Below are 144179 nucleotides of genomic sequence, written 5' to 3'. Positions count from 1 at the left end.
GTATTTTTACATGTACTCATATTAGATACTTTAGATTAAGACAATAGTGGGAAGAGCTTGGGTTTTTAGAATGCCACAATTATTATAGTTGTGTACTTTAACTCATATTTTGGTTATTAAAAGTCTTCCAGGGATGTTTCAATAATAATGAATTTCAAGCTTCTACACAAAACCAAGATTTGTATCCCTCTTATTTAGCTTTTCATGCATTTTAAATATTTTTTGTGAGTAGAGACCGATGTTGGATGTAATGTACATAAACAATGAGTTTGTTATACTAGTAATTATATATATGAACCTATGAGGTTAAACACACAATATCATCTATATATAATTACCTAAATAATATACTTATAAGAGAAATATATTATATGCCAACTAAATAAATAATTGGTTGTTTATTATTTATTGATAAAAAAAAGTAAATAAAAAAAGATATTTACTACATTAAATAGATTTGTGTATCTAATGAAACCATGTAATTAGTTAAGGAATAATTAATTATTGGATTGGTTAATAAGTAATTGGTGACTTGATAAAAACTTTAAAATATCTACTCATCAATATATGTATAAAAGAAAGCTAATTACCTTAAGATCATCTCCAACTCATCCCCATTTTTTTTCTAAAAAATGGAGTAAAAAATAGGGTAAATAGTGTTTTATCTCCAACCCTATTCTATTTTTTCCTTCATTTTTAACCCCAAAAAATATATTCCAAGTATATTCTATTATTCCAACTTACATATATTTGCAAACACACCCCTCTACTAATTTAGTTTTAATAAATATATAATCTATATTTTTTTACATTAATATTAAATAAATAATATTATATTTATAATACACTTATAAATAAATATTATACACGAATTTACAAAAGTATTACACATACACACTTTTAAATAAATATTATACATACATTTATATAAATATTAGACATACATATTTTTAAATAAATATTATACATGCATAGATAACATATTTATGCGTTGGAATAAATTTCCCACAAATGATCAACTAACGCATTTGGTAGACTGAAGTGTGCTTCTTTATCTTTAATACGTTTATATCAAGCAAGAAATTGTTGGAATTGACTGTCTTCATCTGTCGTCAATTCAACCTCTATCATATTTGTAATATATATTTTAATTATAAGTTTCTGTAAAATACGTTATCATTTTTTAAAATTTCAATATGTATTTAATTTTTTATATGAATTTGATGAAAAAAACAAATTTTATATTTATAATTAATTAATATAATTTAATATATAATAAAATATTATAATTATTAAATATTATATTTAAATTATAATTAGTAGGTAAAAACGAACTAGAAATGTATAAATATATAAACAGAGGGACTAAAACCGACAACACAAAGTTCATCCCCATTTTGAGGGAAATGAATAATATACTAGCATATTTGGTGTAATACTATTCATATCCCCCAAAATGGGGGAATAAATGGGGGAGGGTTGGAGAAGAATGGGGGAGAAAATGGGGGGGGGGGGGGGGGGGGAAATGGAGAATGAGAGTGGGATGAAGATGCTTTAATCATGTCAGAAATGATGTCCAAGATCATTAACATGTTGGTAATATTTTCTAAATAATAATATGGTTCTTGTGGGTTGGCATCATGACACAAATAACATTAAAAAAAATAGAGAAAATAAGTTTTTGATTTATTAAGGAATTAATAAATTAATTAGAAATTATTTTAGTAATTAATTAAATTGTTTTTAATTAATTAAAGGAGTTAAATATTAATTAATCTTTTGGATTAATTAAAATATTCTATAACTCTCTAGAAAGAGGAGGCGGGCGGTTTCTACTTATCATGATAAGGATAAGTCGAGTTTTGAATAAGGAAATGGTAAACCCTACGAGTTTAAATATCTGGATGATTTATTTGTTGTATGCAAATAAGGGGTTTGTGATTAAACCCTAGAAGACTTTTGGAGCTTCTAATTTTCGTTCTGCATTCTCTCTTTCTTCTCTATATATGAAAATCATAACCCCTCTCTAGGGTTATGGAATTTTCAAATAAACCCTAATAGGGTTTTCTTTGTTCGGCTTTTGAAGTTTTAGGTCTGACTATATTAGAGAAGTTCTACTTTCAGTTCTCTATCCAATGCAAGGTTATTAATCACATGATCAAGCGGTAAGTGCTTAATTCTTTTAGTTTGATTTTAAAGTACATTGCTACAACTAGTAAAACCTAGATTCTATGATGTATGTGCATTTAAGTAAATATTTTGATTATTACACTATCTTTATATAGTGTACTTGATGCAATAAATCCCTAACAAATCAGTTTCCTCCTACATAGCCAAAAATGATTCCCTTACTCTCATCATTATGGTGATTGGCAATTTCAAGCAAGCAACAAAGCAAGATTATCTATGTGTGGAAACTCATAAGGGGTAATCAATTATGATGTGGTGATTCATTTAATTATTATTGGAATCAACCAATCCCTTAGACTTTATGATAAAAAAGATAAGTTATTTTGATTGTTACAGATCATGTTCTTTCTATTCCCAATAATAATCAAAATAATTTAAATTTGAAAAACTAGATTCGTGATGTTTTAATAATTCATATAACTTTACTTTCTAGTAAGTACATTGTTGTTATTCACATGCATGATTTGATAACAAAATCATTAAGTTCGTTTATTTTGTTGAATGAGTTATTTTTGGCCAATTTAAAATGTGGATGCATGTTTAAATGTTTTTGTTTATTTTCTCAATCAAATACGGTGATTGTTAGTTGGTCGATTTAAGCCTAAATGTTTCTAATAATTAGTTATTTTTCTTGTATTATTTTATAGTAAAATTGTAAATATAGAAAAAAAAAAAAAATACAAAGACGAAACCCTTAGCAAAAGATATCCGAATAACGAATTAGACTGGCAACCTAAATGCATGATTACCTTAACCCACCAAGAAATAGCCCATCAACACATCAACCAACCAAAAGTCTCTTCAGCCCAACAATAACAAATCCCAAGTCAAGGACACCCATCAACGTCAATTTTTTTCTAGCGATCCATTTTGTCATAATTTTATTTTTTATGTAAAGTTTGAAAATAGTTTAGTGCGTAGAATTTGACGAACATTATTTTGTGATTGCTCATGGAATAGTTTATATGATCGGGTTTGGACAATGCGTTTCCGTTTTATAAATAAAGCATTCGTATACACAAAAAATACAAATTAAAATGAATCAAATACATCATTTTCTTCCCCACACTAAATCACCAAGGTAAAGTTCAGTTCTAGTTACTTTTGATGGTCTTGAAGGATCATTCTTATTATTTTATTGTGAGAAGAACACATTCGATAGCAGAACGAATTTGTTTAAACATCATGTTGAACACTTGCCTTAACCATTAAATTGCTTCCATTATTTCTTTATTTTAGTATTTCATATCACCATTCTCGTACAATAGCAATGGAACCCATCAATACTTGTCGGTTTCATACATTGAAACCTTTTTAGTTAACTTTTATAGTATAAAGAAAAATAAACCATATATGCAGCAATAGTAAGGGTATGTTAGGCATACCGTTTTTAAGAGTTTTTTTATAGCTTTTAAGTAAAAGTTAAAAGAAATTGTTCCAAAGTATGAGGCTTTAGCTTTTATTTTAAACAAAAAGTTCATAATTCAAAAATTATTTTAAATTTCTTAAGAGGCTTAGGGAGGTTGGTGTAAGGTTATGAAAATATGATCTGAATGCACTGAGTAATGTTATTAGATGAGTGCACTGAGTAATGTTATTAGATGAGTGCCTTTAAATAGGCAATTATACAATAGCAACTGAAATCTATTCTACAGGAGATATAATAGGATCTAATATGTACATACAACAATCTTTGACTAATTATTAACATGATTATAATGAAGTATTTGGCCCAATGGATTTGGGTGATCCATTATCCGTAATACGCCCCGCAAGATGGGGGATCCATCGGAGACACCAATCTTGGACCTATTTCGAAGAAACGGAGCTCGAGACGGCGGTTTGGTAAGCATATCAGCAAGCTGATCATGAGAATGAAGATGACGTACACGGAGACGCCCAGCGGTTACTTGTTCCCGGACAAAGTGGTAGTCTAGTGCAACATGCTTCATGCGAGAATAGTACACCAGGTTAGCACATACATAAGTGGCACCTGTATTGTCACAGAAAAGGGTGGGAGGCTCATTGATTGGAATCCCGAGTTCGTGAAGTAAGTTCTGTAACCAAACTAGTTCAGCAGAGGCATTTGCAAGTGCCTTGTATTCCGCTTCTGTAGAGGACCGGGAAACGGATTTCTGTCTAGTAGATCGCCAAGAGACAATATTAGAGCCCAAGTACAGTATATAAGCAGTTGTAGACCTTCCAGCATCATTCACGCCACCCCAGTCAGAATCTGAGAAAGCTGAGAGAGAGAGAGAGAGAGGAGATTGGCGTTTTAGGAACAGATCGAAAAAGATGGTACCTTTGAGGTATCGAAGGAGACGTTTTAGGGCCTGCCAGTGAGATTGACGGGGATTGTGCATGAATTGAGACAGTTTGTTGACTGCAAAAGAGATGTCTGGACGAGTGAATGCAAGATATTGTAATGAACCAACTAATTTGCGGTAAGGGGTAGGGTCAACTGTAGGGGTGGAATCATTAAGGTTCAAGGGGTTAGAGGCACTGAGGGGAGTGGATACGTCTTTGGCACCTTCCATATGAAAGTTGGTGAGAATATCTTGGATGTGTCTATGTTGAGAGAGAAAGAGACCAGTGGGTGTAGAAATGACTTCAACTCCAAGAAAATGATGGAGTGTACCAAGATCTTTGAGAGAAAACTTATTGCTTAGGGCTTGAATGAAGTGAGTGAGGAAGGCATTGTTGTTACTGGTGAGAACGATATCATCAACATAGACTAGAAAGTAACAAGTGACATCGGATTGATTGTAGATAAAAAGAGATGGATCAGCAAAGGATTTTTTGAAGCCAAAGTGAAGTAGGAAATTGGTGAGTTCAGTGTACCAAGCTCTAGGTGCCTGCTTTAGACCATAGATGGGTTTTTTTAATCGACAAATGTGATTCGGAAAATCAGGGTGGGTGTAGCCTGGAGGTTGGGCCATAAAAACTTCTTCATGGAGAGTTCCTTGAAGGAATGCATTGTTGATGTCGAGTTGACGAAGTGGCCAGTTCTTGGATAAGGCGATGGAAAGAATGGTACGGATAGTGACGGGTTTGGTGACCGGGCTAAAGGTGTCAAAGTAATCCTTTCCAAATTGTTGATGAAATCCCTTGGCAACAAGATGGGCTTTATATTTATCAATAGAGCCATCGGGTTTGCGTTTGACTCGAAAAACCCATTTGCATCTGATGGGTTTGGTAGTGGTAGGAGGTACAAGTTCCCAAGTGTGATTGTTGAGGAGGGCATTGAATTCAAGGTCCATGGCATGACGCCATGTAGGGTCTTTGAGAGCCTGGGTGTGGGTGGATGGTTCAACAGTAGAGGGAATTGGATGAAGGGTAGTGGTGTTTATAAGGTTTGCATTGTAATATCTTGAATTTTTTTTCGGTTTTTGGGTAGGGGAAAAGGGCTGGTTCGTGAGATAGGAGATGGAGATATCTGGGGTGTAGATGAAGCTGAATAGGCAGGGGTGATGGGAGTTGCTGGTGAGGATGGTTCTGTCACCTCATTCAGAGTAGATAATGATGCTACAGTTTGGGTAGGCTGCTGTTGTGGTTCACTGGGAAGTAAGGTTGGTGTAGTATGTAAGACTCGGTTTAGGTTGGGAGTATGGTGAGAGATAGATGGAATGAAGTCTGTAGTTGTAGGTGGTGAGGTAGTGGGTTTATCGGTGGAATAGGGAAACTCATGCTCAATAAATTCAACATGACGGGAATGGTAGAGTTTGAAGGTGAGTAGGTCAAAGCATTTGTAGGCCGATTTGGAAGATGAGTATCCTAAGAAAATGCATCTGGTAGATCTTGGGTGAAGTTTTGAGGGTGCATAAGGTCGCAGCCATGGGAAGCATAGGCAACCGAAGGATTTGAGTTTTTGATAGCTTGGAGGGGTGTTGTGAAGTTTTTCATATGGAGATTGAAAATCCAGGGAAGAGTTTGGTAGTCGGTTGATTAGGTGAACAGTTGTGTGGAAGGCATGAGACCAGAAGGGAAGAGGTAGTTTAGCATGGTGAAGTAAGGATAGCCCAGTTTCAACAATATGGCGGTGACGCCTTTCAGCAGTTTCGTTTTGTTCCGGAGTATGTGGTGGGGTGGTGAAGTGGGAGATGCCATTTTCTTAGAGGTAAGTGGTGAGAGCTATGTACTCTCCACCATTATCAGTGAAGATAGAAACAATAGGAGTGGAATAGTATTTTTCGACCAGACTTTTGAATTGGGGAAATAGAGTTTTGACATCAGATTTTCGTTTGAGTGGGTACAGCCATGTGTACTTAGTGAAATAATCAACAAATATCACATAGTAGAGATAGCCATCATTGGATTGTTGAACAGGACCCCAGACATCATAATAGATAAGTTCAAGTGGTTTAGAGACATGAAAGGTGTTTAAACCAAAAGGTTGTTTATGACTTTTATTAATCAAACAAGAATCAAAGTGAAAGGAAAAATTAGACATTTTATTTGAATCTAGCTTAATGTCTTTGAGAAGCATCTTGAAGACTTTGATGGAGGGATGACCAAGTTTGTGATGCCATGAGTGAAGAGAGGTGGTGGTGACTGAGTTGACACGAGGCAGACAACGAAGTGAGTTGATGGTTGCATAGTAAAGATCATTGATGTTCACCCCCTGCATTAGGCACGCCCCCGTTCACAGATCCTTAACAATAAAATGATATGGAAAAAATTCCACAGAAACATGATTAGTTTTGCATAATTTTGCTATAGAGATAAGATTATGTTTTAGGTTTGGAACATAAAGAGTATTAGGAAGATTAAGAGAACAAGATTAAGTAGGAAGTGATGTATGACCAATATGAGATATGGGAAGACTATTACCATTTCCTAGAACAATCTCATCAGGTCCCCCATATTCAGATAGAGTGTGGAATGATGCAGGACTGGAGGCAACATGGTGAGAAGCACCTTTATCAAACATCCAGGGAGGAGCTGCAGATGTGGTCGAAGATGCTAAGGTTGTGTTTACTGAAGCCGATGTATTAGAAGAGATGGTAATGTTGTTCTCCTTGAGGAACCTGGCTAGTTTTTTACATTCTTTGGTGGCATGACCAGGAATGTTGCAGTACTGACAGTAGGAATTGCAATTGCCACGAGAGAAATTGTTGGTGTTTTGCTGTCCTTGAAAGCGAGATTGCCTGGGTCCAGAATTGTTGTACATGTTGTTGGTGCTGCGATTGTCATTTGAAGATTTAAAATTAGGGTTGTTCGTAGGTTGACCACGTTGAGTGTTGTTGACCGAGATTATTGCAGGAGCTGACTGATTGTCCTTGAGAGTTCTTTCAAAGTCTACTAGTTTTTCGAATAAATCAGGGAAGGTTATGGTGGTGTCACGAACCTTAAGTGCTGCTGCAATATGAGCATAATCATCACCTAGTTGGGCTAGAACATGGACAATGAGATCTTCTTCATCTACTGGACTTTGAGCAAGGGCTAAATCATCTGATATGGTTTTCATATCATGAAGGAATTCAGCTACAGGACGATTTCCTTTAGGATTATTGGCTAATCTATATTTGAGTGAGATGATGCGAGACCTGGATATGCTTGCATAGCTTTCAGTGAGGCGCTTGAAGGCTTGATAAGATGTCTCGGCTGAGGATACCAGTGGCTGGATTGTGTCAGAAAAACTTCCAATTAGGGCACCTAGGATGATTTGATCTTGTCGCTGCCAAGAGCGATATTCAGGATTGGGTTTGGTAGCATCGGATGCTAGGGTTTTGGAAGGAGCCGTCGTGGAGCCATCGACATAGGTTTCAAGACTTAAGCCGATCAGAGTTGCCATCACTTGCTTGTGCCAGACAGGAAAATTCGTTGCATTTAGTTTGATAGGGAAGTGTGTGTGGGTTGTAACTTCAATGATCGAAGACATGATAAAGTGAATTGATGGGGATCGAAGGACTCAGAGGAGCACAATCTGCTCTGATACCATGTAAGGTTATGAAAATATGATCTGAATGCACTGAGTAATGTTATTCGATAAGTGCCTTTAAATAGGCAATTATACAATAGCAACTGAGATCTATTCTACAGGAGATATAATAGGATCTAATATGTACATACAACAATCTTTGACTAATTATTAACACGATTATAATGAAGTATTTGGACCAATGGATTTGGGTGATCCATTATCCGTAATAGTTGGAGTGGCTCAGGAAGGAGGATTTTAGGATGGCGGTATTGTCGAGAGCATTATCCCAAGCAAAAATTCGTCCCATAAGAAGGAAGGATAGCGGGTTACACATGTCCTTCTCTTTACATTTGTTAGTGTGTCCCTCTCTTTACATTCTCTTTACTCTCTGTGACATCCCCAATTTTCCCGGTCAAATAAAACTTTTTTTTATACTTCTTTAAAACAGTGTCATTTTGTAGAATATATTAGTTTGGAATTTGTCCCAAAACATTTTTATTGTAAGATAAAATCAACATTAAACATTTAAGAAGAAATATCTTTCATTAATATTTAAAAACCTCAAATTTCATAACTGATATAGAAAGCATAAACATAAACTAGTCATTATAGGCCTTACAACACTGGTTTAAATCTCCTTTTAACACTTGGTGGATACAATCACTCACTTTGTAGCCTTCTTACCGCTACATGTGATACAAATAAACTGAGTGAGTCAGTTTTGGAAGCCTGGTGAACACATAAGATTTTCAACCCACAAAAAATATAATTAAAATATTATATATATATATATATATATATATATATATATATATATATATATATATATATATATATACAGTAGGGTACCCGCGCGATGCTTTGGGCGTCGGTTGGGGTACGGAGAATAATTTTTTTCCAATGATTAATTTATTGCGGTCGATTAGTTTCATTTTCGGATGATGGTGTGTATGATATTTATGTCCATGTATGTGTGTTTGCATGTGTGTGGGTGCCTAGGGGGTGTTCATTATTAAAATCATTTAGATTATTTGAAAAATCTACACATCACTGAAATGTCCTTAAACTCACTTAAATACAAAGCTATGAAAGTAGGATGCTATAAAGGTTGCTTCTTCAAAAGTATAATGTTGTGACCAAAACATATGAAAGTAAGATGCTATAATAAAAAAAGAAATGAATGCGTACTATTATTTCTCTCATTTGACAACAAGATGTAAATACTTGACACCAATAAAATTTATACCCTTTAAAACTAAAACTACAAGAATTTATGGGCGTAAGTAAATTCAACCAAGAAACAACCATATTTTGGTCCTACTTAACACTTTTCCATGACAACATTACAAGTAGTAAAATTTAAATACATAAATTTACTTCTTGGAGGATTGATAGCATCGAAAAGTCAATTACATGGGAGATATGTCACTCAAAAGACTAAACATTGCATATTTTGACTATAAAGATACTAAATTCCAAAAAAAAAAGACCCTCACCCTATCTTGCACCGGTTCAACTTAGTCGTTCATCTCTACAGCTTGTAAGTAGGTTTTAATGGCGTAATACACCTACTAAAAGCATTTGTATATTTAAACAATTAAAAACAATATTTATTTGAGATAAATACCAAAATTCATGACATAATAAAATTATGAAACTAAAATTCATTGTTTTAACAATTTTGGTTAATAAACTACTAATTAATATCATTTTGCATCGAATTCAAATATGCAAAAAAAATTATATTGCTAATCTTTCATATCTTCAATGCAACAAAGATATATGATGTATATCTATTCTCAGTTTTATGAAATTGGGTTTGCACTATATTCTTGCTTAGTTTCCTTTTACTTATTAACACACATTAACACATATATAGATATTACATAATAATTTGTAATGACATTAAACTTGAAAACAGTTAAATTAACATGAAATTTTATAGTAGAAAGCAAATATATTAGACTGCAAGAATGTTAAAATGAAGGACAAGGTGCATAGGTTGGATAAAGGCTATATAAGCCCTCTAAGAAACTAAGACCACCACCATTAAACCAAGTAAATAGAAGCATCAATCACCAATTTGACAAATGAAAGGTTCTCAATGTTTGGTGATTACTATTTTGGTATTCGGAATAGCATTCTATTCCACTATGGTTGGTGTAACTATCGCGAAAAGCATGTATTTCAATTGTGTGTGTGGGGGGGGGGGGGGGGGGTTCACCATTCTTCAATTCTAGGCAATGATGACGACCTCCAACTTGTTCTGGACGAAACTTTAGGTATATATTATGCATATTCAAGAACGGGATGCTTGATTCCAACTACGATTTCGATTCTAATTCCAGTTTCATAATTCACTAATAGGACCAGGCATCCAATCAAAGAGGGCATTCCTGTTCAGAAGCATTGAAATGCTAATCAAGTTGGTACCAGGGAACTCGGCTGGAATAGTAACAACATATTAAGTTCAATAACCAACATAAAATAAAGGATTAATAATAGAAAAAAAAACAACACACTTTCATCTATTTTTTTGTATTATATCATCCTACGTTCACTTGTTTCTATTTAACATTGTAGCTTCAAAATCTACCCAATAAAAACAGTGTGCAGGGGCAATATGGTACTAAAACTATAAAAATTGATTTTTTTTTAATTATAAAATCAGTGTGTAGAGGCAATCTGGTCTAAAACTGTAAAAATTGAATTTTATTAATATAAAAACTGTGTGCATGGGCAATATGGTCCTAAAACTGTAAAAATTGGTTTTTTTTAATATAAAAATAGTGTGCAGGGGCAATATGGTACTAAAACTATAAAAATTGATTTTTTTTAATTATAAAATCAGTGTGTAGAGGCAATATGGTCTAAAACTGTAAAAATTGAATTTTATTAATATAAAAATTGTGTGCAGGGGCAATATGGTCCTAAAACTGTAAAAATTGGTTTTTTTAATATAAAAGCAGTGTGCAGGGGAAATATGATTGTAAAACTATAAAAATTGAGTTTTATTAATATAAAAACAGTGTTGTAAGTTGCATATGGTTTTTTCCCTGAACAGGTGAATAAAGTATATAGCCAACCTATAGGAAGCTGGTACAGAGTATAGATCAAAAGATATACAAAACTAAAGAGTATAATATACCACTAGAATATCACCGATATTAAATATCAGCAAACATTAGCCTAACTTAAGCTTTTCCATGCTTCTTGAGGTTTGATCTACTACCATTGGAATATCTAGGGAGCTCCTGTATAGGTTTGTTGAGTTGGTGTCTGCTCACATGAATAACTTGATTTCACCCATAACAGGTGAAACTGGTACAAGGTCAATATTGTCCAACAGGAGGAAAGACAACAAACTTGTGTGTAGAGTAACCCAAAACCAAGCAGAACAACATATATTGCACTATAGCATCTTTTACCATTTAGAACATGCATTAAGCATTGAAGCAACGTTGGAAGTTAACCACTCCCATTCGAATGTAAATGGTCTAAATTTTCGATTAACGACCGAACCATGAAGCTAGTTGGAGGGACTACCAATGGAAGGAACATTCCCTGAACCACAATCAAATATATTTTCCTTTTAGCAACATCCAGATATCAAATCAATCATAACTCTAGCCACATATACAATGTCATATGTCAAGAATTACAATCAGAATATACTTCATGGATGAATGCTTATATCTTGTACATAACATAATTAACCAATTGCTCCAATGGCTTCTGAGATTCAAATGCATGCAACTCCCCAAAAAATATTGTATGCATGAAGAAATCATCATAAAAAACGCAAACAAGATAAATGTGAGCCCTGTGATAATACCTTAAGAGATAGGATGATGAGTAAATATATATTGATGACAAAATTGAACATCAATGCAATTATGACATTAGAACTTAAAAGAAACAACTCCTGTTACAAAGATCATCATAAAGTAATTACAAACAAGTTTAAAAGATATAACATGAAACTAAATAAACCTATTTCAGAATGAAAACAGGGACTCGCCCGAAGTTAACATTCATAAATAAATGTTATAATGTTATATGAAATATATATGTAGGGAAAGAATGAAAGCAATTTACCAGAGACATAGGTATAATCATGTTAAGAGAAATCATTAGCATTTTGAAACCCCTGCATTTTGAACTCATCCATGTTTTGAAATCTATAAAAAACAAAGAAAAAATTATCAAGAATTCGAAATATTTGTGAATAAACATAAAAGATATGTATAATCACTCTAAGATCTCGTAAAAACAATTCAAAGAAACTAATGAATGTATTTTGTTTCACCTAATTAGGCTTGTGACATGAGGTGTCATATGTTGATGACTCCATTCATTGTTCATGACTTGCCACTCCTTGTTGCATTCATGGTCATTGACTGTGACTCAAATAATTAGCCTTCAAAATATAAAGCACGAATAGGAAAATGAAGAACTCACCATTGATTTGGACAACAACAGAGACCACCACAACACCCATTGATTTATCCTGATCAGTTGTTAATTCCACAAAACCAACAAGAAATCAAGCAATAAACAAAGAACTTTGACTAGTAAGTAGGTATCGATATGCTCGTATACCTTGACAGGAGAAGTAAGTACTAATTCAATGTCACATAATCTTACCATCGAAACTAAAATAAAGAAAACCAACATGTACCCACTGATTGTTGCTTACAATGAATTGAATGAAATCAAATAAATATTGGCCTGTTGATATAACCACATAAGAAAGATAGAGAAAACTGGGTTGAGAAAATGGTGAGGGTTCTAGAGTTTGTGTGCGTGTATATGAACGCATATGAATTAGAGGCTAAGGAGGAGGATGCAAACAGTGGATAATTACAAACCCTAAAGCCTTATATCATTCAAAACATTCAATTTATGCCAAAAACAAGATAAAGACTGAGATACCAGGCTGAGATTTGGGGGAATAAGAAAGAAAAATATTGATTAATTAAATAGTGTCTGAGATTAATGGAGAATAAGAAGGAAACAAATTGGTTGATTAAATAGTATCGTTTAAACAAAAAAATGTATTGGTAGTCGTACAATATGTATTGAAGCTTATATCTCTTCATTTTCAAGAAACATCTAATATGTTTTATATAATAGTAAAGATATATATATATATATATATATATATATATATATATATATATATATATATATATATATATACTATAACTTGATTACTCATTCTCGTTATTCTCACTCCTGGATCCTAAAATGATATTCTCAAGGGACCTAACATAAAGGTTCAGGGAGTGAAAATAATGAGAATTAGTAATCGAGTTAATTGTTTGCTTAACTAAAAGTCATCCACCTATAACAGGTGAGCGAAAACTCTATTTCTTAAAGCTCCATAACTTATCTACTTCTCTACCGATGCCTAAGATGTTCTAGAATAGGGCCTAGAGAAGTCATAAGAGTTTGGGAAGGGTTTGGAAGAAAATGAGTACCAAAACATGTAAGATCTGAGGCCTATTTATAGCCATTTTATAGGGTGCGCTTCATCCTGCTGACGTGTCTTCATCTGGTTGATTCCCATGGTGGGCAAGGGTGGCTTAAGAAGCCGACACGTGTCACCCTTTGGTGGTGCCACGTGTTGGCTCCTAGTTCGCCGAATATTAATATTTTTCTAAAATTCATAAATTTCGCATATGAACTCCATTTTTAATGGTTTTTAAATCCACGTATAGCTATCGATGAGTAATACAACTTTCTTTTATACTTCGTTGGCTAATTTTTACTTTTTTTTCCGTGATACAGTTCTAGGAGGCTCAGACTACAAAAATAACGCTGCAAATTTTTTTTTTCATACGAACTCTGCTTTCGACATTCTTTATATTGTTGGTCTCCTATTGAATAGTACCACAACTTTCATTTAGATTATTTCGGCTAACAATCAACCATTTTCATTTCGATTTATGTGTCGCACATTGTTATACTGTTTCACACTCGAAACTTCGAAAAATAATATTTTTTTCATACAAAATCAGATTTTGGCATCCTTTATATCGACACGTAGGTATAGACAAGTAATTCGACTTTTGTTTATATCATTTATCCTAATTACACTTTTCTTACCTATTTATTAAGTTTTAAGATATGCTTTTATACAAATATTATATTCACATAAAATCTATCCAATTTCCATAAACATTATATATAAGCGAATATATTCAAATAATTCTCTTTTATTTATTCATAAATGATTAACAATTGTCAACCGATGTAAATGCAAATCTTTATAATCAATGTTTAGCGCGAAACGCATGCGTTGCGCTCTCTCATACTTTAATTGTTTGTTTTTCATGCATAAATGCTTGTACCATAGTTGTTTTATATATTTTTAATGGGAAAATGACGAAAAAAACTCTATATTTTGCCAAAAATTTGGTTTAACCATCAATTTTTAATAATTTATGAAAAAAACACCAATTTTAGTAAAAGGTTTTGCTGAGACCACTAGTGCCTGTTATAGCCGGTTTTGCAAGTTCATTAAGAAAAACTATTATATTTTATCACTATTTACGATTTAACCACTCATTTTTCTATTTTTTCTATTAAATTGAAAAGTTTTGTGGTTATATTTCATCATTATTTCTGGTGCATCAATAAGTCCATAGGAGCATATTTTTAACACTATAAATACGGTTAATTGAATAATACCATAACACCAACCATATGATATATTGTTTAACAAAAGCTAATGCATCACAAAAGTAGGGTTGGTTTCTCAAAAATAGCCCAATTAACAAATCATGCAAGGCCAAACAAAACACATCAAAAAGAGCACTCCATCATTTTCCCACCTAACCTATCAACCTACTATACAACTTCTAAAATCTATTCAATTTCTAAAGGATTTTATGATGCAGATCCTAATCCATCAATTTTCTTTCCAAGTTTGGCTATCCTCTCAGATGGCCTTCATTTTTTTATTGTAACTTTTGGTTGTGTTACGCCTATTCCTTCCTTTTCATCATCTTCAGTATGTTCAGCCGCAACACATCTAGCAATCTCATCTTCGGTGTATCCACTTTCCCTTAAATCTTTGATGCTTTGAGTCCCATGTACCACTTTAGCATCAATGATAGCTTGATTATTTGTATATATTTTAGCAATCGTTTTCCTTTACTTTTAGCATTTTTAATATTCTTTTTGCATTAAATCGTTAGATTTATTGTTTTGAATATTTTTACTCGTTTAAGCTAATTTTGTGTAGATTTGTTCTAGCAAGATGGTATTTTGGAGCATCTTTAAAGGCATATCGAATTCCTTGCAACCACGATTGAAGTCTCGTAGCAAAATCCGGAAGCGAAAAGAAAAACAAAGCGATATAAATTAATTTTTTGGATTTTGACAGGTTTGTGCGGCTTCCTTCAAACGATCAGACAGAGGGGCAAATGTTGTCCGATTTAGCTGAAATTTTACGAGCATCATCCCAACTCGTTGATCTTCAACCTCACCAAAAATTAAATGGATTCGGACAAGTTTTGATATTATTTTAGGACTCGTGAACATCTGGGTAGAAAGCTGCCAGCATTAAACTTTGGTAGCCCAATAGAGTATAATTTATCAGCCCAAATATGATTTTCCAGGAGCCTATTATCTTTATTAATCCAGCAGCCTAGAAAAGAACTGCAGCCTATTTTGAGAAGTATGAAGCCCATTTTCAACTTGTGCTTGGAATTGAAGGCTAGCAATCAAAAAGAGGTGTAGGGCACAAAATGGCAATTCATATTCCTTCGCCGGCAGAAAGAAAAGAGAGTGGACGGTTTTGTGTCTCCATTTTATTTTTCTTTGTTTTATTTTTGGAACATTGCAATTATGATTTACAATCATAATTTGCTAATGAGTAATTTATCTTTGTAATTAAATTAGGTTAATTTTTGTATTAATATTTGCATTATGGATGAAGTTTTTAGAGCAACAAGAAGTGACGATTTCAAGAAGCTTTGTCATCTTCGTTTTGTAATCGGTATTGGTATAATTTTTATCCTTTTTATTGTTATTATTATTTTGTGTAGTTAGTTTTTATTTCCAATATAGAGTGAATCTATGAAATAATTAACTGATTAGGAATAGTTTTGTGTGGTTTTAATGGTATGCTATGAAAATATTTTCTAGTAAAACATCTATTTATGTTCATATGTTTTTAATCACGAGTTTAGATATGTGAATGTTTAATTAGTTGGTTAATTTCTTGATTACGTAATAGATCATCAAATAATTAACAAGTGACAAATGGTTCTTGTGATTGCTTATCTTTCACACAATCATGAAAATATTTTCTCTAATATGGTAGTGAAACATTTTGACTCCTCTTGGATTTGGTGACTTTTAAATCTTAATGCTAGTTAATTTTTATTAATTACATGCTTCATGAAAATTATGACTTCAACTAAGAAAATGTGTTATGAGCTTTTCTAACCATTGTATTAACTAAGAAAAGTCTAGGTGATATCAAGCTTCTTAGATTGCTATAGCCAAATTAGTATCCATTAAACTCATTGCACCACAAAATTATGATGATTAGCCAACTAATTGAAGATTTATCCCGATATTGGAACGTTTTATTTTATAGATTTTGTATTTTTCCATTTTTGTGAAATAGTTTTTATCGCATTTAACGTTTTGAAAATCCCCATATCATTTTATATTTTTTTTATTTCGTAGAACTGAATGCATAGATTTGATTCGAACCAATCTCTGTGAATTCGATCCCTATTACCGCTACTACAATTCAATTTTGTATGTTGTCGTATCAAGGTTTTTTTATTTGGTGGTTTCGACACTCACCAATCAACATCAGCTTGTGTCTCAAGAACTTGTTCCTATATGTATACAAACATAAATTAGTTACATTTCACTCCCAAAACATCCCTAAACACAATCCGAAAACAGCCCTAAGACATTCCCAAAACAGCCCCAAAACAATCCCAAAAAACTATCTATAATAGCCACAAAAAACAACCCCAAAACAAACACCCTAAAACATCCTAAAAACACCCAGAAAACAGTCTAAAAACTGATGGGTTTTAGCCATAAGAACTTTCGTATGTGCGCATGCAAAACTCTAATGCTCGGATCTAGGCTTTCTAATTAAACATGCTTTGAATCCAAGACTTCTAATGGCTAATTAAGTTAAATAACAACATTGAAACAGATCTAGAATCATACCTTTGAGTTCCTTGTTGATCTTGTTGTCTTGGAGCTTCTAGAGTCACAAATGTCACTCCTCTAATGGCTTACAAACACCAATAGCAAGCAAGATGATTTAGGAGAGAGGAGAGGGGAGGAATTCGGCCAGATTATCTCTACTTTAGATGGTGTTTCGAATTCCCTCACCCCTAGGGTCTATTTATACTTGTAGACTCGTTAAGGATTACAGCTTTAACCCTAATTGGATAACTTAGACTTTAAGTTGATCCATATCCTTTCCTTGATAACCCTATGGACGATTTTGGCTTATCCAAGCCCTAGAAATCGTCCATACTATCTAGGATAAGGATTTATAATCTAAAGTGTAACTATCAAACAATTGACAGTTTATACCCTCTTATTTAATTAATCTCTTTAAGTCACCAAATTAATTCCAATTAATTTATGACTTATATTAATCAAATAACCATATATTATTCCTTATAATATTTACTCTCTTTTAACAAATCATCCATCAAGTTGCTATGGTGAAGGTAACCTAAAAGGACCATGCACAATCGAGTCAAATACTTGCCTAATATAGTTGCAGCCTTAGACATTATTACAACAGTCTCCCACTTGGATAAGTCTAGTAACTATACAAGTACAATTCGGTTTGCAATCGTAGATCTCAAAGACGCTGTCAACTCTGATCTAATCAATCTTGTCCTTTAGATAAGGGATCGTACAGTCCTCTGTTAGATATCATGCTGACAATCCTATGGAATGGTTAGTCTAGCATTTGATTTCTCGATCTCCGATTTATTTGACATAGAACTCAATCAAACACATCAATTCAGTTCTGACCGGGCCCGGCACATAAGTCAAATCAAATCATCGAGCGGCCAAGATATCTCTTCTACCCTCTTAGGATAAAATTTACAGATAAACTTCGACTTATATGCATTTACTTATTCATTAACCAACTATACACAACAATACGTTTTATAACACCAAGTTACTGATGCGTTTTCGTATTATCAATGTACAATCAATTAACAAATAATAAATCATATATCTAGGTTTTAAGACTATATGATATTATCGTCTTGCGATCACCTTTTATATCGTATTCCATAAGGTGATTCCAGCAAGCGCGGGTTTATTCCAATGCTCAAAACCAGTTCATAAGCACTCATGAACGTTGCAACAACCCTTGCTATGTCTAACACCATTTAGACATTCTACACACCAATTCATGACAATCTTCATTCATATCTACTCCCAACATATGAACGATTGTGGACCATTTGAACAATTTCTATTATTCTTAATAACCTTAATTATTCTGGAAGTCAAAACATGCAAAGTGAAACAATAGTTAAACAATTAACATATGACAGTAACTTTACTTATAAATAAAACTCCTTTATTTAATCATCAAATGTTAATTACATTTATCTATTATACGTTTCTAATACTATCTAATCTATACTAATATCATCCTTCAACCCAATACTCCTAGCATGCTGCAAGTGCTTAACCCTACTCAGTCCCTTCGTAAGCGGATCTGCTGGGTTATCTTCTGATGATATCCTCTTCACTACGAGTTGTCCTTCTTCTACACGATGTCTAATGAAGTGATATTTTCTGTCGATATATCGAGATCTACCATGATCCCTTGGTTCCTTGGTCAAGGCAACCGCACCTTCGTTATCACAGAAAATCTCCATGGGCTCCTTTATGGCCGGCACAACTCCAAGATCACCAATGAAGTTCTTTAGCCATATTGCCTCCTTCGACGCTTCACTCGCTGCGATGTAATCTGATTCGCACGTTGAATCAGCTACGGTTTCCTGCTTGGAACTCTTCCATGTCACTGCTCCTCCATTTAGGGTAAAGACCCAGCCCGACTGCGAACGGTAGTTGTCCCTGTCGGTCTGAAAGTTGGCGTCACTATACCCTCGCACCTTCAAGTCATCACTCCCTCCAAGGACTAAGAACCATTCTTTCGTCCTCCGAAGGTACTTAAGGATGTTCTTCACCGCAATCCAATGTGCTTTGCCAGGGTTCCCTTGATATCTGCTAACCATGCTCAAAGCGAAGGCTACATCAGGGCGAGTACAAGTCATAGCGTACATGATTGAGCCAACTGCGGAAGCGTATGGTACTCAGCTCATTTCTGCTATCTCAGCTTCGGTACATGATTGAGCCAACTGCGGAAGAGTATGGTACTAGTCTCTTACTTCTTTCTCTTACTATCCTTATTCCCAAAATGTAAGAAGCCTCTCCGAGGTCCTTCATAGCGAAGCACTTCCCGAGCCAGGACTTAACCTCCTGCAGAGTCGGGATGTCGTTCCCTATGAGTAATATGTCATCGACATATAGAACGAGGAAGCTTACTATACTCCCACTGGCTTTGACATATACACAAGATTCGTCTTCGCTTCGTACAAATCCAAACTCTTTGACTTTCTCATCGAAGCAAAGATTCCATCTGCGAGACACTTGCTTAAGTCCATAAATGGACTTCTCAAGCTTACACGCTCTATTCGGATGCTTCGGATCCACAAACCCCTCTGGCTGAGCCATGTAAACATCCTCAGCCAACTTTCTGTTAAGGAAAGCGGTCTTGACATCCATTTGCCAAATCTCATAATCATGAAATGCGGCAATTGCTAGCATCACTCTAATAGATTTAATCTTCGCAACTGGTGAGAAGGTCTCATCATAGTCAACTCCGGGAGTTTGAGTAAAGCCCTTCGCGACCAATCGCGCCTTATATGTGTGTACGTTCCCATCCACGTCGGTCTTCTTTTTGAAGATCCATTTGCACCCAACGGTCTTACGTTCGGGCACATAATCAACCAAATTCCAAACTTGGTTATCGTACATGGATTGGATCTCGCTATCCATTGCCTCTTTCCATTTCGCAGACTCCGGGCCTGCCATGGCTTCCTTATAGCTATTAGGTTCATCAAGATTTACTAGTGTACCATCACTAATATACGTGTCCCCTTCGGTAGTAATATGAAAGCCATAAAACTGGGGATGAACTCTAACTCTATCGGAACGTCTAAGAGGTAAGGATTCGTCAATCGGTTCAACCGGAGTTTCCTCCTCGGGTTGAATGCCAGCGGTAGAGGTTCCTTCATCTATCGATTCTTGAATCTCTTCAAGTTCGATTTGCCTCCCACTGTCTCCTTGGCTTATGAGTTCTCGCTCTCGGAAAACTCCTCTCCTCGCAACAAAGACAACATTGTCTTTCGGTCTATAGAAGAGATATCCAAAGGATGTTTGCGGGTAGCCGATGAAAATACATCGCTCACTTCGAGGTTCAAGCTTGTCGTGAGTATCTCGTCTTACGAAAGCCTCGCAACCCCAAACCTTGATATGTGCCAACGAGGGAGCTTTCCCCGTCCACATCTCGTGAGGTGTTTTGGCAACCTTCTTAGTAGGGACTCGGTTAAGGATATGGGCGGCAGTCTCTAAGGCATACCCCCAAAAGAAGATAGGTAGTGAAGCACGACTCATCATAGAGCGAACCATATCCAATAAGGTTCGATTACGCCTTTCTGCCACACCATTCAACTGCGGTGTCCTAGGAGGCGTCAATTGCGAAACTATTCCACACTCCTTGAGATAATCGTGGAATTCAAGACTTAGGTACTCTCCTCCTCGATCGGATCGAAGCATCTTGATTTTCCTGCCCAATTGATTCTCCACTTCATTCTTGAACTCTTTGAACTTTTCAAAGGTGTCTGACTTTTGCTTGATTAAGTAGATATACCCATATCTACTATAGTCATCGGTAAAAGTCACATAAAAGCGGTTCCCATCCTTCGTGGTTGATCTAAAGGGTCCACATACATCGGTATGTATTAGGTCCAATAGCCCCTCACCCCTTTCACAAGTACTCGTGAAGGGTGACTTAGTCATCTTTCCAAGTAAACAAGACTCGCATGTGTCATCTTCCCTAAGGTCGAATGACTCCAACACTCCATCCTTTTGGAGTTGTGCTATGCGTTTCTTGTTGACATGTCCAAGACGACAATGCCACAAGGATGCTTTATCCATACTAGTGGAAGAATCAATATTCAAAACATCATTTCCTAAGTTATCAACAATCATAACAGTTTCATATATTCCATTACATGGTATAGCTTCAAAGTAAAAGACACCATTTAGATAAGCCAAAATAGAACCATTCTCATTATTAAAAGAAAATCTAAATCCTTGTCTATATAAACCATGAAATGAAATGATGTTTCTAGCCATTTCTGGCGAATAGCAACAATTGTTCAAATCTAAAACCAAACTATTCCTAATCACTAAAGAATACACTCCAATCTTGGTCACAGGCGACGATCTTCTGTTCCCCATGATTAGATTGATCCTTCCTTGCTCTACATCCCTACTTCTTCTTAGTCCCTGCACATTAGAACAAATGTGATAACCACAACCGGTATCAAGAACCCAAGAAATAGCATGATTAGAATCGTTAGATTTGATTGTGTATATACCTGCGAAAGATGGCTTGATCTTTCCTTCTTTGATCGCTTGCAGGTAATCCGGGCAGCTTCTCTTCCAATGTCCTATCTTGTGGCAGTGGTGGCACTCTGCCTCCTTTGGGTTAGAGCAGGGTTTAGCGGGATCAACTGTGGTCCCACTAGAAGAGGCACCATCTCGGGCTTTCACCTTGCGATAGTTATTCGATGAAGTTTTCCTCTTCTTTCCCTTCCCTTGACCAATAGCCAAGACAGGAGCAGCGAACGGATTGGGAGTAGGTGCAACAGATTTGTCCTTGAAGTTGCTCTCAGCGACCCTCAAGAGACCTTGGAGTTTGCTTAGGGTGACCTCTTCTTTGTTCATGTGGTAGGTCATCCTAAATTGGTTGTACATTGGAGGCAAAGAGTGAAGCACCATGTCGATCGCCAAGTCTTCACCGAAGTCAACATTTAACTTGCGAAGGCGGTCGACATACCTTTGTATCTTTTGCAGGTGCACGGTAAGAGATTCTCCATGACCCATCTTAGCGGAGATCATGTTAGTGAAAATCTCGTAACGCTCTTGTCTCGCGTTTTGGTGGTACCTCTCCAATAAGTCTTGATGCATTTCGTATAGATACATGTCCTCGTAGGACTTTTGGAATTCGGAGTTCATGGTGGCGATCATGATGCAATGTACCTTCGTTGCATCTCGCTCATGAGTTTCAAAGGCGGTGATTTCGTCGGGAGTAGCAACTTCGGGGTTGATTTTCTCGAGCTTCTCATCGAGGACATACTCCTTATCCTCATAGCGAGCAATGGTGCGAATGTATCTTATCCATTCGCTAAAGTTCGTTCCATCGAAGGTGACCTTTTGGCAAAGGCTCATCAACGTGAAAGAACTAGCAGCAGCGTTGTTTGCGTTCGACATCTTCAATTAGAAAAAGGACAAAGATAGATTAGAATAATAATCCCTAATTATCACCCAATAAGAAAATTAGGGCTAGGATCCAACAATAACATTTACATACTAGAAAAGGGATGCCGTAATCTAACATGCAAATAAATTGAAGGTAAGTGAATGACGATTCACTAATTCTCCATTACAAAACTTAAACTATTAGTCCTAAGTGTTTTTGAGAATTCCTAGGTTCGGATGAGATTCATTGAAACTATTCAATGGCATGTTTAAATCTCGATATGCCCCTCTCGTTTGTGACTAGGATGCCGAGGATCACAAAGCGGGTGTGAATTACCATGCAAATTCACATGGTGCCTTCATTGTAACGATCACCTATTCGATGTGCCGGTAAACCACACACGCTCCATCGAACTATGATAAACAATGAATCACCCTTTGCCACCTTCGCTTAGAACCAATTAGTGTGCTGGTAAACCACACAGCTCCACTAACTTCTTAGCAAGGTGCAAAGTGTAATTTCATGGGATTGCATCAATTCACTTTTCCTAAAGTAACTAAGATTGGGAAATTTTTTAAAACGTGTAGTTACTTTGTATTTCTTATTATACTTTTAATGAGAAGATGAGGTTGCCCTATCCTACCCGTTCGGCTAACGACCCTCCACCAATCAAGCAAGCGGTGGGTGTGAGTGTACACCCATTAAGCACCATTTTATAGGCCGCAACCTTATACCCACCTTATAGATCGGCTTCGTAAATGAGGCCTACTAACGGTAAGACTAGCATTTAGTTATACATATATATATATATTATTCTAGTAATATCATATTAGTATAGGGTTGTATTTTAAAACTTTTTCAAAATCTAGGGTTTGAAATTTAAGTTGTCTAAACTAAAACTTTTAATCACAAATATAAATTTCAAAACTTTAGGGTAGGTTTTAAACATTCAAAACATGAAGGATCAAATAACAAATAATTCCAATTAACAATTAATATCCTAATTATCTTTATTTGATTTATCCAAGATTTCTTTTAAGATAATTATCAAAATAATTAATCAATTATCACATAAGGAAATTAAATATTTTATTAGATGATAAATATCTTTAATTAGATCAAGATTACAGTCATATATATCAAAAAAAGGGATTAGGGTTGATCTAATATGGTTAAGGTAAGTTTCCATAAGATAAACATGAAAAAATCCCGGTTTTGCCTAATCCTGACGCCCGGACAAGCCGAGTACACAAAGGGACTCGCCGAGTCCGGCCTACTCGCCGAGTCCATGACTCATAAACCCAAAAATCGAATTTTGCAGGTTTGTTTCAGTTAATCAAGCAACAATTTAAAGAAAACCAAGCTAGGCTCTGATACCACTGATGGTTTTAGCCATAAGAACATTCCTATGTGCGCATGCAAAACCCTAATGCTCGGATCTAGGCTTTCTAATTAAACATGCTTTGAATCCAAGACTTCTAATGGCTAATTAAGTTAAATAACAACATTGAAACAGATCTAGAATCATACCTTTGAGTTCCTTGTTGATCTTGTTGTCTTGGAGCTTCTAGAGTCACAAATGTCACTCCTCTAATGGCTTACAAACACCAATAGCAAGCAAGATGATTTAGGAGAGAGGAGAGGGGAGGAATTCGGCCAGAGTATCTCTACTTTAGATGGTGTTTCGAATTCCCTCACCCCTAGGGTCTATTTATACTTGTAGACTCGTTAAGGATTACAGCTTTAACCCTAATTGGATAACTTAGACTTTAAGTTGATCCATATCCTTTCCTTGATAACCCTATGGACGATTTTGGCTTATCCAAGCCCTAGAAATCGTCCATACTATCTAGGATAAGGATTTATAGTCTAAAGTGTAACTATCAAACAATTGACAGTTTATACCCTCTTATTTAATTAATCTCTTTAAGTCACCAAATTAATTCCAATTAATTTATGAATTATATTAATCAAATAACCATATATTATTCCTTATAATATTTACTCTCTTTTAACAAATCATCCATCAAGTTGCTATGGTGAAGGCAACCCAAAAGGACCATGCACAATCGAGTCAAATACTTGCCTAATATAGTTGCAGCCTTAGACATTATTCCAACAAAAACACCCAGAAAATAACCTAAAACAATTCAATAGCTAGATGGAATAAGACATACCATGGTTTCTTTAGTTTGTTGCATTTCTTGCACATGCTTTTGTTGTGTTTCTTCTTGCACATGGTTTCTAAAACTTCATCTTGCCCTTCCTATCCCCCCTCCTCTTGCCCCTTTACATGACCTACTTTTTCTTAAACATCTCTTAGATTTGTCTACAATCCTTGGCCTACCCTTTCTCTTTGTTTCTTGTGGTGGGAGTACCTGTTTCGGCCTTTTACATGATTTGATAATAGGTCCAATTGCAATATATATATATATATATATATATATATATATATATATATATATATATACGAAGCCTGTTTCATGTGGTGGGAGTACCTGTCATTCTTCTCGGATACATGACTCTTCCTTTTCACACTAGGCCTTCTAGGCATTTTTCTATCCTTTGGAAGTAATGGCTTCGTATAACTAGTTACCTCCCACATATTACTACCATTAAGAGGTAGAATGTTATCTTTGTAAGCTTCAACAGACATCAACCTTTTAAAGTAAAAAGAGATTTTGCTTTATGCACTTGTATGAAATGAGTAAAATGTGGCACAAGCATGCAAGCACGGCTATCCACATAGCTCCCATGACCTACATGTGCAAGATTGGTTTTCAATATCTACCTTATATGCTTCAAAACTACACCTAACTTCAAAATAGTTTCCCCCACTTGGAAAGACATTCTGATACCTAATATTAGTAAAACATCAGTTAGTAAACACACCAGTTACATAATTACAATCATAAGTAAAAATAGTCTAATACCTTAAACTCTTTTTGAAAATTACCATTTTAAGCGGAACTGATGGGTAAATATACCCTTCCCATGTTTCATGTAGCTTAGACATTGTCTTAAACTTGTTTATCATGTATAACCAAATTTCTTCCAACATTGTAATACTCAGCTTCTTCGTTGCTTTATTAATTACCGAATTAAATGACTCAGACATCCCATTCTTAACTGCTTTGCATGCCTTTCCTGATGTAAAGAATGCCTTACACCATGACTTAGGGTTCCTGGCCATCAAATGTTCACATACTCCTACACTGCAGTATAAAGGAAACAAAAAATATAACATATATTAAACATACAAAACTATATATATATATATATATATATATATATATATATATATATACTAGTGTGGTATACATTATTGCCTTCATGGCATTCATGTTTTCCTCACAGCTAGCCAAAAAAGTTTCTTTAATACCACACTAGGGTATGTTTTCCTCAGGCTGGCATAGATATGCCTTGTACAATGTCTGTGCTCTGTATGTGGAAGGACCTCCTTTACTGCCTCAATCAATCCTTTGTGTTGATCTAAAATAATAAACAACTCCATACCACCATTTAATCCAAGGTTGGGAGTTAGAGTTTTGTGTATTGAGCCCTTTCTAGCCATGTAAAGGCTTAAATTCTGTGACTTTATAGGTTAAGACATTCTGTAATGGTTAAATCTGAAGGTGGGATAGGTGTCTTAAAGGAATAAGACTCAAAAGTTGTTAAGTATGAAACAGGCAGAGTACACCGGGCGTACTCCTAGCTACGCCCCGCGTAGCCAGATCCGTTTCTGTTGGTCGCTGATTTGCATTGTACACCCCACGTAAGAAGGAGTACGCCCAACATACGCGCCGGGCAGTTTACTTTTGTGTTGACTTTGACTTTTGGTCAACATTTTAGGGTTTTGGGCCATGGAAGAAGCAAAATGGTCCTTTTTCCCTTAAAGAGCCTAGTTATGGGATTTGGACTTGTGAGTTAGGTTATAGACCTTAATTATTAATTAGGGTTAATTATTGTGATATTAGATGGAGTCTAGTTCCAGCTGTTCAGGTGTGAGATTTATATGTCATCAGTATCAGCTGAGTCTCCTCACTTATTCTTACATGTGTGATAGAATAGTTGTATTTGTGGTGACCACTTGGGTCTAGCTTTTATTATTGTGTTATGATGTTTACATATGAGTGAGACTGCTGATAGTCTCCAGGTTGCTGATAACCCACCGAAAAATTTAGTATGCCCAAGAGTCATTATAGAATGATATTGTTAATAATATATGATACTATACGGTCACACCATATAGCAAGTTACCGTTAATTGATTATTTATTAGTATAATTTGATTATTAATAAATATATCAACACTTGTATTTAATTGGAAAATTATTATTTCATGGAAATAATATTTTACTAATTGAAATTTATTATTTGTGGAAAAAAATATTTATTTGAGAAATAACAACTTATGAAATATATCATAAAGTACGATTATTTATAAGTTATATTTATATCTTAATAAACTAGTTCAACTTGTTTTATATAACATAAGCTAGTTACAATTTATATAAAAGATAGTTTTATATAAAATAATATATTTATATATAACTATATATATATATATATATATATATATATATATATATATATATAGAGAGAGAGAGAGAGAGTGGTGTTCAATAGAGAACCATAATTAACCAAGGAACCATGGAAACAATCGTGAGCGTCGGAAATCATAACGATCAATTGTCAAGGAAATAGATGTACACTTTTATATTGGATGCACACACCGTATTATACCAAAAAATTCGTACTTTACAAAAAAAAAAAAAAAAAAAAAAAAAAAAAAAAAAAAACTCACCGTTTTTTTTGTTTAAAATTTTTTTAGGCCATATTTTTTATCGAAAAAAAAAACGAATATACTGTTGTTTACGATTTTCCGTTCTCTTTCCATAGAGATTAATGATCATATATAAAAAAACGATTTTTTTTTCCGAAAAAAACGCATTTTATTTTCTTTGATGAAAAAAGTTAAGGTCTATTTTTTTTATAGAAAAAAAATTAATAAATATATCAAAATTCATATTTTTTGTACTTTTTAAACATGGATTCATATTTAAGTTAAAAACAAACAAAAAAAAAACAATATTTCAGTTTAGATTCACATTGTGAAAACCTGTTAAGATTCATATTGTAAACCTCTTGAGATTCACATTGTGAAAACCTGTTAAGATTCATATTGTAAACCTCTTGAGATTCACATTGTGAACCTCCTCAGATTCACAGTGTACATAATAATAAATCAGATTCATAATGTGAATCTGAACTGATCAGAGCTTTTTCACATTGTGAATGTTAAAATTTGAAATATTTACAGTTTAGATTCACAGTGTGAATCTACACTGATCGAGGGGTTTTTTTTTTTTTTTGAACTTTCTCATATTCACAGTGTGTATAATAGTAATTCAGATTCACAATATGAATCTGAACTGTTCATGATTTTTCATATTGTAAATATTAAAAATTGAAATATTTACAGTTTAGATTCACAGTGTGAATCTACACCGTTTGGGTTTTTTTAATCGGTGTTAATCTTTATTAATAGAGTACAAAAAATTAATATTTTTCGTATAATTAGTTTTTTCTGATAAAAATAAACTTAAATATTGAAAAAACTAAGAAAATTAAGTGGTTTTTTCGAGAAAAAAAAGTATGTTTTTTATCTATGATCATGGATCTCTATGGAAAGATGATGATAAATCGTGAACAACGGTATATTCAGCTTTTTTTCAATAAAAAACTTGGTCTAAAAAAATTAAAATGAAAAAAAATGAAGTGAGTTTTGTTATAATCGGTACATGTGCGTCCATTATAAAAGTTTACAACCCTTCCTTTTGCCGTTGATCGCTTTAAATTCCGACGTTTTGGATTTTCTCATTGGTTCCTTGATTAATAATTGTACTTTATTGAGCTTTTCCACACACACACACACACACACACATATATATATATATATATGTGTGTGTGTGTGTGTGTTGGAAATTCTTTATAAAAATGATTAATTTTTATAAAGATAACATATATGTGTATATAAACTAGCCATGAGACAATTTGTGTCCTCTTTTGTGCCTAGCTTTTTCGAAATATGTAAGGAGACCAAACATGGTCTTCTTTTGAATTGTTTAATCAATTCATGTTATGCTTGGAACAAAGTTTTCCATGCTTTTGCTTTATGGTCTCCATTTCACTTTTTAACCATTACATAAGGAAGGACATGGAAGGCATTTGATATAAGTGCTTGCAACTTCTTTCCTCTCGTTATCTCCTAGAACCGAAAAAGGAGAGCACCATGAGGGCTTCCAAATTTTTGGAATTTGAAGTTTTTTCTTCTCCTCCATTCTTTTGCATTTTGATGCTAGACAAAGTCTCTTTGTTGCTTCACTTTTGAATATATATTTGGTATATATTTCAAAGGCTTATAAACAACAAATCACAAGTGAATACTGGAATGTTTTAATGGTTCTACTCATGCTTGGTGGATACTTGTAAAAAACTGTTGTTTTAGAGTTTCATGTCACACTTCATCAACTTCCAACTTCCCATGAAGATCAAAGTCTTTAAAGGTTGTCATGCTTTCCCTTATATGGTTGTTCTACTCTTTCTAACTCTTGAAAACTGATCCTTGGTGGTAAAATAGTTTTAGTTTTATTCAACAATTTTAAAGCTTTTGTTGTCAATTTTACTGGTTGTGAAACCGGATTTTTGAATAAAAACCCAACACCCACATGGCGTGCCGTTTGCCCATGGGGACTGCTGATAATCCTCAAGGTTGCTTGTGACATCCCCAAAATCACGGCCAGAAAAGACCGATTTCATTTATGCTTTTTAAAATAATTTCAGAGTAAATCCTTTTGATTTAAAAGTGTTGCGGAATTTGTTCCCAAAACAAAACATGATAAAATAATATTTATCAAAGCATTTCATCAAGAGATGCATTTTCATTATATAATTAGAACTCGGGGTGTCATGTTCCGATACAGACCATAAAGCATAAACGATAACATTACAAGTCATTCAACAAATATATACATATACAAACTTGTAAATAAAACAACTTGATGATTCATCCATCTTACGCCCTTGCGCCACTTCCTGTAATACAAATAAAACTGAGTGGGTCAGGCTTGGGAGCCTGGTGAGCATATAGGGTTTTCAACCCACAATAAATAAATTATATTTAATTTCACCAACCAATCACTATCCCGATTACCCATTCCCGTTATCCTCACTTTACGTCCCTAAAACAATATCTATCTCAAGGGACCTAATCTAGGATTTTCATCGGGACGGATATTACTGCTAAGGGGTTTCCTCAACAATAGATATCCTAAAGGCAACCATGAGGGGGATAAAGTACACCGGTGAACACATCGTTCACAACACCTACAGATTATGAACCTGCTAGCGTTCCACGAGACTGTCTAGAATGAGTCTGTGGTCGTTATCCATACTCCGCTGAATAACTAGGTCAACAACAACAACATCGAGGCCTCTCATCTGTTTATTACACACCAACTATCTATCAATGTTCTACCCAACATATTAGTAGATAAAAATATATATTTTCATACATAGTTTAAAAACCTGTATAGCATTTTCATTCGATACATATTCCACATAACAGATGAGGCACACCCATATAACACGTATTTCATAGAAAATAAATCAGATCTATGAGATAGAAGAGAATGAATATACATTCACACATATAACAACAAAATTATACACATAACACGTATTTCGTATAAAATACTTCATAATTATGCGTTAGCAGAAAGTAACTACACACTCACTTGATCAGAAGATGATCGGACAACACTACGGCTTAAAGAAGTAGTAATCCTCAGCAGATCTGGAAGATCTTCACAAAAATTGAACTTCTCGCGGGCAGAGCTTCGGCTCGGAAATCGCACTTCTCGGGATCTTCGGGATCTCGGGACTTGCTTCGGGGCTCGGGAATATTATCGGGGCTTCGGGGTACTTTTGGCACGCAAATCGAGGTAAAACGGGAGAGAGAAGAGAGAAAAATAGCAAAAGAACTCGGCAGCCTCGCATCCTATTTATAGGAGGCTGGAGACTCGGAGTATGCGGGGCGTACTGCCTTACGCGGGGCGTAAGCCTCCGAATTCGTCACTGCATGCGTCATTCGAAGAACTCGAGTGCGAGGCGTGTCATGTTTCGCTGTACGCGGGGCGTACGCTAGTACGCGGGGCGTACGCTAGTACGCTGGGCGTACTTCGGATCAGATCGGTGACTCCCCTTCGGATAAGACCGGTTTTAATAATTAAATTTAATTCTTAATTATTTAATAAACTTCGAAAATTCATATCTTCTTCATACGAACTCCATTTTCGCCATTCTTTATATCCACGCATAGGTAAGACTACGCTCTACAACTTTCGTTTAGACTCCGTTGACTAATTTTGAATTTATTTTTTATTATTTATTTTTAATAGGCCGGGACAGAAAATTTCGTTATAAATTCATAACTTCTTCGTTTGACTTCCGTTCTCGCCTAACTTTTTATCACTTCGATACGAACAACGAGATCTTCGATTCTCGTTTAGATCACTAAGGCTAAATATCACTCTAACGTAAATTTCACTTTTTACGTCATTCAGCGTTGCCGGTTCTATCGCGAAACTTCGACAGGTCATAACTTCTTCGTTATAACTTGGATTTCGGCATTCTTTATATCTTCGGAAACCTTGTTTCAACTACTACAACATTATCCAAAGATATCAAGTTTATTTTATACTTCAATTTTGACGCTTATTTTTATTCTTAATTAATCAAACCACATAATTAAGCAATTAAGCACAAAACACATAATACTCAAATAATACGCTTCTATTATTTCACAACGTGTTACAAAGGTTAACCTAGAATATTATATCAACATTAATGACAGGACCAGAAACACAGGCATTAAAATTCTCTCCACCTTAGAATGATTCCGTCCCCGGAATCACACATCAACAAACAAATGCGGATAGCGACCCATCATGTCACTCTCCGTCTCCCAGGTGAGATTCGGCCCATTCGTGTGTTTCCATCGGACAAGCACTAACTTGACCATCTTGCATCGCAACTTCTTAGTCTTTTGGTCAACAATTGACTCTGGTTCTTCAATCAACCTTTTGTTCTCATTGATTATCAACTCCGAAAGTGGAATCATGTCGGGAACTTCCCCCGTGAACTTCCGTAAATAACACACATGAAAAGTGTTATGAATTCCATTCAGTTCTTCTGGTAGTTCGAGCTTGTAAGCTTGGTTCCCAATCCTCTGAAGAACTTTAAACGGTCCAATAAACCTTGGACTTAATTTTCCCCTTTTACCAAATCTTATAAGTCCCTTCCACGGCGAGAGTTTAAGCAAAACCGAATCCCCAACTTCAAAAGTCATCGGTCTTCGCTTTTTGTCAGCATAGCTCTTTTGACGATCCTGAGCTGCTAACATTCTTTCCCTAATTATTTTTAACTTTTCAGCAGTTTGATGAACCATCTTCGGTCCCATAAACTACTTTTCCCCAGCCTCAAGCCAACAAGACGGCGTACGACACTTTTGTCCATACAAAGCTTGGTAAGGTGCCATCTTAATGCTCGAGTGGAAACTATTATTGTAGGAAAATTCTACCAACAGTAAATGTTCATCCCAGTTACCTAGGAATTCCAAGGTACATGCTCTTAGCATATCTTCAAGCGTTTGTATCGTTCGTTCGATCTGGCCATCAGTCTGCGGATGGTAAGCTGTACTTAAACACAACTTGGTACCCATTTCCTCTTGTAGATTTTTCCAAAACCTCGAGGTGAAACGACTATCACGATCCGATACAATCGTTAACGGAACACCGTGAAGCCTCACAATTTCCTTCACGTAAGAATTTACAAGCTTCTCCATAGACCATTTCTCCTTGGCTGCTATGAAATGCGCACTCTTAGTGAATCGATCAATGACCACCCAAATCATGTCGTGACCATTCTTTGTTTTGGGCAGTTTAGTGACAAAATCCATAGCAATGTCTTCCTACTTACCCATAGGCACAGGCAATGGTTCTAAACTCCCGTACGGTTTCTGACGTTGTGTCTTGACTCTTGCACAAGTCACACACTCAGCCACATACTTCGCAATGTCAAGCTTCATCGTCGGCCACCAGTAGTAGGGTTTCAGGTCCATATACATTTTAGTGCTACCGGGATGAATCGAGTACATAGTCTTGTGAGCTTCTTCCATCAGAAGATCCCTGACTCCTCTTGTCTTAGGTATCCAAATCTGATCCTGGAACACCTTCAGTCCATGACTGTTTACACCGAACACTAACGTTTTGCCCAAACGTTCCTCCTTTCGGTCATTCTTCTCAGAAGCTTCACTTTGAGCTTTCTTTATACTTTCCAAAATAGTCGAGACAACTTCAATCCTCAACACTCTTGGCCTTTTTCTCTCAACATTGACTTTCCGACTGAGAGCATCAACAACAACATTAGCTTTACCGGGATGGTAAAGTATCTCACAGTCGTAGTCCTTGAGTAACTCTAGCCAGCGTCGTTGCCTCATATTTAACTCTTTCTGATTGAAGAGATATTGGAGACTCTTATGATCAGTGAAAAGTTTGCACTTCGTGCCATAGAGGTAATGCCTCCATATTTTCAGAGCGAAAACTACCGCTGCCAACTCCAAATCATGAGTCGGGTAATTCTTTTCATGCTCCTTCAGCTGTCGAGACGCATATGCTATCACCTTTTCTCTTTGGGTTAAAACACAACCCAATCCAACACCAGATGCATCGCTATAAACAACGAAGTCTTCAACTCCATCGGGTAGAGAAAGTATCGGTGCCTCGCATAGTTTCTTCTTTAGCTTCTCGAATGCGTCTTTATGCTTCTCACTCCAACCATAAGTAGCTCATTTGTCGGTTAAAGCTGTCAAAGGAGTAGCGATCGAAGAAAAGCCTTGGATAAACCTTCGGCAATATCCGGCTAATCCCAAAAAGCTTCGGATCTCCGTGGGACTTTTCGGTTGTTCCCACTTCATCACAGCTTCGATCTTCACTGGATCAACCATTATCCCTTCTTGGTTGACCACGTGACCCAAGAATTGGACTTCATGAATCCAAAAATCACATCTGGAGAACTTAGCATACAACTTCTCCTTCTTCAAGACTTCTAACACTTCTTGCAAGTGTCTGCCATGCTCCTCCTGGCTTTTTGAGTAAATCAGAATGTCATCTATGAACACTATCACAGATTTATCAAGGAACGAATTACAAACTCTATTCATTAAATCCATGAATGCTGCTGGAGCATTGGTTAGTCCAAACCACATAACCAAAAACTCGTAGTGTCCATATCGGGTTCTGAATGCAGTCTTCTCTATATCCTGCTCTCTTACTTTCAGCTGATGATATCCTGACCTTAGGTCGATCTTCGAGAAATAGCTCGAACCTTGTAGTTGATCGAATAGGTCATCAATCCTCGGCAACAGATATCTATTCTTTATTGTTGCCTTATTCAGCTCTCGGTAATCAATGCACATCCTCATGCTTCCATCTTTCTTCTTCACAAATAACACCGGAGCTCCCCAGGGTGATGAACTAGGTCTAATGAAACCTTTGTCCAATAACTCCTAAAGTTGCATCATCAATTCCTTCATCTCCGTCGGTGCTAATCGATAAGGTGCTTTTGCAATTGGCGTTGTTCATGGTAACAAGTCAATTCTGAACTCCACTTGTCTATCAGGTGTTAATCCAGGAAGATCTTCGGGAAATACTTCCGGATAATCACACACCACAGGAATAGTCTGCATCACCTTCTTTTCCTTCTTAGCATCAATCACGAATGCTAAATATGATGTACATCCCTTGGTCAAACACTTTCTGGCTTTCATTAGGGAAATGATTCCAGAATTCACTCGGCGTTTGTCCCCATACACCATAAACAATTCCTTCCCAGGCGGGTTCACTTTCACTATCTTCTTCTTGCACAAAATCTCGGCGTCATCGGCGCTAAGCCAATCCATTCCCAAAACGATGTCGAAGCCGTTAAGTTCGATAGGAAATAATTCCTCATGGAACTTATTCCCATTCAGATCGATTAATATGTTTTTCATACGATGGCTAACAGGTACAAACTTGCCACTAGCAACTTCGACTAATAAAGCATTATCTAGTCTATCAACAGGCACAACTAGTTTTCTACCAAATTCATGCGATATAAAGGAGTAGTTGGCTCCAAAATCAAATAAAATTTGGGCAGGCAATTTGTTTACGAGAAAGGTACCTGAAGCGAGATCAGCTTCATCTTTAGCGGCTTCCAGTGTCATCTGGAATGCTCTCGCCTTTGTCTTTGGCGGAATGTTGGGTCTAGCTGCCTCCTTCTTCTTCGGGCAGTCCCTCGACATGTGTCCCACCTCACCACAACCATAACAAACTTTTTTAGTGAGGGTACATTCATTGGTATAGTGACCTGGCTTTCCACACTTGTAGCATGTGGCCACTACCTCACATTTTCCATGATGCTTCTTCTTACATTTGTCGCACCATTTCGCTTCACCCCCACTTCCCCTCGAACCAAACTTCGAGAACTTGTTTTTCTTATTGGACCCTGAAGTTCCATCGAACTTCCTCTTTTCACCAACTTCTATCCTTTCCAGACCCTTTTCCTTCTGCTGGGCCTCCACATTCTTAGCTGCACGAACAGCCGTTTTCAGAGTAGTTGCCATCTTGACTGTCGGACCAAAGTCGGCAGGCAATCCATTAGTAAACCTCTCAATCTTGGAGAGTTCCGTTGGCACTAGGTACGGAAATAATTTATTTTCTCAGTGAATGCAGTAGTATAGTCGTCTATGCTCATCCTCCCCTTCTTCAAGTTTTGGAACTCATTGTTCAGATCAATCAGATCTATCTCTGAACAATATTGCACCCTTAGTTGTTCCAAGAACTCCTCCCATGACATTTTCAAAGCTTCTCCTCGTGGCATAGTATCTGCCAACAACTTCCACCAGCTAAAGACTCTAGTCTTCAGTTGCCTAACTGCAAAGACGGTCTTCTGTTTGTTGCTACAGTCTCAACTTTCAAATACCATCTCCATTTCGGAGATCCAATCCATTATCTCAACAGGCTTTGGGCTCCCAGAAAGACTTGGCGGCTTGGCGCCCAAGAAATTCTTGTACATTCGCCCATCGTTGTTGTTTCTCCTTTCCGGATTGTTCCTTCGTTCTTCTTGAGTCCCAATTTGACTCACAATGTGACTATTGTTCCCTTCCTCCGATCATTCGGGAATCGATTCGGGTTCCACGTTAGGTGTGATAGGTTCGTCCCTATTTCCATGCAACATCTGTCGAATTTCTTCCCTTTGTTCGGCTAACATAGCCCGAATCATGGCGTGCACTCCAGCCATGGTGATCTGTTCTGGTGCAGCAGCTTCAACAGCTACTTGTTGAATTACAGGAGGTTGATTCCTGTTCTCGTTTGCGTTTCCAACACCGCTTCTTGTTCTCACCATTTTTGATCTATACACCGAATAAGGTGAAATTTAGATCTTTATTCATGATAGATTGCAAATCATCCTTATCACTCCGAAACGATTACATGCTACTTCTAATATCGTAGACATACGCTTAGAATCCTAAACACATAAACCTTCAGATTTGGTTGGTACCAAACCATAGATCCGAAAAAATAATATCATATATGGCAACATATAACATTTAGCACATAAAAGCATTTTAGGTAACTTTCCTAAAATAAACTAGTGCTTGTGTCTAAAATTTAATAGACACACACCTCGCAATCTCCACTTAGCATTCTAAGTTTAAGTTTAGAAATCCTACAAATTCCTAGTTCGCTTAAACTAATGCTCTGATACCAACTGTGACATCCCCAAAATCACGGCCAGAAAAGACTGATTTCATTTATGCTTTTTAAAATAATTTCAGAGTAAATCCTTTTGATTTAAAAGTGTTGCGGAATTTGTTCCCAAAACAAAACATGATAAAATAATATTTATCAAAGCATTTCATCAAGAGATGCATTTTCATTATATAATTAGAACTCGGGGTGTCATGTTCCGATACAGACCATAAAGCATAAACGATAACATTACAAGTCATTCAACAAATATATACATATACAAACTTGTAAATAAAACAACTCGATGATTCATCCATCTTACGCCCTTGCGCCACTTCCTGTAATACAAATAAAACTGAGTGGGTCAGGCTTGGGAGCCTGGTGAGCATATAGGGTTTTCAACCCACAATAAATAAATTATATTTAATTTCACCAACCAATCACTATCCCGATTACCCATTCCCATTATCCTCACTTGACGTCCCTAAAACAATATCTATCTCAAGGGACCTAATCTAGGATTTCCATCGGGACGGACATTACTGCTAAGGGGTTTCCTCAACAATAGATATCCTAAAGGCAACCATGAGGGGGATAGAGTACACCGGTGAACACATCGTTCACAACACCTACAGATTATGAACCTGCTAGCGTTCCACGAGACTGTCTAGAATGAGTCTGTGGTCGTTATCCATACTCCGCTGAATAACTAGGTCAACAACAACAACATCGAGGCCTCTCATCTGTTTATTACACACCAACTATCTATCAATGTTCTACCCAACATATTAGTAGATAAAAATATATATTTTCATACATAGTTTAAAAACCTGTATAGCATTTTCATTCGATACATATTCCACATAACAGATGAGGCACACCCACATAACACGTATTTCATAGAAAATAAATCAGATCTATGAGATAGAAGAGAATGAATATACATTCACACATATAACAACAAAATTATACACATAACACGTATTTCGTATAAAATACTTCATAATTATGCGTTAGCAGAAAGTAACTACACACTCACTTGATCAGAAGATGATCGGACAGCACTACGGCTTAAAGAAGTAGTAATCCTCAGCAGATCTGGAAGATCTTCACAAAAATTGAACTTCTTGCGGGCAGAGCTTCGACTCGGAAATCGCACTTCTCGGGATCTCCGAGATCTCGGGACTTGCTTCGGGGCTCGGGAATATTACCGGGGCTTCGGGGTACTTCTGGCACGCAAATCAAGGTAAAACGGGAGAGAGAAGAGAGAAAAATAGCAAAAGAACTCGGCAGCCTCGCATCCTATTTATAGGAGGCTGGAGACTCGGAGTATGCGGGGCGTACTGCCTTACGCGGGGAGTAAGCCTCCGAATTCGTCACTGCATGCGTCATCCGAAGAACTCGAGTGCGAGGCGTGTCATACTTCGCTATACGCGGGGCGTACGCTAGTACGCCGGGCGTACTTCGGATCAGATCGGTGACTCCCCTTCGGATAAGGCTGGTTTTAATAATTAAATTTAATTATTAATTATTTAATAAACTTCGAAAATTCATATCTTCTTCATACGAACTCCATTTTCGCCGTTCTTTATATCCACGCGTAGGTGAGACTACGCTCTACAACTTTCATTTAGACTCCGTCGACTAATTTTGACTTTATTTTTTATTATTTATTTTTAATAGGCCGGGACAGAAAATTTCGTTATAAATTCATAACTTCTTCGTTTGACGTCCGTTCTCGCCTAACTTTTTATCACTTCGATACTAACAACGAGATCTTCGGTTCTCGTTTAGATCACTAAGGCTAAATATCGCTCTAACGTAAATTTCACTTTTTACGTCATTCAGCGTTGCCGGTTCTATCGCGAAACTTCGACAGGTCATAACTTCTTCGTTATAACTCGGATTTCGGCATTCTTTATATCTTCGAAAACCTTGTTTCAACTACTACAAAATTATCCAAAGATATCAAGTTTATTTTATACTTCAATTTTGACGCTTATTTTTATTCTTAATTAATCAAACCACATAATCAAGCAATTAAGCACAAAACACATAATACTCAAATAATACGCTTCTATTATTTCACAACGGGTTACAAAGGTTAACCTAGACTATTATATCAACATTAATGACAGACCCAGAAACACAGGCGTTACATTGCTGATAACTCATAATTGTTTATTTATGTTGTGATGTATGTGGTATTTTAGGGAACTCACTAAACTCTGTGCTTATAGTTGTTGATTATATGTGTTTTAGGTACTTCTAAGGGTCACGGGAAGCCGAAGATCTGATTGTACACACTCGCTGGGAGATTTTTTACCGATGCATTTGTGATACTCTGATATTTAGTGATGATGATTTGTATTTGACACTTGTGTTTTTCAATGACTTGGTTTATGAACAATATTTGGGGTAATTTAAAAATGAAAATTTTGGTTTGAATTTCAGGCGTTACACAAATAGTGTTTGAAATATGTAAGCATCTCTATGTACACACGTTTGCATATATAAGAAAAAGAAGATGGTGATGAGCACAGTAGGTAGATAACATTGATTGGATGATAATGGCGGTGAGTTGAAGCATGCAACAAAATCGGCTCCAAGCTAAGCAACAGACACGAAGCGACTCTAACCCATCCGTAGGGCAAAAAAACCGGAAACAACTAATGGGCAAAACTTGGCACTATTCATAAGTGCGTTATGTATTAATATATTTATATAATAACTAGGGTTTGGACCGTCTGCGCGTTGCTGCGGAAGCTCCGGTATTTTAAAAAACGCAGTTTGACACCATATATATATTATAGAGACGATTAAATTATATAAAGTGGAGCACAAAAATATCAAAATAAATTATGGATACAAACAATTGACTTGAAAGTGTATCTTTAAGAAATTAATAAAAAAAGAATTATTAAAAAAATTATATAAGGGGCCAAAATATAACATTAAAATATAATAAGGGACCAAATTGTAGTGTATAAAATACTAATATTTTAACTTTAAATTTATAAGGGTTGAAAATTGTTAAATAAAAATTAATCAAGGGGAAAAAATATAAATATATATAAAATTTAAAGACAAAACTGCACAAATGGTCCCTGTGGTTAGCTCAAAATTGCCATTTTGGTCCAAAAAGGTTTGGACTAGCACCAGAGGTCCAAACTTTTTATTTTGTTGCGAGTTTGGTCCAATTTGCTTTGAACTTTTTTCAAATGACAAATTTGCCCTTATTAATTTCTTTTTCTATTTCTTTTATAATTTTATTGTATTTGTGAGTTAAAATTATATCAAAAAAAATATACAAACTCATGCTACCCCACCTACATACATCTAGAAACACTAACATCATCATCATCATCATCTCTCTCTCTCTCTCTCTCTCTCTCTCTTTCCCTCTCCCTCCCTCTCTCCCTCTTACTGTCGGACCACCACCTCCTGCTGACCACCGTCGTCGAACCACCACCACTTGATGGACCATCGTTTGTCGGACCATAACTGCTTGTCGTCATATCCTAGTCACCTCTGGAAACGTAGATCAGAATACCTGGTGACATAGATCTAAACCACTAATCACTACCGTTCTCTTCCTGGAACACCATCGTCGTCAGAAAAGTTTGGATCTCCGGAAAAAGCTTACCAGATATTGAAACCCTTTATATCGGTCTCTTCCTAGAAGACCACCACCGTCAGAAAACCATACAAGATGTTGAAACCCTTTACAGATCTGCCGATCTATCTCGAGGTGCCGATCTTGTTCTCTGCTTTTTGGCTTTGCGAGCCTGTGACTGTTACTGTTTGGTGACTTCCTGGATGGATATCACGATTGGGAACTTCATTCCCATCAGCAGTATCGATTGTGCTGCTAGCGCTACGGTGCGCAATGACCGCGGTTACGGCAGCCACTACAGCAGCTGTTAATGTCGTTTGAAAGGTAGCGGCGTCCATCGAAAAAGTAGAGGTCTCGTTGCTTGGTTGGTTGTTTCCGGATGACGACATGATTCTGTAATACGAAAGATAAGGATTTGTGAGCGACTTTGGTTGACCCTGATGTACTTAGATTGTTCATGAAACAGTAAGAGTATTATCTCGAAAGTTTGACCTACATCCCTATGATGCAGTCTTGGTAAAGAATGAAAGTATGTTCGCTAAGGTTTGACCTACATCCTTATGATGCAGTCCTAGTACTGAATGGAAGTATGTTCGTAGAATGGTCTCAAGACGTTTGTCGTTCGAGCTGAGGTATTGTGGGTTGGTGAATAACAAGATCCAACCACTGAAAGAGACTTGGAAATGTCTCCGGAGATAAATCGCTATAGTCCAATGACTTGACTAAAGTATGTTTCATATAGACTCCAATGAAAGTATGATAAGAGTACTTGAATGAAGAATGACACAGCAGTTAGCCGGCTGTCAATATCTTTGATATTCATGATGTAAAGATTCTGGAAAATGACCTTGTAAAGGTCTCACATCATATGCGGAGAAGATAGTTCCTGACAGCATAAAGACCTAGCTAAATTACTTACAGAATAAGATAATTTCATAGAAAATGCCACACCCGGCATAGACAGAAAAACACGATTCCTTTTTATAAGGGAAATAAAGTAAGGCATCTACTACTGGCGACGGTCATCCCTCTGGTGAACTCGTAGTTCAACCAATTGACGTTCCATGTCAAGTAGGTGTCTTTCGCACACCATCTGGCGTACCCGGAGCTCTATGACTTCGGCTCGTGATTCGGCCAGTGCTTGCAGCAGGGTTTCCTGGTTTCTCTCTGATCTCTCGTGTGCATCTTCTAGACGAATGGTGTGGAGGGTATGCATTTTAGCATAGGCGACTACTTCTGTAATCTGATGTAGGGCTGTCCTGCCTTGAATCTCATTTTGGGCCACTCTGCGGACCAAGATTGGCAAGACTATATCTGCTAAGCCCTCATTGCTCCAGTCGTAAAAGCTTCGGTCGCCATCAAATAGCATAGACTGATCTTATCCTTGGCTCCTTGTTTCCAAGCATTCCCCTCACTCAGGGGGGTTGGGCCATGAAAAGCCGGACGAGGGTTAGGAATTGGAAAGGAGCTGCTCGGGGTAGGTTTTCAAACTCTGGTTCGGAGTTAGCATCATACGAAAGGTCTTCGTCATGGTGATCATTCAAGGGGAAAAGGATGATCATTTTCTGGTCATTCGGAAGGTACTGGTTGTCGAGGGGATGGAGTCCAGTTATGTTTTCTATGCGAGAATTTAGGGTAAGAGAATAATTATTAGACGAACTATCTATGTATAATTATTTAGAAAATCTTCATCAGTTACATCGCTATTTGTGAAGTGCATACCAGCTATGTGTAATCTAAACAGGATAGACCTTCGAATAAGTGACCTTAATTCCAAATTCACACAGAATAGGGGTAAGGCAAAATTATCACAGATTCTAAGTCTATAACATCCTAATTACATGTAGCCTTAGTGTATCCACTTAGCAACTATCAACTTAGTAATGAAGATCCCGTTTTAATTCTCAAGTATAAAGTACTTATAGTAACAACAAATACTCATATAGTATTTTAAATTTTAATGTTATGTTCTATTGTTCTCATTGTGGTAGGGTTGGTAAGATTTTTGCATTGTTGCAACCACACACTTAAACTTAGGCACATGCTAGTCAACCCTCGGATAATATAGGTGATCAGGCTATATCTTCCCAGTTTTGACCATATGTCTCTAAGCCCACTTGTGTTGCCCAACAATCGTAATTCTTTTGTACTGTCCTAGTGACACTGATTTTAGCATGAATGCAACACGTATACTTACTTAAATATTTTACTATTTAAAGTATAAACTCTTGTTCGGAGTATTTTTAATCCCTTATGTATTTATAGTTAGTATATCTTTTATGGGTTGATATACTTAATTCACTATAAACAATGCTCTGATACCAATCTGTCACACCCCAAAACTAGGAACGGCGGAAACGTTCTGGGGCGAAGGACGTCATGTATAATATCAACAACAATGTAAAGTAGTAAACAAGCAACAACATCATCCATTGCATTAATAATATAATTATTATACAAATGTGTTCTGTCAAATTTTGATAAACACTAAAGCATAAATCAAAATGAAAGATAAGTCTTGAACAAGCTCCATCTTCCTTTCTTCTTGCATCGGTACCTGTCTATGATGACCTGAGGATACAAGTAATTTTGAAAGCGAGTATCAGCTTTGAAGCTGGTAAGATCATAAGTATTAATGTGTCTTAATTTGTAAAACTTATAATTTTTAAGACTTGACATTGTTTTGAAAGAAAGCTCGAATAAGTATGAAAATGTTTGTAGAATAACTGTAAATGTTTGAAAAACCCTAGAATCCCTATGACTCCTATTAGTAACAAAAGGAGTCTTCGACCAAGACTTGACTGTTCTCAATGTAATCTTCTACCAAGACCTAACTGTTCTGAATGTAGTCTTCTACCAAGACCTAACTGTTTTGATTGTAGTCTTCTACCAAGACCTAACTGTTTTGATTGTAGTCTTCTACCAAGACCTAACTATGTTACTATTATTATCATTATAAGAATTTGTATCCTTTGGTACTAAGATACTTACATATAATTCACCTCATTGGTTATGTGAATGAGTCACAAAATAAAGGCAATAATACAACTAACCTGAATATTACCCTTTGGTACTAGGGTAACTATCATTGTTAACTTTAAGACATCCGTAGACGTACTCTTACCTCTGTTGCTAACAGCTGGGTATAGGAATAGTTAATCCCTTAATCGTATACCTGTAATGGTACCAACCGTTGACATCCGTGGATGTACTTTCACCTCTGTAGCTAACACAGATTTTAGGAATGGTAAATCCCACAACTGTATCCTTGGGTACTAGGATAATAAATCCAATCTATCTCGTCGATTATGTGATTGAAATCACAAAGTAAAGGTAAGAATGAGGATTTTGATAACAGAGTCGATACATATAAAATGTAATAGGACTCCTCCTGATATATCTATGTAACAGTGCTCTTATAAGTATGATCATGTAAAAGTAAACATGTATATGTACTTATGTAAATGTGCTCATGTAAGTGTAATCATGTAAAAGTAAACATGTATATGTACTTATGTAAAAGTGCTCATGTAAGTGTAATCATGTAAAAGTAATCATGTATATGTACTCATGTAAAAGTGCTAGCTGAAATGTGTGTTCTCTCTATCTAGCAAGTATAGTAATGTACTGTAATGTTCTAGAAGGTATTGACTCATGAATGAACTGACTCATTTATATGATATCTCGTTCTAGTAATTGTTCTAGCATCTTCCTGAACTACCCATATGGTAGCTTTCTAGTAATCTAAATAGTACGTATGGACATGGATGTATACCCTTGCTACCCAAGGGCATAGGATGAACTGGAAGGACCTTTTATGACTATATATGTACACATGATATATAACTAATATTTAAACGACTTTCGGACGAATACCCAATATCCCACCAGACCACATCTCAAGGTGCGAAAAGGAAATAGGGTGGATAGCCTTCCTAAGTCTTTTAAACATTTCTTATACAACTATACACATAGAGGCAAGCAATTTATAATATAAAAGCATAAATAAGATTTGTAAGACATTTGAAATATAAGTATTATTTTAAGAAAAGATCGACTTGGTGTCAATCTATAAAACAATTTGAAGGCATAAGTTTAATAAAACAGTTTAAGTATAAGGAAACATTTGTTTGAAACATAGATGTAAATAAGTTTGAAAGGTAACGTACGGAGTAAGCTGTACAGCGTAAAAAGGAGTTTAAAACATTTAAAATGTTTATAAAAAGTCATTTGAAGGAAATTGTTTGGTAAAATGGCTAATGAGTAGCCAAATCATTTGAATGTTGTATATTAATCACATGTGATTGATGTAATAAGTAATATAATCCTACTTACTAATCACATGTGATTGACATAATAAGTAGCATGATTCTACTTGTATCCCCCCCCCATAAAACATTTAAAAAGAGTTTAAAACCTTAGTTAAGGGGTATGAACTCACCTGCAGTAAGTGACTGGAATTGCACGGGCTGTTATCGTACGGAAGGATCGGACAAGTGCTTGGTGTCAAGTGGAGACTTAGACACACACAATGATCCTAATTACATATGAAGACATATGTATATAAATAATTAGAGATTTAATCACTAATCATACAAGTATAAACATTTAAGCGCGAGGACAACACTTTTGGTCAAGTGCTAGGAGGCTAATGGGTTGCAACAAAGGAGTGCAATGCCCCTAATGGAAGTTTAAGGTCAAAAGACCATATTCATTAGAGTTTACGGCCCAAGGAAGTAAGCTCCTGGCCGTAAACTCTCAAACAAGTCATGAAATGGAGTTTAGAAGTACTACCACCTTAGAGGGGAATTGTTTCAAGGCTTTACAAGTGTTTGGGCACCATATTGACTCCTTTGGGGAGTTTACGGCCCAAAGACCCCTTTTCCCTTGGAGTTTACGGCTGTAAACTCCCTTGGGAGGGTTCTTATTGTCCTTTCAAGTCTCCAACATTTCTAGGAACAAGTCTAGGCTTCAACCATTGGCTTAAGGAAGGTTTATGGCACTAAATGGGACCATTTGATGGAGTTTACAGCCATAGAACTCTTTGGGCCGTAAACTCCCTCACACATGAGGTTCTAAGAATTTTAACTAGTCCAAAACTCATCTAGGTACTTGCCCTAAAAGTCTCTTGGCCTAAGGAAGTGTCTAGGGTGTCCTTTGACCCCTTAATAGGAGTTTACGGCCCAAGAAATACTCTTGGCTGTAAACTCTTCCACACTTGAGTTTCCATGAGTTTTCTAGGTTCTAATCTTTTAGGGGTACATGCCAAAATAAAGTCTAAGCCTTAGGACAAGTTTGAAGGCATTTTGGCACTTAATCTTGGAGTTTACGGCCCAAGGAGCTACTTGGCCGTAAACTCCCTTCTAGAATTGATTTCTAATTGTTTTGTTGGCCTAAATCATGAGTTTAAGGCTTCTAGGTTTTTGTTCTAAGGCTAAAGGAACATTAGGCACTCATTTGTGCCCTTTACTTGGAGTTTACGGCCCAAGAGGTGTTCCTTGGCCGTAAACTCCTCAAACTACTTGGTTTTGATTTGTTTCTAGCCTCTAATGCTCATACATAAGGTCCTTAGTTAGATGCCTAACACGGAAATGGGACTAGGTGGCCTTTAGGCTTGATTTTGGAGTTTACTCCCCAAGAACGTTCTTGGGCGGTAAACTCCCGGATCTTGTGTTTTGGACATGTAAATAATGTTATTAAGCATATAACAAGTATTAAAACACATCTAGGGAAGTAGACTCACAATCTGGGATGAAAACCCGAAGATCCGTGAGAGAGAAATAGGCTTTTCTCTAAATGGAATTTAACTAATGAACCAATTTGGTTCAGAATTCTATTTATAGTCCTGGGATTTTTGGCAGAAAATATTTCTATTCTCGGAATGGATTCTAATGATCTAGGGTAATGGAATTTACAGTGTTGTACAAAATCCTAGTGCAACCACTCTCCTAATACCCCTTTTTGGTGTAAAACCCTAAAACTGCCAAACTTATATTCTAAGTCTGAATTTTCATTGTAACTGCTCTACTTCTATTGGATTGAAATGGTTTGATTAGTATGGAAAATTTCAAGTTGTCACACATTCCAACGGTGACTGCTCTATTGTTCCAATAGTTGTCGGAGAAGGAGCAACACGGGGTCATCAGCATCGTCGGAGAATGAGCAAGACGAAGCCGACGATGTTCCAAATCTCTGTCTGTGGTGACTCCGATGATGACAACTCGAGAGGTGTTCTAGTGACTAGTGGTCAGTGGTGGGTTTTCTGACGGTGGTGCCATGTCCGATGGTGGTGGATTGTGGTGGTTGGCGGTTGTAGTGATGGTAGATACAGGTGGCCGACGATGGTGTGGTAGATAATGGTGAATGTGTGTGAAAATGTTCTTAAGTGTTTATGAATGTGAGAGAGAGAAGGGGTATTTTTTCTTTCTGTTAAAAATAATTATAAAAATAGAATAAAAAGGGTAAATTTTATTTTTTCTTTTTCTTTTAATCAATAAAGCATTTAATTAAATAAAAAAAAAACTGAAAAAGAAAAAAGTAAGGGTACAATCATCATTATAAAAAACATCAAAACAAATTGGACCAAACTCACAACAAAATGAAAACTTTGGACCTCTGGTGCTAGTCCAAATTTTTTTGGATCAAAGTGACAATTTTGAGCTAACCACAAGAACCATTTGTGCATTTTTGTCAAAATTTAAAATTATAAAGATAGAAATTTTTACATCAAAATTAGTTTAGGGATACAAAATAAATAAAAGTAATGGAAGAAAAATGAAAAAAGAATTGAAAGTAAGAAGACTTACTTTACTTTATTTTTGTTTACCATGAAAACCTACTCACAAACCAGTTTTGATTATATATATATATATATATATATATATATATATATATATATATATATATATATATATATATATATATATATATTAAAAATATAAATATAGTAAGGAACTAGTAACTTACTAAATACTAATAGTTTTATTTTATATTACTAAGGATGAAAAGTGTTCAAATTAGAATTACTTCAGGGAAAGAAAGGTAAATATAAAGATTTGTTATTGTTAGAAACAAAATCTTTATTTTCAAAAGAAGACTTATTTTAGAACTTATATCGTATTATTTCTATATAATAACTTAATGTGAATATAGTTATTTGTGTTTTGGAAATAGTCAAAACCAAATGAATAGTAATACCCCTCACAAACCAATTTTGGTAATAAATATATATATATATATATATATATATATATATATATATATATATATATATATATATATATATATATATAGGGTAAAGTGAATATACCTAACAACCTTATATAAGCTTAGGTACCTAACCACATCATACTACGTAGTTTTGTATCATATTTGCATTGTAAATCACTCAAAGTTCTTAAAATTCAACCTTATAACTTGATTGCTTCCAAAATCTTTGGCCTTTCACCATTATCTTCCTTCAAATGACGTCTTTCTATCGGAGACCCCCTGGTGGGCTTCATATACTACCGTTACAAATCAAATGGTGTAGGAAGAATATAATGGTGAATGTCTGAAAATCTTGTAAGTAAATCAAGTTAAGGGTTGAAGTTTAAGAACCTTAGACGATTGCAATGGAAATATAATGCAAAACAACGTAGTATAATGTGGTTAGGTACCTAAGCTTATATAAGGTTGTTAGGTATATTCACTTTACCCATATATATATATATATATATATATATATATATATATATATATATATATATATAGGGTTAGGTTCATGTGAGACGGTCTAATTTTGTAAGACCGTGAGACGCATTTTTTTTTAATTTTTTATTTTTTATTTTAAAAATTTTTTTAGTTAATTCAAGTTCCGAAAATAATATTTAAAAAAAGAATTTTTTGATTTTTTCATTTATTTTGCATTTTAAAATTATTTTTAGAATATGTACAGTTTAGAATATTTCATGTATTTTTCAAAAAACAAAGATTTTTATTTTTATTTTTTTTAGTTAATTCAAGTTCCGAAAATAATATTTAAAAAAAGAATTTTTAGATTTTTCCATTTATTTTGTATTTTAAAATTATTTTTTAGAATATGTCAGTGTAATATTGTATTTAGAATATTTCACGTATTTTTCAAAAAAAAAAGAATTTTTTTTATTTTTTTTAGTTAATCCAAGTTCCGAAAATAATATATATATATATATATTTTTTGGATTTTTCCATTTATTTTTGTATTTTAAAATTATTTTTAGATTTAGTCTTATGGTTTTATAAAATTAGAATGATCTCAAATGAACCTAAACCTATATATATATATATATATATATATATATATATATATATATATATATATATATATATATATATATGCTCTTAGTTAAAAATCATGATTCCATTCCTTCGACACTAGTGAATAAAAAACAGGCAGGAACTTGAAAGAAATACAACAAAAATAAACTAGAGGTCCTTCAAAACAGTTTCTAAACTTCAGTCACATCTTGTAAAAATACAAAAGCAAAAGGACCAAAACTTGAAATACATCTTTCTTCAAGAAAAAAAAAAACTCAAAACTCTGCAGCATCAAACTCATCGTTACAGATCTCTTTCTCTACTCTGTATCTCTGTGTCTTCGTAATGATTAACAATGGCTACTAAGCTACCTTCAACACTATTAACATGGTTAGTCCTCTCGACTTGTTCACTCATTTTCTTCTACTCGAAACTACTTCCTCTATACCCATCTTCAAAACCCTCAAAGATCCCATCATCACCACCCCCTACACCCTGTAACCTATTCTCCGGAAAATGGGTAATTGACCCCCGTCGACGACCTCTCTACGACGAGACATGTCCTTTCCACAGAAACGCATGGAACTGTATAAGAAACCAGAGAGATAACATGAACCGGATCAATTCATGGAAATGGGTACCCGAGGAATGCGAGCTTCATGAAATTGATCCGTTTGAGTTAATGACTTTGATGAGGGATAAGCGAATTGGGTTTATTGGGGATTCTTTGAATGAGAATTTCTTGGTGAGTTTATTGTGTACACTTAGGGTTGCTGATACGGGTGCTAAGAAATGGAAGAGGAAAGGGGCTTGGAGAGGAGCTTATTTCCCTAAATTCAATGTCACTATTGCATATCATCGTGCAGTTTTATTAGCAAAATACGAGTAAGCAAATACGATTTCCATTTCAAATTTTCAATTCGTGTATAAAGATTGACATTAGATCGAAATTAGTCAGGAGACCAATGGAATCAATGGCGCACATCGTGTAGATGTTGATATTCCAGCAAAAGAATGGGCAGAAATCGGTGGTTTCTATGATGTTCTTGTTTTCAACACTGGACACTGGTAAATACACATTGAAATCCTCAAAATACAAATCAAGAAATGTATATGTTTATCAGTTTATGTAGTTTTTTAGTTTAATGGTTAAACTTATTATAGGTGGGGTTATGACAAGTTTCCAAAAGAATCTCCTCTTGCTTTTTACAAAAGAGGGAAGCCAATAATTCCTGCTCCAAATATGTATGAAGGGCTTGAAATTGTACTCAAGAACATGGTTGTTTATATAGAAAAAGAATTCCCAAAAACACACAAGTTTTGGAGACTACAATCACCTAGACACTTCCATGGTGGTGATTGGAATCAAAATGGAAGTTGTTTATTTGATGATCCCCTCAAGAAATTCGAGGTATGAATCATTAATGGCTATAAGATTCTAGAAAGAATGATTTATTATAAATAAAACTGTATAATATTTGCATACTGATACCTGAACAGGTTGACTTGTGGTTTGATCCCAGAAACAATGGAGTAAACAAAGAAGCAAGATTAATCAATGAATTGATTATAAAGGCACTTGAAGAAACAAGTATTGAACTACTTGACTTGACTCATTTAAGTGAGTTTAGGGCAGATGCTCATCCTGCCACGTGGCTAGGGAAGAAGGATGCAGTGTCAGTGTGGGGACAGGACTGCATGCATTGGTGCCTGCCAGGTGTCCCTGACACTTGGGTCAATGTGTTGTGGCAACTTATGAAGAATAGGATAGGGAGAAGATGATGATGATTTTGTGTAATCAATTGTTGATAAAGTCAAAATGAAGATTGAAGAAAGAGTTGATAGTGAGATTTGGTGATGGGATTTTGGTGGTTGATTATGGGGGGTATTGTGTAATTTTAGGTTAGATGATTTATAATTTTATATATAGATTCATTATATTTGTTGGATGAAAGTTGAGTTTTGAAAGGATGTATCAATTTATGTTGTGAAATGTGTTAAGATTTTGTTTTTTGATTGGTTTATTGCTCTATTCTGGGAATTTTATGCTACTTTTTGTGTGGTTTATTGCTAAATGATATCAACGGATGTATAAGTTATGTTAGTTTGTAAATTTGTTTATAAATTCTTGTTTATGTCGTATTTTTAGAAGAGTTGAATGCATAATGTAACATTAAAACTTGCATTTTTATTAGTAATGGTAACCCCTTATTATTCTGCATCTTAATAAAGCTATAAGTATAACTATAACTCTATAAGTAACAACTTATTAGTTACATAACTGTTATTCTTTCTAAGACTAATGGGTTGTTTCTTTTTTAGGGATTTTTTATAAAACTTGTTATTCTTTCTAGAACTAAGGGGCTGTTTCTTTTTTAGGGTTATTTGATAAAATTGAACCGTTTTGTGCTATATACTTCCAAAAACTTAATGGTTACGAAAATATAAGGTTCCTTAACCGTTCAAGGCTTTTGATTCATTTATCGGCTGTATCAATCGTGTTGAATGCAAATCGATTCGGAGAGAGAGCTAGGTTCAAATGTTTCTCACATCTATTATGTGCTAGAATGCATTAATAAGAATTTAATAAAAATTAAATTATTATTTAATTAAATAAAGATAGATATTAAATGATTTCCATAATTATATGTGTATAAAATGATATCCATAATTATAATTCATTTTTTATGAAAACTAATTAAATTTATCATTAATATCAACAATAATATTCTTTCAAAATGAATTCACATATAGTTTTTCATGTATGGGTTTGTATTTTGTTTCGTGACCTACTCACTCAAAATACAACAAAGTTGCTTAGAACATGGAGAACGATAATATATTCTAGTAGAATGAGAGTTTATTCTAGAAGAATGAGAGTATATTCTAACAGAATAAGAGTGTATTCTAGTAGAATACATTCCCGTTCTTCATATTTAATGCAACTTTGTTGTATTGTAACTGAGTGTGTCCATAAACAAAACACGAACTCATACATGAAAACCTAAATGCGAATTCATTCTGAAAGAATGTTATTGCTGACATAAATGACGAATTAATTAGTTTCCTTAAAAAAAAGAATTATAATTATGGATATCATTTAATATATTTATCTTTATTTAGTTAAATAATTATTTAATTTTACTAAATTTGTGTTGGTGCATTCTAGCACACAATAAATGTAAGAAACACATGAACATAGCCATATATATATATATATATATATATATATATATATATATATATATATATATATATATATATATATATATCATTTGGAGTGCACGGTGTCATCCTACATATTCATTTCCTACCGCCCCTTACCAAATTGGGTGGAATGGTTTTCTCGTTTCTTCTACCTCCATCAGTCTCGATTTTTTTCCCTCCATGAAACTTTTTCTTTATTTATGCCCACCCAAATCAGGATAAACTTCCTTCTTCTCCTAGCTTTTCCCTATTTCCCAATCTTGGGCCTCTTTCCTAGTCAATCCCATGGATGTTCTCACTCCCACACCCTCCACCCTTATGCTAAGTTTTCATCTAGTAATTGGATTCAAAATATGTAATTAATATGTGCAACCATAATATTTAACTAATAATTATTATTCACATGTTATTTGTTTTATTATATTGGTATTATTGTTGTGTTTTTATTCAAAATTAGTTTCAAAAACAAGATTTTAGCAACCAAAGACTTGAGTATTTTGAACAAATATAAACTAGTTATAACCAAACATGGATCTTGTTGCAAAGTTTGGAAAGAAAACAAGCATCGAATTAAAAAAAATAAAGTTTAACATCCTTTGTAGACTTCGGATCTTCTAAGGGAGGCTTGGAAGATGATGAAGAATGTAGAACATTTGATACACCAATAAGAACTCTACTTGATTTAAGATGTTAGTCTTGTAAAACTCTTAAAACTCTTAATCTTAAAGTTCGTATCCAAATATGAACTTCAAGAGAGCAAAAATGAGCAAATATTTTCCAAGAAAAGATGAACAGAAGAGACAATATGCATCTCAAATGCTTGCTATGTTTTTTTCACTAGTAAAACCAAAAGCCAAAAGCTAGTCACTTAAACAACTAAAGCAAAGTCATTACATATTGAGTCTTGGTGCTTAAGGACACCATGTCCCTAGCAACAAAAATCTATTAAAATGTCCCTAGCAACAAAAATCTATTAAAGTAAAAGTATGGCTTTATGAATAATCTAATATAAAAATGTTAGAACTAGCTTTTCCTTGTCCCCTTTTTTTATTTATGCTTTTATAAGAAAAGGAAAGAAATGTTTTTATAAAAAAGTCTTTCATTCTTTAATAACTTATAAACTAACCTTTTGGAAAATGATAAAAGTCCTTATGATCCAAAATGTTGTACATCACTTAATAAATCACATCATATGATATATTATGTTACATGCTTAATAAATAAGATTTTTATTATTAATAAATTATTATTTTCATTTTTTATAAGAAAAGGAGAGAAAGATTTTTATAAAAAAATCTTTCATTTTTTAATAACTTATAAACTTTATTTTTTTTGGAAAAAGACAAAAGTCCTTATTACGTGACTTGCTTATGAAAATAGTTATTTTCAAATAAGACAAAACTTCAAAAATGGTCCCTGTGGTTTCAAAACTTTTAACAAATGGTCATTTTCACTAACCCCGTTAGCTTTTGGCCGTTAAGTGAAGGGCATTTTTGTCATTTCACTATTATATGGACCATTTATGAGCTTTTTGTTATTTAAAAAAAACCGTTTTAATATATAATGGGCCCCACATATTTCTCTCTTATGAAATCATCGCATATAATAACAATGTTTGACTGAAAAAGTCAAAATTGAACGTCGATTTGAACAAGAGAAAGGACGACCACCATCCCCTCAATCATCTTCCACCTCTATATTCTTGTTTTCCTTAAACTTAAATTTCTTCAAGAATCGACCCTCAACCCCATTATAATCAAAACTTGTGTCTTGGGACTCAAATGCAGCATCGGGGGCCATGTTATCGGTCTGGATTTAACCAACGAGACGATATCTAATGCTATTGATGATTCCAGTGCTCTCTTCGGTTTAAAGAATATTGAGACACTGAATCTGGCTGGAAATACATCGATATCTAGTGCTATTGATGTTTCCAGTGCTATTGTTGCTCATGATTAAACTTTCGAACTAATACCCTCTATTGTTGGTGATGCACGCAAGAGCTGCTCCAACCTTTTCTACTCCAATCTAAGTATCAGCATCACCATCTGCAGAGACTCAATTTCTAAATGTCGATTTAGGATTCGTAATCTGGGAGGGGTTGTTTTTTACGAATCAACCGGGATTATGTATTGAGAACCTACAGGCTCCTTTATGCACAATTATCTCAAATACCCATCGCCAAATTTTGGTTGCCTACAACCAACTATTTCAATCAAAGGTGTTTAATCTTTCTTTTATTTGACTCAATTTCTTCAATTTCGTATTTCCCCTCTTATGCATGATCTTTTTATTTGTTGAACTGGATGTATGAGGGGAAGTTTTAATTTGCATGCTCTAGATATTGATAGTTTAATAAATGGGTTGGAAAGTGGGGAAGATAAGTCATGCAGTGAAGGTGTTCGACAAATTGCTTGAGAGAACATCTTTGCCCACATTCAGAATCTTGAGACACTTGCATCAGATTTTCTAGTGAACGGATCCCTTCAAAGTTTAGTGAGAGAGAGTGTGTGGTTGGGTTCTTGATGGTTGTCGGTAACTGGAGAGAGAGAGAGAGATAGAGAGAGAGAGAGAGAGAGATTTAATATTAAATAATTATATATATTTTTAAAAAAAGGCATAACTTCATAAATGGTCCCTGTGATTGTGAAATAACAAAAATGTCCTTCACTTAACGGCCAAAAGTTAAAGGAGTTAGCGAAAAGGACAATTTGTTAGAAGTTTTGAAACCACAGGGACCATCTGTGAGATTTTTTAAACTTAGGGACTAAACTTGATATTTTCACAAACCATAGGGACCATTTGTGAAGTTTTATCAAACAATTTTCAATTAATTATAAGAGTTTATTGAATAATTATTAAAAAATAATCAGTATCAAGTTCTTAATGTTCCCTTTGAGATCGTATGTTAATTAGTAGTATCATTTTAATATAACTTTTGAACATTCAACATTTTTCATTTTATTTTAATGTTAAGATAAAACAACACTTTTCTTAATTATTTTATAGAAAAACACCAAAACAACTAAATTCCGACAATGTATTTCACAACTTAGTCTACAAAATGGGCCAATAGTGGTTCCCCATATTTAAGCCAAAAAATTCGAGGTTGGTTAATTTATCTAATTTTCATTTCACAAAAGCTAAGAAACGGTCACAACTAAGGAACGTTCACAACTCGTGATGATTAAAGAGGATAACTGGCTTATTCGAGAAACTTTCATTATGTTATAGTTCAAAATATGCACATGTTTTTTTAAGAAATATGGACACTTTTGCTATAATTTAAACATTACTCACCATGATAAATGCATTTTAGTCTTTGAAATGTTTTTGTCACCATTAGAAATACTATTTTATGTAATTTTTAGTGTTTCATGTTGTTTAGGGCATTTTAAAGTTTACACTGCGAAATGCTCTAAAAATATATGGAAAATACGAAATTAATATATTTTTTTTTAGCATTTTAGTTTTTTGTCATCAATAAAAATTGCATAATTCTTGTATTATTTTCAAATTATTTTTGTCATCAATAAAAATTGTCTAATTCTAGTATCATTTTCAAGACAATCTTGTTTTTCGATAAGTTCAAAAGACATTTAGAAATCTCTTTTTCCTAACTATTTTTTTCTTAATATCATTATCTCATTTCATCATTTTTATCCGTACTAAGACATTTATAAATCTATTTCTCCAACATTTTTTTTTCTTAATATCATTATCTCATTTCATCATTTTATCCTTACTACGAGAGCATCTTTACGTGAATTAATTACCTAAGACCATTTTGAAATCATCTTTTGGTCCTTTTAAGCGTGTTCATAACTTTAAAAATATAATAAGGTAGAAGTCTATTGATTGGAGAATGAGTTAAGATGATGTTCTTGGTCTTCACAATGATAATCACAACCAATCGAAAGAGGTTACAATTGATTTACCTTTTCTCGAATTTGTTACATCATCTAATACTAATAGACATTTTATTGATAAAAAAATTATAAGGAAATGATTGATTTTGTGTGAACCATTATACTTTTATCTTTTTATAGAAGTTGCATAATGTAGAGAGGAGAGTAATAACGATGAAAATTTATAAAAATGAAATTAAATTTGGCAATTTATAAATTTTATTGGATTTATTTGATAAAATAGAGCAAAATGGAAACAAAATCCCCAATTAACAACCAACTAGCCAACAACAAACCCTAACAAAATAATCGACTTCTCTGAAACAAAATCCTCCAGTCACCACCCCTAAAATGGCCCTAATTAGGGTTCATGTTCATCTCCTTCCCGGAACTCACCCCCTACGATTCACAAATTTCCAAACGCATCCGTCTCTCCACTGCAATAAAATCCCACCAAAACTTCGAATCTCATGCTCCAGTCCCAATTCAAAAAGCATCAATGATATGGAGCTCGCGATGGATTTGTCAACAGAGATCGAAAGGATGAAAATCCAGATGATACAAGCTCAGGAAGCCATGAAAACGAGCAGGAAGCTCTTGTATGCAGAACTGTGCTTGTACCTTGGATTGGGGAAAGAGGAATTGAGGAGAAAATGGGAGCGAATGGAGGAAGATGACAAATGGGTTTTGGCTGAAGAATTCGTATCAGATTGGAGTTCCAATTTTCATCCATTGTCTGCTAAATCCGTTAAGCAATTGGTCGATCAACACTTATTTCAAGATGGCAACGACCACGACAATGGTAATAACAAGGATAATAACTCATCTCAAGATTCTTCTTCTTCTTCTTCTTCGTTATTGTTTAGTGGATTGAAGAAACTCATGGGATTTCCAGATGATAAATGAAGGGAATTTATTTATAGTTATTTTCAATTTCAAGAATTTCGTGATGATCTCCATGTTAATTGAGTTATAGTTTTTACCTTAAGCATTCATGAGTTCAAACTTCAAAGTGGATCCTTGAAATTCTGATTGTGCATTCAACTATACAAGTTTGATATTTATCATTGTACTGCATGTTCAATTATAGATTCACAATATATGTGCTTGCCATTGTTGGTTTGAAGATGCATTTATGAGTTTTGTGCTGTTGATGCAATGAGTATAATTTTTTTCTTTTAAATATGTTTTATTGCACTTATGCAAAATTTAATGTATTTAGAAATTAAATGGTTAAATTGTATGAGAAATGAAATACTGAAGTGGTAATATAAGTTTTTTAGAACTTGTTTATAGTAAACTCACAACATGTCACACCAAATGTGTATATGAACACCAAATGCTAATAAAGTATGTTGTTAATAAACTCACTACAAAGTACATCTTCAAAAACTCACCAAATGCTAAGCAACAAGAATACAACCTTTTGGTATGTGTATAAAATACACTTGCATTAACTCAACGATAAAACCATATTTGTATTCCATATAATAAAAAACACCACATTTGTGAATGTGGCTTACAATATAGTTAGCATAAAAGACATCAAAAGCTTTTACATTAAAAAAAGTAAGTTTTTGGCACAAAATGGTTAACATTAAAACATTTTAACACCAAAATCTTTCCCACCTTTTATTATCAACAAAATATGTTAACATAAAAAACACATTTTAACACCAAAATCTTTCCCACCTTTTATTATCAACAAAATATGTTAACATAAAAAACACATTTTAACACCAAAATCTTTCCCACCTTTAATTGTTATGCTTGAAGGTTGATCAAGATAATCAATGTGATCCATATGTTGTTTCTATTAATTTTTGTGATTGCCCTTGATCAAATAGAACAAACTATGAGTTTAAGGGTTCAAAATGTTCTTGGGAAGAAATAAATTACGTAGCATTGACAACTCATCTAAAAAAAGTGAAGAAAAAGTTACATTTACCTCTTAACTGTAAAAACCAATTGTAGTTGATTGCAAATTTGCAATGATAAAACAAATACAAGAAAATAGGGACGAAAAAAAAAAACCCAAAACAATACATTAGCCGATGAACAATAATTTTATATTTGAGGGTAGATTTTGTAAATGTTGGTTGGAAAACACTAGAAATTATCCACATGGTGACGTGGACTAATGTAGTTCGATCTTTAACATGCTCTAAAATGCGACACAAAACAAACTGACGACGACGTTAAAAGCGAGTCACTGACTCAGAATCGAATCGGTCTTTCTGGTTACCCCTCAAATGACGTCAATTTTGGGTTCTAGTTCTACCCCTTTATCTCGATTTCTCCCAAAATCAATACTCAATCGCAGCAACCTCTTCCCTTTATCGAAATCAACTCGACATTCGTTCACGAAAATCGTCAATTTTGGCGGATTAGGGCTTGAATCTGGTAGCCGGGTTTCATATCGAAGCAAGAGAGGGTTTAGAGGTGGAATTATGGCTATGGCGGATTCCGGTCCCGTTCAGAAATCAGAGGATGAGTGGCGTGCAGTTCTATCTCCTGAACAGTTTCGTATCTTGAGACAAAAAGGAACCGAGTAAGTTTTTCGTTCTCCAATTCTGAAGTTTTTGGTAATTTGTTGATGGAATTGAAAGATGAATGAATTGTTGGAATTGAATTTGAGGAACAGGTATCCAGGAACAGGTCAATATAACCATTTTTATGAAGAGGGAGTGTACACTTGTGCAGGATGCAACACTCCTCTTTACAAATCAACCACAAAGTTTAACTCCGGTTGTGGGTGGCCGGCGTTCTATGAAGGTCTTCCCGGAGCTATAAACCGCCATGTGAGTCGTTTTTCTGATCAAAAAGTATAATTTTTTCTTCCTAATCTTTATGGGTTAATTACTTGTATGGATGTTGATATAGGCTGATCCAGATGGAATGAGGGTGGAGATCACGTGCGCAGCATGTGGAGGGCATCTTGGGCATGTATTCAAAGGTGAAGGTTTTCGTACACCAACAGATGAACGCCATTGTGTTAATAGCATCTCCCTTAAATTTACGACTGGAAATTAAATAATTAGTTGAATTAAATAATTAGTTGTTCTTGTTCTTGGTCATATGTTTTTATGAGTTTGATATGACCTATTGTTGAACTTTGGGTTTTGTTGTATTTATAATGAAACTGTCCTTGAATCTACTTTCATAACCTGTTATAAAGCAGTTATTTTTATTAAAAAAAAGAAAAAAAAATTATGTGTTATTTGCCCATCATTTTTCCCCATGTTGAATATTAGAAAGAAGGGTTATTGTCATTGTAACCCAATAAACTTTCATATATTGGTTTAAATGATTCCTCGTTACTTTTTTTTTGGTAGTTTAGGGGTATAAAATCTACTTTTACCTGCTAAAAAAGACCCAAGACTTCTTATTACCGGTGGTTTTGATGACGTGATTTTTTTCACAAGTTATAAGATTAAACTAAAATCTACATCACAAATTATCCATCCTCAGAAACATAATATATGGACAATAATACCCTCGTCTCATTTTACCAACTATACCCACAAAGACTTTATATGTTCATGTTGAAGAACACCCACCTTCCAACACCTTCATTTGGGAGCTTGGGTTCCTTAAATCATCGGCAACAAAATCCCCCTAAATCGATTGTAATAAGGTATTTAGAAGCAAGGAACAAACATTTCCACTGTGATTAGGCGATTGATTATCCTGGAATTTGAGTGAAAAGATGATTGATTATCCTAGAATTTGAGTGAAATTTTAAATATTTAAATAAATTCCAGGCTCTGTTTATGTTCTATAATGATGTTCATGTTCATGAAGATCCTTAAACCGCCGATCATTTCCACCACCTATCGCCTACCGTCCACCTCCCAGTCTCCCACCACTACCATCATCATCCATCTCTCACCATCCACCATCACTATCCATCCCTCACCACCATCTCGATCCATCTTCTACCACCAAAGCCAGAAATCACCACCACCATTGTCTACTTCCGAACACCATTACTGTTTCTTTCTCTCCCCCAATTGATGAGGTTGAAGCCATGCCTGTTGAATGTCCAAAACAAGTATGTACACTATTGATGAACACCTGAAACCATGGTAAAAAAAACAAATGTAAAATATAAAAAAAGATGTATCAGTAAAAAAAGCGTTGATCGATTACATAGTTTATTTGATCTTAAATCCCATATCCGCACGTTTGTGTCTCTAACTTTGATTTTTTTAACGAAATCAAATTCATCAGATTTGCGATTTTAGATCTGTATGTGTCTTCATCAGATCTGCAAGATGGTGGTAGTGTAGGGCAATTTGCCGCTAGAGAGGTACCTACTCTAGACGTAATTTTCAATTTATCAAGGTTCAGAGTCAAAATCAATCCCATGAATCTCTTGATAGAGAGAAAAAAAAATTAAATCCACTAATTCTGTGTATGTTTCATGATCTTTGAATCGGTCAAAAATCACTTTTGCTGACATATTAAACTCACCGGAGATCTGTTCAACTAGTTGCTCCGGCTTCATATCGTGTATAGGGTATGCAGCTTCGACTTCTTGATTGTTGTTAAGCTCGTCGGGCTTTTCTTCATTTTGCCATTCCACCTGTGGCTCAAGAGCGGTATTTCTGATTTTTCCATCATCATCTTCTTGAGATTCTTCTATAGTTTCACTTAGGGTTTCGGATTTTACAAATGTTAACGAATCAAGCTTCACTTGTAAACCGACAAGCTCTTTGGACATCGATTTCCCAACATCTCTCATAATCAGATGCAAACCCAGATGAATCGCATATCAAAGAACGAAATTATGATTTGAGCAACAAAAATATTACAATTAAGAAGATGAAGAAATGAAGGTGTACTTGAATGGTGTTTAGCTTTAGGAGAAAACTCACAGACTGTATCATCAACACAATTACATTAGGTATTACACGTGGCTATTGAATTGGCATCTAAAGTTGCTGATTATGATGGGTGTCACCGGGTGACCCCTTCAAATTTGCTAAAAGAACATTTTAAAACCTAAAAAAACAAGTTCATGCCCTTCAAATACAAAAAATAGTCACGAGGGACCATTTAAATCAATATACTAAAGTTTATTGGGTTATAGTAACAATAACCCTTTTAAAATATTAGTTACGAGTTAATATTATTAAATGTTTGTACATAAATAAAAGGTAAGTCCATATTATTAAATGTTTATATTAAAAACTTCAACCTTTGGCTGACCACTAGTTTTAATAAATTTATAAGATTTTTAAAGAGAATCTTTTTAGTGGGTGTTAATTCAAATGCCATATATCGTGATTTTTGATGTAATTATCATTTTTATTTCTAAACTTCTTTGGTTACCATCAATTTATTAAATTATTAGAAAATTTTAAATTATAAGTTGATAAAATTAACTATTTGCCAAAAACTTTCCAATTAATAAAACAACACATTTATTAATATTTATAAAAAGAATTGAGTAATCGTTTAAAAGATGGGTTGTTTATTATTATACTAGGTATGATATCCATGTATTACATGAGTTTATTTAAAAAAAAAATTAAATATGAAATTTTAACAATTTGAAAAGTTTGAATTTATAACAAAATAAGAAAAAGTTTGAATTATTAAAATTAATGAGGTTTTAATGTATTGAATATATTATATATATAAATAATTTTTAATAAATACCTTACGTATATTACCATATATATTAAATATAAAATTTTAATTTAATAAAATGAAAAATACAATAAAATATTAAATAGAAAATGCAAAATTCAAAAATTTTAGAAAATACAGTATGTCTAAATAAAAAATAAAATGACAAGTAACAAAAAATTATTTATTTATTAGGTAGTAGTTTGTTTTTATATTTGATATATTTCAAATATTGCTTATAAAATCCATGTGTATCATATTATCCGCCAACTCCAACTCCGTCGCAGGTCAAAGTGACAAGGATTATCTTCAAAATCCAATTTCCAGCAATCCGCCACGTCAGCAATTCCACTCTTATTTATTTATTTATTTAGGTTTTCCATCTATCTTCGTGGAGTGATTCCAACGTCCAATTTACAAGGAGAATTATATTATTCTGCAAATTATAACCAATAATAATAATAATAATTTTTTATACTTAATGTAATTTATTTTTTCTCCCTTTTAAAATACGTGATTATTACTAGACAAAATTGCCACAAGAATCCCCCTCACGAATCTTTTTCTAATTTTCTTCATTTCGACTTTCTCACAAGGCTTCAACGTGTGGCCATTTTTTCTTTTCTACTCACACACACTACTTCGGATATCGAACACAAGAACATCGTCGTCTTCCTCAACCCAAAAATCCCCCAATTTTCCGGAGAATCAAAGCTCTTGTTCCCAAATGTCTGCTGCTATCTCTCTCAAATTAAACCTAATTGTTTGGTGAGCTTCATCATCTTCTATAATGCTTGAAGCAATCGCTTCTTGCCATGGTCCCATGGTAAGAATCCTCAACTCCATCTTCTTCAATCTACTCTTATCTTATACCCTAATCATGAAAATCGAGAAAAAAAATTCACCCTTCGTTGGGATTAATATCCGAAGTATAAAAATCGGTAATTTTTCAGTTTTTTCTTTCAGGGACATGACCTTATTGTTCATCGGAGCTCTAAAACATCCAATCACCACTCGCTAAAACACCGTTTCAGACACATTTACAATGGCCCAAATCGATACCACAAACTACTCCACACGCCGGCATTTTCCAAGTGTCGGAGGATACAATACTCTGTTCATATGTCTTCAAATCTACCAAATACTCCACCATTGTTAACCTCCTCATTTTGTGGTCGTCGACAATCTTATATCTCGAATCATAATTCCTCTTTCAGAGGAGGAAGATTTCGTATGAATGCAACACTTGACGTTGGTGGCGCCGTTGAAGTCATCAATGATTTAGGATTGGATACTTTGACGTTTTTAGCTGTTACTGTTTTGGTTGTTCCCGCTTTCAAGATTGTCAAAGCTAGCCCTGTAAGCTTAGAAAAACTTCAAACAATTTCTTCCCTTTTTACCCTTATTAGTTTTCACTCAAAAGATATAATCGTATTTCAGATACTTGGTTTCTTTTTTGCGGGAGTTGTGCTTAATCAATTTGGATTGATTAGAAATCTTACAGATGTTAAAGTTCTTTCTGAATGGGGGATTCTTTTCTTGGTAACCTCGTATAAGCTTTATCCATCTTTTTTACTTCTTAATTTAAACAATCTTTTCCAATTCTTAATTTTTATACATTGCATTTGCAGCTATTTGAAATGGGTTTAGAGCTCTCATTAGCACGTTTGAAAGCTCTTGCTAAATTCGCCTTTGGTATGGGTTTAACTCAAGTAAGAAATTTCAAATGATTATCATCAACAAAATGTATTGTATGTACTATTTATTAACCGATTATTATTTCTCTATTCTTTTGTGAAAAAGGTTGTTCTATCTACTCTTGCTTTCACAGCATTTGAACTCCCACCAAATGGAGCTATTGGAACACGAATTTTGGAGTTTCTTTTTCACTCAAGATCTGATCTGGTGAGAAGAAAATACTCAAATAGCAATAAATCATAGTTTAATTTCATACTTCTTGTCATTAATTATTGGTTTAAAAGAATTGCAGGTGAACATAAGAAGTATTGATGAAGCTATAGTCATTGGTGCTGCTCTCTCATTGTCATCTTCTGCATTTGTTTTACAGGTATTTTTGTTTATATATTGTTAACTATATTTTTCATATATAAGTAGCATAGGGTACAATATGTTAACCTAGTATGATGTAGCTTCTTGCAGAAAAAGGTGAGTTAGCAACTCGATTTGGATCAGCTACTCTTGGAATACTCTTATTTCAGGTTAGATTTAATATAATTTGTAGACTTTTAGCTTTCGTGTTTATAAATCTTGAATCTTGAATCTCGAATTAAAGATTAGTTATGAGTTATGGGTGTTGGTGTTTACAGGATATAGCAGTGGTGCCACTTTTAGTCATACTTCCAGTTTTAGAGAGCCAGGTCAACGATTTTCACTGTTGACTTTCTTTAATTTAATTTCTACTTTTACTAATGTAATTTGAATCTATTCTTTTCAGAATCCAGTGAATGAGAGTATATTGCCAATGCTTGTGAAAGAAAGCTTAAAAGCTTTAGGTGGATTGGGTATTCTTTCTCTTGGTGGGAAATTCCTTCTCAGACGTGTTTTCGAGGTAAAAACTTTTTTTTTAAAAAAAAAAGGAATCTTTTTAGTGTATTTTACAGAAGCAAATTATATATATTCATATGTTTCAGGTTGTTGCAGAAGCAAGAAGCTCAGAGGCTTTTGTAGCACTCTGTTTACTAACAGTTGCTGGAACATCACTTATAACTCAGAAATTAGGGTTCAGCGACACGGTTTGATTGATTTTTTTTACTTATTTTTTTAAAATTATTATCGTATACCTTTATGTCATTCGTGAATTTATGAAATTCTGCAGCTTGGAGCTTTTTTAGCTGGGGCTCTTTTAGCCGAAACAAATTTCAGAACACAAATCGAAGCTGATATACGACCTTTTAGAGGATTACTTCTAGGGTTATTCTTTGTAACTACAGGCACATCTATTGATACACAGGTATCCACTCGTTTTTACCTTTTTACCCTTGTACTCTCTCGTCTTACAATTCGTGACTTTACGTATCAATTGATTGCATCTTTATCGATCAAGACTTTGAAAAAAGCTGTTGTTTTTAGAGTCGTTGTTACATGAATTATAATCCATCGCTAATTAGGTTAATAAATTTATTTTGTGTATGCAGCTACTTATTCGAGAGTGGCCAAATGTATTATCACTCTTAGCAGGATTAATCGTAATTAAGACATTGATTATAACTGCAATTGGTCCACGTGTTGGATTAACTTTGCAAGAAAGTGTAAGAATAGGGTTGCTTCTTTCTCAAGGTGGTGAATTTGGATTCGTTGTTTTTTCACTTGCAAACAGGTTAGAATGTAAATATATATTCCATTCTTTTAATCATTTTTATAAAAGTTCCACTTGTTATAAAATATAAATTAACTTTTTTTTTTTTCTTTTTCTTCAGGCTAGGGGTGTTGCCATTAGAGCTTAACAAGCTTCTTATAATTGTTGTTGTGTTATCAATGGCACTCACCCCCTTACTCAATGATCTTGGAAGAAAAGCTTCCATTTTTATTGGTGAAAATGTCGATGAAGAAGATGTAAGAAAAGCTGCCATTTTTATACAATTGACAACATCCAGAGAGAAAAATCCACTATATGATAAATTGTTACAATCACATTGACAAATTCTCAACATACTGATTCTATAACTTTGATGCAGAAAACTATGGAAGAGGCGAATTTTGATGCTAGTGAACCTGTTGTAATTTTAGGGTTTGGACAAATGAGTCAAGTTCTTGCTAATTTTTTGTCAACTCCATTGGTTTCTGGTTTAGATGGGGATGCAGGGTGGCCTTTTGTTGCCTTTGATCTTGATCCATCTGTAGTAAAGGTTAGTTTTTTTTTCTCTTTTTTCTATTGTATATCTCTATATATACTAAAAATTGGTTATTATAATCAAAATTTAGGCATCAAGAAAACTTGGATTCCCTATATTATATGGGGATGGATCACGTGCAGCTGTTTTACAATCTGCTGGAATATCATCTCCTAAAGCAGTCATGGTGATGTATGAAGGAAAAGAGAGATCAGTTGAAGCTGTTGAAAGGATTCGTCTTGCATTTCCTGCAGTAATTTTTTATAAATATGAAAAAGATTTTGATTATTTTTTAAGTTAAATGGTTAAGTTAGTTGATATCGAATGAAAAAAACTTGAATTTACAGATACCCATATATGCTCGAGCTCAGGATATTCCACATCTTTTGGATTTGAAGGCAGCAGGGGCAACAGATGCTATTCTTGAAAATGCTGAGGTAAATTACCATTTTAGTCCTTGGTTTTTGTAGTTTTGATTATAATAAAGTAATAGGTTTCTCTTGCGAATTTTGTACTTATTTAAGATTCTTGTAATGTTTTTGGTCCATGTTTTAAATATAGTGGCTACTTTTGGTCCCTAAATATTTTTGATTATTGCAATTTTTGGTCCAAAAAATATAGTCATATTACTTGGAACAGGGACCAAAAATGTTAAAAAAAAACCCTGAAATGGAGTCCAAAATTGCAAAAGAAAACTTTTTTCGGACCAAATTGCAAAATAAAAAATCACTATGTTTGGCCCCTAAGTATAGCTGATTATTTTTGCAATTTTGGTCCCAAAAATATTGTCATATTACTTGGAACAGGGACCAAAAACATTACAAAAACCTGAAACGAGTCCAAAATTGCTAGAAAACTTTTTTCGGACCAAAATTGCAAAAATGATTATTTTTGGTCCCTCGGTATAGCTGATTATTGCAATTTTCGTCACAAAAATATAGTCATTACTTGGATCAGGGACCAAAAACGTTTCAAAAACCTGAAATGGGATCCAAAATTGCTAAAGAAAACTTTTTGGGATCAAAATTGCAAAATTCAAAAATGACTATTTTTGGTCCCTAGGTATAGCTGATTGTTTCAATTTTGATCCCAAAAATATAGTCATAGTACTTGAAATAGGGACTAACAACGTTTCAAAAACCTCAAACTGGGACCAAAATTGCAAAAATCAGCTATCCTCAGGGACCAAAAATGCTATTTACTTTTTTTTGGGTATATTTTATAATGTAACTATTATATATTTGCAGACAAGTTTGCAACTTGGGTCAAGGCTTTTAAAAGGGCTTGGTGTCATGTCTGATGATGTCAACTTTTTAAGTCAACTTGTTCGGGACTCAATGGAGTTACAAGCTCAAGCACTTATTGTAACCAAGGATCCAGACCCTGATGTTATGACACCAATGCAGGTACTTTCTTGTTTTTGAACAAAATGACCATTTTACCCTTCTGTCTTGAAGTGATATTGAGTAATAATCGACTGTATATTTTGAAACCACTAAAAAATGAAATTGTTAAGACATCTGTTTATATTAAGTAAAAAAGCAAAAATATGTTTTTTCGTGTTTCTTGAAATTTGCAAAGGAAATCAAGAAAGGTTGACTTTTTTTTTTTTAGGTGAGGGTGGGGGATTTAGTGACGACAAGGAAACCTGGGAAAATGCTAATTGGGAAGGAAGAATCGGTGAGAATTAGCCAATCAGAAAGAGACAGGATTTTAATGACACAAGAGAAAGTTGAAGTAGTAGCCAAAAAGAGTAGTGAGTTGACTCAAGGGGAAGATGCTAGAGGGGTGTTGTATTGTGAATTGGATGGAGATGACAATAATTCAAACCAACATTAAAAGATTGATTTGAATTTATGGGTTGTTGTATTGTTTTTCAATTTTGTTGTGAGATTGAGATATGAATTCAATTGATCAATAGAAGGTCAGAGTCATGGGATTTGTATTCAAATTATAGGGGAGAGTGAAGCGAGGATGCTATATATTTGTACATAACTGAATTCAATTTTAGCATCGCATTGATTACTCATGGGAAGTCGTAATTTTATGTATCAATTTGTGTACGTATATATCATTCTACTTTTGTTTCTTTTTATTATAAAATGTACATTTATTGTCTTATATAGATACCACTTAAACTTGGTAATTGTATTACATCAATAATAAGTTGCGTTACAAGAGTATATATACACATTTACACTCTAAACCCTCTAATATATAAATGCAATTATATATCATCTAATAGCCCCCTTCAAGCTAAGGTCGGGTAACGACCTGTAGCTTGTCTCGTAAGAAAGTAATGTAGCTTGTCTCGTAAGAAAGTAAATCGTTGTGAAGGTAGGGGTTTCGTCAACACATCTGCAATATGATCATTCGTGGAGATAAACTGAACCTTTAGTTGATGACGAGCAACCTTCTCTTTAACAAAATCAAAATCAACTTCAACGTGTTTTGTACGTGTATGGAAGACAGGATTTGCTGCTAAATACATAGAGCCTAAGTTGTCACACCATAAAGTTGGAGCAGCAGAGGTAACAACACATAACTTACATAAAAGAGTTTAAAGCCATGTGAGTTCTCCAATCGTATCAACTAAAGCTTTGTATTCAGATTCGATGGATGAGCGCGAGACAATCTTTTGTTTATGTGCACACCATGAGACAAGGTTAGAGCCAAGATAAATGGCATATCCCCCCGTGGATCGTCGATCATTCGGGCAACCAGCCCAATCAGCATAAGAGAAGGTAATCAAAAGAGTAAAGGTTGCATCCGTATAGGCATGTAAAACGGTGGCAGAGTCATTTTTAAACTATAATCCATGAGAAATAGTACCTTGAAGATACAGGAGAATTCGCTTCACGACCGACCAACGGTTTTTAGTCGGGGGATGCATGAATTGGCAGGCCTTGTTGATAGCAAAAGTAAGATCTAGATAAGATAAGGTCACATACTGAAGGGCTTCAAGAATTTGGCAATATTTGACCGGATTATCATACTCTAGACTGTCACCAAGAGATAGGTTTGCATTGGTGGTGATTGGGATTGGAACCAGTTTGGCATGAGATAGCCCTGCTCACTCCAATATTTCAAAAATGTACTTCTTTTGAGAAAGAAGAATGTCTTGTCCTGGTTTAACTATTTCAATCCCAAGAAAATAGGATAGAGGACCCATATCTTGAAGTGAAAAGGTTTGGCTAAAAGTATGAACAACATTCTCGATAACACCAGAGTTGTTTCCAGTTAGAATAATATCATCTACGTATACCAGTATGTATAATAGAAGAGCACCCTTTGAAGAGTAAATGAACAATGATGGATCGGTCTTGGATGCATGAAAACAAAGGGTTTGCAAGGCAGTAGAGAGTTGATGAAACCTTACGTGTGGTGCTTGCTTTAATCCATATAAGGATTTATGAAGGAGGCACACATGATTCGGTTTAGCAGGATCTACAAAACCTTCCGGTTGATGTAGATAAACAGTTTCATGAAGATCACCGTGCAAAAAAACATTTTGTATATCAAGTTGACGTAGTGGCCACTTTTGTATGATAGCAAGAGACAAGATAACATAAATGGTAGTTGATTTTACAACCGGACTAAAGGTTTCATGATAATCGATCATGTGTTGTTGTCGAAACCCCTTAGCAACCATACATGTTTTATACCTTATGACCCTCTCCGTTTGATCTCTTTCGATTTTGTAAACCCATTTGCAGTCAATGATATTTGATTTGGGTGAACGTGGGACCAGTGTCCATGTGTCATTCCGAACAAGATCTGAGTACTCGTCAAGCATGGTAGATCTCCATTTTGGATCATTATGAGAAACTTTGAAGGTAGCAGGTTCTGTTTCAATGGTGACATGGGTGTGATAGGTAGTTGCTTGAAATTTGGTAGTTGGTTTGGGATTAGGGCGAAGGTTTGACGGACAAGGATGTCACGATGGTGAGTTGGGTAACGTCGAGTCTGTATGAGTGGTGGTTGTGGGTTTGGTTTGTCGCTAATAAGTATGAAGCAATGATGTTCATGGAAAGGATATTGACGGAACCGATGATGAGTCGGTGTCGGTGTGGGTAGGTGGTGGTGGTGAAGTAGTGGTATGTGGGTCATCCGTAGTGAGTGGTGGTGTAGGGTAATATGAAACATAAGGATTTGATGTTGGCACTGATGATGTTGTAGGAGGCATATTGCGGTACGGGAAGCATTGTTCATGAAATCGACCATGTCAAGCAATGTAGAGTTGTTCAGACAGAGGACCGTAGCAACGGTACCCATGATGTGAAGTACTATAACCAAGAAACACACAAGGAATGGACCTAAAATCCATTTTATGTTTGTTGTAAGGATGATGGTGTGGATAACATCTACAACCGAAAACCCGTAGGAATGAAAAATTATGGGTGTGTTTGAACACAACTTCAAGGGGTGGGGGGAGGTTATTGGAGTTTGTTAAGGATGACATACAGTTGATAAGATAGATAGTCGAATCAAAATCAAAATGCCAAAAGCTTTATGGGACATGAGATTGAGCGAGCAAAGTGAGGCCAGTTTCAACAACATGATAGTGACGGTGCTCGACAAAACCATTTTGTTCACTTACGTGTGGACATGAGAGTCGATGGGTGATGGCAAGTTTTAAGAAAAACTAAGAAAGGTTACGGAATTCTCCCCCCCCCCCCCCCACCCCTACCCCCACCCCAGTCAGTGTGAACAGATTAGTCAGTTTGAACAGATTGGATTTGAGTCTGAAATTGACGTTCAACGGTAACCATGAATGCTTTGAATGTGTCATAAACATCAAATTTAGACTTTAACGGAAAAAACCACATGTATCTCGAAAAATGAACACATAACAGGAAATATCGATGGACATCAAAAGAGCTAAAAGGAGCAGGTCCCCAAACATTACAAAACAATAGATATAAATAAGAAGGTAACAAATTAGAAACATCAAAAGTATATGATAAAGTAAAGGACATTTAGAGAACATTGTCTTCAACAACTGAGAATGAGGATGTCCTAAGTGTTGATGCTAAATGATGGAAGAAGCGCGGTGTGACAACCCGAAATTTCCATTCTGAACAAACCATATCAAGCCAATAGATGTAGATCAATTACAATGAAAATTCATACTCCGAGTGTAAGATTAGGCAATTTTCAGGATTTACACTTAAGAAGATATTAGGAGAGTGGTTGCACTAGGGTTTTGTGCAAAATTGTTATTCCATTACTCTAAGACATTAGAGTTCGTTCCAGGAATAAAAATATTTTCTTCCAAAATATTTCAGGACTATAAATAGATTTCTGAATTAAATTAATTCATTATTCACATTTCCAACTAGAGAAAAGCCAAATTTCCTCTCACGGATCTTCGGGTTTTTATCCCAGATTGTGAGTATACTTCTCTAGTTGTGTTTTAATGCTTGTTTTATGCTTATTAACATAGATTATATGTCAAATATATGAGATCCGGGAGTTTACCGCCCAAGAACGTTCTTGGGGAGTAAACTCCAAAATGAAGCTTAAAGGCCATCTAGTCCCATTCCCTTGCCAGGCAACTATTTTAGGATAATATGTATGATCATTAGAGGCTAGAAAACAACCAAGAACACCCCTTAAATGGAGTTTACGGCCAAGGAAATGCTCTTGGGCCGTAAACACTAAATAAGGGCACCAAAGTGTGCCTAGGGTCCTCCATAGCCTTAAACAAATTCCTAGAAAGTATTCTACTTGTTTTAGGGACATGAAATCAACCTAGAAACACCCAAGTTTGGGAGTTCACGGCCCAAGGATATCTTAGGCCGTAAACTCCCTTAAATATGCCAAGAATGCTTTGAAACACCTCCTTAAGCTTGGACTTTATGTTAGACAAATACCTTAAAGTATTAAGGACCTAGAAAACATAAGGAAAGCACAAGTGTTGAAGAGTTTACGACCAAGAGTAATTCTTGGGCCGTAAACTCCTATTAAGGGGTCAAAGGACACCCTAAATCCTTCCTTAGGCCAAGAGACAATTTTGGCATGTACCTAAATGTGTTATGGACTAGTTAAAACACTTAGAACCCCATGAGTGAGGGAGTTTACGACCCAAAAGGTTCCATGGCCGTAAACTCCATAAAATGGTACCAATTGGTGCCATAAACCCTCCTAAACCCAAGTACTAAAGTCTAGATTTGTTCCTAGAAATGTTTGAGACTTGAAAGCACCATAAGAAACCTCCTAAGGGAGTTTACGGCCGTAAACTCCAAGGGAATATGGTCTATGGGCCATAAACTCCCCAAAGGAGTCAATATGGTACCCAAAAACTTGTTTAAGCCTTGAAACAATTCCCCACTAGAGTTGTGATAATTCTAAGCTCCATTTAGGCCTTGGTTGAGAGTTTACGGCCAGGAGCTTACTCCCCTGGGCCGTAAACTCCAATGATTATGGTCATTAGACCTTAAACTTCCATTAGGGGCATTGCACTCCTTTGTTGCAACCCATTAGCCTCTTAGCATTTGACCAAAAGTGTTTTCGTCGCGCTTAAATGTTATTACTTGTATAATTAGTGTTTTAATCACTAATTATTTATATACATATGTTTTCATATGTAATTAGGATCATTGTGTGTGTCTAAGTCTTCACTTGACACCAAGCACTTGTCCGATCCTTCCGTACGATAACAGTCCGTTCAATTCCAGTCACTTACTGCAGGTGAGTTCATACCCCTTAACTAATGTTTTAAACTATTTTTAAATGTTTTATGTGGGGGGGGGGGGGGATACAAGTATAATCATGCTACTTATTATGTCAATCACATGTGATTAGTAAGTAGAATTATATACTTATTACATCAATCACATGTGATTAATATATAGCATTCAAATGATTTGGCTATTCATTAGCCGTTTTACCAAACAGTTTCCTTCAAATGATTTTTATAAACATTTTATATGTTTTAAACTCCTTATTACACTGTACATCTTACTCCCTACATTACCTTTCAAACTTATTTACAACTGTGTTTCAAACAAATGTTTCCTTATACTTAAATTGTTTTATTAAACTTATGCCTTCAAATTGTTTTATAGATTGACATCAAGTCGATCTTTTCTTAGAATAATATTTATGTTTCAAATGTCTTACAAAATCTATTTATGCTTTTATATTATAAATTGCATGCCTCTATATGTATAGTTATATAAGAAATGTTTAAAAGACTTAGGAAGGCTATCCACCCTATTTCCTTTTCGCGCCTTGAGATGTGGTCTGGTGGGATATTGGGTATTCGTCCAAAAGTCGTTTAAATATTAGTTATATATCATGTGTATATATATAGTCATAAAAGGTCCTTCCAGTTCAACATATGCCCTTGGGTAGCAAGGGTGTAACGACCCGTTCCCGGTACGTTAATTCATTGGTAATTGTTGTAAGTTTTCAAGAGGGACTCAGCGAGTTCTAGCCTGACTCGCCGAGTAGGGTCGCGACTTCGAGCACGCGTGAGCCGGGGACTCGACGAGTCCATATCCCTGACTCGGCGAGTCCATCCGTCTGGGTGAAACCCTAAATCCCCAGGTTGCCCACTATTTAAACCACCTTATAGCCCCCATTCTCGCCTCCCTCACCCTGAGAACGCAGTGATAGAACCCTAATCCTCCCTTGAAGAGCTTATATGTGTTTTGGTGCCATTTTGTGAAGGTGTGAAGAAGGAGAAGAAGAAAGAAGCAAGGAGAAGTGTTGTAGTGCAAAGATCCAAGGCCAAATCAGAGTCAATTGAGGTATTTTCGGAGTTCCATCTTGTTATATGCTTTAAACTTCCATTAGAGCTCTCCTAAGAGCTAGTTGATGCTTGTTCCAAGCCTTACACTTGCATGAACGTCTTATTGAGTCGAAATATCTATGGATCTGAATGTTGGGGTGTTGTAGAGCCCAGATCTACTGTCTTTTTGGAGTTATATTGCATGTTAACCATAGATCTACCCATTTTATGCATCTTTTAGCCTTATTTCCCTTATTCATGAGGTTGTGCACGTAAAGTTGGAAACTTTACGTGGTTAATCAGCTTATTGGACCCAGATCTATCAATTGTATGCGTTGGATTTAAACAAAATCAAGTAAAAATCAGTTGCATGGCGGCAACTCGGCGAGTCGTGAAGAACGACTCGGCGAGTTAGGTCGCGAGTTCCCGATTCCTTCATTTTTACCAGTGTCGAGTAAACCCAGTGAGCTAGAGAGTGGACTCAGCGAGTTGAGGGTGAACTTAGTGATGGAGGGACTCGGCGAGTTGTTCATCAACTCGGCGAGTCCAAGGCAATCTTCTTAAAGATCAAGAACAACTCGTCGAGTTTGTTCATCCGGCTCGGCGAGTCGGATGAAGATTGTCTGAGTTCTTGGATCAAGAGGGTACTCGTCGAGTCGATGCCAGACTCGACGAGTAGCAGTGAGTAAGAGTGAAAAGTGAGAGTAGGACTCGGCGAGTTGGGTGGCCCAACTCGGCGAGTCAGCCCAAAAGAGAATTGACTTTGACCGAGGGTAAAAGAGTTATTTTACCCCAAGCGCAGTGTTTAGTATTTGATTGAGTGTGTTTATGGACTTGTAGCCGAGGAGATTCAGGAGCAGCAGCCGTTAGCTTCCCGAGCCACACACTCAGCAGCCAGCTTACGAGGTGAGTTTCCTTCCAGTAGGAACGGGTCTAAGGCCACAATGCCGGCCCGTTCAGTTAGCAGTAGTTTCCGGATTTAGGTCCGATGCAGTAGTTAGTATGTTCGATGCCTTCGTGGCTCGAACAGGATTTTGTGTGCTATATGCGTTAAGTATTATGTGTTCCGGGCTACGGCCCGATGTAGTATGCTGTATATGTGTTTATGCTAGTTGATGTGTTATGCTATGCCATGTTCAGTCAGTGAGTTCCGGACTTCGGTCCGATGCAGTTAGTTCCGGACATTGGTCCGATGCAGTTAGTTCCGGACTTCGGTCCGATGCAGTTAGTTTCGAGCTTCGGTCCGATGCAGGGGACAAGGCCCAATATGTGTTTATATGTTATTGTATGGTATGTGGTAGTTTGGGGGAGCTCACTAAGCTTCGTGCTTACAGTTTCAGTTTGGTTTCAGGTACTTCCGCAAGCAAAGGGAAGAGCTCGGGGTGACAGCATCGCACACACCACAACATAGCTTTTATCCTGGGGATGTCTCTTGATGTTTTGGATTGATGTAGTATGATACAGTTTTCCGCATAATATTTTATTATGTTTTGGGGATACATCGCGTATGTTTTATGTTATGATACTTATATTATGGTTTTGATTATATTGAGAAACGAAAATTTTTGGGTCGTTTCAAAGGGTATACATCCATGTCCATACTTACCAGATAGATTACTAGTAAACTACCATATGGGTAGTTTAGGAAGATACTAGAACAATTACTAGAACGCGATATCATACAAATGAGTCAGTTCATTCATGAGTCAATACCTTCTAGAATATTACAGTACATTACTATACTTGCTAGATAGAGAGAACACACATTACAGTTAGCACACGTAGAACATTACAGTACATTACTATACTTGCTAGATAGAGAGAACACACATTACAGCTAGCACTTTTACATAAGTACATATACATGATTACTTTTACATGATTACACTTGCATGAGTACAGTGGCATAAGTACATATACATGATTACTCTTACATGATCACACTTATAGGAGTACTTTTACATAGACATATCAGGAGGAGTCCTATTACATTTTATATGTATCGACTCTGTTATCAAAATCCTCATTCTTATCTTTACTTTGTGATACAATCACATAATCGACGAGATAGATTGGATTTAATATCCTAGTACCAAAGGATACGTTGCGGGATTGACCATTCCTAGAATCTCTTTTAGCTACAGAGGTAAAAGCACATCCACGGATGTCAACGGTTGATACCATTACAGGTATACTTTAAGGGACTGACTATTCCTATACCCAGCTGTTAGCAATAGAGGTAAAAGTACGTCTACGGATGTCTTAAAGTTAACTATGTTAGCTACCCTAGTACCAAAGGGTAATATTCAGGTTAGTTGTATTATTGCCTTTATTTAGTGACTCATTCACATAACCAATGAGGTGAATTATATTTAAGTATCCTAGTACCAAAGGATACAATTTCTTATAATGATAATAATAGTAACACAGTTAGGCCTTGGTAGAAGACTACAATCAGAACAGTTAGGTCTTGGTAGAAGACTACAATCAGAACAGTTAGGTCTTGGTAGAAGACTACATTCATAACAGTTAGGTCTTGATAGAAGATTACATTGAGAACAGTCAAGTCTTGGTAGAAGACTCCTTTTGTTACTAATAGGAATCATAGGGAATTCTAGGGTTTTTCAAACATTTACAGTAGTTCTACAAACATTTTCATACTTACACGGGCTTTCTTTCAAAACAATGTCAAGTCTTAAAAATTATAAGTTTTACAAATTAAGACACATTAATACTTATGATCTCACCAACTTCAAAGCTGATACTCGCTTTCAAAATTTCTTGTATCCTCAGGTCATCATAGACAGGTACCGATGCAAGGAGAAAGGAAGATGGAGCTTGTTCAAGACTTATCTTTCATTTTGATTTATGCTTTAGTGTTTATCAAAATTTGACATAACACATTTGTATAATAATTATATTATTAATGCAATGGATGATGTTGTTGCTTGTTTACTACTTTACATTGTTGTTGATATTATACATGACGTCCTCCGCCCCAGAACGTTTCCGCCGTTCCTGGTTTTGGGGTGTGACCCGCGGGTAGCGGAGAAAGCAACTTTAAGAACTGATTTTATCTACGGTAGCTGAAAAGAGTAAAGACCATCATTACTTGGACCAGTGAGGAGGATAGTGTAAGTAATCTTGTCCTTCAGAGTAAAAAAGAAAGAGTGAAATTCAAAATAGACATTGTTGTCTTGACAAAATTTTCAATAGAAAGAAGATTTTGTTTGATTTCTGAAACATGAAGTATATTTTTGATATAAAAGGATTTATTTGAAGAATATAGTTTGGAAGAACCAATATGAATGATGAATAAACTTTACCGCTGCCAACATGGATGTTATCTTCGCCATGATATGCCTCATACTAGTCAAAGCTCGATAGATCAGGAGCTACATGATGACTAGAACCAGTTTCTGGCACCCACGAGTTGGATGTCTGTGAACGAAAATCTGCAAAATTTGCAGTAGGCACGGTCTTGTGCGTATGGTTGATGGATCACGGTTAGGGCATTGAGACGGGAGGTGACCAATACCATACACATGTTGCATGTTCCATATACCGTGTTTTGGTTGGATGCCCAACTAAATTGGGCACTGGTGCACCTTCCACCTCCTTGTTGTTGTCGATTGCCTCTCCCTCGACCAGACTTGTTGTTGAAATTACGTTTGCGGTTATTGCCCAAGCATTGTGTGAGGTTTGCCTAGGGGGTTAGTGGGTTACCAACGGCTGATGTTGGAAACCCAACTTTTGGGAAGGTTTTTTGATGACATGAAGTGTATCGGTAGGGGCTGAAGTAGGTGTACGCGAGGAGGAGGCAGTGGTAAAGGCTTGGGCCAGTGAAACATTTATAGGAATTTTCTTGATCACGAAGTCATGATCAGCTAAAAGTCCATTACGTTCAGAGAAAGCAGTAGGAAATTAGCGGGCAAGAAGAATGGATTTTAATCCATTGTATTCATCTCTTAATCCGGAAATAACAAGCATAACAAGATCTTTTTCTTTGACTGGTTCACGGTTAAAGCATCTGAGTATTCTTAAGCACAAGCAAGGTACGTAGAGGAAGATTCGTCACCTTTCGTTATTATTTTAAGAAGTTGTGTTTTGAGTGTGTATTCTCGTGAGGAGGTATGTGGAGCATAAGCATGTTCAAGTGACAACCAAAGGTCGCGAGAGGTAGTGCCTTGAACATGTTGGAACGATGCTTTAGAGATGGTAGACAAGGTTAACATCCGAACGTGAGCATCATTGCTAATCCAAGTTGCGTTTTTTGGATTGGGTAATGAAACTGATGCTTCGAGACCATCTTTTCCTGATGTAGCAGCAGAAAGAATGGTGGCAGTAGGACATGGAATTGTGCCATCAACATAGCCAAACAAGTTGTTTGTAACGAGAAAAGGTTGTAACATTGTCTTCCTATACCCGTAATTCGTGGGTGATAGGGTGAAAGTGAACTTGTGTGTATTGTGAGATGTCTTCTCAAATGAAGGAAACACGATGATGGTTGTCATCTTTGCTGCTAACGATAGATGGTGGAGAAGAATTGCCAGGGAATGATTGTTGTCGTTTGTTGATCAACGAAGAGAGAAGGCAACTGAGTTGTGGCAGCCGATTAAGGTTTGGCTCTTATACCAACTTAAACTTGGTAATTGTATTATATCAATAATATTACAAGAGCATATATACAAATACACATTTACACTCTAAAACCTCTAATATATAACTACAATTATATATCGTCTAATAATACCATACTTTAAAAAATCTAACCAATAACAACATTGTATTTTTTTTTATTAAGGCGTTATACCTTTATTAAATTTATTTTATATTTAGATGACATTGCTATAATTGTTATAATATGATATGTTTTAAAGTACATTACTTAAAAGGTATTCAACATAAAAAGTACCTTGATAACTTTTTTCATATATTTAGATGAAAAGGATTAACTTAAATAAAAAATCAACAAAAAAAATTGCGTTTGCCGGGAGTCGAACCCGGGTCTATTGCTTGGAAGGCAATTATCCTAACCGTTGGACTACAAACGCAAGTTGTTTAATTCTTTCTACAAATCTTTAAGTACTAATTTTGTGGACACTATTTCAAGTTCAAAACCTTTCTCGCCACCGGCGACTTTATGGTGTGCATCGACTGCGGCGGCACGCCTGAGAACACAATCATCCAGGTGGTGGAAGCGGTGTTGAAAGAGATGAATGATGACGGAGTTTTCGCCGGAATTCCATACAGTAACAAAAACTTTTCATCCAATGAGGAATCAAAATCATGTTTATTCGGATCAAATTCCTGCATCTATTTCAAGCAAATTACTTTATGATGATAGAACTCGATCTTTTTGTTTGGCTTAATTACCTGAAACCTACAAAAAGAAGGATACCATTATACCAATCACCAAGTGTTTTGGGATCTTTGATTCGTTTTAGATGCTAAGAGTAAAACACCTCTGATCTGAAAGAGAATAAATCCTTAAAAAAAAAGAAATGACAACTAGACAAACATGAAAGTGTAAAAAAAGCCTAGAGTTCCAAACGAATTACTATTAAAGTGTTAATACCTCTTATTATATGCCATCTTTATGGTTTCCCACATACTTCAGATTTAGCATCCATATGAGATGTTGGATTATCCCGAGTGAAAAATAAAATATGTATACTCAACTTTTTTAACCATCATAATTCTTAAGTCATAATATAAGGAATTCCTTGGATGTATAAATCTAAGGCAATATAAAGAAAATCCATTGTATTTAGGTTTAATTATTTTGTAATTTAGTTTCATGAAAATCATATAAATTTAACAAGTTCTTTTATGTCTATCATTTTGACAGTGGCGGGTAGATTGCATTTGTTGTAAAAAAAAATGTTGTATTTGCACAAATAAAACTATAATAAAGATTAAAGTGGTCCCAATTAAAATTTTGTCAGAAATTTACTAGTTTTAATGAAAAGAAATCAAAGCCACTAAATTTTGATGTACAATTCATTTCTTTTGGAAAAAATAAAATATTCATGATTAGTTTTTTATTGATTTAATTGAATTAAAATGTCTATCTATAATCTTTAGGTATAGCTTTACGATCAAAACTAATTGGTTTTTATATATCCGTTAATTCGTATAATTTAGGTGTACAAGACATGCTCAAATAAAAGAGATAATTTTTGTAAAGAAATTTGTTAATATCAATGAGTATACCATTGTTTATATCATAATATGATAAATAATAGTTTAGGTTTAGCCGGAGAAAAAATAAAGCCGTAAGAAACAAAAAGAAAACAAAAAATCCTTTCATTGATGAATATTGCTATTTTTTTTAGGATAGTTATGTTTTGGAAAGAAAACATATACCAAAGTTCATAACTTTTATGTCTATAGAGATATCCAAATTCAAATTCAATAAACAAATCTAGCACTATATTCATTGGTGAATAAAATATGATTAATGTGATTTTATATACCATCTAACGATTTTTTTTTTCAAAAAAAAAAAACAAATACACCAAATTTATATACAGTAATCATTTTTATGTTTTATAAATAGATTTTTATATCGATATACAATATAAAAAATATATTTTTTATTTTTAATTATTATTCATTAATGAATGGTTTTGATTTTGTTTACATTCTTAAACTTTTTTTTAATTAGCATGAGAACTTATATCAATATTTATCATTTTTATGTTCTATAAATAATATCTATATCAATATAAACAAATAAGACAAAGTTGTTTTTAATTTCACAAGAATTATTGTTTCTATTTAAACTGTTAGTTATATAAATAATTATATCTTATTTTAGTTTGTACATTAACATAAAACTTGCTCATTTTCTCTTAAGTCTTAACGTTGTTAAAGCTGAGATCTTGATCGCAGGATTAACAATCAATATTGGTAAGATCAGGATCTTGATCATAAAATACAACCCTACAATCTTACAAGCCAAAAACGATCATAATGATCGATCGTATAGCAAAATTGTACATATGGTTGAAGGATTATTTGTCTGATGATAACATCGTGCTTGATCAAATCCTTCTTCTTCTAATATAGTCTTTAAGGTCTAAAATCTTAAATTCTAAAGTTTTCCCTAATACTAGATAATTGCTTCACATGTTATTGAAAAATCCAATACATAATCATACAAATTTGTTTTATACCTCAAATCAAGCTTCAAAATTTGTTATTTGAGATTGAAACCCTAACATCACATATATCACGCGAACCCAAATAACCACACAACTTAAGTGAGTTTGTTTTTTTTTTTTTTTTTTTTTTTTTTTTTTTTTTTTTTTGGAAAGGGAACTTCCATAACCGATCAGCTTTCACGCACCGACTAATCCCCCGCTGCAAGCATAAAGTTTTGCATCATGCTCTGGAGTCACTGTAGGCGAACTTCCATGACCACAAATCCTGAGTGGTGTCAAGAGTTGTTGTTTCTTTGCTTTATTATTATATGATTGTTGACAAATATATGTTTTGTATGCATCAAGTTTGTTTATTTATTTATTTATTGTAAATGATAAAAAAAAATACTTTATAACAAGGTAATTGTACTATAAAAGAAAAAAATATAGCAATGCATTTTCTATAATTTTATTAAGTAGTTAGATTTAAACATTATATATTAACTTTAAGATTAGCACTATCTTCCAAATTTTATACTATAACTTATGAGCGATAGAAGAGCTAATTTTCAGTTTTAAACTTAATTATTTCTAGTGTTGGAATCTTTTCATCTCTATTAATTTTACAAAATACAAAATAAAAAACAATGATAGATAAAATCCCAATTTTAACACCCTTACTAATAATCATGTTTTTTCATAAATTTCATAAAAATTAATCTAAATTTAAAATAAGATAATCTCCTTATCCCCTCCCACAATTTTATAATTGGATCAAGTTTTTACACGTTTTGAATACTTATCCTTCATAAAACATGTAAAAGTTCTCCAATGATATTTATCTCAATAATAATTCATAAAGTTACATAATGAAACATCTAATTACTAAACTTTCAAGGAGAAATCGGCCCTACCCAATAATGTCAAGAGCAAAAGCTGCGCACTCTCACTTAAAAATTAACAAATCCAAACAGAATCAAGAACAAACTCTCCCACCCCATCAATCTATCATCATCATCCTTAAATTCCAATCACCATTCACGCAATCTTCATCAAGGGGTCTTTCAATTCCTTCCAAAACACAAACACTTGCCATTGAAGTCAATACCTTGTGTTAAAAAGTCGTATCTAACTATTTTGCTTGATACCCACATCAGTACAATGGAGTAGATATATATAATAATATAAATCTATATCGATATCTGTACACACACTAAATCACACACACATATATAATATATGGGTGTTGAACCACCGCCTGACACGGCGGTTCACGATCAAGAATCAGACCCTGCTGCTGCTGCTGCTGTTGTTCCAGTAGAGAAAGAGACGGAGACGGAGACGAAATCAGACATGGCTAAAACTTCTACTTCTTTACCTCAACCTACTCCTTCATGGTTCACTCCCAAAAGGTACGAGATCTTATCATTATCAATAAACCCAGATGAATGTGGGAATTCAAGTAAATTTCAGTTTTTTTGCATTCGAAATTGGTCAATCGAATCTGGTTTTGGGGTTTTGTTTGTGTCGTTGACGTTTCACCATGCTTAATAGTTGGGTTTCTGTGATTCCTAAGCAATCATTAGGGTTTCATCTTCCGATTAGAGCTTCAATAGAAACCCTAGTTTACTGATTGTATTTCTGCAGGCTGCTTGTGATATTCTGTGTGATCAACATGATAAATTATGTGGATCGAGGTGCCATTGCCAGCAATGGCGTCAATGGAAGTCCCAGAGTTTGTACAAAAACTGGTGTATGCTCTCATGGAAGTGGAATTCAGTAAGTCTTTCCTTTCACGTTCTTCTTGAATTCGATATTTTGATTGATACTGATCTCAATTGAAACAAAAATTGCAAATTTTTTATAGGGGCGATTTTAACCTAAGCAATTTCAAAGATGGAGTAATTTCATCTGCTTTCATGGTTGGACTTCTTGTAGCATCTCCAATATTTGCATCATTGGCCAAAAGGTAATATGTTAAAAACTTAAAATTATGTGTAATTGTGTTATTATGAATTCTAAATTACTAATAATAATAATATTATTCATATTCTAAAATAATCTTTAATGATTTTCTATATTTGCAGCATTAATCCATTTAGGCTTATTGGAGTTGGATTATCAGTTTGGACTTTTGCAGCAGCTGGTTGTGGGATTTCAATTGACTTTTGGTCAATCACAATCTGCAGAATGTGAGTTGACTATTTCAATTTCCAAACACACATTTGACTTTTTAATTTTATTTACTTTTTCCTCATTAGATTAAATCACCCTAATAACTTTTCAGGTTAGTTGGTGTTGGTGAGGCTTCTTTCATTAGTCTTGCAGCTCCATTTATTGACGATAATGCCCCTGTAACTCAGGTTCCATCTTCTTTTACTAATCACCTGATATTTGTACATATGACGATAATACCCCTGTATAAATATAACTTTTTTTTGTTACAGAGAACAGCTTGGTTGGGAATATTTTACATGTGCATACCTACAGGAATTGCCCTTGGTTATGTTTATGGTGGATGGGTAATATTATTTAACCTAATTTTAATTATAGTAAAAAAGTGTAAATATAAATATAAAAAAGTCAAACTAATGACTTTTATTTATTTATTTAAATAATTATTTTTGTGTTTAGGTTGGAGATGGATTTGGTTGGAGGTATGCATTTTTTGGTGAGGCGATTTTGATGTTGCCTTTTGCTATTTTGGGGTTTGTAATGAAACCTTTGCAAATGAAAGGTGTTTTTTGAAAAATATAATCGTTTCATATTTTTAATTTTTAATCATTTTGTGTTACTAATAAAAAAAATTGAAAATATAGGGTTTTCTCCAACAGGGACGAAAAAGTCATTGACAACTCCAGAGACAAATGTTATAGAAATCGAAGGTGCTCCATCTTAATTCTTACTTTTATTTATTTAAATAATAATTAATAATAATAAAATAATAGTAATACGCCTTTCTTTTAATAATTATTTGATAAAAATATATGTATCGAAACAGTTATTACAAATGACAAAGATGTCCCTGTATCCAAACACACCTCAAAAGAACCTTCCAGGTGTGTTCTTCTTTCTTAAACCAATAAATTTAAAATTTTATTATTTTTATCATAAAAAAAAAAGTTGTTACTATGAATATATCTTTATTGCAGATTTGGTTTATTTTGGAAAGATATAAAAGCTCTTTTGGCTGAAAAGATATTTGTCATCAACGTTCTAGGTAATATTTTTATTTTCTCATAATTTTGTATAATTGTTTCCTATAAATTATTATTTATTTATTTTTGTAAATTTCTAGGTTATATTGCGTACAACTTTGTAATTGGTGCATATTCATACTGGGGTCCAAAAGCTGGTTATAGCATATATCATATGGTAACCATTTAATTTAATTTTTTTTTTTCTCATTTTAATAAAATAAACAATAAAAAAACGTACCTTTTTATATTTATATTATATTATTTACAGAGTAATGCAGATATGTTATTTGGAGGAATCACAATAATAGGTGGAATTGTGGGGACATTATCAGGTGGTTTTATATTAGATTACATGAATGCCACAATTCCTAATGCTTTCAAGGTACGCATTTTCATTTTTCTCATTAAATGAAAAACCTACCTAATTATTTCACTTAAATAAATAAATAATAATGTTTTTATTTTTTATTTGTGTAGCTTCTTTCAACAGCAACGTTTTTTGGTGCAATATTTTGCTTCAGCGCCTTTTGTTTCAAGAGCTTGTATGCTTTCATTGTTCTGTTTCTAATTGGAGAAATTCTCGTATTTGCAACTCAGGTAAAAAATTAAAATCACATATTATTTAATTACTTAATATTTGTTTTATTTAATTATTTAATATTTCAGGGTCCTGTGAATTTTGTGTGTCTTCATACTGTTAAACCAAGTTTAAGACCTCTGTCTATGGCCATGTCTACTGTCTCAATTCATGTCTTTGGTGATGTTCCTTCTTCTCCTCTTGTTGGAGTTCTTCAGGTTTTTTTTATTTTTTTTTATTTTTTTTAAATAATTGATAAAACGTTTTAATAATTATTTTAATGTAACATAATGTTGGTTTGTTACAGGACAATATAAAGAACTGGAGGACTTCTGCTTTGATTCTAACTTCAATACTGTTTTTGGCATCTGGAATATGGTTTATAGGTATGATTTTGGGATTTACAAGATTTAGTAAATTATGAAGTAGAAAAATTTAATGATTTTTTTTTTTTGAAGGTATTTTTGTTCAAAGTGTGGATAGATATAATGAAGATAGTGAGCATCAAGACGGAACTACTGAGGGAACAAATACAACGCCATTGCTTGAAGAAAAGACGATTGAGAGAGATGTTGGTTCTTCTGAAGCATGAAGATGGTAGGATCTTTTGAGGGGTATAAATGTCTTTTTATTTTTTAACAATTGGTAGATGTACAGCCTCTCACCAGCTAGCTATTCTTTCCTTTTTGATGGTATTCTTGTTTGTAAGTATTTTTGTTTTGAGCTTACTTAGGATTTCAGATATGTTCATAGTTAAATGCGTTGTGTTTTAGTTTTTACACATGTTTTTCTTTTCAACTAAATGTTAACAAATTTGTGAAAATGAACAATAGGATGTTGGACACCATATATTTGTGTTGTAGTTTTAAAACTTTTAACATGTCTCTCGACTCAACTACCATTTTAACCAAGTTGTATTGATTTCAAATGTTTGTTATGTTACGTTGGTTGCATAGCAATGCTTTGATAATTTTGGTCAACATTTGAGGAGGGTAAAAATGGCCACATGGCCTGTTGGTTTGAGATTTTTACACAACATAGAAGGGTAAAATGATCAATACTTCAAAAAAGATTCAAAATTTTCTCTAAAAGAGAACAAAAAAGATTCAAATTTTTCTCTAAAAGAGAACAAAAAAAAAGAAGAAGGTTGTGAATCGGTTTTGAAAAACCCAACCTTGATCCGGTCCTAACAATAAAATCTCAAACGAGGGTTGGGTTAAGTGAACTGAAACCGCTCCCCTAAAACCAATATGGTTAAGTACATCTTCATCGGTCTGAGTCATCCACAACATGTTCTATCTTTTACTAGGGGTAAACAGAATCAGTCTCAGGTATAATATTTTTTAGGTCTTTGACAAATTGGTCTTTAGTGATCAAGACTAGTGTGATTTCAAATAAGTCTTTTTTTAGTCTAAGTCTTAAGTTTCGTAGACTTCGGTCTTGAAATCGTGGGATAGGGTTTTCGGTTTTTTCCATATCAATTTTGGTTTTCACGGTTTGGAGTCATAAAAAGTCATGTTAGGTGGGTGGTAGGTATAAGTTAAGTGATTTCATAAATGGTTCGGTTATGTTGGAGTTATTGGCGTTAGGTGGGAGTTTGATGATTCATAAATAGGAGTTTGGGCATTTGGAGCATTTAACCCCTCCCAAGATAATAATAACAATAATAATAAGAATAAAAACAACACCAATAATAATAATAATAATAATAATAATAATAATAATAATAATAATAATAACTTTCTTAATTCAAAATAATGGTTGCACTCTCGATATTGTTATGTCACATGGTTGCATAGCAATACTTGTGACAACGTTGAAAAGTTTCTCTAAATTACAAAAAAAAAAAAAAAAAAAAAAAAAATTAGCTTGTGGTGACTTACATGCAATCCATTTGAAATTTCTCTTTGCAAGTTACAGCACACTCATGTGAGACCATAGTCACACTCATGTGAGACCATAGTCGATAACAATTAGGCTTGGCAAAGAAGTGAATTTTGACTTTGTTTCGATCCAAACTCTTTAAGAATTATATGAGTTTGAAGTATAGTTTTTGATTCATTTACCCGCTAACGATCCGTACCCACAAACCCTTTTAATAAAAGAGTCAGGTACGAACATCACCGATACACTCCGTTTTTAACATGTCCCGTATAAATTTTAAAATTATACATTTATATTTTATACCGATCTAAAGTTTAATTTTAATTTCAATCGAAAATCGAAAGGGCAAAAGCCAAAGACCAAATTATTTTTACATACGATTCAAGGAGCTGACTTTCAGTCTTCTACCAAGAATCACAATGTTATTTTATTTATGTTTCATCAAGCAAATAAAATCATTTATCAACCGGAAGAAAGTTTGCAATTGCTATTCTCTAATATGTAAATTGGGCGAGTATGGATATCTGTAGATTTTGTGGATAAGGGTACTTGTTTGATTATTTAAAATTTTGCAGGGTAGGGAGCGTGTTTGAATCGGATTTTAGAATTTTTTAAAAAGATTTGGATCAACGTCAATTCGCTCAAAATTTGCTCCACTGTCAGGTTGATAACAATTAAGTAAGTTCACATTTTATCTTTATTGTTTTCTATCTTAGCAAGCCTCAACAAAAACCTCCCTAGCATGCGGTAATGGAGGTGGTAAGCTAGCCAGGTAACGAGAAGAGAATGAGAAGAGAATGGAGCGAAATGAGGGAATGTCAAGGAATAAAGACACGAATAATCAAAATATCTCTTTGATTAATAGGAAAATAACTCAAAACCTATGTTGTGTTTTTATGTACAAACCATATCTCGGTATCTATACATATATATATATATATATACTCCTAAACTACCTAACTTGTAGAATAAGATTGCAATTAGGAAACATGACCAACTTGCCATATTTATTGATTACTTGGTCTCCAAGGTCCTGCATGACTTTAGGATTCCAACAATCACCCCCGAATCTCTAAGTCCTTCTAGAGAATTCTTCAACCCCGATCAAGCTCCGCATTTCCTTGAACTTGGTTCGAGCTAATGGTTTCGTAAGAATATCCGCCCTTTGTTCTTCACCGGGAATGTATTCCACCTCCACTTGTTCCCTTTCGACACAATTACGAATGAAGTGAAACCTTGTGTGAATGTGTTTACTCCTTCCATGAAAAACGGGATTCTTAGTTAGTTCGATAGCCGACTTGTTATCAACTCTAAGAATAACTTTCTCTTGTGCTTTGTTCATTATTTCCCCAAGAAAATCTTGAAGCCATATTGCTTGACATGCACTCGCTGTGGCTGCCATGAACTCAGCCTCACAAGATGATAAAGCAACGGTGTCTTGCTTTTGTGAACACCATGTAATTGGTGATGACCCATAGTAGAAAATGTGACCGGTTGTGCTTCTTCCGTCATCCGGGTCAACATTGTGGCTGCTATCACTATAACCAATAAGCCGCTTTTGTCCCATTCTTTCGTACTTAATTCCGTATCCCGTTGTTCCTCGTAAGTATCTTAGAATGTGTTTGATTGCACCACCATGTGATTCTCTTGGACTTTGCATATATCGACTAACAACTCCAACCGCATATGCCATATCGGGTCTTGTTTGCAAGAGGTATCTAAGGCATCGTACCACTTTTCGATATTGTGTTGGGTCGACTTCGGGTTCATCTTCGGCCTTCGACAATTTATTTCCTGGTTCCATCGGTATGTGGGTTGGATTGCAACCATATAAACCAGCTTCTTTTAAAATGCGTTTAGCATATGCTTCTTGGTTTATAGTAATCCCCGATTCTTCTTGCTTAACTTCAATGCCAAGGTAATAAGTTAATCTTCCAAGATCCGACATCTCAAAGTTCTTGGACATATCTAATTTGAACCTCTTGATCATGCTTAAGTTTGTACCTGTGACAAATAAGTCATCAACATAAATTGCTAAAATTAGCAAGTTAGATCCTTCACATTTCCGGTACACCGATGGTTCTTTCATGCACTTTTGAAATTTCATATTCTTCAAAATCCCATCAAGCTTCGTGTTCCATGCTCGAGGTGCTTGTCTTAGACCATATAGTGCTTTTGTAAGGCGATATACTTTATGCTCGTTGCCCTTCTTTATATAGCCTTCCGGTTGTGACACATAAACAGTTTCTTTTAATTCTCCATGTAAGAATGCTGTTTTTACATCTAAGTGGTGAAGCTCCCACCCATGAGTAGCTGCTAAGGCTATAAGAAATCGAATAGTTTCAATTCGAGCTACCGGGGCAAACACTTCCTGAAAATCAATACCGGGTTGTTGCACGTAACCTTTAGCAACCAACCTTGCCTTGTATTTATTAATGGTGCCATATGCATTTTTCTTTAATTTGAACACCCACTTGAGTCCAATTGGCTTCACCCCCATAGGTTTGTTCACAAGAGTCCAAGTATTATTTTTGTTTATCGACTTGATTTCCGTATCCATGGCCTTGACCCATTCTGGTTCTTTCTTCGCTTCTTCAACCGATACCGGCTCGTCATTGGTTGTTAGAAGGAGTTCTTCGAGATTGTCAAGATCAAGCTCATAATCTTGAAATCGTCTTGGAGGTACTCTTGCTCTCGAAGGTCTTTGGTTTGCAGCTCCTTGTTGAACATAATTATTTACCGGACTTAGTGGTTCATTGTCTTGTACATCCGCTCTGTCTCCAATCTCTTGATCCGATTCAATTGGATCATTGTTTACATCGTTTCCTTGGTTGTTGTTCACATCTTCTCTTAGATAGTCCCATGTTATTATGAATGAACCCGGTTCTTCATTGTTGATTCCTGCTTCTTTAATCCAATCCCACCCTTTGGTTTCATCAAAAATAACATCTCGACTCACGATTATTTTTTGTGTTACCGGGTTAAATAACCGGTAAGCTTTCGCACCTGGTTCGAAACCAACATGGACTAGTGGTCTTGATCTTGCATCCAACTTCTTTTGATTAACCGGTTCAACTTTTGCATGTGCTAGACACCCAAATATACGAACATTTTCTAAATTCGGTTTTCTTTTATACAACTTTTCGTATGGAGTTGTATCACCAAGGACTCTTGTGTAGACTCGATTGATTAGATTTGTTGAGTGATTTACCGCTTCTCCCCATAAGTAGTTTGGAACATGCATTGCCTTCATTATACTCCGTGTCATGTCCATAAGAGTTCGGTTTCTTCGTTCCACAATTCCGTTTTGTTGTGGAGAGTATGGGGCGGTGAGATGGCGTTTAACTCCGTTTTGCTCACAAAAAGAATTAAACTCGAGAGAGGTAATTCACCTCCTCGATCACTTCTAAACACTTTCAAAGGCTTTTCAATTTCATTTTCCACCAAAGCTTTGAATTTTTTGAAGTGTGTAAACGCCTCACTCTTTTCTTTTATGAGATAAATCCACATAAATCGTGAAAAATCATCAATTAGTGTAAAAATGTACCTATTTTGACCTTTGGTTGCCGGCGTGATCGGACCACATAAATCTCCGTGAACAAGCTCCAATGGTTGTTTTGCTTTGTATGTCGTCATGGTTGGGAAGGACTTTTTCGTTTGCTTGCCGACTAAGCACGATTCACATAATTGATTCTCATGATCTAATTGAGGTAACCCTTTGACTAAACCCTTCTTGGACATCTTTTTCATTGACTCGAAATTGATGTGCCCAAGTCTTGCATGCCATCGCCATGCATCTTCACTTAGTCTTGAATGAAGGCAAATAGGAACTCCAATCTGTAATTTTATTTTATAAAGGCGGTTTGAAGTTCTTTGTACTTTCATTAATAGGCAATTATCGGCATCGTGCATGGTTAAATAGTTGTCTTTCATTCGAATATCACACCCAGCTTCAGTTGCTTGTCCGAGACTTATAATGTTGTTCTTGAGATCCGGAATGTAGTAAATTTCCGTCATCAGCCTTTGTTGACCTTTCTTGCCTTGGAAAAGTATAGCACCTTTTCCCTTGATTTTTACACACGAGTTGTCTCCAAATTTAACCCTACCGGTTATGCCTTCGTCAAGCTCGGAGAAAAATGACCGGTTCCCCGTCATGTGATTGCTCGCCCCATTATCCAAATACCACACATCGTTTTCTTGTGAGTCGTATCGAGACGGTATCACCTTCTCTTCATTCAAAAACACGGTCTCGTGTAAAAATACGGCCTCGTCGGTATCGTCATATTCAACAAAATTACTTTCTTGTAATTTTTTGATTCGGTCCGGACATTGAGATGCAAAGTGGCCTGGTTTATCGCACCGGTAACAAATAATTTTGGATCGGTCCTTTTTTGGTTTACTATTTGGATCAGAATTGAAATTGGGCCTACTATTGGATTGGTTATTATTGGACCGACTATTATTTGATTTTCTTTGGGCCTCTTTTGATTTAAATCTACTTGAGCCTGTTCCATTTGATCCATTTGACCCACAAGTTACGGATCCAGTTGAGTTATTGAACGCATGTGTTCTGTTCCCACTCCCAGACCCGTGAGCCTCCATCGTTTTCCCCTTTGCTTTCCAATTCCGATTCGATGATCCACCATGCTCGACGAACAGAGCTTGTTCTTTCTCACCACCGTAGGAATCTTCTTCTCTGATCCTCTCTTCATACGCCTTCATCCTTCCGACTACATCATCGAAGTTTGTACTATTTAAGTCTAGAATCTGTTCGAGTGATGCTACCATATGAATGAATTTTCGTGGCAGTGATTTAAGGAATTTCTTTACAAGCTTGGATTCGTCGATTACAGATCCTAATGCCGCCGATTTTGAAGCAATTCCAGACAACTTTCCGGAGAAACTGTCGATCGTCTCTGATTCGTTCATCCTGAGGCGATCGAACTCGGCACTTAGGGTTTGAAGACGGGCCTCCTTCACTCGATCAGCCCCAATGTATCGAGTCTTGATTGCATCCCAAAGCACCTTTGAAGACTCGACATCACCAATTTGCATTATCAAGCTTTCTGGAATTGCCTGATAAAGCAACCCCATAGCAAGGTAATCTTTCTCCTCGTTCTTCTCTGTTCCAGGGTCAATCACACTCCAAGCCTTATGAATTCTTAAGACTACCTTCATTCTTAGTGACCAGACCGTGTAATTCGTGGAATTCAACATGGGACACTGAACAGAAGTTGATCTGGTTTCTTTCACAGTCACCGGTCCTCCGTCGTCCCCTTTATCAGCCATGTTAACCTTACTTGTCAACAGGTAAGAATTGATTCAAGGCTTCTTGACTCAAGCTCTGATACCAATTCAAGGAATAAAGACACGAATAATCAAAATATCTCTTTGATTAATAGGAAAATAACTCAAAACCTATGTTGTGTTTTTATGTACAAACCATATCTCGGTATCTATATATATATATATATATATATATATATATATATATATATATATATATATATATACTCCTAAACTACCTAACTTGTAGAATAAGATTGCAATTAGGAAACATGACCAACTTGCCATATTTATTGATTACTTGGTCTCCAAGGTCCTACATGACTTTAGGATTCCAACAGAATGTGGGCTGTGATTGGTTGGCCTCAATTTGTTTGTTTTGTTTTTTTTTTCAAAATCAATTCTAATTAAATTGTTTCACCACCGCTCCCAATCTTTTAGAAGGTGTTAAGATTTGTTAACAAGGGATAATGCACTCAAAAGGTAAGATAGTTTAGATTGTGTATACATTTAGTCACTTATATTTATTTTTGTACATATTTAATCATTTATGCTTTTTTTGTACATATTTGGTCATATGTGTACACTTAGATTGTGTACATATTTTAGTCACTTATGTTTTTGCTTTTGTACATATATGACAATCAAGCATAATGGTCATATGTGTACAAAATAAAAAACATAAGGGACTAAATATATACAAAAAAAACATAAATGACTAAATGTGTAAAAAATAAACATAAGTGATTAAATGTGTATACAGTCTAAACTATGTTACCCTTTGAGTGCATTATCACTTTTAACAAATGTTTAGATGTCTTAACAAAATCTGATGTGACAGCGTGCTAAAAGTGTTACCACTCTCTTTAGCGTTAAAAGATCGAGACATGTCTGAGACCGCTAGATATACCACAAGGAGGACCGACCCACGACCATCGATCTAGACCGAATTGGGATTACTGCCTACCACCAGCACAATCCTTTTAATCCTACACCCTCAATCCAATGTCCTATTTTATGCAAACTTCGATGTCATCATTAGGGGTGAAAGTGAGTCAAGCTATTCGGGATCGACTCATTAAAAGCTTGAATCGAGATCAAGTTAAACGAACCTGAGCGGAGATCAAACCTATATATGAGGCTCATTTATTAAACGAGGTTGAGTCAAACTTCAATCAGTGATATATATATATATATATATATATATATATATATATATATATATATATAAAATTCTTTACAAGCTCTAGCTGAGCTTCATACAATAAAATTCAAATTGTGAGTCCCTTATAACTTAATTGAGTACGAACCGAACCAAGCCTGATTCAGTTACGTAGTTAATTATCTATTCTTCTCGTAATAATTTCGCCTCTAATAATAAGGATACATTTTAATATTGATGTGTATGTGTGCATAAGTATGTATGCTTGTGTGTGTCCATAAATGGATGTGTGTGAGAGAGAAAGAGCGGAAGGGGCACACAGGAACAACACAAGCTGGAGTTAAAAAAACAAAACCATAGGGCGCCCATAGTATACCAACGGTTTATCCTCTTCCACATAGACATAGCCGTGTGTTATATATCTATTATCCTTAACCTTAATTTATTATGCATGTGCCTCTCAAACTGAAACAAAGGATCGATAATCTAAAAACTAACAAATGGCACCGACTGCGGCCATGCTTACGCTCGTAGGAGAAGCCCACCACCACCGCCACAACCCCACCACCAAGTCGGCGGCGGCGGCGGCATCTTCACCCCCATCTCCACCATTTTTTCCGGCGAAGAGCTCTGCAGTGAATTGGGTTTTGAAACTGATCCAACCTCATCAAACATATGAAGCAAGGACATCAATGGTGGAGGATCAGATTGAATCCGGATTAGACAAGAATTTCAGGTAGTTGTCGAGATCGGTATAACTGGTAAAATCAAGAACGTATGAACAACCATGTACATTAGATACAGAGTTCATTAACAATTACAGAATATGTGTTAATGTATATACCCTGTCATTTTCATTCTTGTACTTTTGATTCAAAAAGATGAAATGCAAATAGATTTTGCATGGGTTCTTATTTTGATGATGATGGTATTAAATCTAACTTTTTTTTTTTTCTTTTGCAAAAACGAAAAAAGAAAATCAAAGCAAAAGTTTGGGATCAAAATTCAAATCCATTTTAAAGAATGCCTTCTACGTTATAATTACTATTACTAGGTTAAAATTATGATTAACAAATTAAATAACATAGGTCATAACAAAAATATAACCATTATCGTAGATTTGCAAATACTTTGTTATTGTTATTACAAGATTCCTATATATAAAATATTTTATTTCACCGATTATTTTTCCACCGTTCAAAAATTTCAATAAAAAAAAAAACATTTTACAAAACAGTTTTCAGAAAATAAAATGTTATATAAAAAAAGTTTTTTTTTTTTTTTTAAAATAAGAATAAATATTGTTTAGTGTTTTTAATTTTTAATATTTTATTATATTTATTTTTTTAATTATTGTTGCTGAAACTTTAAAATAATAAACATTTTTTTTTCGGGCTGCCTGCAATACATATAATATACATTTTAAATGACATTATTTAGCGATATATTTTTATTTGATTAAAATTTCTTTTTATAAAATAACATTTTTTTTCATTATTTGATTTAATTTTCCGACTACATGAATGTTCATTCCATTACTTTGTTATTCCCTTTCTTTGTGATAACATTTCAATGTTTCCTCGTACCAAACAAACCTAATAAATCACATATGTCTCTATATGACATAGGCTCCAATATTATATGTTGGCATAAATTCAAGAACTTTTTTTTCCAAAAAGAATGATTATTTGGAAAATTCATATTTACACAAGGGAAAGCTCCCCAGATGGAATTGATCTCTTCACAAGCTTAGCCCATGATTCATTGGTCTCCATAATCACCTTCAAAGCATAATCCTGTAATCCAATTCAAACCATCTTCAACCCTCAACTATCAAAATGTAACAACTTTATACCTTATAAAATTACAAAATTTCCATTTTTAGACAATACACTCCAATTTACAATATCCTATATGCCCATTGCTATCATTAACTCATTACAAAAACAAAACTTGATATTGATTTGGGTCTAACAAAATATTCTCTTTAACTTCATGATATCAAAAAGGGTATTTTTTAAATTCGGCAAAAAGTCAAATAGTCAATCAAAATAAATTCATACCTTATTAGCTGCTTTGTTGCCAAGTCCAAATTTATTTGCTGGTTTTCCATCAGGGATTTTATAATCTCTAAACCAATCTCTAATTGCAGTTAAAGTCCCCTAAATTTACCAAATTCCCCCAATTAGTCTCTTAAATTGAACTCAAATTGATGAAATGTCACGTAATTCTAACTTTAATATGTTCTATGAAAGATTAAATCATTGTGAGAGTCGACACATGGTTTTATAAAGTGTATGAAATTTAAAGGGAGAAAAAATTACAGGGAAATGCTTGTCCACGTCATCAACATCGTTCACAAGTGGGGCCCGTGGATCATCCAATGAAATTGCAACAATTTTCCAATCAAGCTCACCTTCATCGATCATAGCTAGACACCTTCATAAGTTGGCCCACTTTCCCACGAATTTCACCAATTTCAACCACATCAACTGCAAAAAATCAATTAAATAAAGTTGTTATGTAAAATGCCAAAACTCATTAGCTAAATACGAATATTAATAGAAATTTATCAAGTTAAAACACAGAATTATCGTAAGTTCGCTACTAAAAGTTTTGTAAAATGCCAAAAAGAACCCTTAAAAGTTGATTCACCATTTCACCTGGGTCATTATCTCCAAATGCACCATCTACATCAGGGTTTGCTAATGATGGATCTTCCCATGTTTGTGGAAGCAACCCATAATTCCAATTAATGTTATACCTAGAAAACAGGGGAATCAGTTGTAACAACGTAAAATAGAAATCAATCTTGTACAATTATCGATTCAACCAAGATTCAGGAACTCCATAGATGAAGTATCATGATCCAATAACATAAGAAAAAAGCTCTCGAAAATGGTGCACGAGGAAAAAACACAATGTCTTACGGGTAATATCTAAGTTTCCCTTTTTTTGTATCTTGCTTAATTGGGGTATAAATTTCATCAGTAGCAACCTCCATTTTTGCACTTGATTCTTTGGGGATTTCAACAATGAAATTGAATGCTCCATCACCCAAGTGCAGCGGTATATCATGCCAAGGTGAAATCTGGAACACAAAACGATCTTCGTTGATGCAAGCAGAAAGATTGATACAGATATATTCAAAATGAGGCGATCGAGGAAAATTTCTGTGAGTGTGATTAATCATCTAATTCGGTAAAGCAATCAGAACTACACAGCAAAATGGAGAGAATGCGGTATATAGTGAAACCTTTTTGCCAGAATCATCGACGAAGAAGACTCTGTAATCTAGGGTTTCAGGTTGTCCTTACTCTTTGATCTGGACATGCGGCCTGTAGAGGGATTTACAGGTGAAAAGCCTTTTACTTGAAGCTAATCTGTTGTGGGTATTGAAGCAATGTCTTAATCTATTAGGTTTTGAGAATGGAGTGGTCGCGGCTTTGAAGAACATAGATGATGTGGAGATACTGCTAGCAGACATCATGACTCTAGCGGCCGCCATGGACGATGGGTAGCGAGTGTGATATCCACAGAGAAGGCAAGATGAAGGTGGTTTGTCACTTGTGAGGGTCAATTTTCAACCATAGAGACTGAAGTAGAGGGGGAAGCACACAATTATCGACTGTTGTAGAAGTGGAAGACTCTCTAGAACCTTTTTCCTAAATTATTTGAATTATACAAAGAGAAAATTCGGATAATAACAAAAAAATAAAAAAAAACTGGTTTCAAGAAAATAATCGAAAAATCAAATTTTGAAAAATGATTTCAGGATGCATCCTCTGCGGAATCATTAAATGCTCATTGATTCTCTACAACTCTGTGGAATTGTTGTTTATTGATTTTTTAATTTTTTTTTAGTTTTTAGTTTTTAGTTTTTAGTTTTTTTTCATTTATTAATATTAATTTTTTTAAATACACTAATATCTTATGTGATTATGTAAATAATTTGACAAAAAAAGGTTTAAAATAATAAACTTATGTTTGATATCAGTCCGCATAACTCTTTGGGAATCCACCCTCTGCGGATCCATTAAAGTCTACGGATCCAGCTACAGCTCTGCGGAATGTTGGTTTTTTAATTTTTTTTTTCGTTTTTTTGTGTTCATTTTCGTTTATTAATATTATTTTTTATAAATACACTTATACTTTATGTGATTATTATGTAAAAAAATTTGAGAAAAAAAGTTAAAAATAATGAAGTGTTTTATGTAATATGTTTGCTACTGATGTATGTTTTTCATGTATTTGTATTATTTTGTATTTTTGTTCTATTGAAGAAAGTAAAAGTTAACTCAACTAGGTTTGTAAATAACCTAATAATGAAATGTCTTTTATATATATATATATATATATATATATATATAAGAATCAATGTACACCTCTGCGGAGCAATACACACCTCTAAGGATCAATGTACAACTCTGCAGATCTGTGCACATCTCTAAGGATTAGTGTACACCTCTGCGGATCAGTGCATACCTCTAAGGATCAGTGTACACCTCTACAGATCAATGCACACCTCTAAGGATCAGTGTACACCTCTGCGGAGCAATACACACATCTAAGGATCAATGTACAGCTCTGCGGATCTATGCACATCTATAAGGATCAGTGTACACCTTTGCAAATCAGTGCATACCTCTAAGGATCAGTGTACACCTCTAAGGATCGGTGGACACCTCTGCGGATCAGTTCACACCTCTAAGGATCAGTGTACACCTCTGGGGAGCAGTACACACCTCTAAGGATAAGTGTACAGCTCTGCGGATCTGTGCACATCTCCAAGGATCAGTGTACACCTCTACGGATCAGTGCACACCTCTAAGGATCAGCGTATACCTCTACGGATCAGTGCACACCTCTAAGGATTAGTGTACACCTCTGCAAAGCCGGATACAGCTGCGGGTATGTTTCCTTCTTAATATCTTGTTATCTTATGGTTGTTATGGAGTATTTTATATCTGCTAGTCTCGTTCGCATGATTCATGGTATGGTATTCGTTAATCTTTTCGTCAGGTTTATCGTATGATCGGGGGTTTTGGTATTGGGAGACTTAGTTGGTTATCATCCTTGGGGATTGAAGGTGGTGAATTAGGCTTTTTGGGTCTAAATGTCGTGTTTAGCATTTGCAATTTGATGGATACTCAGTTGGGGGTCGAACTCCTTTAGAGTTCGAGATGTGCAATGTCGGAAAGTGACTTTGTGGAGGTTGCTCATTTCATAATTAGATCAAGTATAAGAGAATTTATTGAGTAGGATTGTGTAAGTGATATCGGTTGGGTCACTGGTGGTTAGTAGTCAGTGCTCTAAGTGGGGAGAATTGGAAAATTCTCAGGAGGATCGATAGCATAAGAGGTCATTTAGATGTTTGGGTTTCAGCAATATTTCAGTTACCCAAGAGCGTGGGCTGGTATGAGTAGGTCAGATGAGTGGGGCGGGATACAGACCAAGGTTGAGCCTAGGGTTAGGCCAGGATTTGAGTATATAGAATGTAGTTAAAGTTCGGAACCCCAAGAGGGCTAGAACAGTATGTACGGGAGAGATTCCCGGAAAGAATGGTTCAGGGTGACGTAAGACAGTCGTGAGCGGTCCGGACAAACTGAAGGCCAGAAGGCGTACCAGTCAGACCGAAGGCTCGGGGAACGGTCCAGACAGGCTGAAGGCCCAGGAGGGCGGTCCAGATATGTTGAAGGTTCCAAGAGTGGTCCATATAGGCTGAAGGCCTGGTAAGGCGGTCCAGTCATGCTGAAGACTCTGTATGTGTTAGGGGGTTGGTACGAGGAAAATGAGGAAAAGCGTCACCAGGGAATGATAATCGATATGGTCTGGCCCCAAGTATTGATCATGTTAGTGGAAAGTAGTGCATAAACCCGAGAGTCCTTGCGAGCAGATTCAGAGTATATGGAAGTTCAAGAATAGCAATTGCTCTACATGGATAACGTAAAGTGAAGTGTAGATCAGTAGCACGTGCAGGTGCAGTAAGGGTTGTTGAGTGGATTTCCTTGAAAGGAAAAGCATGTAGCTCCGGAAGGAGCGTAGGTACTCCAAGAGGAGGAAGTGGAGTAAGTGGATTATCGACAGTGCTTCAACTATTGGTAGTAAGTACTAGGATTGTACCAGTGGTGTGTAAGCACATCCGGATTGGGTGTCTGTTGAGGTTGCAGAGGGATTTCCGATAGTGTAGAACCAGAGGAGTTCGGAGTGGATGAAAGGAGGGAGCCTTGGAATTTCTAGTATGGTTGTGATTAGGAGTTATGTAGGTAGCGAAAATTCATTCTGGAGATATCTGGAGGTATCATCAGTGTGTCGGGTTTTCCAGCCCGAGGATGTGGGATCAGGTACAACATGTGTATGTGATTAAAAAGGAGAACTCATGGGAGTTGCTCAGGAGCTGAAGGATGTGTCATCCTGTCAGCTCGGAAAGAAACGAGTTGAATTCGGAAAGGAAAGCAGGATAAGTCCCAGGAGTGAATTCGATAAAGGATATGTCAGTCGAGAAAAGGGGTAGCAGCTTGGTACCGGGTCAGGACTCGGTGGTTCAGGGAGATATCTAGCTTGGTAAGGGTCAAGTGAATGTTGTGAATTGGAGTGATGAAAGTATCATTGGGTGATCATTGGTTAATAAGGGTTGTTATCAGAGAAAGAAGTCGGTGGCCGACTTAAATTAGTTGTCGTAACTCTGGGAGGGAAGAGTTGGACTTTATAGAGGTCCAATAGCAGTGTTCAGAGGAACTTGGGTCGGTTGAGACCAGGAGCTGTATTGAGGGAGTGTCATCTGGGATGTGTTGTTACAGGCTTCGAGGACGAAGCCTAATTTAAGTGGGGGAGAATTGTAACACCCCAAGTTCAGAAGTACAAGTTTAGGGTTCTAAGTGTAAGTATGGAAGGTTGACTCGGCAAGTCGATAGATAGACTCGATGAGTCGGGTCGCGATTCTGGACGCATGTTAAGTGATCAACTCGGCGAGTCGGTAGATGGCCTCGACGAGTTGGTGCTGAAAGGAGAAAAACCCTAATCCCAGAAGTTGTACCCTATATAAAGAGGCCGTCAACCGCTTTCTGGGAGGATCTCCCGAAAGAACGCTCCGACGGTCAAGTTAGAGGGTATTTTAGGGTTTGTGTGTGTATTCTCTCCAGAAAGCTTTGATAACTTACCTCGCAGGTCTGAGAGCACATCCTTTTATACCTAGCGCACCTGCGTAAGCCGTACCAGACAGAATTGCTTTTGGGGAGACATGATCAGAGGCGCTGATTGGAGGGTCATACACCTTCAATCGTTAGAGCGCTCTCATTGGCTCAAGCGATAATGCTCTGATCCTACTGCTTGTCTCATGACCGTATCTTTTGTACTGGATCCAGGAGCGCCTCTTGGCAGGCGCGAGCCTTTCACCTGTGCGCTTCGCTCCCGGGGACGCCAGCGGGCGCTGAGCCTGCTGGGCTGAGCTTGGTTGGCGTGCCCGGCTCTTGGGCTAGACGCGGTTCTGCTGTGCTTCCCTAGGCACGCCATCAAGTCCCCCAGTCCAGTAGTCGTAGCGTTGCAGCGCTAGTTACGATGTTCTAGGCTTAACTAACTGACGTGTGTTAGTTTTTCTTTATCCGCCACTCCGCCTTTAATGGCGACATGACTGCGAGATATGACTGGAAGTTACGTCATTGTGCCAGCCATTTAAATGTCCCGCCTCTTCCACTTCCTTATTAAGGGTCTCTGCACAATTTCTCTTGCCTTATCTGCTCTTCTTTTCCCTTTTTGCGTTCATCTTCCATTTTTGTTCATGGAAAACCTTCCCGGAATCATTCCGTTCGCCGCCGAGTATCGTCAGTTGGCGATCTCTTATGGTTTGTCTTCTTTGGAGGGTGTGGAGTTTCCCTCTCGTGGTTCCATTATCTCCTCCCCCTGGTAAGATTAGGGTTTATCTAAAAACCCTAGATGCTGGTATACGCTTTCCGCTAACGGATTTCCAGGAGGAGGTCCTCCAGAAAGATGGTTGTAGCCTCCAGATGTTGACCCCCAACGCAGTTAACAAAGTGGATGTGTCTGAAATGATCTGTCGGACCAACGGGTATCTTCCAGATTACTTTGTCTTCAAGTTTTTCTTCCGTTTCCGTGCTACCGGAGATAAATGCACTTTCTCGGCTCAACGAGGGGGGCACGTTTTAGTCCCCGATGGGCGTACCCCCAAAAATTGGCAAGATAAATGGTTGTGGGTGAATCAGGAGCTGGTTGGGAGTGGTTGCTACTGTGCCAACGTTTTCGTCGATACCATCCCTAAACTCTTTCCCCACAACCAAGGTGTCGCCGACTACTTGAAGGGTGTGCAGGCATCCGCTGAAGATTACTCCGAGATGCTTCTTTATGGGGTAGGGATGAGCCCCTCTTGGAGGCGGCGTGGAAAAATGGCGATGTTCTTCTCCATCGTTGATGGTGAGTGTTGTATCCATCTTTTCCCTTTCGTCCCCTTATTACTCCTGTGTTATTTATATTCCCGTTCTGCTTTCCTTAGGTGCTGAGTCTTCTTTGTCCATGGATGAGGCGCTGCGAAAACATTATCGGGGCAAGAAGGAGTTTCACGAGGTGGATATGGTCGATCATCTTCCTCCACCTCACTGGATGGATCAACTTGCTCTAACCGCCTCCCCTCCCGTTCCTCCGACAAGTTCATCGGCATCCGAGGAGAATCCACTGCATGCTCGCCCCATTTCTGTTGTCATGCCCCTGGGTGGCGTTCCTTCTTCCTCCATGGAGGATAGCGAGGACAGCAAGGAGTGAATCATCGTTGATGTCCGGCGGATGCAGGCGAAACGAAAAGCTGTACAAGCCATGGGTGAGCCAATTACTGGCGCACCCACTGCTACCAAGAAGATACATACTAAGCACATATTTTCTTGCCTGCTGAGTTCTATGAGTTCCACACCAACTGGTGTGATAGTGATCCCTGATGACGACACGCAACAATCCGAAGGGATCAACAAGGCGACTGAACAGCCTGCTATTTCAGACTTCTCTTATATTCCTTCTCCAAGTGTTCCGTTTGTTCGTTCAAAACTCTCCCCAACAAAAGGTTTTGGTGTCCCTGGACAAGCTGCAGTCTCTAAGGATGGTGGTTCTGGAGATGGTGCTTCTGAGTCTGCTATTTTTGTTCCATCCTGGGATCTTCGCAATGACTCTTGACTCTTTGTGCGCGCCCATGCTTTGGAATTTTCGCGCCACGCCTTTCCTCCAACTGTAGTTAGAGATATGGAGGCGATGGGTAACCCTACCCTTGCTCACAATATGGCCTACGCTTCCGCGCAGGCCATGTGTTATCTTGTTGCAAGTTCCCGGCGCGTCCATACCCTTGGCGAGATGGAGACCGCGCATGCTACCTGTGGATCACGTGTGGCAAGTCTGGAGCGTCGTCTCAGCGAGCTTGGTGATGATCTCCGTCTATCTGAGAAGAAGTGGGAGTTGCTAGCATCTGAGAAAAATGTCCTTGATGAAGCCAGGGCCATGTTGGAGGCCAAGGTTGACTCTCTCACACAGATGAGTGAGGGTTTGATGATTCAGGTGGAGAGTCTTGAGCGTGATGCCACTGATCGTGACAAGCTTTTGTCGTCGCTACACTCGGATATGGACGCTTCTCGTCGAGACCTGGATTGGTTAGTGCGTGTTGGTGTTGTTCGTATTGTTGATAAGTTGATTGAGCATCCTGATTTTACCAATGCCATAAGCCTCATCCGCCATGCTGCGTTTGTGGCTGGGGTTGAGTCCCTTCAGAAGACTTCTGGTAGTGGTGGTGGTGGGGAGGTAGTTGTTGGTGCTTCTTTGGTTGGTCCTGCGGTTAGTGTAAACGATGCTCTTTTGTCTTTTTCCAATATGGATCACGCATCTCTGTTGGGTTTGGGGGAGTTAGGTATTGAAGGTCTTCGGGAGTTATGTTCTTTTGGTGGTTCTGAGGGTACTCCAAAAAGTGTGATGGGTCAGGAAATTGTGCCGGTGGTTGAGGTTGATGCGGGGGGAATGGTAAGGATGGTAAGGCTGGTGGTGAAGGTGATCGTGGTGTTGGAGCAGGTATTTTTGATGATAATGTTGGTGAGGTGGCCATGGGTGATGGAGAGGATGTTGGGGAGGTTGCCCCGACATCGTGTGCTACCCCTCATGGGGTGTGAAAATTTCTCTACTTAGTTGGTTTAGGTTTTGATGCTTCTAACTTGTGTAATGTTTAGACTTTTAAAAACGATGCTTTATTTTCCTGGATGCATATTTTGTATGCTCTAAGCATTGTCTGTTTTTTGCTCGCTTTGCTTATCGTTTTGCTTGCTTGTTTATTATACATTATTTAGGAGATACAGCACCCTGATGCGCTAGGCATTTCATTTTGCCCATGCTATCGTTGACACACTAAGTGTCAGTATTGGGCGCTCTTGGCACCCAACGATCGAGTTTTTCATGTGAACATTCAATCGTTATAAATTAATACACTAAATATCAAAGATCAGCAATTGCATTATCATTATATATTGACCGCAGACTTTTAAATACACTAAGTATTGAACTCATGTCACTAAGCATGGACATATGTACTCTAAGTACTTGGGATGTGCTACACTAAGCAGCACATTGGTCGGCTGGGGTTGCGACCCTTCCCTCTTTGTTTAAAAGAAATACTTCTTCAAGTTCCTAGCATTCCACGTTCTTGGAATCTGCTTTCCTTCCATTGTTTCTAACATGTATGCGCCATTCCTGTTTGCCTCTGTTACTTTATAAGGGCCCTCCCAAGTTGGGCCCAACTTGCCTTGGGGTTGGGCTCGACTTGCCTTGTTTTTTCTTAAAACATATTCACCAACTCTAAATGCTTTTTCCTTTACTCTTTGGTCGTAATACCTTTCTGTAGCGTGCTTGTATGCAACTTGGCTCATTCCAGATTTTTCACGCTTTTCCTCTAGGACGTCCAAATTTATCCTTAGGTTTTGAGCGTTGCTTTCCTCGTCCTTGTTGGTCACCCTTAGTGTGCTCACTGCCACCTCCATGGGAAGCATGGCCTTTGTCTCGTACGTCAGACTGAAGGGTGTTTCCTTCGTACTTGTTTGTGGTATAGTCCTGTACGACCACAGCACCGTCGGTATCTCCTCCGCCCAACTCCCTTTTGCCTTGCCCAACCTCTTCTTGATTCCATTCACAATGGTTCGATTGGACACCTCTATCTGTCCGTTCGCTTGAGGATATGCTACCGATGTGAAACGTTGGCTTATCCCTTTTGTGGTGCACCACTCTCTAAATGGGTTCTCAACGAACTGTAGGCCGTTATCACTGACAAGGATTTTATGGGTGCCAAATCTTGTCATGATGTTCTTCCATACGAATTTTATCATGTGCCTCCCCGATATGCACGCCAGTGGCTCTGCTTCGATCCATTTTGTGAAGTAGTCTACGGCCACCACCATATACTTTAGCTTTCCTAGTGCTTCTGGGAATGGGCCCACTATATCTATGCCCCACTAGTAAAATGGCCATGGGCTGGATATGCTATGCAGCGGTGCCAGGGGGGGCTCGCTTGGACTAGGACGTAAGACTGGCACTCCCCACATTTCCTGGTCATTTCTATCGTATCTTGCTGTATCGTCGGCCAGTACACCCCCATGCGCAACACCTTGCCCGTTAAAGCCCACGCCCCTTCGTGTGCGCCTACCTAGCCTGAGTGTGCTTCTTGTAACATCTCTTTCCCTTTGGCTTGGTCCACACACTTTAGCCATGGGGCCGTAAACCCTTTCTTGTACAATTCCCCGTTAACCATTGCATAGGAAGGCGCTTTTATACATATCTTCCTAGCCTCCCCCTGGTCGTCTGGTAACACCCCTCTCTGTAAGTACTCATGGAACGGTGTCATCCATGTGGGTCCGACTGGGGCTAAGGCGTTCACCTGCTGCTCATTTATATTTCTTTCGCGAAGTACCTCCACTAGGACCTTCTTCGACAGATGGTCGAAGCATGTGGATGCCAACTTACTTAAGGCGTCGGCCCTTTTGTTTTCACTCCTAGGTATCTGCTTGATTGTGAACCGCTCGAATAGTCCTAACAATTTGTTTACCATCTTTACATACTTTCTGATATGTGCATAATTAGTTAATTATTTAGCATATATTCTTAATCATTTTTAATTAATTATGTGAATAATGTGGACAAAAGGTACTTAAAATGTTTTGAATTTTGTTTTCAGTCCAGAAGATATGCTTGGAAGTAAAAGGGAGCAAGGGGAAGCAATTGAAGACCAAAGAGTGAAAATAAGAGACAAAATACCACCTACTCGGCGATTAGACGACTCTACTCGGCGAGTACACGAGGATGTTCCAGAAGATAGCTACGATTCCTGATTCAAGACGGATAACTATGCACCTACTCGGCGAGTTGGTCCTGCTACTCGCCGAGTACACCCTGTTTTGAGATATCTATAAAAACCGAATCTTTATCCAATGGGACAACATTCCTAGCGATTTTTGAAGGTCAAGCTGCGACTAAGAGCCCTAGAAGACGCTAAGGAACCTTAAGCTTCAATCTTTTGAAGAATTCAAGCAATTAGGTTAATCCTACCACTTAGATTTAGGAATTGAATATGTTTGATCTAGTAAACCTTGTTTTTATGTTTGTTTCTACTGCAACTATGAACTAAATTCGTTTTTGTTTCTGTTTGGGGAATACCAAGGAACTCCTATGGTTTAATTATTAGTTTTTTTTATTGTTTATTGGTGATTTATTAAATTAAGTTTGTTAAAGAACCTTATGCATTAGTCACTACTATTTTCTGTTAATTGGAAGACAATTAGGCTGCATGAACATCTCTTAGTTGTTAACCTCATATGTCTATGTGAACACTAAACCATATGCTTAGAAGTAATGATTATGAAACTAAGATTAACAAGACAATAGGAAGATTAATGTGTGAGCTTGTTTGAGAAACCATCAAACAAGAGGTTAATTGAATTAATAACTTAATTGACCATTACAAATCTTATTTAATCCAAACCATTAATCTAGGGAATTAATTAGTTTAAACACTTGATCACCGCTTAAATTAGTTAATTGTCTAATGGTTAGGAGTAATGAACATGAACCTAACCATTATAATTGGTAACCAATAGCAATTAATCTATTATAAATACAAATAACCATAGGAGTGAATTGGTTGAACCTAAATAGAAACATCTTTATCAAATTTGGTGAATAGTTGTTGCTTTAGTTATTTAGTTAATTTAGTGTGCCTAAGTTTCTAGTCTTGCAAAACTAGAGAAACCCCTTTTACTTTTATTAGTTGTTTTAGTTAAAATTAGTTATTAGTTTAATTTTCCGTTCCCTGAGTTCGACACCTTACTTACTAATCTATACAACTAAAAGACAGGTTCACTGCCTTTGTGTGTTAAATTTATTAATTAAAAGTAGGGATAAAACAAGTGCATTTCACACACATCAAGTTTTTGGCGCCTAACTTAGACACAAAATAAACACACGAAAGGCAGTGTACCTATCGATTAGTAATATAGATCAAGCAAGTAGGGTATCGAACACAGGGAACGGTAAACAATTAAAATAAATGCTAATATTATCTAAATAAAACAAGTAAAAAAAAAGAGTTTTCTCTAGTTTTGCAAGACTAGAAACTTAAATACTTTACTAACACGCAAACTATGCAACTAATAGCTAAGAAAACAAAGATCAACTAAATTCAATGATTAAAAAGGCCTTCTGTTTAGGTTCAAATCATTTGTTCCCATGGATGATTTTATGGTAAATATATCGGATTAATTCTTCATTGGTTACCGACTAAAGTGATTAGATTCACATTCGTTATAGCTAATCCTTAGAAAACATATTAATTCAAGCAATGGCCAGTTGTCTAAATTAATGAATTTCCTAGTTTGTTGATTCGGGTTTAGAAAGATTTGTAATTATCTAATCAAATTGGTGATTCAATTAACCTCTTGTTGATGGTGTATCACACAAGCTCACACATTAACTTACGTATCTTCAAGTTAATTTTAGTTTCACATTCGTTATTCCTAGACATATAACTATGTGGTCACATAAATCATATGAAATTAGCAACTAAGAGATGCTCATACAACTTAATTACTGATTTATTAACAGAAGAATAGTTATTGTTAATACATAAGGTTCTTTAACAAGCTTAATAAAACATAATCACCAATGAAAATTAATCCTAATCAAATAATCAATCCATGTTCACGAATTCATCTACCTAAACAGAAGTTATGAGTTTTTAGCTCATGATTACAGCAGAAACAAGCACAAAAACGAAATCAATTGGTAAAAACATAGTTCAAACAAGAAATTAGGTAAGAGTAAACTTGATTTTGACTTGATTCTCCTTAAAATTGAATGTAGGGTTGATTCCCTTGCTTCCCACGCTCCAACAACACCTTTAGTCGACAATTGGCCTCCAAGGGTTCATCTATATGCTAGGGTATCGATCTGAAAGTCCCTTTATATAGATTTTCAAAAAACAGGGGCTACTCGGTGAGTCCAGTGACCTACTCGCCGAGTACATCACTTAAAACCCGTGTACGGCAAGTCAGCGCGTCCAGAATCGCGAAAGTTCGATACAATTCACCGAGTAATCGACCCTACTCGCTGAGTACGTTTCGAATCAGCATTTTTTCAAAACACGAAAGTCATCCGAAATTGTGTCTACTTTTCAGAACATTTTGAATCTTGTCAATCGGAGTTACGGTTCATGAGATATGGCGAAAACACTGATGAGGGGTCAAGCTGTCCAGCAACATCCTTCTTTCTTCAAAATCCAAGATCCAAGCTTCCAATAGCTAGTTCCGCTTCATTTTCCTTTCGAGCATGTCTTTGTTGCTGAAAATGAAATATTTAATCTAATTAAGGACATTTTGTTCATTAAATGAGACAAAATCAACATAAAGTATTAAGATCATGCATGAATTTTATAACTAAATATACCCATATCAAAATACCCCACACTTGACTTTTGCTTGCCCCCAAGCAAAACTGAATTTTAGTACACTAATATTACATAAGACACTCCTAATCAAACCCAGCCATTATCCCAAGACCGCAACGCATGCATTTGTGTCTAAAATTTTCCTAATAACCCCCCATACTCCAAATACTCACAATCCTCATAAACATTCGCCCACTTTTTCCGAACAATGCTCATTTTACGCATCCCTCCGAATCCATCCTCAGAAAACCTCTTAACCTCAAGGTATTTTTGGTTGAGCAACCCAAGAATACATAATCTAGACAATTACAATTTATGATACCACATTGGAGCTCTTTGGAATTCTTCACTTCTTTGACATTTGATCTTTAATTTCTTTGAATTCACCACCTTGTTGTTTGATTTTTGGTATCTTCAACTTTTTAATTTCTTCAGAATTTTTGATCTTTTAATTTCATACTTAACTTATTTGCTCCAAAATTCTTACAACTTTTCTAGTAATTCTCTCTTCTTTTTTTACATGTATTCCTCACTCTTTTTTCACTCAAATCCCTACATGCTTAAGCAGGGCGCTCAATCTCAACCTTTATTGGCTAACGATAAAAATTTTCCTGGATACATTTCAGGTTTAGGCTGCTAAACGTATTGCATCCCTCAGGCTAAGTGAGGTCGTGTTTTTGTCCCATGATTTCACTAGAATAAGGAAGCCACAAATGCACTAGAACGTATATAGGCTCAACTAAACATTTGGGTCTTCATAAAATCATCAAATATAATACTAGCATGATCCCTAATTGATTTACCAAAATTTTCTAAATTAGCCCTAACAATTTTAATGCAAAAATTTCAAAATTAACTAAAATTAACTAAAATTTTAACTAATGTAACCAACCCCCTACCCCACACTTAATTTATGCAATGTCCCCATTGCATATCATGCATGATAAAGAACAATAAAAATAAGGAGAGAATTGGAACAAACTCCCATGGGATAGTAGTGGCGAGGTTGATATCTATTATCTTCAGCTCCATCTTTAATTGACTTTAGACATGGGAATAGCTCATCCATGTCTTGGGTGTCAAAATCTCATGTGGTACAGTCTTTAAAATATCGAGGAAAAAGCTTCTTGGAAATGCTCGGAAATGAACTTCAAAAATATAGCCAATTGCCGCCTTGAATTGAATCAAATCGTCGACTCAAAGATAAAAGAATGAGCAACTCGTCGAGTTTTATGTGGAGACTCGCCGAGTTGAATCGTCATATGGGCAGAAATCGTGAATTTTCGTTGGAACTCGTCGAATTATAAGGGTGTACTCGACGAGTTTTCGGCTTTGATCGTGCAAATTCTTCTTTCTGCTTCAGGTTTGTTTTTGAGGTCAAAGAGGGTATTAAGGTAATACATCTCCTTATATTCTTCAATGAAGAAACTCCTTTTTAACCGTTAAAACCATCGGACTTATAAAATCACTCAAATCTTCTAATCTTCTCGTCTACGACTCAACCCCTCACTTTATTTCCTCACGCTTTATTCGTTCATTATATCCTTCACCCTATATTCTGAAAAGATCAAAAACAAATACCAATTAATAATAAAAATAAATCAAAATAAAAATCCTAAATTATCCTTAAATACTAGAAGTTTAGAAAGAAAAAGAAAAGCAAACTCTAATGACGGGTTGCCTCCCGTAAGCGCTTCTTTTTGTGCGAGTCTTTAGCTGGACTCCCAACTTAATAAACTTCTAATAAAATCAATGCCTATCCATCCATTGCATTATATATTTTCTTTTGACCAATGTGTAAAATTTGGCTCGTTTCTTCTAAAATTGGCCAAACAAGCTCGAATTCATGAAACCCAACAATCTTGACAAGGGTTGGAACCGGTTGGATACTAATCAAAAATGGATCGTGCCTCAGAAATTTCTCCAAAGTTGGAGTCGTCACCCCACGCTTCGAAACACAAATCGGAAGAACAGGGGGCCACGTCGTGGTAATGGTCAAACCACAACTTGGTTCTTGCAATTCAGCTTGTTCTTGTTCTTCGTCTGACCTCTCTGCTAGCAATCTTTCCAGCTCCTCCAAGTCTCTTTCTGGATTAAATTCTTCATCTTGTAACTCAGATGTCCCTTTTGTGTTGCGCAAGATGTTATCTAACCATCTTCCAAATTTCTTCAAATCTTCATCTGAGTCATATTCCTCATCTCCTTGCTCAATTTCCTGTACTACTTCCTCAAGAAAAGCATCAAAAGCATCAAGATTTGGAAAATACATAATAAATAAAAATAAAAATAAAAAATAAAAAATAAAAAATTAACTAAAATTTTCTAAATTAGCCCTAGCATCAAGAGCATTGAGATTTGGAAAATACATAATAAATAAAAAAAATAAAAATAAAACTAAATAAAAAAATTAATCAACAAATAAAATAAAAAAATGATAACAATTAGCAAATAAAATTAACTATTTAGAACCGTTCCCCGGCAACGGCGCCAAAAACTTGATGTGTGTAAAAACAACTAGTTTTAATCCTACTAACTTAGACACAAAATAAACACACGAAAGGCAGTGTACCTATCGATTAGTAATATAGATAAAACAAGTAGGGTATCAAACACAGGGAACGGTAAACAATTAAAATAAATGCTAATATTATCTAAATAAAACAAGTAAAAAAAAGAGTTTTCTCTAGTTTTACAAGACTAGAAACTTAAATACTTTACTAACACGCAAACTATGCAACTAATAGCTAAGAAAACAAAGATCAACTAAATTCAATGATTAAAAAGGCCTTCTGTTTAGGTTCGAATCATTTGTTCCCAAGGATGATTTTATGGTAAATATATCGGATTAATTATTCATTGGTTACCGACTAAAGTGATTAGATTCACATTCGTTATAGCTAATCCTTAGAAAACATATTAATTCAAGCAATGGCCAGTTGTCTAAATTAATGAATTTCCTAATTTGTTGATTCGGGTTTAGAAAGACTTGTAATTAGCTAATCAAATTGGTGATTCAATTAACCTCTTGTTGATGGTGTATCACACAAGCTCACACATTAACTTACGTATCTTCAAGTTAATTTTAGTTTCACATTCGTTATTCCTAGACATATAACTATGTGGTCACATAAATCATATGAAATTAGCAACTAAGAGATGCTCATACAACTTAATTACTGATTTATTAACAGAAGAATAGTTATTGTTAATACATAAGGTTCTTTAACAAGCTTAATAAAACATAATCACCAATGAAAATTAATCCTAATCAAATAATCAATCCATGTTCACGAATTCATCTACCTAAACAGAAGTTATGAGTTTTTAGCTCATGATTACAGCAGAAACAAGCACAAAAACGAAATCAATTGGTAAAAACATAGTTCAAACAAGAGATTAGGTAAGAATAAACTTGATTTTGACTTGATTCTCCTTAAAATTGAATGTAGGGTTGATTCCCTTGCTTCCCACGCTCCAACAGCACCTTTAGTCGACAATTGGCCTCCAAGGGTTCATCTATATGCTAGGGTATCGATCTGAAAGTCCCTTTATATAGATTTTAAAAAAACAGGGGCTACTCGGCGAGTCCAGTGACCTACTCGCCGAGTACATCACTTAAAACCCGTGTACGGCAAGTCAGCGCGTCCAGAATCGCGAAAGTTCGATACAACTCGCCGAGTAATCGACCCTACTCGCCGAGTACGTTTCGAATCAGCATTTTCTCAAAACACGAAAGTCGTCCGAAATTGTGTCTACTTTTCAGAACATTTTAAATCTCGTCAATCGGAGTTACGGTTCATGAGATATGGCGAAAACACTGACGAGGGGTCAAGCTGTCCAGCAACATCCTTCTTTCTTCAAAATCCAAGATCCAAGCTTCCAATAGCTAGTTCCGCTTCATTTTCCTTTCGAGCATGTCTTTTTTGCTGAAAATGAAATATTTAATCTAATTAAGGACCTTTTTTTCATTAAATGAGACAAAATCAACATAAAGTATTAAGATCATGCATGAATTTTATAACTAAATATACCCATATCACTTTCCCATCCTTTGATCTCTCACCTCGAAGCTCCCATTGACCTGGTTTGCTGCTAGCCTCGAGTCGGTTAGGGATGTTACAACTTTCGTGCCTATCTGCTTGGCTAGACGCAATCCTGCGAGTAACGCTTCGTACTCCACTTCATTGTTTGATTTATGAAAATCGAAACGAAGGGCGTAGGTTACCTCTTCTCCTTCCGGGCTGGTCAGAATCAGCCTCGCCCCTGAGCCTTCCCTGCTGGATGCCCCATCCATATACAAAGTCCATGAGCTGTTGTCAGTCGGGGCCCCCTCAACTGCCCACACTTTCTCTTTGGTTGGGTCCCCTCTGTCCGGAATTTCTAGTAAGAAGTCAGCTAGCGGTTTTCCCTTAATACTCGTCCTTAGGCGGTAATTTATGTCGTGTTCTCCTAGTTCGATTGCCGACTTTGCCAGTCGGCCTGACGTCTCCGGCTTGAGTAGTATCTATTTGATGGGGTAATTTGTGAGCACCTCAATCTGGTGTGCCTGAAAGTATCGTCTTAGTCATCGTGTCACGTAGATGAGCGCCAGGACCAGCCTTTCTAACGTGGGATAGTTGAGTTCTGGTCCTTGCAGCACCCTACTAACGAAGTATACCTGTTTCTGTTCCCCTTCCCTTTCTACCGTCAATACTGAAGATATTTCTTCGCCTGATGTCGAGAGATACACCTTTAGCGTCTCTCCAGGGATGGGTGATGTGTGTAAAACCAACTAGTTTTATCCCTACTTTTTATTAATAAATTGAGCACACAAGGCAGTGAACCTGTCTTTAAGTGGTATAGATTGATAAGTAAGGTATCGAACTCAGGGAAAGGAAAATTAAACTAATAACTAATTTTAACTAAAACAAATAATAAAAGTAAAGGTTTTTTTTCTCTAGTTTTGCAAGACTAGAAACTTAGACAAACTAAATTAACTAATTAACTAAAGCAACAACTATTCACCAAATTTGATAAAAATGTTTCCATTTAGGTTCAACCAATTCACTCCTATGGTTATTTAAGTTTAAGATAGATTAATTGCTATTGGTTACCAATTATAATAGTTAGGTTCATATTCATTACTCCTAACCCTTAGACAATTAACTAATTTAAGCGTTGATCAAGTGTTTAAACTAATTAATTCCCTAGATTAATTATTTGGATTAAATAAGATTTGTAATGGTCAATTAAGTTATTAATTCAATTAACCTCTTGTTGATGGTTTCTCAAACAAGCTCACACATTAATCTTCCTATTTTCTTATTAATCTTAGTTTCATAATCATTACTTCTAAGCATATGGTTTAGCATTCACATAGACATATGAGGTTAACAATTAAATGATGTTCATGCAACCTAATTGCCTTCCAATTAACAGAAAATAGTAGTGATTAATACATAAGGTTCTTTAACAAACTTAATTTAATAAATCACCAAAAGACAATTAATCAATAACCAATAATCAAACCATAGGAGTTCTTTGGTATTCCCCAAACAGAAACAAAAACGAATTTAGCTCATAATTGCAGTAGAAACAAACATAAAAACAAAGTTTACTAAAGCAAACATGTTCAATTCCTAAGTCTAAGTGGTAGAATTAACCTAATTGCTTGAATTCTTCCAAATAGTGAAGCCTAGGGTTCCTTAGCGCCTTCTGAATCTCTTAGTCGTAGCTAAACCTTCAAAAATCGCCAGGGGTCCCTTCCTATGAGATAAGGATTCGTGTTTTATAGATACCCCAAAACAGGGTGTACTCGGCGAGTAGTAGAATCAACTCGCCGAGTAGATCCATACTTATCCGTCTTGAATCAGCAGTCGTATTTATCTTCTGGAATATCCTCGTGTACTCGCCGAGTAGGGTCGATCTACTCGCCGAGTATATCACCTTCTTTCACTCTTTGATCTTCAATTGCGTCCCTTTTCTCCTTTTTGCTTCCAAGCATATCTTTTGGACTGAAAACACAATTCATAACATTTTAAGTACCTTTTGTCCACATTATTCACATAATTAATCAAAAATAACTAAGAATATATGCTAAATAATTAACTAATTATGCACATATCAAAATACCCCACACTTGACTTTTGCTTGCCCCCAAGCAAAACTAGATTTTAAACATATTAGAATCACATATAATAACTCCAATCCAACCCAGCCATTACGCCAAGACCGCAACGCATGCATTTGTGTCTAAAATTTCCTAAAAACCCCCCATACTTCAAATACTCACAATCCTCATAAACATTCGCCCACTCACCCCGAACTATGCTTATTTTATGCAACCCTCCGAATCCATCCTCAGAAAATCTCTTTACCCTCAAGGTATTTTTAATTGAGCAACCCAAGCACACATATTCTAGAATTACAATTTTTTTTTTCATGATACCACTATGGAGCTCTTTGAATTCTTCACTTTCTTGATATTTGATCTTTGATATCTTTGAATTCACCAACTTGTATTGAATTTTGGTATCTTCAACTTTTTGGATTTCTTGGAACTTTGATCTTTAGATCTTCACTTCATTTGCTCCAAAATTCCTATAACTTTTTCTAGTAATTCTTTTTTTTCATGTATTTCTCAATTTTTTCACTCAAATCTCTACATGCTTAAGCAGGGGCGCTCAATCTCAACCTTTATTGGCTAATGATAAAAACTTTCCTGGATACATTTCAGGTTTAGGCTGCTAAACATATTGCATCCCTCAGGCTGAGCAAGGTCGTGTTTTTGTCTCATGATTTCACTGAAATAAGGAAGCCACAAATGCACTAAAACGTATATAGGCTCAACTAAACATTTGAGTTTTCATGCAATTATTAACACAATTCTAATATGGAATCCTAATTGTTTTTTACCAAAGTTTTCTAATTTAAGACCTAAACATTTTCCGGTATGCAACAATTAGCCTAAATTAAGATTCTAAGTGTTCTAAGATGTGACTAACCCCCTACCCCACACTTATTTTATGTAATGCCCTCATTGCATATTATACCAACTAAAAATGCAAATAGAGAAAAAGTTGGAACAAACTCCCCTGGGGTAGCAGTCGCTAGGTTGACACTCTCTCTTCAACTCCTTCTTCTAGTAACTTTAACCATGGGAACAACTCATCCATGGCACGGGCGTCATACGTCTCGTGTGGTTGATAGCTCGAAAAACTCCAAGGAAAAAGGATTGTTGAATAATCTTCAGTAGTAATTCATAAAGAGTATATGAATAGTGCAGAAAAAATTAGCCAGAGCAATTCAGAAACTTCTCATGCAGCAGGCTACTCGGCGAGTAGGCGTATAGACTCGACGAGTAGAACTCGATGGTAAAACAGTTCGTGTAAAAGCAGATGTACTCGCCGAGTAGTGTTAGTGCACTCGGCGAGTAGGGCGTATATTTCCAGATTTCTTTGAACTGCTGTCTCTCTTGACATTGGTGTTGAAATAGAAATATAAATGCACTCTCACGCGAATTTCCTAAGCAGCAACACTCCATAAGACTCTCGACTCGTACGGACTCAATCCTAGGAACAAGACTCCATAATCACTCATAAAGACTCTCATTCCTCTCTTGACCCTTCCTAATTAGCATGCTTCCTAGCTTCAATACCTAAAAAGAAAACTAAAAGTAACACTAATATTTCAACCACATAACCATATCCAACATGTCCACAATTGTCTTAAAACAAACATCATAAATAAAACAAAACAAAACAAAACAAAATCTTCAATCTTCCTCTTTCATTCCGGATCATCCAGCTCCACTACCTCCTTCTCCACCCCTTCTTCGCATCCTCTCATCCCAATCCATAATGTACGGGTAGCCGGGTCCAGGCCTCGGGGCAATGTGCATTTGTTGGAAAAGATACTCGAAGGATTGATTGGTGTAATTAACCCCTCGCCCAATATCGTCCAAGTAGTGTCGGTACTCCACTTGGTTCCAACCCTCGTTATCCTCCACCGGAATAACCGGTGGGTCTTCCCGTACCCGCTCGCTCCTTGGCCTAACCCGCCTTCCCGGCTCCTCGGGGACCGCTAGCTCATCCTCATTCGGGATAGTAAAGGAATCACCAAAATTTTCAACTATCCAAGCCCTCCTATAAAGTGCAGTGTTGAACGGAGGAGGATGGATAATCGTTAGCGCTTGAGCTTGCGGCAAATCCAAGATCCCAAATGATTTCGCAAGCCGAGTAATGAACATGCCCCCATTTATCTTCGAGTTTATCTTCTCCTTGACCGCCCCCTCCGCAAGAAATTTTGCAATGCAGTACGGAAGGTTGCAGAAGACGTCGGGAGTGATGATACTCCACAAGTAAAAGATATCAAGGGTGGGAACTTTGTCCCCATCCTTCCGCATGTTGATCGTGCTTGCAACGAACCGGTGAATGAGTCGGTGGATCGGAGAACGGATATGACCTTCTTGAGCAGTGGAAGGTATGTAGACTCGGTTAGCAATTGTACTCCACCATGTCGATGCCACCACCTCCTCGGGGAGTTCTTTGTAGGTATTCTCCAAGAAGGCTTCAAAGTAATCCATCATCGCCATGTCTTGATCGTAGATGCCCAACCGCCAAGAGAACTCAACCATGCTGCATTGTTGCAGCTCCCCACCCAAAGAAAACGAGATCGTGTTAGGATTGTAAAACTCACTACCACCTCGGAATGAGATGGTAGCGAAGAATTCCCAGCACAACTCCGCGTATACCAGCTCTTGGATCTTGAATAATTGCAACCAACCATCACAAGTGATGTTGGCTTAACCCAAGTTACAGTCTTTCACCAAATATGGGGTGAGTTCCTCTTCCAAGCCAACATTGCCCATCCATCCCCAATCTACTGCATTCGGTAGGTGGATTTCTTTCTGTCGAAGTGCTTCCAACCTGTTTAGGGCTCGAGTTTTGGATGATTTGGAGGTGATTTGTTGAAAGGCTAACCATGGCATATCACCATGGCCTCCCCCACGTGATGATTGTCCTCTTCTTGCCATGCTATCTTGTTGCTTGAATGAAGAGAAAAGAGTATAAATTTGGAGAGTTCTTGAAAAATGCTTAGGGAGGCAGCAGAGAGGAAGTGCTCGGCGAGTGTTGGGATGAATTGGTGAATAATAACAATTTTTACAGGTTTTATTTTACTGGGTTTGAACCGGCTACTCGCCGAGTATAATGGATCTACTCGCCGAGTAGAAACGGGTGTTATCAACTTTTGGCTGTAAGTGGGCATTTACTCGCTGAGTATAGTCGATATACTCGCCAAGTAGATGTCACAGGTTGAAAAAAAATTGTAAATTTGCCAATTTTACTGTATGAATTCATTTGTTTAGCCCTTCCACCCCACACTCAAAGCATAGCTTGTCCTCAAGCACTTAAAGAAATAGAATAAACGAAGAAGAATGAAAAAAACAATATGAAAAATAAAGAAAAGGAAAGAAAATGCAAACTTGAAACTCGGGTTGCCTCCCGAGAAGCGCTTCTTTTGATGGAGTCATTAGCTGGACTCCGCCCCGTCTACGTGTTTGCAATTCCGCACAGTAGCAGCTCCTCCAATCCTTCATTTCGGGGAACACCTTCTTCATATTTCTTCACTCTATGACCATTGACTTTGAATGATGTGTCGTCTCTTGATATCAATTCTATAGCCCCGTGAGGAAACACCGTCTTGACCAAAAAGGGACCATCCCACCTTGATTTGAGTTTGCCCGAGAAAAGTATTAATCGGGAATTGAAAAGCAATACTTTTTGGCCTTCATGAATGTCTTTGCTCTTGATTCTTTTATCATGCCATCTCTTGGTCTTTTCTTTATAGAGCCACGAACTAGAATAAGCATCATTTCGGAGTTCTTTAAGGGCATTCATTTGCATCAAACGGTTGGTCTTCAATTCTTCTATATCGAAGTTGCACCTCTTTAAAGCCCAATATGCCTTATGCTCGATCTCGACCGGTAGATGGCATTGCTTCCCATAAACTAACCTATATGGCGTAGTACCAATAGGTGTTTTGAAAGCGGTACAAAATGCCCATAGCGCGTCATCCAATTTGTCCGACCATTCCTTGCGGTTGCTTCCCACCGACTTCTCTAAAATACACTTCAAGGCTCGATTGGTCACTTCAGTTTGTCCACTTGTTTGTGGATGGTATGACGTGGAGAACTTATGGGTCACCCCATACTTCTTGAGCACCTTTTCCAATTGATCATTGGCAAAGTGTGTGCCTCGATCGCTAATTAAGGCCTTCGGAACACCAAACCGGGAGAATAGTTTCTTTAAGAATCGTACCACTACCCGTCCGTCATTTGTAGGTAAAGTCTGCGCCTCCGCCCATTTTGAGACATAATCGACCGCCACTAGTATGTACTTGTTTCCTTTGGATGTGGGAAAAGGTCCCATGAAGTCAATGCCCCATACGTCGAACACCTCGCACACTTGAATGCTATGCTGTGGCATTTCATTTTGAGATGAAATGTTTCCCACCCTTTGACAAGCATCACATTCTTTGACATATTGGGATGCATCTTTGAAGATTGTAGGCCAATAGAACCCAATGTGAAAGATCTTCTTTGCAGTATAGTGTGCTCCATGATGTCCTCCCGTGGGCCCGCTATGACAATGTTCTAGTATTCTTCGACTTTCCTTCCTGAACACACATCTTCTTATAATTCCATCCGCACAGCTTCGGAAGAGGTATGGATCGTCCCAAAAGTAATATTTGATCTCCGCAAAGAATTTCATCTTTTGTTGACTACTATAATCCTTCGGGACATAATTTGTAGCTAAATAGTTAGCTATGTCGGCGAACCATGGCTCCTCTCCCACGGACACCATAATGTATTCATCCGGAAAGTCGTCGCCATCCTTATCTTCTTGCAATTGCGGGTTCTCGAGCCTAGATAAATGATCGGCCGCTACATTCTCCATTCCTTTCTTGTCTCGTATCTCTATATCGAATTCTTGAAGAAGCAGCACCCATCGTATTAGTCTTGGCTTGGCATCCTGTTTGGAAAACAAATACTTGATAGCCGAGTGGTCAGTAAAAATAGTGGTTTTAGATAAAACCAAATAAGGGCGAAACTTGTCAAAAGCATAAACCACGGCTAATAATTCTTTTTCAGTAGTAGTATAATTCTCTTGGGCGGGGTTTAAGGTCTTGCTTGCATAATAGATGGGTTGAAAGTGCTTATCAACCCTTTAACCAAGGACCGCTCCTAGTGCATAGTCACTAGCATCACACATGATCTCAAAGGGTAAGTTCCAATTTGGTGCTATAATGATCGGGGCATTAGTTAATTTTTCCTTTAGAAATTCAAATGCCTCTAAACACTCTTTAGTAAAATTAAAGGGTGCATCTTTTAGTAATAATTGTGTTAGAGGTTTCGTGATTTTGGAAAAATCCTTTATAAAACGCCGGTAAAAACCTGCGTGTCCCAAAAAACTCCTAATGCCCTTTACATTAGTTGGTGGGGGTAATTTGGCAATGGTGTCCATCTTTGCCCGATCCACATCAATTCCCTTTTTAGAGACTTTGTGTCCCAAAACTATGCCCTCCTTGACCATGAAGTGACATTTTTCCCAATTTAGGACCAAGTCGGTTTTCTCACACCTAGCAAGCATTGAATCAAGATTTGTGAGACAGTCATGGAAAGAAGATCCGAATACAGAAAAGTCATCCATAAAGACCTCCATGAATTTTTCCACCATATCATGGAATATGGCGGTCATACACCTTTGAAATGTCGCAGGTGCATTGCATAGTCCAAAAGGCATGCGTCTATAGGCGAAAGTCCCACTTGGGCATGTGAAGGTGGTCTTTTCTTGGTCCATTGAGTCTATGGGTATTTGAAAATACCCTGAAAACCCATCTAGAAAGCAGTAATAGCTATGGCCCGATAGTCTCTCTAACATTTAGTCTATGAAAGGAAGGGGGAAATGGTCTTTGCGAGTGGCATCGTTTAGCTTTCGATAATCGATGCACACTCGCCAACTGGTTACCGTTCGCATTGGAATTAACTCGTTCTTTTCGTTGGTGATGACCTTCATTCCTCCTTTCTTGGGCACCACTTGGACCGGACTCACCCATGGACTATCGGAAATGGAGTAGATGATTCCTGCATCTAAAAGCTTGACCACCTCCTTCTTGACGACTTCTTGCATGTTCGGGTTCAATCGTCTTTGATGTTGCACCACCGGCCTTGCTCCTTCTTCTAAATTGATTTTGTGAGAGCAATAGGATGGGCTTATTCCCTTGATGTCGGAGATGCTCCATGCGATGGCTCTTTTCCTTTTCTTCAACACGTGTACAAGTTCTTCCTTTTCCGTCTTGGATAGGTCCGAGGCTATGATCACAGGCTTCTAATTTCCTTCTTCCAGAAAGGCATACTCCAGATGGTCAGGTAGTGTTTTAAGCTCCAATTGGTTGTGCTTAGTGACGGAGTCACCGAGTACAGGTTTGGTACTCGGCGAGTGGGTTGCTGCATTCACGACTTCTGGCTTTTCTTCAGTTGTACTCGGCGAGTAGATCGGGTCTACTCGGCGAGTAGGGCTCTCAGATTGCTTCTTTATTTCTTCATACTCCGCTTCTTCCAACAGTCTTTCAATCTCTAGTAAGTCCTTTTCTGGGTCAAATGCTTCATCCAAAGCTGCAAACTTGCTGGAATCTTCAGGTATGTCTTCTTCCAATAGTTCGTCAAGCATGTCGATTGAGAAAGCCGTGTCGTCACTACTCCTTGAGTACTTCATGGCTTGGTCTACCCCGAATGTCACTGAATCATCCCCAACTCGCAATGTGAGCTTAGAATCTCTCATGTCTACGATAGCTCTAGCTGTGTTGAGGAAGGGCCTTCCAAGGATAATTGGCACTTGCGGATCCGCCTCCATGTCTAGAATGATGAAATCAGCCGGGAAGACAAATTTGTCCACTTTCACTAGCAAATCTTCACAAATTCCTCTTGGGAAGGTGATAGTTTTGTTTGCCAAATGAATTGCCATTCGAATTGGCCTTGGCTCCGGGAGGTCTAGCTTCTTAAAGAACGAGTATGGCATAAGGTTCACACTTGCTCCAGAATCAGCTAAGGCATGAATTGCAGCCAAGTTGCCAAATTGGCAAGGTAAAGTTAAGCTCCTCGGATCACCCTTCTTCTTTGGTAACTTGTTTAGCATTACGGCGGAGCAGTTCTCATTAAGCACTAACTTCTGCACTTCCTCCATCTTTCTTCTGTTGGTGAGGAGTTCCTTAAGGAACTTAGCATACTTGGGCATTTGCATGACGGCTTCAATGAAAGGAATGTTGATTTGAAGAGTTTTAATGTGGTCTAGAAACTTCTGATATTCCTCTTCCTACTTCTCTTTCTTGGCTCGGGCTGGGTATGGCATTGGAGGCTGGTATGGCTTCAAGGGAGGCTGTTCATTCGATTTTTCTAGGGTACTCGCCGAGTCCATCGGCCCTACTCGGCAAGTAGAACTCTCAGATTGTGAATCTTGATTTTCTGCTTGTTCTTCCGTTCCTTCCTTCTGCGAGTCCCTGGTTGCTTCAGTTCGAATGGGGGCCAGGGGAGTGATGATCTTCCCACTTCTCGTTGTGATAATGTTTACTTGTGCGCCTCGTGGGTTGTTCTCGGTTTTGCTAGGAAGCTCACCCGGTGACCTTTGGTTTAGTTGTTGAGCAAGTTGCCCAAACTGTGTTTCTATGTTATGGATGGATGCTTGCTGGTTCCTGAGCATGGTTCTTGTTTCTTGGATAGCAGCATCATGGTCACTATGTCTTTTCTCGGAAGCAGCCACAAATTTAGTAAGCATATCTTCCAATCTTGGCTTCCTCTCTTGCACCGGCTCCTCCTTTTGATAAAAGCCTCTCCCTTTTTGTCTATACTTCTCCTCCTTGGCCTTCTTGTACTCTTCGTAAGGCAGCCACTCTTTCTTTTGTTTGCGCCAGTCCTCATCATACCTGTCACCACTCGAATAGCATGCTTGTGCCTTCTTATTGCCATTCTCATCCAAATCGCAATCTCTAGTGAGGTGAGGTCCATTGCAGTTTTCACAACCCACCCGAATAGCATGGATAGTTTGATCCATTTTGTCCATTCTTCTATCCATGGTTTTTAACATGGCCATGACCGTGGATAAATCTTCAGTGGTAGCATACACGGCTCCCCTCGTGACATCATTCCTAGGGTTGTGGTATTCTCTAGAGTGTTTAGAGAATTCTTCAATCAATTCTTTAATCACCGGGGGTGGCTTCTTTGTAAGTGGGCCTTGCGAGTCTAGCAATTTATGGGTTGTGACATTGACTCCATCATAGAAGATGGAAACTTCTTGCTGGCTGTTTAGATCATGGTGTGGGCAGTTTCTTAGCAGACCTTTGTACCTCTCCCATGCTTCATATAAGGACACTCCAGCTTGTTGTTCAAAGTTTGCAATGGCCTTCTTCAGTTTGGCTATCTTGGATGGTGGGCAAAAGTGATCAATAAATTCTTCCTTCATTCTGGCCCAAGTAGTGACTGATCCGGGGGGAAGTGACTTGAGCCAGTCTTTAGCAGCACCCTTGAAGGTTACCAGAAGCATACGAAGTAGTTGAGTTTCGTGAGTTACATTTGGAATATTGAAGTAATCAGCAACATCATTTACTTCATCCAAATGTTTGTAGGCGTCTTCATGATCTTTCCCATAGAAAGGTATCTCCTTCAGTGAAGCTAGGATATGACCTTTTAGCTCGAAGGTAGCAGTCGCGGGAATTGCGGGTTGCACAAGTCCCGGGCCATGGTCGTCGCGCATCCTCTTCTTCCATTCTCCCATGGGGATTTCATCAATGTTAGCCATAGTGAACGCTAACTCTTCCTCCGACTCGGTTTCTTGCTCGTACGTTGCCTCCTCTTCTTCCTCGGTCTCGTATCCAATATCTTCTTGAATTGGCTCCTCAATTATAAAAGAGGCGCTAGAAGCTCCTGATTTACTGCTCTTCTTTTTCCCAAAAACAGTCTTCAAGTTGGACAATGGTGATTTCTTTGGTGTGCTTGAACTCTCCACGTCCTTCCCTTTGTTTCTTTTCAACGCGGATTCGGGGTCTTCAAACGGGGGTACTAGTGGTGTGTTTGCTCCTCTGGTCATGAAAGTCCTGAAATAAATAAAATAAAAAGCGTAAAAAGAACAAAAAGATTGTAAAAATAAAGAAAATCTACTGGTGAGTAAACTGCTACTCACCGAGTAGGTGCGATTGCACTCGGCGAGTATCAGTGATATTTCAAAAAAAATTCTAAGTTTTAAATTAACTAAAACCTAATTACTAATTACTAAATTGCAATAAATGAACTTTATGCAAGTAAACTCACACAAAGGATTGAAAAAATTAGGAATTAGCTTAATTATTTAGAACCGTTCCCCGGCAACGGCGCCAAAAACTTGATGTGTGTAAAACCAACTAGTTTTATCCCTACTTTTTATTAATAAATTGAGCACACAAAGGTAGTGAACCTGTCTTTAAGTGGTATAGATTGATAAGTAAGGTATCGAACTCAGGGAATGGAAAATTAAATTAATAACTAACTTTAACTAGAAACTTAGACAAACTAAATTAACTAATTAACTAAAGCAACAACTATTCACCAAATTTGATAAAAATGTTTCCATTTAGGTTCAACCAATTCACTCCTATGGTTATTTAAGTTTAAGATAGATTAATTGCTATTGGTTACCAATTATAATAGTTAGGTTCATATTCATTACTCCTAACCCTTAGACAATTAACTAATTTAAGCGTTGATCAAGTGTTTAAACTAATTAATTCCCTAGATTAATTATTTGGATTAAATAAGATTTGTAATGGTCAATTAAGTTATTAATTCAATTAACCTCTTGTTGATGGTTTCTCAAACAAGCTCACACATTAATCTTCCTATTTTCTTATTAATCTTAGTTTCATAATCATTACTTCTAAGCATATGGTTTAGCATTCACATAGACATATGAGGTTAACAATTAAATGATGTTCATGCAACCTAATTGCCTTCCAATTAACAGAAAATAGTAGTGATTAATACATAAGGTTCTTTAACAAACTTAATTTAATAAATCACCAAAAGACAATTAATCAATAATCAATAATCAAACCATAGGAGTTCTTTGGTATTCCCCAAACAGAAACAAAAACGAATTTAACTCATAATTGCAGTAGAAACAAACATAAAAACAAAGTTTACTAAAGCAAACATGTTCAATTCCTAAGTCTAAGTGGTAGAATTAACCTAATTGCTTGAATTCTTCCAAATAGTGAAGCCTAGGGTTCCTTAGCGCCTTGTGAATCTCTTAGTCGCAGCTAAACCTTCAAAAATCGCTAGGGGTCCCTTCCTATGAGATAAGGATTTGTGTTTTATAGATATCCCAAAACAGGGTGTACTCGGCGAGTAGCAGAATAAACTCGCCGAGTAGATCCATACTTATCCGTCTTGAATCAGCAGTCGTATTTATCTTCTGGAATATCCTCGTGTACTCGCCGAGTAGGGTCGATCTACTCGCCGAGTATATCACCTTCTTTCACTCTTTGATCTTCAATTGCTTCCCTTTTCTCCTTTTTGCTTCCAAGCATATCTTTTGGACTGAAAACACAATTCATAACATTTTAAGTACCTTTTGTCCACATTATTCACATAATTAATCAAAAATAACTAAGAATATATGCTAAATAATTAACTAATTATGCACATATCAACGGGGTTGGCCAACATGGGTAATTCATGTAGTGCTTCCTTGATTCTTTGGAACGCCTATTCTGCTTCATCCGTCCACTGGAAATTACTTTTCTCAATACATCCCTTCACTGTGTGGAACAACGGCATGGCTTTGTCAGCGGATTTCGAAATGAACCTGCTTAGGGCTGTGAGTTTTCCATTCAGACCTTGAGCATCTCTGAGGGAGTTCGGAGTCGGTGTCTCAATGAATTCATCAACCTTGGTCGGGCTGGGCTGGATTCCTTGTTTGGTGACGTAGTACCCCAAGAACTGCCCCTCTTCTACCCCAAACGTACACTTGGCTGGGTTCAGCTTCATTTTTACCACCTCTAGGGTTCGGAAAGTCTCCTCAATATCCTGTAACATTTTGTCTTTAAGCGGGCTCTTAATCACCATGTCGTCCACATATACTTCGATGTTTCTCTCGATTTGCTTGGCAAATATTGAGTCGACCAGGCGCTGTTATGTGGCCCCTGCGTTATTTAAACCGTAAGGCATATTAGTGTAGCAAAAGGTTCTATGGTCCGTGTAGAAGGCTGTCTTCTCCTCATCTTCTTTGTTCACCAGAATCCGGTGGTACCCCTTGTATGCGTCCAAAAAACACTTTAGCTTGAATCCTTGTAACGATTCCACTTTCTGATCAATCTCCGGGGGAGGGTAACAATCTTTAGGACACGCCTTATTTAAGTCTGAAAAGTCTATGCACATACGCCACGACCCGTCTTGCTTGCGGACCATGACCGAGTTCGCGATCCATGTTGGAAATATTGCTTCTTGCACTATCCTGGCTTCTGCCAGTTTTGCTACTTCTACATTGATTGCCCTGTTACGGTCTCCTCCCTGAATTCTCTTTTTTTCTTAACCTCTTTTGCGCCTGGCTTAATTACGAGTTTATGCTCGATGACCTTCCTTTCTACTCCTACCATATCCGTAGGAGTCCATGCAAACACATGCTTGTATTGCTTAAGCAAGTCGACCAATGTTCTTCTTGTGTGGCTTGGGAGATCGTATCCAATGTTGATTGGCTGGTTAGTGTATCTTTCGTTGATCACTTCCTTCCCTTTCACGGGGTCGTTTTTGGGCCTCTTGGTCTCCTTGGTTATTTCTGCTGGCTTCATAACTGTATAGCATTGCAATTCTTTAGGTGGAGTGGCCAGCACCGTAGCCGCGCCCGTTGGGGTATCGAACTTCATGATCCCATGCATGGTTGATGGTACTGCCCCCAACTTTAAAAGGGTTGTTCTTCCCAGAATGATGTTGTGCTCCGCTAAATGTCGAATAACCACGAAATCTATCAAGGCGGTTTTCTTCCGCCGCTTTTCGTGACTAGTAATGGTCAGGGGAAGGTGGATTGTGCCCAATGGCCATAGGCTATGACCGTTGAACCCTACTAGCCTCCCGGACGTGGGTCGCAAATTATCCTTCCAACGGTCTGGTAGGAGCCGGAAGCAGTGCTCATATATGATGTCCGCCGAACTCCTAGTGTCGACATAGACCCTGTGTATAGTTACATCCCTGATGGGGGATTGTATCACCAACGGATTGTCACCCCTCCATCCCTCCGGTCGAGGGTCTTGTATGGAGAAAGTGAGTGTGCGTGTTGAGAGTTTGGCGATCTCCTGCTCCCCCCATTGCTCTTCCCTGCTTCTCTTACTTCGTATCATGAATATCTCTTTGGGTTGGGTCCCCTCACGAGGTGTTCCCTTGGCGTTTTTAGCATCAAACTTGGCGCGTAGGCTTCGCACTATCTCCACCAGATCTCCTTTGATTTGCTTCTCCTCCATCTTTTTTTAACACCGAGCAGTTGACCGTATCGTGAGTCTTACTTTTGTGATACTCACAGTATCGACTCTTGGGTGATTTGGTCGGCTGCTGTTTTTTGGACACCGTGTATACTTCTGGGGGGGCGACCCCATCTGTATTCCTTGACAAACGGCCAAAAGCACGTCGGCGGTCTTCTTGCTTGGCCATAGTGCCTATTTCCTCCTCGGAAATCCGTGTGACTCGGGTTGTGGTGTCTGGTCACTATGGCATTCAAGTAGGCTTGCTTGGCTGCCTCGCCATCTTCCAGCCACAGATACCGCTCTACCCTTTCCTTTAATTCAGCTCGTGTTAAGGGCTTCTTTCCCATGAGTTTTTGTGACAAAGGGCCTGACAAGAGCCCCCATGTAAAGGCGCCGGCTATGAGCCCTTCGTCGTGCCCTGGCACGTCCAGTGTAGCATTTGTGAACCGTGCGAAATATTCTCGCACCATTTCACCCTCTTTCTGTTTACAACCTATGATTGAATGAGAATCTCCCTTGTAACGTCTTGAACCATGTGTCAACGTTGCCGTCGAGGGTTGTCGGGAAGTACGTGCACCAGAACTTCTCGTTAAGCTTCAACGATGTCATGTCCACTCATACATATTGATGTGGCTATCCGGGTCGGTAGTTCCACTGTATGTTTTAAGTGTCAGGAGCTTTGCCGTGTTTGGTATTTCATAATCCAACAACTCTTTGACAAACGGAGACGTCACACTATGGGGGAAACCTTCTTGGCCTGGAACTGTCGACGCTCCCTGTTGATACTGAGGGTTCATGCGATGTGATGGCGGTGTAAGATAGCCAGGACATGGTCCATAAAAAGGGTATGGATGGAATGGCATTTGGAGAGGATAACTAGTGGAGAAAGGGTGTGTAGGGGTTATAGGGTTGATTATCACCGGCTGTTGTAGATCTCTGCTGACAGGGATCGTCGGTCCAATCCATGCACCGGCCATCGGGTAGATAGGTGGTGAGTGATTTATCATGGTTTGTGCCAATGGCGGTAACGAGGTTGTTGAACTCTGTCCACCTGCCATCTAGAAGGACGACGACGTTGAAAACGATGGTGAGATATTGAAAGCGTGGCTCAATGGAAATGTTGTTGGGTGGGCCTGTTGTGCCTACTGTAGCGGTGGTGCAAAGAATGGTGGCATCTGAAAGTGTGTAGATGGGGGCGGCCCTACCGGAGTCATTCCTTCCTGAGAAGGTGGTGCTTGTGGAACGTTTCCGATGATTACTATAGAACTTCTTTCACCTAAAATGGTCATGTTGACCATGGTAGACGGTGGTGTTTCGTCCAACATCGTCATGGGACGTATGGGATTGATCGGTCGTCCCTCGCTGCCGTTGGATGCCATTGATGTTTGCTCTCGTGCTTTTTGTTAGTGTTATTTGTCTCACAAACGGATGACGCCAAATGATGCGACCTTGCTCTAGTTTCTTCTGTGAACTCCTCTCGATTGTCTAACTAACACTGCAAGATCACAAAAAAAGAGGCCGTCAGTCGCTTTCCGGGAGGAGCTCCCGAAAGAACGCTCTGACCGTCAAGTTAGAGGGTATTTTAGGGTTTGTGTGTGTATTCTCTCCAGAAAGCTTTGAGAACTTACCTCCCAGGTCTGAGAGCACATCCTTTTATACCTAGCGCTCATGCCTGAGCCGTACTAGACATAATCGCTTTTGGGGAGACAGGATCAGAGGCGCTGATTGGAGGGTGGAAAGTACGGGTCTCCGGGGGGTGGAAAGTACGGGTCTCCGGGAATGTGGAATCCAGCCATTTAATCTATGCGAGAAGAGAGGTATAAGAATCTAGTGCATAAATAGCTTGTAGTATCACAAAATACTCCTATAGTATTTTAAGTTTAATGTTATGTTCTAGTGTTCTCATTGTGGCATTGTGGGTAAGATTTTAGACTTGTTGCAACCACACAACTACACTTAGGCACATACTAGTCAACTCTCGGATAATATAGTTGATCAGGCTATATCTTCCCAGTTTTGACTATATGTCTCTAAGTCCATCTGTATTGTTCAACAATCGTAATTCTTTTGTACTGTCCTAGTGACACTGATTTTAGTATGAATGCAAGCACGTATACTTAATTAGATATTTTATTATTTATAAGTATAAACTCTTGGTCAGAGTATTTTAATCCCAATGTATTTATAGTTAGTATATCTTTTATGGGTTGATATACTCAATTCACTATAAACAATGCTCTGATACCAATCTGTCACACCCCAAAACCAAGAACGGCGGAAACGTTCTGGGGCGGAGGACGTCATGTAAAGTATCACAACACAGTATAACAGTAAACAAGCAAACAACATCATCCATTGTATTAAATATATAATTTTAATACAAGCGTGTTCCATACAGTTATAGACACCAAAAATGTAAATCAAAATAATAAGATGATTCTTGAATGCGCTCCATCTTCTTAAAAGCTGGCCTCGGTACCTGTGTACTGATGACCTGAGAATACAAGTTATTTTGAAAGAGTTTATCAGCATTAAAGCTGGTGAGTTCATAAGTATTTTAGTGTCGGTAGTTGTATCAAAATGTTTGAACGTAGTTATAAGTATGAGTTTGTAAACGTTTGTAAGTGTTTGTAAATGTTTAAATCTCCTAGAAAAACCTATATTTTCTATTAAAAGTGGCCTTCTACCAAGGCGTAACTGTTTTGTATATTCGTTTACTGTAAAAGTGTGTAATATTTCCAAGTGTAACTATCATTCTCAAAATATAGTTTGTACATTAATGTTTAAGTGAAAAGATCACTAAATATGTAAAGGGTAAATTAATGTAGTACTGTAGTGTTGTATTATAGGAGCTACTGCTGTACTAACTACCTTAAACCGGATTTATATTAAGGTATCATGTGATTAATTGTACAATACTATCGACTGGATAAACAACGACAAATGAAATGACGTTTGGCACCCGCAGACCTGCAGGTCCGGCTGTAGCTAGCAGCAAGGTGTAGGATAGTCAATCCAGTATAGATCTACACACAAACTCACGCTCTCCCTTCAAGAGACTCTGGCTACAACACGGGCCATGACATTGAATTCATGCTCCAATACGGATCACAATGGTTAATGTATTCATGTATATGTAATGTAATGTTACTCGTTCTAGTATCGTTGTATATGTTCTCTTTCTAGTATAGTTGTATATGTTCTCCTTCTAGTATAGTTGTATATGTTCTCTTTCTAGTATAGTTGTATATGTTCTCTTTCTAGTATAGTTGTATATGTTCTCCTTCTAGTATAGTTGTATATGTTCTCTTTCTAATATAGTTGTATATGTTCTCATAGTAATAAGTATTGACTCGTGAATGAACTGACTCATTTATCTAAAAATAGTATAAGTATGATCCTGTGTTACCCCGATGGTAACTTACTAATGATGTAACTAGTACGTATAAATATGGAAGAACTTTTATGACTATATATGTACACATGATATATAATTAATATTGAAACGACCTTCGGATGGCTACTCGATAATCCACCAGACCACATCCAAATCGAGGAAAAGGAAATAGGGCGGACGACCTTCCTAAGCCTTTTAAACATTGCTTATATAACTATACATATACGGGCATGCAATTTATAATAAGTATAACAAAGTTTAAGTAAAAGTATTTGATAAGTAAAAGAGTTTGTAAAACAGTTTGAAGTAAAACAGCTTTGATAAACAGTTTGAATAGTAGTAAAATCATTGGTTTTGTAGTTATTAATCACATGTGATTGATGTAATAACTATAAGTATTCAACTTTTATTCCCCCCCCCCCCATAAAAGCATTTAAAACATTTAAAAGTATTTCAAAGTTTTATTAAAGGGGTATGAACTCACTTGTGGTGAGTGGATTGGATTGAAGTGTCGGGTACGGTGCTAGGTGACAAATGAAGACTTGTACACACGCACGAGCCTAGTTATCATATAATGAACATATATATAACTAATTAGCCAATTTATAACTAATAAATTAAGTTGGGACACCCTATAACATGAAAACACTTTGTTTCAAGTGTTAAAGATCACAAGGATTGCATCCGAGTGTTGGTAGGGCAAAACTAGTGTGTTTGGAGTCCAAGGGTAAACTCCCTTGGAGTTTACGGTTTTGATGGTCAAGACCTAGGGAGTTTACGGCAGTAAACTCTAGATTTTACAGTCGTAAACTCCAGTCTTAATGTCCAAGTTTTGTTTTGTGGTTTAGCAAGCCTTTTGAAGCAATTCTACTAAGTGGTTTGGCCTTTGGAAGGGACTAGGACCTCAAAAACACTCCTTGGAGGAGTTTACGGTCTCATGGAATTTTCCCTTTGGGTTTACTACCATAAAACCTCATGAGGAAGGGTATATCCATGTTTTCAAGTACCTCACACAATTAGGTAAGTGTATGTGCTAGTTTCTAAGCCTAAGGAAGGAAAATAACCCATTTAGACACACTTTAGGGTGTTTACGGTTTTAGGAGATCCCCAAACGGTAAACACCTATAAATGTTGGATTTTGCTGTTTTTCAAGGCTTAGATACATCAAATGAAGGTTTAATCAATTCATGGAAGGCTTAAACATCAAACTAGAGCTAAACAAGGGACTTAGGCACACTTTGGTGCCATTTATGGTGTTTACAACCCAAGAACATTCTTGGACCGTGAACACCTCTAACCTTGTGTTCTTGACATTATTTCTAGATATTCAAATGTAATACTAGCTTAACATCACTCAAGGATGAAAGCACTTACTATTAGAAGGCTTGATTTGAGCTAAAAGGGCCAAGAACACTTAGTGTGTGTTCTTGGTGTTTTGGAAATCTAGTCAAAATACAAATATGAATGGATGAATAGATGTACAAACACTAGATTAAGTATTTTACTAACTTGAAATGGTTAGAACACTTACAACTTTGAAGATTTGGAATTAAATCTAGGATGATACTTGAGAGAGTTTTTGGAGTTTACTCTTGTGAACTTGGGGAGTAAACACAAATGACTAGCTTTTGGGGAGTAAACTCATACATAGGTATGAGTTCACGGTTTTTGGGTGAATTTTCAACCCAAATATAAAAGTTTGGCCGGGTGTTTCTAAGACGCGAAGTGTTTGCGGTTTTAAAAATTTAAAACCCGAGACGACACTTTCTTTCACCCGTTTGTTTAAAAATAATATTAAAATAATCAAACGAACTTTATATTTCTTAAAAATAAGAAATAATTAGATTAACTTATGATACGAAGCGGTTGACTTTTAGGGTTTGACCGAATGGAAATTTCGGGTTGTCACGGTTATGCGCCTTCAACCGTTAGAGCGCTCTCATTGGCTCAGACGATAATGCTCTGATCCTACTGCTTGTCTCATGACCGTATCTTTTTTCCTGGAGTTAGGAGCGCCGCTTGGCGGGCGCGAGCCTTTTGCCTGTGCACTTCGCTCCTGGGGACGCCAACGGACGCTGAGTCTGCTGGGCTGAGCTTGGTTGGCGTGCCCGACTCTTGGGCTAGACGTGGTTCTATTGTGCTGCCCTAGGCACGCCATCACACATTATACCCACCCTCAACCTCTTTACTGCCCATTTGAGTTCCAGCAACCCTAGTTAGTGTGTGTGAGCCTCCATTGTTGAAGATTGAGCTTGGAAGAAGAATTTAAGAGGAGGAAGTTAGAAGATCAAGAGGATAGAATCGGGAGATCATTGTAGATCCAAAATCTACTCCTTCTTAGGCACATTTCTGAGGTAACAAGTCGTTACCTTGAGTTTTCTCCTTCTAGATCCATTCTTGGTTGTTGTTTTGGGAGTATTAGCTTGATTGGAACCCATTTCGGGTTTAGAGATTAGATCTGAAGTTGCCACTTCAGATCTAGGTTAATAGTGAGCTATGAAAGCTTAAAGCATCAGTCATGGGGTTTGATTTAGAGTATCTTTGTCCCAAAACCTCCTTATAGCTTGATTGGAGCTTGTTGAGCCTTACATGCACGTAAAGTTGGAAACTTTATGTGTGAATCTGGCCCTAGGAGTCCAGATCTATATATTGGATGCAATGAAATGGCCTGAAATCATCTGAATGAAGATGTTACGTATGGACTCGGCAAGTCTGGGAGATGACTCGGCGAGTTGGGCTTGATATCAGACTTGAGTCGCATAGTAACTCGGCGAGTCATATGGGTAGACTCGGCTAGTTGTATGAAGATGGGCAGGAACTCGACGAGTTGGAAGAACAACTCAGCGAGTCTGTTGAAGATTGCCTTGGACTCGGCGAGTCTGGTCGTGGAACCTTAACCTTTTCTAGTTGAGCTGTGAATCGGCGAGTCTTGGGGAGACTCGGCGAGTTGAGTCGTGGCATGGGAGTTTCTGAGCATAGGAACTCGACGAGTCAACGGGTTGACTCGGCGAGTAGGGTCAACCGGGAAGGTTGACTTTGACCGAGGACTTTAACTTGGACCAAGGGTTGACTAGTTTGACTTCCAAGGGTATTTTGGTAATTAATGGTGTTTATTGGTTTTGGTTATATGGTAATAATCAGTGGTGGAGTTCGTGCTGGTGGTCGGAGCAGCATGGTCTTATTTCTTCAAGTCGGCAGTTGCAGGTGAGTTATCCTCACTATATCGACAGGGTCGAAGGCACAAAGGCCGGCCCTTTACCGGATGGAAATCCGGGTAGTTGTTATGTTATTGCTTTGCTATATGTTGCATCCTGGTAGTCAGGATGGTTTATGTTAGAGACCTGGTTAGGGTCGGAAGCCTGGTATATAGGATGATGCTATGTTAGTGACCGGTTAGGTCGGTATCCTAGTTAGAGTGTGCTATGTATGTGATCTGCTAGATCGTTTGATTAGTGATGAATTGCTATATGATTATATGTTTATGTGCACATGGTTGATTGAATGGGGTTGGGTTGAGGCGGGTCCTGCTTTGTACTTGGGCTCATTTATGCTATCTCATCCTGAGTACTCGGGCTCTGAGTCTTACGTAGTTCAGTGCTACTCTGGATGGGTAACTCTCCTTTCTTGGAATCTTGCATGTTGAATCTCTTTAGTACCTTATCCAAGTATGTAATCTGACTAAGTCCAATTAGTCTTTTACTCCGGTCTCTCAAGATCCTTATCCCTAGAATATAGGCAGCTTCTCCTAGGTCCTTCATAGCGAAACACTTCCCAAGCCAGGACTTAACTTTCTGTAGAGTTGAGATGTCATTTCCTATGAGTAGTATGTCATCCACATACAACACCAAAAAGCTAACTATACTCCCACTAGCCTTGACATATACACAAGATTCATCTTCACTCCTAAAAAAGCCAAACTCTTTGACCTTCTCGTCAAAGCAAAGATTCCATCTGCGAGGTGCTTGCTTTAATCCATAGATGGATTTCTCAAGCTTACACACTCTGTTAGGGTACTCTGTGCTGACAAAACCCTCTGGATGATTCATGTAAACATCCTCAGCCAACTTTCCATTAAGGAAAGCGGTTTTGACATCCATTTGCCATATTTCATAGTCATGAAATGCAACTATGGCGAACAATACCCTAATAGACTTAATCTTGGCTACCGATGAAAAGGTCTCATCATAATCAACTCCTGGAGTTTGAGAAAAGCCCTTTGCAACCAGTCATGCCTTATAAGTGTGTACATTACCATCCATGTCGATCTTCTTCTTGAAGATCCATTTGCACCCAACTGTCTTACGACCTGACACATTGTCAACTAGGTCCCAGACCTGATTATCATACATGGATTGTATCTCGCTATCCATTGCTTCTTTCCATTTAGCAGACTCTGGGCCTGCGATGGCTTCCGCATAGTTGTTAGGTTCATCCAGATTTACCAGTGTCCCATCACTGATAAGTGTCTCACCTTCCGCAGTAATATGGAAACCATAGTAATGCTCAGGTTCATTCCTAACCCTTGTGGAACACCTCAGAGGTACAATTGGAGGTATAATTGGATCAACAGGAGGTTCCTCCTCAAGTTGACTGCTAGGGTTTGAGGTTCCTTCACCATTTGACTCTTGAAGTTCTTCAAGGTCAATTAGCCTCCCACTATCTCCTTGGCTTATGAACTCTCTCTCTCGAAAGACAACCCTTCTTGCTACAAAGACCACATTCTCACTAGGTCTGTAGAAGAGGTAACCAAAGGATTTTTGTGGGTAGCCGATGAAAATACACCTCTCACTTCGAGGTTCGAGCTTATCATGAGTCTCATGTCTCACGAAAGCCTTGCAACCCCAAACCTTGATGTGGGCTAGACTAGGAACTTTCCCAGTCCACATCTCGTGAGGTGTTTTGGTAACCTTCTTTGTAGGGACCGGATTAAGGATATGAGTGGTAGTCTCTAAGGCATACCCCCAAAATGAGATTGGTAGCGTAGCTCGACTCATCATGGAACGAACCATGTCCAACAAGGTTCGATTACGCCTCTCAGCTACACCATTCAACTGTGGTGTCCTGGGAGGTGTCAATTGTGAGACAACCCCATATTCCCTTAGATAGTCGAGGAACTCAGTACTAAGATACTCACCACCACGATCGGATTGAAGCATCTTAATTTTCCTGCCCAATTGATTCTCGACTTCCTGTTTAAACTCTTTAAACCTTTCAAAAGTCTCTGACTTATGCTTGATTAAGTAGACATATCCATATCTACTATAATCATCTGTAAAAGTCACATAATAATGATTAGCATCCCTTGTGGCAGTTTGAAGGGCCCACATACATTTGTGTGTACAAGATCCAACAAACCTTCACCCCTCTCACAAGAACTAGTGAAGGGTGACTTTGTTATTTTTCCAAGTAAGCATGATTCACATCTATCATCTGACTTTAGGTCAAATGATTCCAAAACTCCATCCTTTTGGAGTTGGCCTATGCGTTTCTTGCTTATATGTCCAAGACGACAATGCCATAATGATGCTTTATCCAAGTTATTATCATTAGTAGACACAATACATTATTTCCTAAATTATCTACAACAGACACAGCTTCATACACTCTATCATAGGTAATGCTTTAAAATAAAACACATTATTAAAGAAAGCATTTATTCCACCAATTTCATTATCAAAGGAAAAGGTAAAACCTTGTTTATACAAAGCATGAAAGGAAATAGCATTTCTTGCCATTTCTAGCGAATAACAACATTTATTCAAATCTAAAGTAAATCCACTACTAGGCAACAAAGTATAAACTCCAATCTTGGTGACATGTGAAACTTTCCTATTCCCCATGATCAAGTTTATCTTTCCATGCTCCACATTCTCACTTCTTCTTAGTCCCTGCAATTCAGAACAAATATGAATCCCGCAACCGGTATCAAGGACCCAAGAGTTAGAATAGAGTGAATTATTAGATGATATAGTGTAAATACCTACATGGTTGGGTTTAACTTTCCCATCCTTCAAATCTTGTTTGTACTTTGGACAGTTACGCTTCCAGTGCGCCTTTTCGTGGCAGTAGAAGCATTCAACCTCTTTGAGATCAGAAGAAGGTGTAACGAAACCTTTCTTGGTTCCACTAGAAGAGGAGCCAGCAAGGGTCTTACCATTGGTACCCTTCGAAGGGTTCTTTCTCTTCTTCCCCTTACCTTTCCCAATTGCCAGGACAGGTGCTGAGTTTGAAGTAGAAGTAGGAGTGGTCACAACCGACTTACCTTTAAGACCTGATTCTATGGTCTTTAGGAGTCCCTGAAGTTTTCTAAGTGTAACTTCCTCCTTATTCATGTGGTATGTCATGCGGAATTGATCATAACATGAAGGTAAGGAGTGCAAAATAATATCTACTGCTAACTCCTCAGGGAAGTTCACATTCATCTTCATCAATCGATCGACATACCTTTGCATTTTCTGCATGTGGCTTGTGATGGGTTCACCATCTTTGATTTGGGTTGTGATCATAGAGGAGATGATTTCATATCGCTCTTGACGAGCACTCTGATGATAGCGGTCCATCAAATCCTGGTGCATCTCAAAAGGATAGTAGTCCTCATAGGACTTTTGGAGCTCGGCTGTCATGGTGGCCATCATGATGCATGCCACTTTTGTAGCATCTCTTTCATGAACCTCATACTCAGCAAGCTCCTCAGGAGTAGCAGTTGGCTCAGGCACCTAGCTCCTTGTCAAGAACATATTCTTGTTCTCGTAATGAGTGACCATCTGATGTTTTTGATCCAGTCAGTAAAGTTGGATCCATCAAAGATGACTCTGCCACAAAGGTTCATGAGAGAGAATGAGCCAGTAGGGGTTGAGCCAGGAGTAGCATTGTTGGAAGACATCTGAAAGGAAGAAAGTAAGTTTAGTTTAGATATAGGTATAGTCCTTAATAAAACACCCAAATGTAATATTAAGGCTAGGATCCAATCACAATATATTATAACCTAGAAGAGGGATGCCATAATCCAAGTTATAACATATTTGAAAGGTAGGTGAATGACGATTCACCAATTTCCACCATGAAAACGAAACATAAATTATTAGGTTTTATTTGGCTTTTAGAAATTAATAGATTCTTTGAGATTCATTGAACTTTTCAATGGCATGTTTCAATCTCGAGTGTGCCCTTCATGTTTTGTGACTGGGATACCGAGGATCACAAAACAAGGTGTGAAGTAACCATGCAAATTACTTGGTACCCTTAATGTTTTTCACTTAATCATTGTGCCGGTAAACCACACACGCTCCTTCCGACCTCATGAAAAACCTTAAGTCACCCTTTTCCTTCCTTGTTAAGTCTAAATTAGTGTGCCGGTAAACCACACACGCTCCACCAACGAATTAAACAAGGTGCAAAGTGTAATTTCATGGATTAGCACCTTATTCACATTTTTCCTAAAGTAACTAAGATTGGGTATTTATAAAACATTTAGTTACTTTATAATAATCATTATACTTTTAATGAGAATTTTTAAGTCATTGTCCTACCCATTCGACTAACGACCCTCCACCAGTCAAGCAAGCGGTGGGTGAGAGTGGACACCCATTAAGTTGCCATTTTATAGGCAACAACCTTATACCCACCTTATAGACTGACTTCGTGAATGAGGCGTACTAGCGGTAAGACGACTTTGATCTTATACACACACACACACACACACACACATATATATATATATATATATATATATATATATATATATATATATATATATAAACTTATAATATTATAAGTATAAGGGTTGAATTTTAACTTTTAAAATTCTAAGGGTTGGAATTAAAGTTTTAATCAAGACTTTACTTGTTCCAAAACTTGAGGGCAAGTTTTGTACACTTTCAAAACTTTTCATTTCTTGTAACTTATGAGTTAATAGAGTATTAAAATTGAAGACTCTTCATTTTTATAACTCATGTGTTATTTTAATGATTTTTTAACAAAGTGACTTTTGGTTTTCCATAACTTGAGGACAAGTTATGGACTCCATTAAAACACATAATGATCATGAATTAATTTACCACATAGGTTACAAACAATTCCTATGATCATCTAAACATCATAAGAACAAGAACATGAATATGAACACTTTCAATAATAAAAAATTACACTTAAAAACTTCTAATTTTTGATAATTGTCATTGTAAATGGATTAGAACAAACATTACACCATCTAAAACATGTTTACAAGAACCAAAACAATTTAGGGTAATGTTTCTAGTCCATTTCCAGCAACTAAAGTCAAAATTCTGAAAACTGCAGCCTCGTCGAGTGCAAGAACAAACTCGACGAGTAGATTGCATTTGGTCATGGACTCGTCGAGTCCCACCATGGACTCGGCGAGTTCATACGAGCAGAAAACAGAAAAATCGATTTTTTCAACAGTTTGCACAAATAATCAACAAACAAGCCTAGGCTCTGATACAACTGATGGGTTTTGAGCATTCTAACACTTCCTAAGTGTACATGCAACCCTAATAACCTTGGATCTATGTTTGTATAATTATCATGCAAAGTTGATTTCCAAGGTTATGATCCTATCTAGCATACATGGGGAACAATTTTAACTTGAATAAAAGATAGAACTACATACCTTGTTGTTGTTTTTGATCCTTGAAACCTTGTGAGCCTAGCACCCCAAGTGCGATGCCTCAAATGCTTCAAACAACACCAAATGCTATGGAGTAAACTTGGAGAGAAAGTATAACACTCTAAAAACCGGCTCTAGCCCTCAAGTATGCATGCATAGCCGATTTTGGGAGAAACATGAACTTTATATAGTGTTGACACATCTAGGGTTACACCATGTAAACCCTAAAGTGTCATGACTCTTCATTTCTATGACCCATGGGTTTATAACTCCCATGGAGCCTCCATGGAGCATCCAATGGGTTTAACCCAACTTGATTATCCATGGAGCCTCTTAGCCCACTATACAAGATATGGATGATTTACATAATCAACCCATATATTTAATTAGTTATCTTTTGATCACTTAATTAATTCTAAATTAATTCATGATCAAACTAATTAAATAATATTATTAATATATTAGAACCTATAATATATTAATAACCGCAAGTGTTATTTCTCTCATTTAGTCTATCCAATTGCATGGTGCTATGCAACCCAAATGGACCATGCCGGGTCGGGTCAAGTACATACCAGAAATAGTTATGGACTTAGACACCTTATCCAACAATAATATGGACTTAGAGTTTAGTTTTGTGCTCTTCTTGGCCATACAAAAGGATAAAGTCAGAGACATTATCTATTAAGACATTCATTTAGATAAGATATGGAAGTTTGAGGGTCTGGCTTGTTGTATTAAGAGCCTAATAGAAGTTTTTGGGAAACAGGGACCCTATGTTGAGCTTAACCTTCTATATGCTAAGTGTAGCTCTACGTTAAGCATAGCCTGCTATACGCTAATAATATCTCTAGGTTGAGCTTAGATCAATGTTCTACTCTGAGCGTAAGTTAACTGAGGGTTGACCATTGACTTTTTTACCGATTTGAATTTTGGTCAACCATGTTGGGACTTAGTATTGGAAGATAAAAAATGGTCTTTTGCCCAAAAGAGGTTTAATTGTGAGCCTATACATGTTAAGAGTTAGTTATTAACTTAATTGTTAATTAGGATTTTATTATGTATATGTTTAGTAAGAGGAGACTTTATATCATCGACTCGAGTGTGTAGTTTATCTTGCCTTCAGGATTGAGGTGAGTCTTCTTACTATACTGTCTAGGATGCTAGCTGTCTTTGTCACTATTGCATTGGCATGTTGGGTTGAGCCCGTTTTGTATATTGGGTTGGGCTCGTTATATATGATGGTTGGGCCCGTTTGTATGCTCCGCGGGGCCTGTTTGTATGATGGGCTAGTCCTGTTTGTATGCTGGACGGAGTCCGTTTGTATGGTGGGCGGGGCCTGATATGAGGGCATGGCTCGTTGTTATTTATAGTTATGTGATATTTTGGGGAACTTATTAAGCTTTATGCTTACGATTGTGGTTTAAAAATTTAAGGTACTTCCGGTTCCAAAGGGAAGAACCCGATTTGACTGCACAACATCTCCTGATGGCTTTTCTGTACTGATTATTATTGTGTTAGTTTGATGTTGAAAAGATACATTAGTTTTGGAACAAATGTTTGTATGGATTTAATGCTTTAAAAATAAAAAATTTATTGGTATTTTTAGGATGTTACATACTAGTAACCTAGCACCATCACTGCTATCGTTTTTTTCTTCGTCCATGTCGACATCCAAACATTAACTCTCGATTTTATTGCTAGGTTTCATGGAAATATCTAAGATTAGAGGTTTCAAGGGAGGGGATTGTAGATTTTCTAACAACATACAATTATTGAGGCTCCTCCGACAAGGGAAGATAAATGACATCAACAAGAATGTGATAGGGGTCTGGGTCTAAGGAAGAAGGTTGGGTTAAGGTGGAAAAGAGATAGGGTCAAAGTATGTAGGGAAGATATATATATATATATATATATATATATATATATATATATATATATATATATATATATATTATACCTTAATATGCATATTTGGTCAAAGCCTGAATTTTAAGAGGTATAAGCCTTAATGCATTATGTACACTCATTTTATGCATCACAGAATCCTAAATCTTAATTTGATCAACATTTGAAAAAGTCATAATCCATATGTAGAATTTATCAATTTTAAGATAAGATTGACTGAGTATTCCATGACCATTGAATCGGTCAACTTCTTCTTATCGACATCCCCAAATTAGTTGAAAGTTAAAGGGGTTTGTTACTTCAAAGTTTCATATTTATAGCTCTTTCAAATTCCAGATTCAATGTTATTGATGGTTTTTTTGTTCTTAGATCTATAAAGATTTTACTTACAGTTATTTATTTCTTTTCCCTGTCCCTGTCAAACATCTAAACCTCTTCTTTTTTTGTGCAGGGAACCAAAAATGGTTCGATGAAGGATGGTGTCTAAAAAGAGTTTTTCTCAGTCACCCACATGAGATACATCTATTCATTTTGAACTTTGAATACACATCCCATTCTTTACCTCATCCTAACCCTAACCCTAGACACAATAGTAGAGCTACCCACCGGACCATTCACGCCCGAGCTCACACCCATAACCCCACATCTCATATCAAGCACCAATACGACTACTCTCTATACCGAATCCTCCACCATTCGTCTCTCTCTAAAGTGATCCAACCCATCGCCGCCCTCCATCACCAGCATTTTACCAGTTACGAAACCACCTTTAACATTAATGATAAGCGCACCACCATCATTGTCTTCTTCATCTCTCTATTCATAAGAAAAACCCTAACCATGTATGTGTGTTTACAACTTTGAAATGAGAGGAAATGAAAAGACGAACCCAAATAAAAACCTGGTCAGCTGGAGGTTAGTTTTTCACACTGAGGTTTTATTTTTCTCCATTATTCTGGATTTTACATGTTTGTTTTGTATTTTTCATATGTTTACAAGTAACTCATATTTTTAAGCCATCAATTCATCAATCTTTTAAGCAAATTAGATTAGTTTACAATGCTTAATATGTGCCAACCCCGCTTTCTATTATAACAAATCTGTGAGAAATTGATTATATATTTGGGGTTTTTTTTGTAGATCTGTTCCGTTTGGTGTTAGTATGTCACGCTCTGCTTTTTTTTTTCGGAGATATTGTCTCTATGTTTGTGCGTGTTTAGCTGTTTATGTAAATCCCATAGTAGCTTTGCATAGATATCTTCTTATCTTTTCGATTTCTTAGAATCTCTTGCATTTGTTAATCGTATTTTGTGGAAATTGATAAAAACCTGTGAAAGTATAAATTTTTTATAATAAGTGAATACCTGCTGTCAAATAATAAGCTGCCATTTTTTTGTGAAAATTGTCTCCCTTGCATCTAAGAAATCAATTTTGAACCCAATGTTATGTTTGAACATATTGACAAGAAACTGACTTTTCAGGTATCTCTTTTCAATTGCAATCTTTCCGATATTATTACTTCACTTTGTTCATTTCTTATATCAAATGTTGACACTATTTGACTCCAAGCATTCCAAGGATGTTTCTGGTTTGAATTGCTCTATTATTATAGTTTTAAAACTAGGAGATCGTTTCTTTCAGAAACCTCTTAAGGTTGAAAATATCACTATCAAAACTCCAACTTTACTGTTATATGTGGTTTCGTACACTCAATACTTGGTAGTTTTATTTTGTTTGTTGTAGAAAAATGATTGTTTTATTCTTCAACCACCCACCCTTTACTCTCAATCAGTTCCTGTACCCCACCCATTCTCTTGGTCTTTTCCTTCTTTTTGCTATAGAAACACACACCATCACAAACATAATTCATTGCTATATTAGATAAGTTGACATATTCGTTATGAATTAACTGCTATGTTTCTTTTTTTTTTCACAGGTTCACATATATGTTTCCTGTTATGGTCTCACTGGTCTCACAGGTCCATTTTACCCCTGTCGTCTATAATATTTTATTTTTCTAAAAGTAATCGACCGTTATACCCCTAGCACCTAAATTTGTTGTTGTGTTTGTGTGTATATTTATTCAGTTTAAACAAATATATAATCTTGCTTTCAATTTCTTCCCAAAATAACGTCTTACTTTTAATTAAAACCATTCTTTTATTGGGTTTGAGAAATTTATTTGAAGTCTGATTCGTGCAGGGGAAGATTATGGACTTTTATCAGATGGTCTTAGTGTAAGTACTACATCTTTTGGTGTTTGATTGGAGATTTGGACAGTTTTACCCCTGATATTGTTAATTTGATTTTTATTAATTGTTGTGTTTGGTTTACTATTTAGTTGCAGGGATTTTTTAAGGGCTCAACTCTTTTTGCATTCTTGGTTGGTGGACCTTTGGTTTGTGGTTTTGTTGGTTGCTCAAAGAAAGTGTCGAGTAACATTTTTTTCCTAATTGCTCATGTTGTTTTTCTTTGGAAGTATCTTAATAAATTTTTGATCGATAGATTTGGTTGCAAGTAGCTGGTGAGACTCATTTCATGTGGCTACTAATTGATTGGTACAGGGGAAGGGAAGGATTGTCGTATTAGGAAATGGTTAAATCATTAGATGTGGATCGGTTGAATTTTTTTGTATTTTTCTCTTTATTTTGGATTATAATTTTTTGAACTTTTTTATTTATCAATTTGTAGAGGCTCGGGTCTCTTAGGAAAAAAGCAACATTTTTCCTTATTTTTTTATTTCTTGCAACTGTTGTTAATGAAAATGCACATAATGGCATTGTTGTTTTGTTATACCATACGAAATTTAAGGAATAGCATACTACTTTTGATTTTAAAAGTACATTGTAGTAATCGTAAAAAATATAAGTGCCATGAAAAGTACATATAAATGATAATATAGATTCCAGTTGGATGTAGTAATCATAAAAAATACAAGTAAAGTGCTATGAAAAGTACATATAAATAATACTATAGATTTCAGTTGGATGTAGTAATCGTAAAAAGCATAAGTAAACTGCTACGAAAAGTACATATAAATGATACGAGAGATTCCAATTGGATTTATGGACAACGTTTGTCTCTCCATCTTTAGTTATTGGATTGTTGAATGTCTATGAACTTCATTGATCTTTGAATCCTAAATCATTTGTTTGTGAACGGCTGATGTTAATTGGGCTTAATCTAATTATTTTAGAATTCAATATTAAGTCGGGTTTTTCTGGATCAATTGCCACAGGTTCAACTGTTTTTTTTATTAATTCGATCGTTTCATTTGGGGTAGTAAATATGCAAAGACCTTCTTCTACTTGGCTCGGTCTCTTCACCAAGTCACGATCCAATCGGTTCGACCGATCGCGTCGACTTGGGTCTTATAACACTCATAATTATTAGTAATTCAATTTATAATAGACTAAAAATATTTAAATTTTACATGAAAGAAAATTAGAAATGTGGACCCTATTATATATTTTCAATTTTAGTTTAAGATCAAAATAGTTAGTTTTTAAAAAAATAAAAACATGGGTAGTTTGAAAATTTTATTTTATGGTTAAACACTAAAAGTTTATTATTATTTTTAAATAAAACACCGCATTAAGATTTTAATTATATTAAAACCGAAACAACAACGTACAGTTTATTTTTAAACAAATCAACAATATAACTTTACTTAAACCCAAAACACAACATATAAGATAGATACTTTTAGTGTTGAATGTTATTTTTTATAGTGTATTTTTTCGAATTTGACATGCTTCAAATTTTTTACAGAAATGCAACTATTCGTTGTCTGCAAGTAAGAAACTAATTGTCGTTGTTGCATTGCGTGAGTACCAGGCTAGCAACACTTTTATTTTTAACCAAAAATAACAACATAAATTATAGATATATATTTTAATGATAAATGATATATTTTCGGTGCATTGCGTCTTCTTTTATTTAAATATGTCATGTTCTGTGAAGAAAACTACATGCTGATGCATTGCATGTTCTTCGTAATATGACATATTTTCGAAAGAAACTAACCAGAAAAAGATAACTATTCTCCGAAAGAACTATTCATCGCACCCACATTAAATGTCCACCGTTGAATAGAAACTAATAATTGTCCGCCGAAAACATACTTATGTCAATTAAGTCCCTATCAATAGGCTTCATACATTAATGACATCGTTGAATTGTCACTAATGTTTGGTCCCTATGGTTCCAAATCGCTGAATTGAAACTAATGTTTAGCGATCTTAGTAATATATTATGTCTTATTTTTAGTATAACATATTTCCTAAAATAAAGTAATTATATAATTGAAAGTAATTATTGTCTGCCGAAAAGAAACTAAATGCCGAATCATACATGTTTCCAAATAGAAATAATTGTCGAAAGAAATAATTTGCACCCGTCGCTTGGTGCGGGTAAACGGCTAGTATATATATATATATATATATATATATATATATATATATATATATATATATATATATATATATATATATATACTAGCAGCGTACCCGCGCAAAGCGGCGGGGCATGTAAATTCTTTCGGTGATATGTTTCCTCTACAAAAATGTTATGTTACAAATGAAAGTACATGTCGAAGACAAAATAATCAAACTATGGTGTTATTTGGGAGATGAAGTCATTTTTTGTTCCTAGACGGTGGGCTTTATAGCAGAAAAGGGAACAAAGAGGTATATGCGATTGGAGAGATATTTGAATCAACATGTTAAATTTAA

The 144179-nt window shown here is 36.4% G+C and overlaps 6 protein-coding genes, 2 non-coding genes and 1 pseudogene across 10 annotated transcripts; 6 read left to right on the top strand and 3 right to left on the bottom strand.

Annotated features, from left to right (window-relative positions):
* The first annotated feature begins 48710 nt into the window (after nucleotides 1–48710).
* On the top strand, nucleotides 48711–50460 carry TBL12 (trichome birefringence-like protein (DUF828)). Of its 2 annotated transcripts, none has more exons than XM_078965540.1 (4): nucleotides 48711–49321; nucleotides 49391–49504; nucleotides 49601–49847; nucleotides 49960–50149. In XM_078965540.1, exons 1-4 carry the CDS (start codon nucleotides 48792–48794, stop codon nucleotides 49996–49998), a joined length of 930 nt encoding a protein of 309 aa, XP_078821666.1. In that variant the 5' UTR covers nucleotides 48711–48791; the 3' UTR covers nucleotides 49999–50149. The 2 variants fall into 2 exon arrangements, with proteins under 2 accessions (XP_078821666.1, XP_078821665.1); XM_078965539.1 differs by having other exon boundaries at nucleotides 48712–49321; nucleotides 49937–50460.
* Nucleotides 50461–56067: 5607 nt separating this feature from the next.
* On the top strand, nucleotides 56068–56457 carry LOC145007275 (uncharacterized). The gene has a single exon (XM_078966243.1). The coding sequence runs from the start codon at nucleotides 56068–56070 to the stop codon at nucleotides 56455–56457; it is 390 nt and encodes a 129-aa protein (XP_078822369.1).
* A 1273-nt stretch (nucleotides 56458–57730) lies between these two features.
* LOC145005735 (peptide methionine sulfoxide reductase B5-like) lies at nucleotides 57731–58708 on the top strand. The gene is made up of 3 exons (XM_078964845.1): nucleotides 57731–58102; nucleotides 58196–58352; nucleotides 58435–58708. The coding sequence occupies exons 1-3, from the start codon at nucleotides 57804–57806 to the stop codon at nucleotides 58582–58584; spliced, it is 606 nt and encodes a 201-aa protein (XP_078820971.1). The 5' UTR covers nucleotides 57731–57803; the 3' UTR covers nucleotides 58585–58708.
* A 3000-nt stretch (nucleotides 58709–61708) lies between these two features.
* KEA3 (K+ efflux antiporter 3) lies at nucleotides 61709–67090 on the top strand. The gene is made up of 18 exons (XM_078963448.1): nucleotides 61709–62014; nucleotides 62155–62547; nucleotides 62629–62730; nucleotides 62820–62900; nucleotides 62992–63093; nucleotides 63179–63256; nucleotides 63339–63407; nucleotides 63516–63566; nucleotides 63644–63757; nucleotides 63840–63941; nucleotides 64025–64159; nucleotides 64344–64525; nucleotides 64626–64761; nucleotides 64884–65054; nucleotides 65131–65292; nucleotides 65387–65476; nucleotides 66287–66445; nucleotides 66654–67090. Exons 1-18 carry the CDS (start codon nucleotides 61979–61981, stop codon nucleotides 66876–66878), a joined length of 2388 nt encoding a protein of 795 aa, XP_078819574.1. The 5' UTR covers nucleotides 61709–61978; the 3' UTR covers nucleotides 66879–67090.
* Nucleotides 67091–77759: 10669 nt separating this feature from the next.
* On the bottom strand, nucleotides 77760–77831 carry TRNAG-UCC (transfer RNA glycine (anticodon UCC)). The gene has a single exon. It is a non-coding gene; the product is annotated as a tRNA-Gly (tRNA).
* A 3027-nt stretch (nucleotides 77832–80858) lies between these two features.
* On the top strand, nucleotides 80859–84483 carry LOC145005719 (Major facilitator superfamily protein). Its single transcript, XM_078964828.1, has 16 exons — nucleotides 80859–81337; nucleotides 81573–81704; nucleotides 81793–81894; nucleotides 82013–82117; nucleotides 82213–82288; nucleotides 82373–82447; nucleotides 82560–82662; nucleotides 82745–82810; nucleotides 82927–82984; nucleotides 83078–83145; nucleotides 83224–83300; nucleotides 83394–83507; nucleotides 83603–83722; nucleotides 83792–83920; nucleotides 84010–84088; nucleotides 84161–84483. The coding sequence occupies exons 1-16, from the start codon at nucleotides 81165–81167 to the stop codon at nucleotides 84292–84294; spliced, it is 1611 nt and encodes a 536-aa protein (XP_078820954.1). The 5' UTR covers nucleotides 80859–81164; the 3' UTR covers nucleotides 84295–84483.
* Nucleotides 84484–93633: 9150 nt separating this feature from the next.
* LOC145003841 (soluble inorganic pyrophosphatase 6, chloroplastic-like) lies at nucleotides 93634–95696 on the bottom strand (annotated as a pseudogene). Its single transcript, XR_013662181.1, has 6 exons — nucleotides 95291–95696; nucleotides 94965–95125; nucleotides 94698–94798; nucleotides 94359–94526; nucleotides 94098–94196; nucleotides 93634–93830 (listed from the first exon to the last, which is right to left on the bottom strand). The product of XR_013662181.1 is annotated as a soluble inorganic pyrophosphatase 6, chloroplastic-like (transcript).
* Nucleotides 95697–102671: 6975 nt separating this feature from the next.
* LOC145007274 (uncharacterized) lies at nucleotides 102672–103361 on the bottom strand. Its single transcript, XM_078966242.1, has one exon. It carries the CDS (start codon nucleotides 103359–103361, stop codon nucleotides 102672–102674), a length of 690 nt encoding a protein of 229 aa, XP_078822368.1.
* Nucleotides 103362–121336: 17975 nt separating this feature from the next.
* Nucleotides 121337–121443, top strand: LOC145007690 (small nucleolar RNA R71). Its single transcript, XR_013663062.1, has one exon. It is a non-coding gene; the product is annotated as a small nucleolar RNA R71 (small nucleolar RNA).
* The last annotated feature ends 22736 nt before the right edge of the window (nucleotides 121444–144179 follow it).

This window comes from Lactuca saligna, chromosome 7, assembly GCF_052625555.1.
Source record: "Lactuca saligna cultivar CGN05327 chromosome 7, ASM5262555v1, whole genome shotgun sequence".
NCBI lineage: Eukaryota > Viridiplantae > Streptophyta > Magnoliopsida > Asterales > Asteraceae > Lactuca > Lactuca saligna.
The sequence above is the reverse complement of the archived record's forward strand: the minus strand, read 5'-3'. Positions and strand labels throughout refer to the sequence as shown.

Excerpts from the sequence above, each read along its gene's own strand:
- TBL12 (XM_078965539.1), top strand. The coding sequence starts at position 48,792 with ATGGCTACTAAGCTACCTTCAACACTATTAACATGGTTAGTCCTCTCG. Across the intron at positions 49,505-49,600 it reads GTTTTCAACACTGGACACTG|GTGGGGTTATGACAAGTTTC; the intron begins GTAAATACACAT and ends AACTTATTATAG. Across the intron at positions 49,848-49,936 it reads ATCCCCTCAAGAAATTCGAG|GTTGACTTGTGGTTTGATCC; the intron begins GTATGAATCATT and ends ATACCTGAACAG.
- LOC145007275 (XM_078966243.1), top strand. The coding sequence starts at position 56,068 with ATGGATTTGTCAACAGAGATCGAAAGGATGAAAATCCAGATGATACAA.
- LOC145005735 (XM_078964845.1), top strand. The coding sequence starts at position 57,804 with ATGACGTCAATTTTGGGTTCTAGTTCTACCCCTTTATCTCGATTTCTC. Across the intron at positions 58,103-58,195 it reads TTGAGACAAAAAGGAACCGA|GTATCCAGGAACAGGTCAAT; the intron begins GTAAGTTTTTCG and ends TTTGAGGAACAG. Across the intron at positions 58,353-58,434 it reads CCGGAGCTATAAACCGCCAT|GCTGATCCAGATGGAATGAG; the intron begins GTGAGTCGTTTT and ends ATGTTGATATAG.
- KEA3 (XM_078963448.1), top strand. The coding sequence starts at position 61,979 with ATGCTTGAAGCAATCGCTTCTTGCCATGGTCCCATG. Across the intron at positions 62,015-62,154 it reads CTTCTTGCCATGGTCCCATG|GGACATGACCTTATTGTTCA; the intron begins GTAAGAATCCTC and ends TTTTTCTTTCAG. Across the intron at positions 63,408-63,515 it reads TTGGAATACTCTTATTTCAG|GATATAGCAGTGGTGCCACT; the intron begins GTTAGATTTAAT and ends TGGTGTTTACAG.
- LOC145005719 (XM_078964828.1), top strand. The coding sequence starts at position 81,165 with ATGGGTGTTGAACCACCGCCTGACACGGCGGTTCACGATCAAGAATCA. Across the intron at positions 83,723-83,791 it reads TTCTCGTATTTGCAACTCAG|GGTCCTGTGAATTTTGTGTG; the intron begins GTAAAAAATTAA and ends TTAATATTTCAG. Across the intron at positions 84,089-84,160 it reads ATCTGGAATATGGTTTATAG|GTATTTTTGTTCAAAGTGTG; the intron begins GTATGATTTTGG and ends TTTTTTTTGAAG.
- LOC145007274 (XM_078966242.1), bottom strand. The coding sequence starts at position 103,361 with ATGACAAGATTTGGCACCCATAAAATCCTTGTCAGTGATAACGGCCTA.